Source organism: Pelobates fuscus, chromosome 6 (genome assembly GCF_036172605.1).
Source record: "Pelobates fuscus isolate aPelFus1 chromosome 6, aPelFus1.pri, whole genome shotgun sequence".
NCBI classification, from domain to species: Eukaryota; Metazoa; Chordata; class Amphibia; order Anura; family Pelobatidae; genus Pelobates; species Pelobates fuscus.
The window spans coordinates 256,590,378-256,734,556 of NC_086322.1; the positions used below are offsets into that span (position 1 = coordinate 256,590,378).

At 41.3% G+C, this 144,179-nt stretch overlaps 2 protein-coding genes across 6 annotated transcripts; one reads left to right on the forward strand and one right to left on the reverse strand.

The window, feature by feature from the left end:
- Positions 1 to 8,193: 8,193 nt before the first annotated feature.
- On the forward strand, positions 8,194 to 77,064 carry RHBDF2 (rhomboid 5 homolog 2). 5 transcript variants are annotated; one of them, XM_063458988.1, is made up of 18 exons: positions 8,194 to 8,285; positions 43,154 to 43,290; positions 43,376 to 43,506; positions 44,246 to 44,441; positions 45,652 to 45,864; positions 55,168 to 55,296; positions 55,394 to 55,521; positions 56,150 to 56,353; positions 56,711 to 56,822; positions 57,252 to 57,326; positions 57,573 to 57,734; positions 67,899 to 68,005; positions 69,483 to 69,546; positions 69,694 to 69,788; positions 70,807 to 70,882; positions 70,964 to 71,064; positions 72,715 to 72,868; positions 74,697 to 77,064. In XM_063458988.1, exons 2-18 carry the CDS (start codon positions 43,177 to 43,179, stop codon positions 75,114 to 75,116), a joined length of 2,481 nt encoding a protein of 826 aa, XP_063315058.1. In that variant the 5' UTR covers positions 8,194 to 8,285; positions 43,154 to 43,176; the 3' UTR covers positions 75,117 to 77,064. The 5 variants fall into 5 exon arrangements, with proteins under 5 accessions (XP_063315058.1, XP_063315061.1, XP_063315060.1 ...); XM_063458991.1 differs by lacking the exon at positions 8,194 to 8,285 and adding an exon at positions 8,350 to 8,437; XM_063458990.1 differs by lacking the exon at positions 8,194 to 8,285 and adding an exon at positions 8,453 to 8,533.
- Positions 77,065 to 78,875: 1,811 nt separating this feature from the next.
- Positions 78,876 to 85,192, reverse strand: AANAT (aralkylamine N-acetyltransferase). Its single transcript, XM_063425409.1, has 4 exons — positions 84,999 to 85,192; positions 81,199 to 81,393; positions 80,533 to 80,687; positions 78,876 to 79,476 (listed from the first exon to the last, which is right to left on the reverse strand). The coding sequence occupies exons 2-4, from the start codon at positions 81,341 to 81,343 to the stop codon at positions 79,171 to 79,173; spliced, it is 606 nt and encodes a 201-aa protein (XP_063281479.1). The 5' UTR covers positions 81,344 to 81,393; positions 84,999 to 85,192; the 3' UTR covers positions 78,876 to 79,170.
- Positions 85,193 to 144,179: the final 58,987 nt, after the last annotated feature.

Consider the following 144,179-nt stretch of genomic DNA (forward strand, 5'->3'; position numbering starts at 1 on the left):
CTCCTAAACAAAATTCTTCGAAATTCACCACGGGGAACATCGCCTAGACGAAATGCCTGCATATAGTGCAGAAAGTGGCCACCAAGTAAGGAAAATTGCTTGGTCTGTCTTATGCTATAATATGGTAAGAGTAAATTGGTAGTTATACTCTATCCCAAAGCTAAATGAGCTTCACAAGAGACAAATGTTTAATAACAGATTGAGCTTTTGTAACATAGTGTATGAATCGACTATGTTACAAGTTTCCATTATACCATAGGAACATGTGGCTTACAAAGTTCCCTGATGTGAGGTTCGTGCTGTTATGATTTGTAAATCAATTTAACTGTCCCTCATCATGCCTTCAAGGGCATCTATCAATTTAGCAAAATCAGGATAATTGAATGTCCCTATAGCTGCTACTGCCACATTATAAATCAGAAGATCAAACGTAAAATTTAAAAACAACAAACAGTCCCTGTAATGAAACCAAGAATGTAAAGTAGTGGTATATTAGCCAAATCCGTAGTTTCAAGGGATTGCTTAGAGCCCCTGACGCACTTGTTTTGCCGCAAGGCTCATCTGATCTCACTAGTTGTTTGCTTGGCTATATATCCATATGGCTCTTCAGAGATACAAAATTCACCCGAAGTGCCGATGAGCCCTGATTCAGTCGAATCACAATTTGGATGAATCAGATACAAAGGTCTACAGAGTATCAGCATTGCACGGATTTAGTTAATCTATTTAAGGTACCACTATTAATAGTAAGGGACACTTTGCTTGGAGACATTGTAGACAAGATCTGTATTTAAAAGGGTAATGTATACAGTGAATGGATAAGCATGAATAAGTGTGGTAGCAAGAAATGCTACAAACCCCCTGAATTATTGATTAAGCTACTCATGACTTATTAGGTGCACGTGTTATATTAGTTTTTGACTGGTACCCTAGGTCTACTTTGAGTATATTCAACTATTGAGTTCAGACATTGACCTTGCTAATTGATATTAAAGTCTGGTGTATGTTAGATTTGTATAGTAATACTCACTGACCAGGGATTTAGGAGGGCAGCCAATTGGCTTTATTTGAATTATTGAATTGTTTCTGACGCCTAGGTAGGGGCACACGTTATGTACCTTTTTGCATTACAGTATTTTTTGACTTTGAAAACATTTTGAATTGTATTGCATTTCCAGTTTTTCTCTGGCCCCTGGATTCTCCATCCAGTAGCTTGAGCAGATTTATGTAGTCTCAACTATAGGGGTCAAGCCCCAGGACACTTCTGGAGCGCCAATAAGGTGTTTTTCTCTACAGGTTGAGTGGATGAGTCTCTCTTTGGACTAACCACCACTTGTAGAGTTTATTTTTTGATTAGTTTTACAGTTCCAACCTGATGGTAACAAACAAGAAAAAGAGAGAACTAAAAGATGAAAATAGTGAATGAGGGCCACTGATAAAACACATTTTATTGAAGGGGAGTAAGATACAGCAAACATTTTGGGGTTATGGCCTTTTTCAATGACTATGGTGAGGCAGGGTGTTGAAGATAATCTCATAAAGGTCTTTCTGATGTGACTGGGCCAATGATTACCAAACAGACCCTCCTATCATTGATGTGCAGAGGGAAAGTTGTGCAATGAGTATCACAAACCCAGGGCTGTTGCAAAGATTATTGGCTACACAGGATAAGATGTATTTTGCAGGCCTCCTAAAATATGCCTTCATCTGTGTGTCTCTTAATTCCCATTGTCCCTCTTACCCATTCTTTTTTGCATCTTAACAAATTGTTGTGTGTATTGTATCCCCCTCTCTTAGTCCCTCTTGTGACTCTTAGCCCAATTTAATATCTTATCCAACATTTTGTCATTTTTTTGTGTCTCTTACACCCCGTTTATTGTCTCTTATAACTCCCCAGTGCCTCTTACAACCCACCTTCAGTGTCTTTTAAACCCACCAGTATCTTACTGCCCCCAGTGTCTTACAACCTCATCAGTGTCTCTGCCAACCCCTGTCTTTAACACCTCTTTTAGCATCTCCTAGACTCCCCAGTGCCTCTTACAACCCCATGTGTCTTCTACACCCCCTTTAGTGTCACTTACACTGTTCAGTGCCTCTTACATCATGACCCCCAAGTTCATCTGCTTCCCTCCAGGTCACTCAATCCTCCCCCTTCCCCACTGTGTATCTTATATCTCCTTTTTCCTTCTTTATCCCTTACCCAGGAAGAGGCACACCATGAGCAGATTCCTGTCAGACTGGGTAGAGCAGAGGTGCCCAAAAGGTAGTTCCCCATATGTCTTAAAACTACAGCTTCCATGATGCTTTGTAATTCTAAAGGCATGCAAAACATCATGGTAGTTATAGTTCCAAACCATCTAGGGATCTACCTTTTGGGCACCGCTGGGGTAGAAGATAAATTTCCTCTACCACGGTTCATGAAGCCCACATCTAAACACTGCAAGTCCCAGGCCAGGGCTCGCTAAAGTGTCTGCCTCATGGTTGCGCCGGCCTTTCACATGACTCTATCTCAGCAATTCCTGCCTGTAAAATCTGAACCTTCACCAGCTGGAAGTCCTGTTATCCAGCTCACAGCTGCATACTCTGTTCCTCTTATTCTTGAACTTTCTCCTCATTAACAGAAACTCAGTGACAGGAAGGAAGGCTAATTTAATGGTTGAAATTGTTTATTAAGAGTTTATACGTGAGCGTATTTTTTGCTTTTTGTACATATATGAGTAATTAGGTGTGTGTCAGCTGACATTCTCAGACAGTGACTAATGACCATTGTTGTAAAGCTAATGCAGAAGTATAAACTACTTTAGCATTCCAGTGCAGACCAGAAGGACCGTTGGTACCGAACAGAGACAGGTGTTACCATTTGCAAACTGCTAGACAACTTACCTTGGGACAGGTTGAGGTGACCACAACACTTGTGACAATAGTCACCATTACTGGGAGCATAAGATGGACACTTTAACCCCTTAAGGACACATGACATGTGTGACATGTCATGATTCCCTTTTATTCCAGAAGTTTGGTCCTTAAGGGGTTAATTAGATCCATGGATGACTCCTATGTTTAAGTCACCCTGTGCCCATTGTGTCCATGATATGTGTAATGTAATTGTTTAGTGTTAAATGTTAGTGTGCTCTCCTGTCTTGCTAATGCTTGCAATCAACAAGGTGGATTTGGCTGTGGAGCCTGTACAGCGCCACCTGTTGGCTGCAAGGATCTAGCAACAGCAGAATAGGCAGAGGGGACGATACCTGCCTGGAAGAAGGACTGCAGCGGAATAGGCAGAGGGGACAATACATGCCTGGAAGGAGAGCTGCCGCCTGGTCAGGGGGAAATGCTCCAGAAGGACCCCAGTCAAGCTGCAGCGACTTTGGCAGAAGCGCTAGGAAGCAAGCTTGGTGGAGGTACCCAGTCAGTGTACAGGGAGCTCCGTCACAACACTAAAATGCATTGTAGTGGTTATAATACACATGCTAAAATGCTCTTCTTACATTTAGAGCTTAGCTAAAAATAAAAACACACAAAACATTATACTGCGCAGTGTAGTTACTGTAACAATTTCATCTCTTTGGCACTGGTCCCCTGTCACTGTCCCTTTATTCAGTGTTAAGCCATTTTAGAGCAATTTAACACTTAAAGGATCACTATAGGGTCAGGAACACAAACATGTATTCCTGACCCTATTGTGTTAACACCACCATCTAGCCCCCCTGGGCCCCTCACGCCTCCATAAATATAGTAAAAATCTTACTGTATTCAACCCAGAAGCTGTAAATCTGCATGCTGTTAAACTCAGAAAAACAAGCAGTCTGCTGACATGTGATAGCCTGATCCAATCACAGTGCTTCCCCATAGGATTGGCTGAGACTGACAAGGCGGCAGATCAGGGGCAGAGCCAGCATGAGTCAAACACAGCCTGGTCAATCAGCATCTCCTCATAGAGATTAATTGAATCAATGAATCTCTATGAGGAAAGTGCAGTGTGCATGCAGACGGAGGAGACACTGAATCACAGGATGCTGTGCACAGTGCTGCCCTGTGCTCTGCTGACATATTATGCCTCCATCAACTCCGAAGTCCCTCTGGTTCACTCTGAGTGACTGCAACTGGAGGTGTTCCTAGCTTTCAATGTAAACACTGTATTTTCAAAGAAAAGACAGTGTTTACATGAGAAAGGCTGCAGGGAGCTATAGTTCTCACCTGAACAACCTCATTAAGCTGAAGTTGTTCAGGTGACTATAGTGCCCCTTTAATGAGGGTGCGTGGGCTCCCACAGTTCAGCCCCAACTGGAGGTTTGCCTAAGGAAGAGATTGCAAACTTCTTTGTAGTAATATCGGCAGTTGGATCTCTGGTAGGCGAAAAGTCAGCTGACACTCAGCCAATCACAGCTGCCCATTGCTGCGCAAACTAGTACTTGCTCATTAGCCAATGCAGTACAGAGGAGACAGGCTGTTGGGGACTCTCATTTAGCAATAAAACATTAAAAACGGTTTATTGCTCAATGAAATGATGGCAGCACGGGACTCCAGGCACTCTAACCAATGGATGGACAAATGTGCTTGGAATCTAGGACCCAGTTAAAAAAAAAGTTAGAAGCCAGATTTTTCAATGTCAAAAATACAATTCCTAAATTGACACTATATTTACCAGAATCACTACAGCTTAATGTGGTTATTCCAAAGTCTATATCTTGTCCCTGCACGCATTTCAGTGTAAATACTGACTTTTCAGACAAAAGTGTTTATATTGCTTGGCAACACCTCTAGTGAGTCATTCAGATGGCCTCTAGAAGTGCTTCCTGGGTCAGTGATGCACAGTGTGCAGCACCTACATTAATGCTCCCCATTGGGATGCATTTAGTCCAGGGAGGGGTTGATTGGTACAGCACGGCATTTTGCTGCGCGTGTGCAATAGCCTCCCATTACTTTCATATGGGGAAGCATTAGCTTGGCTAAGATCGTCAAGATGATCTCAGCCATGGAGGTGGGGCGCCAGCTGCGGTATCACCAGCACGCAGTGGGAAAAGGGTGAACAAATACACCTTTCCCGTGTGATTGGGGGTGGCAGGTCACCTAAACATACACACTCACTGACACACACATTCACTTACTCACGGATCTGATTTAACACACACACTGATACTGCAACATTCACTCACAAATTATTACTTGTTTATTTTAATTTAATCCACCTAGCCTGTTACCGAGTAAACTAGCAGAAACCAAACACAGAGAAATGGATGCAGGTCTTCAGGAAGTAAGAGGTCTTTATTTACATACCGATCGGGCCTCAGATGAACTCCTGTTCCAAAAATATCTGAGAGACCAACACATGGTGTACATTCCTTATATAGCACTATAACTCCTCCCATTAATAGCTACACCCACATATACCTTTAACCAATCAATGAGCAGAATATAGACTTGTACATCTGGTCAGGCCACATGGCTCATCCAAGACAAAGGAAATAAGTGCAATTTCAGTTCCTGCATTCCTGCACATGCTCAGTATACTGATGACTCATCCAACTGTTTGTAACCAGATACTAATTAGCATATGCCATGAGGAGATTTCGGCCTACTAAATTTTGACCATGCTGGATTCCCATCACACCCCTACCTTTGGGAGAGCTGGAGTGGATCAGCTTTCCATGGAATCTCCCAGCTCTGTTCACTAGAGGGCTGTTCGGTGATGCGGGGCCGGACTGACGTGATAACCCGGCCTCCAGAATCACTGGAGGGAGCGCAGATAAGGGAGATTACAGTTCCCTCACTGCCGCTCATTCAGTCGCCTCTGCTCTCCATGAGCCGGCTGCCCGCCTCAGCCCTCCGGAAGTCAGTCACGTCAGAGGCTGAACAGGCTCACGAATCCCAAGTGCCATAACAAATGTCCTGGTCGCCATGGTGACCTTGGAGTGGTCGAGCCCTGCTTTAACCAGTTCAATGAGAAGAAGCAGATATAATGCCCCTTAAAATTCTGAGTGGTTTGTACTCTGATTGGCATTATTTGTTTTTCTAATCGTTATTCTGGTTGCAGTAGACTGAAAAAAGATCATAACAATAATGAAAAAAATATATTTTTGTTCAGTTTGCTTAGTACCCATTTCACAATCTCTAGCATGTTTTGAAAATCGTGTAATGTACCCAAAACTTAACAAAAAATGTGAGGGATAGGGTAGATAATAGGGTTCCTCTCAGAGCAGGCCCCCAATTGGGCATCTAAGACCATGGCACCATCCCTATTGGTTTCTTTAGTAAACCAGCAATTCCGAAGTCCCAGATCCATTCCAAAATCTGCACCTCAAATACTCTCTTCTCAGAACTCACTTGTCCAATCCTTTCCTTTTTACTAGCCAATTTCTGACAGAAAAATTCACACAAAAATAAATAAGTAGTGTTCGGGTAGTCCAATATTGCAGTTCGGCAAGGACATTTTTTGTCCATTCGATGCAAAGCATTGGGAATAACAATGTGGAAGAACCAAAAGGATGTGAAAATTACTCAAATCAGTATACTGCAAAATATTATGTATATATTTTGTTCACAGATCAAGTGAGAAATGAAACCAACAGAGGAGGGGGGGGGGAAATCCATATTTCTAGTTGTCTTTATTAAAAAATATATTTAAATATAGATATTTATCATTTTTACTGGACATTTTTCACTCAATCTATGAATAATATCAACATTTAGTGGCTGTTCCCTTTTTTTCTTGCTGCCAAGGACCGAACTCCAAATCAACAAACATGCTTGTCCATTTTTTGGTTTGGTCTTGATATGTCCATTTGGTGTGTCTAAGTTAGGGAATTCAGATGACACACAAATTGGTCAAAATTCAGATGATTTGCATGCAGCCTGGGTCAGAAGAATGTGGATGTGGTTAGTGTAGCAAAAAGGCACATGCCAGTCAGAAATAGCATTTGCAATATGCAGTCAGCTTACACTGTTTCAGTCAGCCAGTTCACACAAGTTTTGTTCCCATGCATATCTCCTAATTCCCCGACCTTAATAAATAAATTATATATAATTTATTATAGTAAATAGGCACAGGTCTGGAGCTTAACCTCCATGTTTATCTGGCGTTGCTGCATTTTTCATTTGGTCCCCCATTTTGTACTGTTGTGTCTGTGTCAAGTCTCCTGCCAGTTTTACCCGCCAAGCTGAAGATAAAATGCAACATGGGAAATTGAGTGTCAGATAAGTGTTTGTATATATATATATATACATACACACACACACACACACACACACACATTATATATATATATACATACATACATACATATACACACATACATACATACACCTTTCATCTTCACCTCCACAATGAAAAAGTAGAAATGTAAAAAAAGAAAAAAAAAATGTGACATCTCCACATAAAACGTGTTATGCCAGAAATGTAACTGTTAATAGTGATCACTGAATCCAAAAACCATACACAAAAAATACCAATTTGTAAACTGTTCCCCCTCACCCTCTCTGTATTTAAGTAGACAATCTTGACACTTTTAGAGTTGTATACCCTGATCCCCAGTGCTGGTTGTAGGGAACTTGTGACAAAGTGACTTGCACAAACTTCTCCTCCTGGTACCAATCCACAATTATTCTGACATGCCTCTTTGGACAGGTATAATCCAGCAAAGGCGTAGCTTTTTGTTTACACTATACAAATTCAAACAGGGGCATTAAATCACAAAAAAAATAAAAAAAATCTAAGGCATGAAACTATTACTTAATCCAGACACCAACCCTCCCACACTCTGCCCCCGTCTCCATACCATTACGTTATGGAATCCAGCACTACTTGTCCAGACATGCATCCCCTGACTCCCCCTTATTTTCCGGAGGCATTATTTAACAAAACAAACTTTATGAAACCGGATCATATACTGCTCGCATGACAAAATAAAAACGCATCCCCCCCCCAGGATCAGACTGACAGCTTGCCTGTCTGCATGGAGTAAACTGCAGGCACTCCACATTGACCTTTCACAGAGCTCACTGTTAGAGATACAAAAGAGCCATTAAAATCGATGGCAAGCTGTTTCAGTCTGGTATCCATCCAGCCTTCCCCTCCCCTTGATATTGACTCATTCCCACCCACGTGTCTGCTCCATCTGCTTCCGCATTGACAGCCCGCCCACTGGGACAAACCCCGCCCCGCCAGCAGTGTGCACGCCCCCTTTCCAGCTGGCTCTTCCCAGCCCCTCCCAGAACATGTTTGTCAGTGTAGCAGAAAGGAGGGAGAGAGGAGTTCAGACAGGTGAGGAGTGGAGGGGAGCACTCAGGTGAGTCTGGGCGTGTCTTGTGTTGTGTTTCTGAACCTCTCATTCATTCCTCTCCCTAAACCAGTCAAGGGTTGTCCTTGATCCCCTGTTTCTCCCTGGCATGGGCTGGGCCTGCCTTTTACAAAAAAAGAAACAAAAAAAATCTTCTAAAAGTGAGCAGTTAGTTTCCTTCCTTTGTACAGATCTGCTGTGCCACCCTACAGAACCACCGGGGAGCCCTATGGTAACGAAAAATAATTTTTGGAAGGGTGATTTAACCTGTTGATTGTGTTTTTATTTTATTATTAAACTCTAATTACAGTTGGGAAACTAGAAGATCCAGTGCCCTTTCTGCTTTTGTGGATTACCCTTCCTATGATGCTCAGCTAGTCAAAGTTGGCTGAGCATTAAGGAAGTATAGTCAACAAAAGTTAAGAGTTTAGCCATTCCTGCCCTGGGGGATTCAGTTTGTCTCTTGTTTTGTAATGGTAGAAAAGATGAGTGTGTTTCATTAGCTGTGAGTGGAGTTTATGTACCTCTCACCAGCAGAGCTTGCAATCTAACATGTCTATTTCCTGTCAGTGTGCATCTTCACCCAGTGTGATCCTATTACCTGCTGGTGTGCTGGAAGCTACATCCTGTATCCACCCCCCAGTATCCCTCTAGGAAACTAGTCTCTTCCCTAAAATTATGTCATGTTTCCTTTTAGATCACCCTTACGCTAGAGATCATTTGTTGCATTTAGATGAAGTGAAAAACTGAACTGCTTACCAGGAAATGCATTTTTTTTCACAGTGTCATGAAATCTATTATTGGTATTCTATTACAACAAGATTGACCAAAGGTTAGATCTCCAGAGCTGTTGTTGAACTACAAGTCCCATGATGCTTTGCCAGACATCCCCCCCCCCCCTCCCTGTCATTTGCAATCTGGAGTGTTACATAGCACTGCATATCATTAATGTTTATTATTGCACATAATTATCCAGTGCTACTAATCTTCTAGCAGCATGTAATATCAATGAACAAATGTTTTTTCTGAATATGTATATGATTTATGTGCGCATGGTCTTATTTTCCTTTTGTAGAATAGTTATATAAATAAATGTGCATGTAGAGCATATTGTTAATACGTGTCCATTCTTGCCCCCCTCTTCAGTAGATTCCAGCAATTATTTGCCAATCATCTTGCAGAGGGTTATGGGAAATATAGTAAACTGCTATAGATTAAGAAAGGACACTTGTGATATAGTTAATCAGGATCAAAGTTCAATGCAAAGATATTCAATGTGTGTAGATAAGATCAACTGTATTATCATATGTTGCTCTATTAAATGCATAATCTAGTCTATATCACTCCATGTACTGAACTCCTAATCCAGTGAAACACAACAGTACTGACTCCACCCCCTAATGCTGTTATCCAATGACAACCCTAGGAGATGGAACACAATGCAGGCCTGTCTTCTAGGGCAGCCAGGTCTGACTGCCCCATGCTAAACCAATGGGTGACATCAGAAATCATGTTATGGTCGAATAAGCATGTCTTAAAGGGTTTTGTTTCCCCAACATTAGAAATGCTGCAGAATCTTGACTTGATTCATTGCTTAGTCTCCACAGTATCTACATCCATACATCCATCCATAGTTGGTTTGGGAGTGGCGCAACCTCCAATATTGCAGCATGTCATTATCCAGTGTGGTATAAATGCTTAGTATGTTTAATAAAAAATATGATACAGTGCTTAAGGAAACACTATATTGTCAGGAATACAAGCATGTATTTCTGTCACTATAGTCGTAAAAGCACTGTTTACGTTGCCTGCCCTTAAAGGGACACTCCAGGCACCCAGACCACTTCTGCCCATTGGAGTGGTCTGGATGCCATCTCCCACTACTCTTAACCCTGCAAGTGTAATTATTGCAGTTTTTTTTATAAACTGCAATAATTACCTTGCAGGGTTAACGCCACCTACTAGACAGCCACTAGAGGGAACTTCCTGATTTATAGCAAAGATTTTCTTTGCTAGAGCGTCGCTGGACGTCCTCACGCTGTGTGAGAACCTCCAGCGTCGCTCATTTCCCCGTAGGAAAGCATTGAAAATCTTTTTCAATGCTTTCCTATGGGGAGCGCTAATGCGCATTACCGCGCATGTGCATTAGGTCTCCCCGGCCGGTGGGCGGGATCAGTCTCGCCCACCGGCCGACGGAGTCAGTAGGAGGAGCAGCACGGAGGAGGAGGCAGCGACTCAGGTAAGTGACTGAAGGGGTTTTCACCCCTTCAGCAACTGGGGGTTGGAGGTGGGAGGGAGAGGGAACCTGCAGTGCCAGGAAAACGGATTGTTTTCCTTTAACCCCTTAAGGACCAAACTTCTGGAATAAAAGGGAATCATGACGTGTCACACACGTCATGTGTCCTTAAGGTGTTAAAAGGGTATTTTACTTTCCTTTTCTCCAGCGCCGTGCCGGCCTTGTCGCAGCTGGCCCCTGCCCCACTCCAATCTGCTTCTTTGACCGAGAATAGGCAAATTTGATGATGATCTCAGAAAATTCAACGATTTCCCATAGAAAAGCATTGGCAGGCTATTGCACATGCACGTAAATACACTGCACTGTGCCAGTCAGCATCTCCTTATAGAGATGCATTAAATCAATGTATCTCTATGGGGACTGTTCAGCATCTCCATACAGAGTGTGGAGATGCTGAACCTCACAACTACACACTGTGTACTAGGAAGCACATCTAGAGTTGTTACTAGGCAACTTTGTTTACAAAATACAGATAAAGGAGCACACACCTAAAAATACAGTTTTACGAGGCTACTTAAAATCATCTCTTACAAACAAATATGGGGATTCAATTATACTATATGGCCATGTTGTGTTATGCCCACCACTATGTCACAGTACCCCAATATCGGTGGGTCAGTGCTAATCTATTCTTTGGTACCTACACTAATTGTTTAACATGGGAAATTTACGTGCTAACTAAGCAGCAATGGAAACACTGCCTTTTATATTTAAAAAATCTGCAGGGACAGGGTTGGCACCAGGACAACTACATTAAGCTGTAATTGTTTTGGTGATATAGTGTCCCTTTAAATTAGTCGAGCAGCAAACCCTCAATATACAAAAGTACCTTAATAAATTTGTAATCAAGAATAAAAAACTAAGAGTGTTGAGCCAATAAAATGTGTACAATGTTGCTAGTGGAAGTCTCTCCAGCAGGCAAAATCTCAGGAAAAAAAAGATACCAGTGCATATACTGTAACAAAAAAATAAACTGAAAATCTCAACAATAAGAATAACACTCACATCATAAAGAGCTATTACTAGCTCTTTGTCATAAAGGCTCTAGCGGCATAGATCCCCAATGTGGATATTAATAACAAATGCAATTTCTACTGGGACATAGCCTTCTCCAGCATCAAAATATAACTCTGTGCAATGCCCTGCAGATCGAGTCCTCCAAAGCTGCTCCCTTTTTAACCAAATTGGTAAATAGAGGAAAATTCTAATAGTGGGATTATGCTGTAAGCGGACGGGACAAGGGATTGGTGGGGGTCTGCAAGGCATTGCACAGCATTACAGTTGGATGCTGGAGAATATGTCCCACTAGAACACACTTTCGATCTTAAAATCCACAGTGGATATTTATAAAGCTAGAGCCTATATGACAAAGAGCTAGTCTAACTCCTCCTTATTACGTGAATGTGATTCTTATGTTCCGTTTATTGTTTGCAACCGTGTGTAACAGTTACACTTTATATACTATCTTTCGAGGTTTTGACTGCTGGAGAGACCTCTACTAGCAAATTTGGTATATAGTATATGTTGTACCTGATCATTTTTTATATATCGTTTTTTCCCCGAAAATAAGACCGGTTCTTATATAAATTTTTGCACCCAAAACGCACTAGGGCTTATTTTATGGGGTGTATTGCATGTGCAAGAAAGCAGGTCTACGTTCAGGGGAATTCGGCCCAATATAGAGTAGTCTAATAGCGCATGGAATCCCACAAATCTATGTTCGGGGAAAATTCCCCAAACATAGATTAGCGAACTAGCTACGATCTCAACTAAGGCTTATTTTCGCTGGAAAACTGTAGTATATTTTCTCTTTATAAAAAAATGACAAATATAAGCAGTACAATTTTTGTTTTGTCCATGTACATGCTTTTTATCTCGTCTATAATGTAGCATTTTATTATGTGTACAGATCCTTTTTATATAACTTGTGAACAGTGATTTCTCATCCATGAATAGTATTTGAATCGGAATGTAGATGTGGATTGTTATACACGGTAGCGTGTTCCTTATTTGCGTACAGATACTTCTCTGTACAATGCCAATGTGTTGTTTGTCTGATGTATTTTACAGTTGCAAGAAAAAGTATGTGAACCCTTTGGAATGATATGGATTTCTGCACAAATTGGTCATAAAATGTGATCTGATCATCATCTAAGTCACAATAATAGACAATCACAGTCTGCTTAAACTAATGGCACACAAAGAATGAAATGTTGCCATGTTTTTATTGAACACACCATGTAAACATTCACAGTGCAGGTGGAAATAGTATGTGAACCCTTGGATTTAGTGGGGGTTCACTGGGTGGGGGGGAGGGAGGGAGAACATTTAAGTGAGTGGGGGTGGGGGGGAGGGAGGGAGAACATTTAAGTGAGTGGGAGTGGGGGGGAGGGAGAAAATTTAAGTGAGTGGGGGTGGGGGGAGGGAGGGAGAAAATTTAAGTGGGTGGGGGGAGGGAGAAAATTTAAGGGGGTGGGGGGGAGGGAGGGAGAAAATTTGAGTGAGTGGGGGGAGAGGGAGGACATTTGAGTGGGAGGGGGGAGAGGGAGGAAATTTGAGTGGGTGGGGGGGAGAGGGAGGGAGGAAATTTGAGAAGTGGGGGGGAGGGAGGAAATTTGAGTGGGGGGGGAGAGGGAGGGAGGAAATTTTGAAGGGGGGAGAGGAAGGAAATTTGGGGGGGGAGGAAGGGAGGGAATTTGAAGGGGGAGAGGAAGGAAATTTGGGGGGGAGAGGGAGGAAATTTGAGGGGGAGAGGGAGGAAATTTGAAGGGGGGGAGAGGAAGGGAGGAAATTTGAGGAAGAGAGGAAGGGAGGACATTTGAGGGAGGGGGAGAGGAAGGGGAGAAATTTGAGGGGGGAGAGGAAGGGGAGAAATTTGAGGGGGGAGAGGAAGGGGAGAAATTTGAGGGGGGAGAGGAAGGGGAGAAATTTGAGGGGGGAGAGGAAGGGGAGAAATTTGAGGGGGGAGAGGAAGGGGGGAGAGGAAGGGGGGAGAGGAAGGGGGGAGAGGAAGGGGAGAAATTTGAGGGGGGAGAGGAAGGGGGGAAATTTGAGGGGGGAGAGGAAGGGGGGAAATTTGAGGGGGGAGAGGAAGGGGGGAAATTTGAGGGGGGAGAGGAAGGGGGGAAATTGGAGGGGGGAGAAGGAAGGGGGGAAATTGGAGGGGGGAGAAGGAAGGAAATTGGAGGGGGGAGAAGGAAGGAAATTGGAGGGGGGAGAAGGAAGGAAATTGGAGGGGGGAGAAGGAAGGAAATTGGAGGGGGGAGAAGGAAGGAAATTGGAGGGGGGAGAAGGAAGGAAATTGGAGGGGGGAGAAGGAAGGAAATTGGAGGGGGGAGAAGGAAGGAAATTGGAGGGGGGAGAAGGAAGGAAATTGGAGGGGGGAGAAGGAAGGAAATTGGAGGGGGGAGAAGGAAGGAAATTGGAGGGGGGAGAAGGAAGGAAATTGGAGGGGGGAGAAGGAAGGAAATTGGAGGGGGGAGAAGGAAGGAAATTGGAGGGGGGAGAAGGAAGGAAATTGGAGGGGGGAGAAGGAAGGAAATTGGAGGGGGGAGAAGGAAGGAAATTGGAGGGGGGAGAAGGAAGGAAATTGGAGGGGGGAGAAGGAAGGAAATTGGAGGGGGGAGAAGGAAGGAAATTGGAGGGGGGAGAAGGAAGGAAATTGGAGGGGGGAGAAGGAAGGAAATTGGAGGGGGGAGAAGGAAGGAAATTGGAGGGGGGAGAAGGAAGGAAATTGGAGGGGGGAGAAGGAAGGAAATTGGAGGGGGGAGAAGGAAGGAAATTGGAGGGGGGAGAAGGAAGGAAATTGGAGGGGGGAGAAGGAAGGAAATTGGAGGGGGGAGAAGGAAGGAAATTGGAGGGGGGAGAAGGAAGGAAATTGGAGGGGGGAGAAGGAAGGAAATTGGAGGGGGGAGAAGGAAGGAAATTGGAGGGGGGAGAAGGAAGGAAATTGGAGGGGGGAGAAGGAAGGAAATTGGAGGGGGGAGAAGGAAGGAAATTGGAGGGGGGAGAAGGAAGGAAATTGGAGGGGGGAGAAGGAAGGAAATTGGAGGGGGGAGAAGGAAGGAAATTGGAGGGGGGAGAAGGAAGGAAATTGGAGGGGGGAGAAGGAAGGAAATTGGAGGGGGGAGAAGGAAGGAAATTGGAGGGGGGAGAAGGAAGGAAATTGGAGGGGGGAGAAGGAAGGAAATTGGAGGGGGGAGAAGGAAGGAAATTGGAGGGGGGAGAAGGAAGGAAATTGGAGGGGGGAGAAGGAAGGAAATTGGAGGGGGGAGAAGGAAGGAAATTGGAGGGGGGAGAAGGAAGGAAATGAGAGGAGGGGGGAGAAGGAAGGAAATGAGAGGAGGGGGGAGAAGGAAGGAAATGAGAGGAGGGGGGAGAAGGAAGGAAATGAGAGGAGGGGGGAGAAGGAAGGAAATGAGAGGAGGGGGGAGAAGGAAGGAAATGAGAGGAGGGGGGAGAAGGAAGGAAATGAGAGGAGGGGGGAGAAGGAAGGAAATGAGAGGAGGGGGGAGAAGGAAGGAAATGAGAGGAGGGGGGAGAAGGAAGGAAATGAGAGGAGGGGGGAGAAGGAAGGAAATGAGAGGAGGGGGGAGAAGGAAGGAAATGAGAGGAGGGGGGAGAAGGAAGGAAATGAGAGGAGGGGGGAGAAGGAAGGAAATGAGAGGAGGGGGGAGAAGGAAGGAAATGAGAGGAGGGGGGAGAAGGAAGGAAATGAGAGGAGGGGGGAGAAGGAAGGAAATGAGAGGAGGGGGGAGAAGGAAGGAAATGAGAGGAGGGGGGAGAAGGAAGGAAATGAGAGGAGGGGGGAGAAGGAAGGAAATGAGAGGAGGGGGGAGAAGGAAGGAAATGAGAGGAGGGGGGAGAAGGAAGGAAATGAGAGGAGGGGGGAGAAGGAAGGAAATGAGAGGAGGGGGGAGAAGGAAGGAAATGAGAGGAGGGGGGAGAAGGAAGGAAATGAGAGGAGGGGGGAGAAGGAAGGAAATGAGAGGAGGGGGGAGAAGGAAGGAAATGAGAGGAGGGGGGAGAAGGAAAGAAATGAGAGGAGGGGGGAGAAGGAAGGAAATGAGAGGAGGGGGGAGAAGGAAGGAAATGAGAGGAGGGGGGAGAAGGAAGGAAATGAGAGGAGGGGGGAGAAGGAAGGAAATGAGAGGAGGGGGGAGAAGGAAGGAAATGAGAGGAGGGGGGAGAAGGAAGGAAATGAGAGGAGGGGGGAGAAGGAAGGAAATGAGAGGAGGGGGGAGAAGGAAGGAAATGAGAGGAGGGGGGAGAAGGAAGGAAATGAGAGGAGGGGGGAGAAGGAAGGAAATGAGAGGAGGGGGAGAAGGAAGGAAATGAGAGGGAGGGGGAGAAGGAAGGAAATGAGAGGGAGGGGGAGAAGGAAGGAAATGAGAGGGAGGGGGAGAAGGAAGGAAATGAGAGGGAGGGGGAGAAGGAAGGAAATGAGAGGGAGGGGGAGAAGGAAGGAAATGAGAGGGAGGGGGAGAAGGAAGGAAATGAGAGGGAGGGGGAGAAGGAAGGAAATGAGAGGGAGGGGGAGAAGGAAGGAAATGAGAGGGAGGGGGAGAAGGAAGGAAATGAGAGGGAGGGGGAGAAGGAAGGAAATGAGAGGGAGGGGGAGAAGGAAGGAAATGAGAGGGAGGGGGAGAAGGAAGGAAATTGACGGGGGGAGAGGGAGAGATTGACATCCATCACACACACACAATGCACCCCTTGCACACAGAAAAACACACAATGCATTACACACAGACACACACAATGCACCCCTTCCACACACTCAGTGCATCCCTTACAGCAGTGTTTCCCAACCCAGTCCTCAAGGCACACCTACCAGTCCAGGATTTAGGGGTGACCCAGTTGTGTCTAAGGTGTTTTTTTTCTTTTTTTTTCTAAAAACACCTTAGACAAAACTGGGTAATCCTTAAATCCTGGACTGGTAGGTGTGCCTTGAGGACTGGGTTGGGAAACACTGCCTTACAGACACACACACACTGCATCCCATACATACACAAACTCACCTTGCAGCCCTTACACATACAAACACAGATTCACACAACGCCGGGGGGCCCAGACCTTGAGCGTGCATGTGGGGGGTGGGGTTGGAGTTTGGGGGGCCTCCATGTCTGTTTTGTTTGGGGCCCCCAAATTCCTTCAAACGGCCCTGGCTGTGGAACATCCAGGTGCTCTTGTGCAAACTGTAAACGTACAGCAGTGGCTTCCTCTGTGGTATCCTACCATGAAATGTATTCTTGTTTAGTGTTTTACGTATTGTAGATTCGCTAACAGGGAAGTTAGCATTTGCCAGTGACTTTTGTAAGAGCTGACACTCTAGGATTCTTCTTCACCTCATTGAGCAGTCTGTGCTGTGCTCTTGCAGTCATCTTTACAGGACGGCCACTCCTAGGGAGAGTAGCAGCAGTGCTGAACTTTTCCATATATAGACAATTTGTCTTACCGTGGACTGATTAACAGCAAGGCTTTTGGAGATACTTTTATAAACCTTTCCAGCTTTATGCAAGTCAACAATTCTTAATCGTAGGTCTTCTGAGCTCTTTTGTGGGAGGCATCATTCACATCAGGCAATGCTTCTTGTGAAAAGCAAACCCAGAAATGGTGTGTGTTTTTTATAAGGCAGGGCAGCTGTAACCAACACCTCCAATCTCATCTCATTGATTGGACTCCAGTTGGCTGACATCTCACTCCAATTAGCTCTTGGAGATGTCATTAGTCTAGGGGTTCACATACTTTTTCCACCTGCACTTCCTTTTTTTTTTTTTTTTTTTTTTTCATTAAAACATTTGACACTTCAGTGAAAGCTTATCCCTGATCTACTTTATCATGTTTTACTTTACTTAATTTTCCTTAAAAAAAGTGCAACGTATTTTCATGCAATGCTTATGTACCAATATGTATGAAAATGATTGTCTACTGTTGCTGTCGTGGCAACCTTGGTTGTAACTGCAAAAATAAAGAATTAAAAAAAAAAAAAAACATTTGACACAACAGGAGAAAAAGTACTGTATAGCTGATGCTAACGTGTTTTTTTTTTTGTTTGTTTTTTTTGTGCCTCAGTGGCAATTCTCATTCATTGATGCTCTGATCCTATGAATGGCTGTTGCTGTCGGTATGTAGCTTTTGCAGAAGCCAAATGCCATTCAGCTGCCATTGAGGCACATTTTAGTTGTGATGTTGTTCGGAGTAGCCCTTTAAAGATACACTCGGGGCACCATAACAACTTCATCAACTTTAAGTTGTTATGGTGTAAAGAGGTCCCAGACGCCATTGTACTTTAAGAGGTTAAATCAATAGTGCTCATAGCCTATCAGTGACACTCTGTCTGAGGCTTACTGATTACTTGGACCCTTTGAGGAAGTGGGGGCTGAGTGATCAAGCGTCAGCTTCAAGATTTGGGGTCAAACCATTCATTAACGTTTTACTTGCATCATAGCAATTTAATTGCAATAATGTTGTTATGGTGCTGAGTTATTCTCGATTTTTCCTATGTTTTGCATTATATAAAGTATGTCAGCTGATGTGTTCAGCTTATGAATGTTGTCCAAAATTGTTATTGATAAGTTTGAAGTGTAATGTCTGCAATAGAACTATGCCAAGAAGGAGCTGGTCATTGTAGCAAACTTCTCCACTAAGTTCTGACACATGCATGCTGGCAGCGTAATGGTTATGGTGCACAGAGTGCCCCTTTTTAAGGGAACCTGTAGTCCCGAAAAGAAACATTATTATATCATGACTTGACGTTTCTTTCTGTCCACTACCATTTCCATTTTAAAAATAAAGAAAAATAAAGCGTAGGCCCATCGCTTTGTACGCCGAAACTCTTCTGCTGCAAACGCCCACTCTGCCTTTGAAGACGTCCGCATGCCATCTCTGATCTCCTCCAATTCATTGGTTATCATGGAGAAGCAATGGATCGGAGTAGTGCATTGCGGCCCAATGCTGTGATCCCGCAATCATATGCTACTACATTTGATCACCAGAACAAATTATGCTCTGGAGGAAGAAGTGCCTATTTTGCCAGTCAATGTAAACAAGGGGGCAGGAGCTCTGGGACATTTCCTGCTTCTTGAGGTTAGCTTCACTGAGCTAAACAAATCAGGAAGTAACTTGATCTTTGATTGCCAGAGTGGTGTAACAAGGTTAATTTATAAAAGTGCCAAATTCTGTACTACTAGAAAAATGAAAAAAAGAGGACCCACTCAGTGCACATAAAGCGCTTCGGCAAGCTGGAGTATGCCTTTAAAGATTTAGGGGATTATTGGCTAAACAGTGGGTTATAATGAATGGAAAATTAAAATTTCACTATATTTGCCAAAATGGCTTCACTTAAATAATGGTTTGTCAGTTTAGCCACTAATTTGGCATCTTCTGATTTCTTTACACTGCAACTCATTGTTTATGAATAAAATAAATAAATATATATATATATATATATATATATATATATATATATATATATATATATATATATATATATATATATATATATATATATATATATGTATTTTATGAAATTGTTTTGTACTAAATGTACACATTATGAATGCAATTTCAACTTCCACTGTTGGAGGGCTATTCACTCAAATTGAGCATACAATTTAAAAAATTCAGGGAAAATCACAAAATGTAACCTTGTGTTGTAAATCTTGTGGTAGGTACAATCAAGGTTAACCCTGAATGTGTAATAGCAGTTTCGTATCTGCTAAGAAATTAGCCTGCAGACTCTGTTTCTTAAAGGAACAGTATAGTGTCAGGAACACAATATTGGTCTAATAGTGACGTTAAGGTGGCTGAACCCCTCTTGCCCCATTTAAAAAGTTAATTTACTCACCTTTTTCCAGCACTGCATGGGTCTCCTCACGGATGACAATCTCACCCAATCCAATACTTTTGGATTGCACCAATCAGCATCACCTCATGGAAATGCAGAGCGTGGAGACGCTGAACATCAGTGCTGAACATTGTGCAGCACTGGACCAGGAAGCACCTCTAATGACTGTCTGATGTGTTTTCTCTGAAAAGTCGGTGATTACATGAAAATGCCTGCAGGAACATACTATAGTTACCAGAACAACTACATTAAGCTGTAGTTGTTCTGGTGACTATAGTGTCCCTTTAACGCAGTTCAATGCAGAGATAGACAGAAATGAAACTTGTTTTCCCTTGGCTTAAACAGCATTAGCACATAGTAGTTAATAAGAAAGCAATGCACTTATATACATAAAGGAGATATATTTATTAAATAACCTGCATTACTAGTGTTATGAGCAAGTATCTCTCCATATTTATTAAAGTTTCAAGTTACATGAATTTTCATCCTGAGAACTGGAGTGTTTATGTGACTGGATGGGGATCACGAGACTCAAAGGTTAATAACGATGCGAGAGTTGCAGCTTGAGGGTTACTGATCTATAGAGTATTTGATTATCTTTAATATTAATGTAAGCTTCCCATTTATGAAATACTCCCATGACAGGTGCTCTAAATGTCTCTAAATAAACACATCCTACCATCATTGTAGCCACAGGCTGAGATGCTGATATTCAGAGACCGGTGCATTTTGAGAGCAGAGATGCTTTTAATCATATGCATTAGAGCAGGTTGTTAATTATATTCTATTTTGTCACCTTTTATGGCAGTGCCATTCTATACTAGCTACTAACCCCCAATCAGTGGCATGTTAGAGATCGGAGGTATGACACTTTGTAACTGTAGATTATTTTGTGAATACTCCACATCGCTGTATGCTGCCGCATGTTCTTTTCTGACTTTGCTCATTATCTTGGAATCTCAATGTCCCTTTTGCCCTGTTTCCACGGGAACCCATCTGTTTATCTTTTATCAAATCTGTCACCTAGCATTTCTCATGATGTTAACCCTTCTGCTGCCGGGAGCTACTTGCTAGTCGCGTTGAGCCAGTGTCTGCAGTGTTCTTTGCCACACGCGGCTGTGACAGCAAAGTGTTAAGTGGGAAGTTTTTATCAGAGCCAGGAAGTGTCCTAACAGATTGTGGGAGCCCCTCCTTCTCTTGCCCAAACCTTACCAATACAAGCACGCTCTGGGTGCATCTTTACAGGACCAAATCGAGGAGGAGGAGGAGGACTGGGGGTCACATTCTGTGGTGAGGGTCATGTTCGTAGATGTCTAGAAGGCTCTAGTGTGTGTGTAAATACATTGTCTTTGAACCTTACACTTTTAAAGTGGTATTCTGTAGAACTTGTATTTGGAAAAAGGCTCACTTAGTCACTGATGATTACAGTTCTTATTCAGGATTTCCTTGCATCTAGTGGAAGGGATTTTTCAATATTGCACAAGAGATCAAGTCTTTCTGTATAGTAAAAGTTGTACAAGTTCCTCAAAGTATCTGCGTTCAGTGGAACTGTGGCACATGAGGTGGACTTATTCATAATTGTATAGATTTGTGGCACTGCGGCATGCTTGGGGTGATACTAAGGCAACAAGGAAAATTATTCAGAATCCTCTTCCTTTAAATCAGGGGTGGGCAAATGTTTAATCGCTAGTACAATGGTGCATAGCAAGGCTGGCAAGCATATTGGGAGTAGAGGTTTTCCAACTACAGGGCATTTATCATCTGGTAATCTGCCGTATATCAAATGATTCTGTCTTCTGTCCTTTGAGTTCTAAAACTACGATGTGCGGTTGAAGACATTATCGTCTATCCCTCTGTTCTATGAGTATTAAAAAAACACTTGAGTTGCTCTGATATTTTAATCGTAAATAATAATGATCCAAACGCACATATCCGACAAGCCAGTCGTTTTCAAACCACCCCCGAAGACCTCCAATGGGCAGGTTTTGTAAATATCCCCCCATTATAACAGAATCCTAAAATCTTTTGCCATTAGGGTACATTAAAGAATGGTTTAAGAAAGTCATTGTTGTAATTCACAGTGTCCTAGGTTATTCAGAATTTGTTTATAATTGTACCAGGGATTGGGGCAGCTGGGCATATTTTTGTAGTTACGTGACTTTGGACTGGTTCCTTTCCATGAATAACAGTCTTGGTGTTGCTCAGAATGATTTGGAAGACTAAAAACAAAGTGTCTTTATGGAAATTACAGCGAAATTAGCATAGTATGATGCTAATGAGAGAATATGGGATATGCCAAGTGATTACATTTTTCCCATCTCTGTACCCTAGGCTAGGCCTTCATACAGCTGTAAACAACTGTCCTAGTTTTGCACAGTATCCTAATTGGTATTTTTTTTTACATTTATTTTGCTGCCATGAGTTGGCTGAAAGAGGGGTGGAGGGAGCCCTTCACAGCTGGGGTCATTGGATCCTGCTACTATTTTCCATATTCAAAGTTAACCGTTACTGTGTTTTGCATATGGAAAGTTGGAAGTATGTACCATCGTTAAAAGGCTGCATTTGTTCTGTGCCCGCTAAAGAGCCCAAGCATTGCTCAGAGCAAATTGGCATCCACATACTGGCAAAATGCAATCCTAATAGTGAAACCAGTTTAATTTTAGTGTAAAAAACTTTGTCTTAACTGTAGAATATTCATTATTTGCTTATGGTCCTCACAAATGTGGTCCTTCTGTGTGATTTGTGAGTCAGTTAATTACAATTCTTTGGTTCCCATGGCTGTTTCTGATATCAACTTTTCGGTCCTTGATTAGTTTTAACAGGACTTTAAAAAGCTATGAATGCTAAATAAGCCGGCATTCTCTGATAGACATGGGTTGTTAATAAACCGAATATAACGGGATGTCATTGTTCCTTTAAAAGGTTAAATGGAAGTTCATTATCTCAGCCAAAATACTTGTGGGCTTTTTATATATTTTTTTATTTTTAGTCACGTTTTTGTTTTCCCTTTTCAGTCATCTGAATGTCTACAACATTAGTGATTTATTATCTGCTTCAGATAAAGTGTATCATTATGTTGATACTCTGTATATGTAGTCCTGTGATTAGTCAGGCACTTAAAATACGTGTATGTGCGCAATAAAATTAGAATACTAATGTATACCATAACCGTTTCTTTATCTGCTGCAGATTTATATCATTTAATGTAGGCTAGCTGCACGTCATATGCTGCATGTAGATGATCAGAATTAATTTTATTCGGCGCAGTCAGTTATCCATGTAAAATGCTTGGCACCGTTGCACAGTGCCACCTGTTGCTTTTCCACCATGCGAATTTCTCATTACAAAACCTTTTCCCTGGCAGAACATTGCTCAGAATAAAGTAGTAAGCGACCGCTTCAGGTCTGTCTTGTTGCTTCGAGAACATACGTGTCTCGCTAGATGTTATATTAACCCATCTAAAAGTTTAATCACCCCACCAGCCGACGAATTGTTGGCGAGCAAACACTCATCATATCTTGCAGACCTAAAGCACGTAAAAGCAGTCGGGACAGTTGAGTTCATGTCACTAGCTGTCTGTGGTGGGTGATCTTCATAAGCCATGTGGCACTTTGCCTTTCAGAAACGCTAGTGCCAGGGACACTGGCTCCTTTCTGCCCTCCCGCGCTCCATCTGTTATCTATAGTGGGTGGGGACAGGATTCCATTAAGGAGGGTGGTGGGTTTGTTCCACTAGGAATGGTTTTTATCTAAGAGATACTTGGAACAGTAGACATCATTGGCTTTTGTAGTGATATGGATGCAGTTGCTTGTAGTTCACACTTGTTAGACCTTGAGTTTGGAATGTGGGAGATAAGAATGTGCCTCTATGTAGTTTCTATTTCGTTTTTAATTTAAATATCTATTTCATGATTAGGGTTTTTTTTCCACAATGACTTTCCAAATTATGGAAACTGATATAGATAAGCTATAGTAGTAAAAAAAATGTATGTGTCAATGGAAAATCCCAAAACTCTTGCAGACGGTAAAGAAATGACCGGAACCACAAAAACTGAATTACACGAAGGTTGAGAAAGAACTCTGATGGCATTAAAATGTTGTGTGTCATTTCTAACATGCAAAGAGACTGCAAGACTCCATTTATTTTGTTTGTTGTTCATAATCACTTTGTGGAACCCAGAACTATGGGGTATGGCAATCGGTAACCATTTCATTGGTGAGACGATCCTTCTTGGCAGCTCTCGATCTTTCCACAAGAACCATTGTCCAAAATAGGATCAGATTGAAGAGTGATCATAAAAGTATTAACACTGAGATCAAACACCGTACTTGAGGAATTGTTACACGGATGCTATGTTTAAGATTTATTTTATTTTTGCCAAGTAGAATATTACAAAGTTACCAATTTTATAAAATACTGAGCAGTTATGATAAAGTGTATCTAATACAAAAGCTTTAGGCAGTGTTTTTCTTGTCTTCAAATCCATAATCTAAATTTTTGTTGTGGGGAAAAAAATAGCGTTCACTAAAAATTAATAAATCATAACTTCTTAAGGGGGCAGCTGTTCCTTGCAGATTTCTCTAGGCTCCCTCTTTTCTATCCTAGTGTCACTCTTTCTATATGCTCCATATTGTTGCTGTGTATAACAGAGTTCCACAGCAAAAATGCCCCCATGAATTGATTTCTGAACACATTTATTGTAGTTTAGAAACATGTCTGTGTAAAGAAGACACATTATGTCCATATAGAATGTTGGTAGGTATGAGTCCTGGTCCTGGCTCTGATCTGCCTTCTATATTATTTGTTCTTTATTTAGTAAGTGGCCATGATAGCCCTGAACAGTATTGCCTCTGCTTGGCGGTTTTTATACAACTACACTTCCCATGATGCTTAGTCAGCCTTGTTTATATATATATATATATATATATATATATATATATATATATATATATATATATATATATATATATATATATATATATATATATATATATATCTCACTTGCCAACATTTTCAAGAATGCAGGTGGGCAGGGAGATTGCTTAAGGCCAAAAGCGGTCTGTATGCCAAAAGGGGGGGGGCTAGTGTGTTCATAAAGAGTGTGGCCAGGCTAACTGACGGCTAAAGAGCTCCATGCATGGTCCTATTGCCCAGTCCTCTCCTCCTTTTTAAAATCTGCTTGCAGATTTTAAAATGTGGGACAATTCCTCCCTCCCCCCCCCCCCCCCTTACATAAATTTGCTGCAGCAGTATCCCAAAGTACGAGACTGTCATGGTAAATATGGGAATGTTGGCACCTATGCGAATGTCTGAGATCGTTATTAAAACATCATGTGAGAGAGGCGCGAGGGGCTCTGTAGCCAATGCTCAGCCGAGCCCTCCTAGCTGCCAAAACTAATTTAGAAGAAAGTAATGTGTTGGTTAACCTTGGGGTCAAGAAGAAGCTTGTAAAATATCTGACAGAATCTACCTTAATCTTTGAGAATTACAAAAACAGGACAGAACCTCCTCACGCATACAGTTTACTTTTTCCTTGCACCACAGCCACCATATGTCAATTTTTTTTTTTCTGTAAAGCAATTTTTCAAGTGTAAAAATGCAGAGGTGTCACTCTCTGCTCTTGTAAATTAACAAATATAGGGGACGTAAATGTGGCATCAATAATCTTTATCCTATCCAGATTCTAGACTGCTCCACAAATCTGTTTACCATATTTGATGGAGATGAAATGTCCCACATTAACCCTTCCATATTTAAAATATAATGTACAGGAAATATGAGCATTAGAGGATAATGGATTGTTGGATACTATTGACCCCTCTTAGTGTAAGCGGCAAATGGACTGAATGCCAACACCTTCAATATTCTATTTTGTATCCCAGGTGTGAAATTGTTGTAGGAGTCCTAGGAGAAGGAAAGTTGCTGAGTTCACATTTAGATGACATATAATCCCCAAAACCAAGGGTTGAACACTTGATATTGGATGTCCATATCTAAAACTGTGACCGCATAGGGAATAGGGATCTATTTACCTGCATGGGCCACGGAGCTATATACAGCACCGGAGCAGTGTAACAATGATAGAAGACCCAAACACCCTAATTATCTGGGTCTGAAAAGTGAATGTGAGAGATTTACAAAACCGGTTTTACAATTTTTATCTTTGTGTTGAAAATCTGGAACAGATACGACCGTTACAGAAATATGTACATCTTGACACAATAAAAACGCTTGATCCAAAAGATTACTTACTGCTCCCACCACTTCATGTGCCCTCAAAGCTTACGCTGAAAAGAGAACATAATTTATTTCATACACATACCCTATATGAGTATGCTGTATACACACAGATGATAAATGGAATAAAAATAAATTTCAAATGAACACTTTTTAGCACCAAAACTCTGATCAAAAGCTGTGGTGCAGCCAATGAGCTAGTGGAGGCCTGAAATGGCACATGACAAATGCCAGGTAAGAAGTTAAAACATTTAAAAAATGTTTGACTATTTACAATGGGGTGTGGGGGGGTGGACAAACTCCAGGGCACCCCTGGTGCCATAACCCCTACAGCGCTCTCTGTGATGGCCATGGTGCTATGCTATTCCTTAAAAAAAAAAATAAAAAAAAATAAATAAAACTTCTCAGCCACTGTTTCCTTGAGGAATTGCATGTAGAGATCAGGTACCAAATTTTTACATATTGGTTTTGTAAACACGGTCGTAGTACTAGCAAGTACAAATCAAATAAAGAATACCGGTTTCAAGATTCTGTTACTTTTTCAGGGTAGTAAAATTTTGAGTCCTGGAATACTGACTTTCTTTGAATCCTCGATTTCTACTTCCCTGACTTCTATCTATTGTGGGCTCCAAATGGAGCAGAAATGCATCTGCTTGAGGATAGAACATTATGTGTATATGTAATGCTCATAATAGAAATATTTTCACTCGGTTGTTCTATCTATGTGTGAATTGAGCTGTGTATACAGTGCTACATTAGCATGCTTTGCTTACTACAAATACAATGTCCATATAAATGTGTAAGTAGAAATTATATGCTCGGACGCCATATAATTATTTTCATGTGTAGCTGCGTGTAAGGTGTCGGTGAAACACCCTCCTACACCCTGTAACAGGCTAGGTATGTATCTATCTGGTTACATGATTGTACATGTCCACCTACAAAATAATTCTTACTCTTTTAGTTTGAGCTAGTTCCAGCATGCTTGCATTTGTGTTAAATGTAAACTTTAGCAAACGGAAATCAATAATAAATTGGTCTCTCCCTTGCTCTCACACTCGCTCTAAGAGGAACAGGTGGTTGCTTCTACAGGTGTCCGCCTTGATTCTCATTAAAATGTAATTCTATTTTTTAATGTTATTTATTTATTTTTAATCAAATATATTTTCATTCGGAAATAACACTTTTTTTCGCCACGTGTGCATTTTGAATATGTAGAATGTCTTTCGCTTTCACACAGCATCATGTATGTTTCACGTTGGTTTGGAGTGGAGTGAAAACAGTGGTCTGTTGTGTTGTGCATGTGTGATATCACTACTTCCCCCCCACTGATCTTTCATTTCGGCACAATAAAAGGTCTATTCTTTACAATGACTATGACCCTCTCTTGGAGTCTACAAGAGAGCTCTGATTAATATTTATGGTGTTGGAATGCACTGTCGTATGGCACTGTATGCAGCATTTGTGTTTTGTCCTTCAACTTGTCTCTTTGTGTCACCCCTGCACTGGTCACTGTCTCTCAGATGGTACTGGCTATGGTTGTTGACAAGCGTCTTCTGACTAAAAGTGATGAGTTGACCTACAGCACTTCTAGTGAACACTGAATTTTGGGATGCTCCACTGGGCTTAAGAGTTCTTTAGAATTCTGGTCCTTGTGATGTAGTGACGTGAGCCATTGTAATCCGTGGTGAAAGGACTTTGTTTTCAACTGACTGTAACCCAATTATTTGCAGTGTTATTGTACAGATGCATGAAATTTTTATACTTGTTTATACGTGTGACATTCCTTTTTTCTTTTGTTGAAGATGGAGATAGCGTCAGCATATTTTACTGTGTGTGTGTGTTTGTTTGTTTTATTTTACAAGGAAAAAAAAAAGTATTTCAGTTTTCATTGACTTCCAAATGTAAATACAATCCTACTAGTGCTTTGTAGCCTGTCTTGTAGAGGTTTTTATATCTTACACAGAATTGTGAGACACCGTATTTTCTTTGCCTGCAGTTGCCTATTGACAGAACGAGAATTGTGGACAATTCTATACATTTCTATGTAGTTTGCAGTGGGCATTTAAAGAATAATAATAATGATGATAATTGTTAAAAATGGAGCTGTGTTAGTGTGATTATGAGGTTTTAGGCTATGGGGCAGTGGTACATACTCGAGAAGTTGAGTCGGCCTGTGATCTGTGAGTTTGTTAGTTAATTCAGCCATTTCTGCATTCTCTTCGTAAACTGGATTTGTCCTTAATATATTTGATTTTTTTTTCCCTCTTAGTTTTATTTCCCTCCTAGTTATATCCCTTCAGCACTGCTCACCTTTCCTCATTCCACAATGTCATGGAGGAGGCATGGTCTTCTCTGGAGGTTGCCAACACAATGTTTCTCATATAGGAGTATTGGTGACCTTATGCGCATGCCCAGTAGAGCTAATAGAAGCTGCTAAACTGGAGCTTCTGGCTCTCCTGACCTCCTCATCTCAATAAGGTGGTCTTTTAAGGAGTAATTGGCTTCTGATTAGGTTCTAAACAAAGATGAACTGTCAACTTTGTGAATTATGCTGTAGAATGTATATGATATATTTCCACCTGTGCTGGCAGGAAAAAAAACTGTTTTTGAAATAAAAGCCCAGTTTTAAAGATAAACATAATTGTAGGTGCTTCTTTCCAGAGTATGAAGTTGGTGATCCACAGTCAGTTCTTAATTATCCAGATATAGCAAAAAAACTGCAGCAACACCGTTTCATCTCATAACACATGCAGAATTGATTTCTACATCAAGTACAAACAGCTGAGCAGTGTTTCTGTAATCTGACCTTCATCAGGATTCGGTGACCGAAACTTTGCTCAGTTATTTCTACTTGATGATGCAGAAATAAATCCTGCAGTTGCTGGAGTTTTTTGGGAGGTTTTTTTGTTGTTTTTTTTTTGGGTTTTTTTGGGCTGCATTTACAGGGAAGAACAACTTGGTTGTCTTAATCATTGATGCCCACAACAATTTTAAGTTTCCAACCCAGTCTTCAATGCTCACCAGCAGATCAAGGTTTGCATTGGAAACGTGCTTATAAGGGTTAAAGGACCACTTCCTCTCCGTGAACATGGTTGGTTGCAGAGGTCCTGTCATTTTAACGCTGCAATGTAAAACATGGCAGTTTTATATTATCTGCAATGTTTATATTTCAGGGTTAAACACTCCTCTGATGGTTGTCTTCCAGAAAGCCACTAAATGCAATTCCCCTCTCAAAATATTGTAAAGCGCTACGGAATCTGTTGGCGCCATATAAATGGCAATAATAATAATAATAATAGAGAGAGAGAGATTTCTGTGGGAAAAGCAAGTCTTATGGCTTGACTGGTGTGCAGATTTTGTTTAACATTGTGTGTGTGTATATGTGCATATGTGTAAATGTATATGTATGTGTGTATATATATATATATATATATATGTGTGTGTGTGTGTGTGTATTTCTTTTTCATGGCACAAAGTGGGGGTGGAGGGGGCTGATGTATAGGTTTTGTATTCCTAATTCTATAGTGTTCCACATTGCTACTTTCATGTACCAAAATTACACTTCATTTGTTGATGGGGTAGATGCATCCACAATGAAAACATGCATGTATTTAATAATGCATTTATTCATAGGGTCTATATTTACAAAGCCCTCCTCTTCTAACCCCACCCAGACTTTCTGTGTTTGTCCAATCACAGACTTTCCAATGCAGCTCAATGAAAAGTCTTTGCTAGGGAGGTGCCCTGGCCAATAGCTGCGTCTTTAGTTTAGCTCCACTAGCTAACCGGACTGGTTGTCTGTGTGACACCCAGGTGTTGTAACTACTTTAATTTATCAAACTGCCAATTCCTATTAAAATCTGCACTTTTTATAAAATTAAAAAAGAGGACACACTTATTACACACAAAACACTTCAGCAATCATTATTGCTTGGATGTGTCCCTTTAACTCTTAATGGAAAAATTTAGGGCAAAATAATGTGACAAAACTCGAGTTGGATATTTTATTCATTCCCCTGCCCTCCCCTCCCCAAATCTGCTATTTTGGCCTCAGTTTTGCTAAAATTTGGACTTTAGTGAAAAACCCTGTTCGTGACTAAAGAGAGAATGCTTGATAGACACAAGTTCTAATGGTGGAACATTTTCCTTTGGTTTCCACGATAATTGATCCACTTTCAGCTCTATTTATTTGTATTAGTTCTCTGTTTATCCGGAACAAACTTTAAAGTAGGACAAGTAAAATTATGAAAAACGGTTTGATTTCGTTTTTTTTTTTTTTTTTTCTTCCACTCCGTTATCTCATATACTCACTCTTGTATTCCTGCAACCCCCCCTGTGCAAGCTTTGTTAAAGTATAAGCATGTTCTAGGCCACATCAGACTGGAGTTAGTCTGAGGATAGTGCAACATCTTCCTGGTTTCTGCTTAGTGATTACAACAATATACATTCTCCAAGACCAACAGATAAGCCGTACAGCTCCCCGATGTGAGCATGCATACATGTACTATTACCAGTTATCGCTCTCCCTTTTCTTCCTCCTATCTTTCTCAGCATTCATTCTTTCGTCATAGGGTTTCCCCAGAGACCCAACCTGTATGCTCCGTTCAGTGTCTACAGGGAAATATTATGTGTCCCTAAATCCCCTCTTTGTTTTGTACTGTATTAACTCTTTGTGTGACTATTGCATTGTTTTTTTTTTTTTTGTTTTTTGTTTTTAGGAACTGAAGGGTTAGGAGGTGGGGAATAATTTTTCTACCCTTTTTTTTTGTTATTTATTTTTTAAGAAAACTTGGCCCACTTCCTGAAATAGCTCAAATAGATACGTGCCTGGGTCCTGACCGTGTTTTAACATAAATTGCAAAATAGGATTTGCTCACAGGACATAATGAACATGGTTTTAATAGTGATAACGAGCATATGGATCAACATTTTGACCTCTTGTAACCGTTATCACCATTAAACCAAAATATTTGTGGCTGTTTATAGATATCTATATTACAGTTTGTACTCATATAGACGTGCGTTAATCCATTCTTATTTCGAGCTTGTTTCCGTTGAAATCCATAATTCATTTGAATTTGCCATATAGTCATGCGTTCCTAAGCCTTTGCTTCTATGGGGTGAGGCAGTGCTTTAGTGAGAAAACTGGAGTTAGGTGTGCTTGGTACATTTACTGTTAGGGTGCCTTCCATTTCTTTCTCTGGAATAAATCTTCTGATGACTATATAAGCAGTAAATGGGTGTATAACATTTTTTATTTTTTTTCTCATTTAATTTCCAGACTATGTCCAGTACAAATGTATCAAATCTCTCAAAGCTCTGACAGTGTCTCTGGCCATTCAGCTAGCCTAGTAATAATTCTCCTTTGTCATAATCACACTCTCAAAACTGTGAATCTCACTTCCCTTTGCGTATCCATAAACAAATGACATACATGCAAGCTTTGCACATCACAAAAAAAAAAGCTGCAAATCCAATCCAAAACCATATCCTGTTGGACACTTTGTGTCAAGAATGTTTGAAAAATAAAATAAAGTTCAACACAAACAAGTGATACTTATGTACGAAAAGTGCATCAAAAATGTGATCCACACTAACACTTATTGATATTGATTAACAGTAAGTGCTGCATGACATTAGCAGTGTCAGAGAATTATATGTACAAAGGGCCATATACGTATAATACTCTGAAACTACTAATGTGTTTAAAACTATGTGTATTTTAAAGTGAACCTGTCCCCAATTGTGGAAGTTTGGTTAAACCCCAAAATGCATTAAATACATTGTATATCACAGAGATACATAATATATTCAGTGTGAAATATCCTGAGTGTCCCGAGCTTCTGGTCTCCTGTCCGTCCAAGCTCTGCCTGGTCTTTTCTGTGATTTGTCCTACTTGGGGAAACTTTCCAAGTAGGACAAAGCTCCTCCGTGACACCAACTCACTGGCTTTGTTGCCAGCATGACGTTACTCTGTTCCTATACTCCCATGTGCGGTGGTTTCCGTATTTGGAGATTAGAAGGACTGCCTGTAGGAGGTCTTTTCTGCTTTTGGCCAAATCTTCGGCATAGAGCAGAAGTTCTATAGAGCATGAAAGTTACACTTTCTTTTTGGATATGGATATATATATATATATATATATATATATTATGTGTTTGTTTGTTTGTTTGGTGCAGTTACTAACTGCTTCCTCATTGTTGGTTCACCTTTATACACAGTCTATAGAGCCTGACCAAAAATCTAAAACTGAGCGGTTCTTAATGGTTAATTTTTTTAATTAGTTCTAGTTCTCTGCAACACGACCAGAGTTGAATTTGGCATCTCTGTTGTCTCCTCAAGGTTTACTTCCACAGATGTGGGCAGTGTGTAGAGGACATCCCTTGAATGAGTCTCAGCCTGATTAGGCTCTACTTTAGGGACCCACTGCTGCATAGGCCTTCCAGACCTTCCTCCACTCCCTACTCTTCTCTCCCTCCAGAGAGTAGCAAAATTAAATCTTCTAATAGTCGATGAATAAGCTTTTAATAAAAAAAAAAAGAGGAGCAATATAACCATGCGTTTGTCCAAGCATCCAGGGTCTCCCAGCCCAGTTTTTTTTTTTTTTTTTCCCACAAAGATCTAATGCACAATATTTGGAGGTGCCACAGCACCTGATCTATAGTATATAAAACAAATAAAAATAATAATAATAATAATAAAAATCACTGAAGCAGTAGGGACCCTTTACATATTCATAAAAATGATAGAACGTACTTATTTTAAAACTTACTAGGTACAATAGAGGGGGCGAATAGAAAGATGTTACAGATGTGATAGAGGAAGCATTGTCTAAGTATAGTCTAAAACAGGATGTCCCTGCCCTTAAATATAACGATCTGATCCTAGAGCTATTTAAAGGAGAACTGTAGACTTAATTTAACACCCATTAAAACACTTTATGTAAATGAATGTTTTTAAAATGCCTCAGCATCTTTGCATTTCATGGGCTCTAATCAGCCTTCAGCAATGTCTTCTAAAACCAGTTACTGATTGAAATCACCCATCCAATTAATGGCCTCCCATTGCCTTTATGAGTGAATATATTTGAAACGCATACCCAAGGCTCAGTTAGAGAATTTTTCCAGTTTGCCTATTTTTTACCTTACATTTAAATCCACTTGTTCTCACTTTACATTTTATAAAACAATCAGCGGTATTGTGTATTTATTCATTAATAAAGTATTTCTCAATTTCAGTCCAAGACCTGTATAAGTTACTGCTTTTTATTTACACTCTACATACACTCTGTTAAAACTCCGGTCCTGTATTTGATTGATTTTTCTGTGCACTGTGAAATCCTTATCAGCCTGAGAGGTGTAAGAATGGCTTACTTTATTGGTAGATAGGCACGGAATGTCTAAATAATCAATAAACTCAAATGAATACATGGTTAAATTTAAAGTGAACCTGTTGGCCGTTTTTCAACATTAAATATAACTAGATGAAGTCAAAAAAGGGGAGAAAATTCAATGCTTGCATTATAGTAATATAGTACTGATAGGCAGCTCAACAACTCAATTTGGTATCTCTTCTCTATGCGATAGAAATACATTAGAAAAGGGGGGGGGGGTGGATTTAGCACCTTAACCCCTTAAGGACACATGACATGTGTGACATTTCATTATTGCCTTTTATTCCAGAAGTTTGGTCCTTAAGGGGTTAATGAAATTGCAAAAACCATAGAGAATACATGAAATGATAGTGTAGTACAGTGATGGCGAACCTATGGCACGCGTGCGTCAGGTGGCACGCCGGGCCCTTTCTGTGGGCATGCGGCCGTAGGTTCGCCAATAATGCAGAGTAGGCACCTGCCTGCCCGAAACGGCAGGCGCCTACTCTGCTTCCGGTTTGGGAGGCAGGGGAGGGATCTGTGATGCAGCTCCCCTGTCCTCCCGCGAGCAAGCTGTGTGGAGCGTTGCCGCGCGTTACCATGGCAACGCTCCACACAGCATCGCGCGGGAGGACAGGGGAGCTGCTGCAAAGATCCGTCTCCCTGCCTCCTGACCCGGAAGACTGCTTGCCACCACCGGACCACCAGGGATGGCTGTGTCCCCTCCTTCCTTCCTTCATTATAGGTAAGAAGGAGGAAGAGGGGGACTGATTTAATAAAAAATAAAAAATAAGTATATTAAAACACCTTTAGCCCTCCCCCCTCCACACAGCACCCCTATCCCCCACACACACAGTACCCCTACCCCCCCACACACACAGTACCCCTACCCCCCCACACACACAGTACCCCTACCCCCCCACACAGCACCTCTACCCCCCCCACACAGCACCTCTACCCCCCCACACAGTACCCCTACCCCCACACACACAGTACCCCTACCCCCCCACAGAGTAGCCCTACCCCCCCCACAGAGTACCCCTACCCCCCCCCCACAGCACCTCTACCCCCACACACAGTACCCCTACCCCCACACACAGTACCCCTACCCCCACACACAGTACCCCTACCCCCACACACAGTACCCCTACCCCCCACACAGTACCCCTACCCCCCCACACAGTACCCCTACCCCCCCACACAGCACCCCTACCCCCCCACACAGCACCCCTACCCCCCCACACAGCACCCCTGCCCCCCACACAGCACCCCTGCCCACCACACAGCACCCCTACCCCCACACACAGCACCCCTACCCCCCACACACAGCACCCCTACCCCCCACACACAGCACCCCTACCCCCCACACACAGCACCCCTACCCCCCACACACAGCACCCCTACCCCCCACACACAGCACCCCTACCCCCCACACACAGCACCCCTACCCCCCACACACAGCACTCCTACCCCCCACACACAGCACCCCTACCCCCCCACAGCACCCCTACCCCCCCCACAGCACCCCTACCCCCCCCACAGCACCCCTACCCCCCCCACAGCACCCCTACCCCCCCCACAGCACCCCTACCCCCCCCACAGCACCCCTACCCCCCCCCACAGCACCCCTACCCCCCCAGCACCCCTACCCCCCACAGCACCCCTACCCCCCACACACAGTACCCTTACCCCCCAACACTAACTGCAATTTGTGAGAGTCGGTCTGTTTAATATGACAGTGTAGCTCCACAAAAATGGCATCGAAACCCGATCCTAGCCACATGGCTCATTAAGAGAAGGCTTGGCTACATGGTATAAAAATAAAACAATATATATGGTAAAATGCAGCATGTATTGGGGAACAAGAAAAAAAAAAACATTGATAAATTAATGGAAATAAGTATGTACAATTGTAAAAGAACAACACATTAAAATGAAAGAAAAATAAAACCTAAAAATAGGTATAATTATAAAATGTCTGTCTATAATATGTCTGGCTATGAAAAATAGCACAAATTACCAAAATATTAATAAATAAAAAGGTAGTGTACTGATGTTAAAATGAATAATGAATGGCGCCCTTATAAAGTAAGTAAGTGAAATGGGGCATGACTGTTTCCCTTTAAAATATAAACTTTAACTATCCTGAAGTGGCTATAGTGCCACTTGCACCACCTCCTAAACGAGAGAGAGAAGCTCAGCTCAGCAGCGGTTGTTATTATGCACATACAAATGTGCATAATAACAGGAGGTGAAAACCTAAAGACCTATACAAAGGACGAACATCCTAACATGGAAAATATGAGTATACATGGGCAGGAAAACTCTTTATAAAATGTAATTTTGGATAAAGCTAAAAATGGAGAGCAACACAATTCCGAGCATCACTTATTTTTTACTGTGGATTTAACGCATGGCGAGTGATGGCTTTTAACCGTATTTCTGATTTGGCACATGTGAATTATGTCACAATATATCATAAGTGCCCCTGTCAAATTTAAATGGGACGTTGAGGGTCATCGTGTTAACAGCTGCTTCATTCTATAACCCTGCTAGCAGGGCTGTCCAGCTGTAGGAAGCTTACATTGTACCATAATTTCCATTGTTCTTCTCCTGCCAGCAGCTGTTCATATGGGAAATTTTGGCCTACATTATCCAGAGAGCCAAAGATGGTCTTCACCCATAGACTGCAATTCCAGGAATTTTAACATTTTTAAGTCCTGTTAAAAACATTGGCCAGCAGATGGCAAACCTACCTGTAGATAATCTACATTTGAACAGGACTTTTTTTTTATTTTATTTTTTTGTACATATATCACACACACATATGTATAACTCGAAAACAGAGTTTGTATTTTAGTATGTTTTGCTTGTTTTTAACGTGAATATTTTAGAAGGCATTTTGTAGCTGCACTGTTTGTTCCTCGTTTCCAAGGACCCTCTGCTTCCTGCTGGCATGGTATAAGGATTCTGGGACTCCTTTCACTGTCTGTCTTCTCTTGCTGCCTGTAAGTGCTCAGTCTGTGCACACCAGTTTATGATGGCTTTGTGTTCCAACATGCAGTGCCAATTCACATTTAGCAGATAGGAGGTCAGTGACTTGGACGATCCATGCAGTATTAAACAGACACTTGTTTGTTTTTATTTATAGTTTGTGCTCGCTTCAAGTATCTTATCTTTTGTACCATGCTGGTTTGTTTTGCCTGATATGAGGGAGAGATTGCTTGCAGACAAGTCCATGCATGACATCACTGTGTAGAAGTGGAGGAAAACGTGAATATGGGCAAAACTAAACAAACTGCTATTTAAAGGCCAGGTGTCACTCTTTTGTAGTTAAACCATTACATAAAACCCTAAATATCCACCGTGTGAAATTCCATTATTTTCTTTTTCGAAAAAATGAATTATAAGTTTAGTAATTGCCATTGTTGTGGTGGACTGGACAATATTGAGATGTCAAACAGTTTTTTGAAAAGTAGAAACATACTTTGTTGCAATTCCTCCTCTCCCAATACTAATTACAAAGTGCAGTCATAATAATGACTGGTAGGGAGTCTTGATTGAGACAGTCGGTTCCTAAGGTGTTGTTTTCTACATTTAAATTTTTTTTTCGCCAGACTTCACAAATGAATTTTTTTTTTATTTTTTTTTAAGCAGCTCTGAAATTTCACTGTAACTCTAACCCAGTCAAAAGATATCCAAAGAAAAAGTAGGGTCTACTTTGTCTTAGGTATTTTTTCTAAAGTTGACAAAAAGGTGGAGTTACATCTGTCACACGGTGTGCTCAGCCATCACTAGACTCTAGCCTAGATCATCTATAGACTTCAGTGTTGTACTATCATGCGTGTGCGAGAGTACTGCACTGATGTCTGCTCCTGGCAGTAACTGAAGAGGACCACCAGGAACACAGTGGTGGTGGCTACAAGGGACAGGTTGAGGTTAAACTCTACTTTCCCTGCACCCTGCAGCCACTTCACTGCAAAGTCACCATCTGGGGTCCTCTCAATACATGCAAAGACCCCAGAAGGTGACAGAGCAGATTTAAAATTGGGGATAATTAAACGTAATGTTAAAATTCCTAGGAAGGTAAGGGTACCATTCTCCTTCAACTCTAAACTAGGATGGTTGGTCTATTTCCCCCCCCCATCCCCCACCCCCCTTCTTTTAATCACTTTGAAGTATCCAATTTAATACAATAAAATTGCAGGTCCTTGAGCATCTATCATTAAGGACCACTGACATTTGTCCTAGTAGATGTGGTCAGTAGAGACACTTTGGCCATTATCTATAGTTGGTTATGGAGAAAGATTCTCTCTGTCTTCAGTTCAATTCTTATTACATCATTGCTTCTGTGTTAGCACAACCCTTAATGGCTTCCCATTAACACAAAGAGTCTCTATATGACTTATTTAATTCCAGCGTTTTTACTGCGTTAATGCATTCATTTAATCATTCCTTCGCCCACCCAATGGCATATAACTCTGAAAGATCTAAACCATTAAAAAGATAAACTGCTCTCAAACTATTTTTGTCTTCATCCAAATTCAGAATGGAATAAAAAAAAAATGAAACAAATAAGTGACTGTTCTGAACGATTTTCTGTCTGTATTAGCAGTACATTTTCACGCTGTTAAATGTACTAATCTATTGAAAGGCAAAATCACATGCAGCATTCTGTGTTTGTGCGTCTGTCTTTTTTTTTTTTTTTTTTGTACTGTGGCGGGACTGCCTCGCACCCCAACTGGGTGCCTCTGACAATCACTGCTTCCTAGTGCTTACCGGGTACCACAAGCACCGCACCAGACACCATTAGGACTGTAGTCCCACTTCCAGCGTTACAGCTTGGTTGGGGTCTCTCTGTCCTTCACCCACCCTGGACCCAAGACCAGGATCCAGCTTCCATAGAAACATAGAAACATAGAATGTGACGGCAGATAAGAACCATTCGGCCCATCTAGTCTGCCCAGTTTTCTAAATACTTTCATTAGTCCCTGGCCTTATCTTATAGTTAGGATAGCCTTATGCCTATCCCACGCATGCTTAAACTCCTTTACTGTGTTAACCTCTACCACTTCAGCTGGAAGGCTATTCCATGCATCCACTACCCTCTCAGTAAAGTAATACTTCCTGATATTATTTTTAAACCTTTGTCCCTCTAATTTAAGACTATGTCCTCTTGTTGTGGTAGTTTTTCTTCTTTTAAATATAGTCTCCTCCTTTACTGTGTTGATTCCCTTTATGTATTTAAATGTTTCTATCATATCCCCCCTGTCTCGTCTTTCCTCCATGCTATACATGTTAAGATCCCTCAACCTTTCCTGGTAAGTTTTATCCTTCAATCCATGAACCAGTTTAGTAGCTCTTCTTTGAACTCTCTCTAAGGTATCAATATCCTTCTGAAGATAGGGTCTCCAGTACTGTGTACAGTACTCCAAGTGAGGTCTCACCAGTGTTCTGTACAATGGCATGAGCACTTCCCTCTTTCTACTGCTAATACCTCTCCCTATACAACCAAGCATTCTGCTAGCATTTCCTGCTGCTCTATTACATTGTCTGCCTACCTTTAAGTCATCAGAAATAATCACCCCTAAATCCCTTTCCTCAGATGTTGAGGTTAGGACTCTATCAAATATTCTGTACTCTGCCCTTGGGTTTTTACGTCCAAGATGCATTATCTTGCACTTATCCACATTAAATGTCAGTTGCCACAACTCTGACCATTTTTCTAGTTTACCTAAATCATTTTCCATTTGGCTTATCCCTCCTGGAACATCAACCCTGTTACATATCTTAGTATCATCCGCAAAAAGACACACCTTACCATCAAGACCTTCTGCAATATCACTAATAAAAATATTAAAGAGAATGGGTCCAAGTACAGATCCCTGAGGTACCCCACTGGTGACAAGCCCAAGCTTCGAATATACTCCATTGACTACAACCCTCTGTTGCCTGTCACTCAGCCACTGCCTTACCCATTCAACAATATTGGAATCCAAACTCAAAGATTGTAGTTTGTTGATAAGCCTTCTATGTGCAACAGTGTCAAAAGCCTTACTGAAATCGAGGTAAGCAATGTCTACTGCACCACCCTGATCTATAATTTTAGTTACCCAATCAAAAAAATCAATAAGATTAGTTTGGCATGATCTCCCTGAAGTAAACCCATGTTGTCTCTGATCTTGAAATCCATGTGTTTTTAGATGTTCAACAATCCTATCCTTTAACATGGTTTCCATCACTTTCCCCACTACTGAAGTTAGGCTTACTGGCCTATAGTTGCCCGACTCCTCCCTATTACCTTTCTTGTGAATGGGCACAACATTCGCTAACTTCCAATCTTCTGGGACTACTCCTGTTATCAATGATTGGTTAAATAAATCTGTTAATGGTTTTGCTAGTACACCACTAAGCTCTTTTAATAGCTTTGGGTGTATTCCATCAGGTCCTATTGACTTATTTGTCTTTACTTTTGACAGTTGAAATAGAACCTCTTCCTCTGTAAACTCACGTGTAATAAATGACTCATTTATCCTTTTTCTTAACTGAGGTCCCTTTCCTTCATTTTCATCTGTAAATACCGAACAAAAATATTCATTGAGGCAGTCAGCTAGACCTTTATCCTCATCTACATACCTTCCTTCTTTTGTTTTTAATCTAACTAATCCTTGTTTTACTTTTCTTTTCTCATTTATGTATCTAAAAAAGGTTTTGTCCCCCTTTTTTACTGACTGTGCTATTTTCTCTTCTGTGTGTGATTTGGAAGCTCTTATAACTTGCTTAGCCTATTTCTGCCTAATCTTATAGGTCATTCTGTCTTCCTCACTCTGGTTTTTTTTATAATTACTAAATGCTAACTTTTTGTTTTTTACTATTTTGGCTACATCTGTGGAGTACCACAGTGGTTTCTTGAATTTTTTGCTTTTACTGACAAGCCTAATGCTATTTTCTGTTGCCTTCAGTAGTGCAACTTTTAAATAATCCCATTTCTTTTGGACTCCATTTAAATTGCTCCAGTCTGATAATGACTCCTTTACACATATTCTAATTTTGGAAAAGTCTGTTTTTCTAAAGTCTAAAACTTTTGTTTTTGTGTGGTGTGACTCAGTCACTGTTCTTATATTAAACCACACTGACTGATGATCACTGGATCCTAAACTTTCACCTACAGTAATATCTGATACCAAATCTCCATTTGTTAACACTAAATCTAGTATGGCCTCTTTACGAGTTGGCTCCTCAATGACTTGTTTTAGAGACAATCCCAGTAGGGAGTTTAGAATATGTGTGCTCCTGGCACAAGTAGCTATTTTTGTTTTCCAATTTATATCAGGAAGATTAAAGTCACCCATGATGATAACTTCCCCCTTCATTGTCATTTTAGCTATTTCTTCAACTAGTAGATTATCTAACTCTTCAATTTGTCCTGGGGGCCTATAAATCACACCTACACGAGTTACTGTGTGATTACCAAATTCTAACGTAACCCAAACAGACTCTATGTTCGCCTCACTAACCTTTATTAGGCTAGATTTTATGCTATTCTTTACATACAGGGCCACCCCTCCCCCTTTCTTGCCTTCCCTGTCTTTTCTATATAAAGAGTACCCTGGTATTGCTATGTCCCAGTCATTTTTCTCATTATACCATGTCTCAGTAACAGCGACTAAATCTACACTATCAGTTGCCATTATTGCCACAAGTTCATGGATCTTATTCCCTAAACTGCGAGCATTTGTAGACATGACTCTAAGCTTATCATTTTTTAACACACTTGCTACAGGCACCTTCTGTCCTTGTTTTGGGGGACAATTGGATTGATGTTTTATCACCCTTTTGCCCCCCCCTCCTAGTTTAAATACATCCTAACACAGGAAACCTGTGCTAGGGACCAGGAAGTTCCCTCTAGTGGCTGTCTAATAGACAGCCACTAGGGGAGGACTTAACCCTGCAAGGTAATTATTGCAGTTTAAAAAAAAACTGCAATAATTACACTGGCAGGGTTAAGGGTAGTGGGAGTTGGCACCCAGACCACTCCAATGGGCAGAAGTGGTCTGGGTGCCTAGAGTGTCCCTTTAAGTACATTTTCGTTTTACATACATGCTCTGGTCCCATTGTGTACTTAAAAGTGGGGTGTGTCTGTACTTGACGGAGATTCCAGCCTGTGAGGTTGAAAAGTTCAAAGGGAAAGTGAGTGCTTCTCAAAAAGAAGCATCAAATTCACTTCTGTAAGAAACCTAGTTGGCAAATCATGGAATTTACCATGAAGGTGTCTTGTGTCTCAGTGTTGAGAAACATCTGATTGTGAACAAGTCATCATGACTGCAGAAAGTGGACTGGAGCTGAAGTGAGGAGACTCTCCTGTTGCTGGACTTAGGTGAGTTTAGAAGCAATTTGAGCTATTTTAATGGACTGGGTAGTAATCCAAACATAATAGGAACTCTCCAATAAAAAAAACAAGTTTATTTTTATTTTGTTTTAAGTGTTTTGTTTTTTTTTTTGTTTTTTTTTTTAAATTGGAGTGTTCCTTTAAAGCCCTGCCCATCAGAATGCATAATTGTGCCTCAGAATAATGCCGGTATGAAAAATTATATACATGGCTGTCCTCCATTTTGTGTGGCAAAGTGATGCACAGTATTTACAACTAGTGTCCTTAGCGCTGTTAGCACCTGGGTCTCCAACCCCCTTCAAGGCCTAGGGCTACCCTGTTCTTATGGCATGCCTCGAAAGTCCAAGTTAACCTTTTAATTAAAATCCATAGCACCCATAGAACTGCAACTACCATCATACTTCACCTTAGGCCATTCCTACTTTTAAGTAAAAAAATAAAAATAAATTCTTTGTTTCTATCTCCCTCAGAATATATAACTATTTTCCAGCTCTACTCGTAAAGCAACAGATTACTAATAGAAGGAATCATGGGACGTTTTGGGGATTTTTTTTTAGATTTTTTTTTTTTTTAGGGTAAAGTTTATTTTTTGTTTGACTGTGTGCCTATATCTTAGACATAGATCATGTGCTTGAATGGCGTAACTGCTAGAGCTTATTCACATCCTGGCTGACCTTTATTTTTAGGATGATTTAGCGCTATATACAAGATCACTTGGGTCTGGCTTCTATCTTATGTCCTGTAATACTGCAAAGTAATGCACTCCGAATGTGTAATGGAAGCTCCAAGTGCTGCACCTCATTTATTCACGCTATTTCCAGCTTAGCTATCTAAATATTATTTATGGTTGGAGCTCAAGATATATAGTCACCTGAACAACTTTAGCTTAATGAAGCGGTTTTGGTGTATTGAACATGCAGCCTCACTGCTCAATCCTCTGCCATTTAGGAGGTAAATCCCTTTGTTTATGAACCCTAGTCACACCTCCCTGCATGTGACTTGCACAGCCTTGCATAAACACTTCCTGTAAAGAGAGCCCTATTTAATTAAGTTCTGTTTAATTAAGATTTTCTTATCCCCTGCTATGTGAATAGCTTGCTAGCCTCCTGTATGGGATTAAAGTTCAATTTAGAGATTGATACAATTATTAAACCCCTTAAGGACACATGACATGTGTGACATGTCATGATTTCCTTTTATTCCAGAAGTTTGGTCCTTAAGGGGTTAAGGTAAATTACATCTGTTTGAAAGTGAAACCAGTTTTTCTTTTCATGCAGGCTCTGTCAATCATAGCCAGGGGAGGTGTGGCTAGGGCTGCATAAACAGAAACAAAGTCATTTAACTCCTAAATGACAGTGAATTGAGCAGTTAAATTGCAGGGGAATGTTCTATACACTAAAACTGCTTTATTTAGCTAAAGTAATTAAGGTGACTATAGTGTTCCTTTAACTTTTATTAAGACTCTTCCGGTCTTTCTCCCATATACATCTTCTACCAAATACTTTCTTCACCTTTTTGCTCTTTATCCATTCATTGGTGTCTCCTCTTGGCATAGCAGAGCCTTGTGTACTACACTTTAAATTATTCTCTTCCACCCTGGTGGCTGGCTGAGAGCCCTGAGACATGTAGATCAAACATTTGCAGTGGCATTGATCAAATAACCTGCTTTCATCACGAACTTGTTGATCCTGGCCATCTCTCCCTTAAACTCTGTATTTTCTCCCCTGATATTTTTAGACCGTTGACTCCAGTTCCCAGACATGGCGTCCATTAACAAGAATGGAAGCAGTTCTCGTTTGCAAAGTCGAAAGCCTCCCCACCTCTCAATCACGATACCTCCCACGGAGGGTGAGAAGGAAGCAAAACCCACACAGGTAAAGTAGTAGATCAATTCGGCTCCACTCGGTATCTTGGGTGTTATGCTAAACTCACACAATATATATCTCTCTGGTCCCACAGCCACTGACCAAACCCCTGTACCAAAAAAGTGTCAGCCTACAGGAGCCTCATAGTCATGGCATGGATGGAAGTGGTACAAGCGAAAGGCCAGCGTTCAGAAGACAAACATCCCTTTCACAAAGCATAAAAAAGTGAGAAAAATGTCATCCATAAAATGTACAAAATATTCCAGTCATAACAAATCGTATGATGCCACATTGTATTTTTTATTTATTTATTTTAGTTTTCATGATTTTTTTTTTAAATTTTTTTTTTTAGGCCTGCAGAACAGTGAGGGCAGGAAATGAACTGGTAGAGCTGTTACGTTGGAAAATAGCCAGAAAGAGGGGAGGATAAATGGGATGAGGGGATTAAAAGATGGCGGCAGACATGTTTGGGAGTGCCATTTTAAATCCTAGATAGAGGGGAGGAATACATTTGAACTCCATACTATTGAGTCATTACTGGGATTCCAATGTTTTGCTGACTCATCTGTCTTTAATTCTACTTAATTTCTTTAAAAAAAATTAGAATTCTTAAATTAGAATGTAAATAGGCAAATCATGGTTTGTTTAAGTGTCCCCTTCATGACGAGAAATGCCATGGCATTTATGGCTCATTTTAATAACTTGGTATCTCCCTAAGCTTTTGTTCTTCATTGATGATTAAACTTCTATTTTATATTATTGGATCTATGAATTTGCAGATGGAAAAGTACATCAGCTCCCACTTCTTTCTCTTTTGCAGACGTAATTTTTTTTTTCTCCTTATAAAGTAGTTGTACATTTGTTTTCTTTCTCATTCCCCATAAACGTTCTCCTCCTTCCACCGTACACCCAGAGCACACCTCGGTAATGGGAATTTATTTAACACTTTCTTGTATTCCTACAGGGGAACTGCCCAGTGGTTTGGTGTGAGCAATGACTGGGAGGGGAAAAGACAACAATGGCAACGCAAGAGCCTCCACCACTGTAGCCTCCGTTACGGGAAACTAAAACCTCAATATCAGAGAGACATAGAGCTACCTAGCCAGGAAACGCCATCTTTCCAAGCAACGGAGTCCCCAGCCACCTGCCGAATGCCCAAGGTGCGTTGACCAGCCTCTCTTGCTTATATTTATTACTTCCAGTCCATTGCTAGTAATCAAGAAGGAATTGCTCAATTGAAGGAATCTAGTCCTAAAAGTGAGCAGCATTTAAATGGCATTAATTGGATTAATAAGGTTTTTGGAGAAACCCTGGAACTGTTGCAGATAGCTACCCTACCCTTTTCATGGTAACGTAGAAAACGTAGATTGTCAAATCAGGCCCATGATATGGGAGTGAGGTGGAGATCCAATAGATTCTAAAATCTAGAAATTTTATGGTCTTAAATTATGTCTTGCCACCCAGCTACAGGTTTACGTGACGTTCATCATAACTCCTCTTGTCCCATTTAGTAGCTCTGATGTGGTTTGCTCAGGGTTATGGGAGCTGAAGACTAGTATCTTTATCCGCAATGTCTGTAATACAATCTTCTGATTCAGTTTCTTACGCTGTTCTATTAATTATAGAATAAGTACGTGTTAAGACCTATGCAATGGCCATCAGGCTAATTTTAGAGAGACTGTCTCAATCTCTCAATTCATGGCTCTGAAAGCGGAATCCAAGTCTCTCTTGTAAGATTTAAGAGATGGATACTGTTCTCTGAAAGAAGAAAGAAAAACAAAGAAAAAGCACACACCATGGTGATATGTCCCTAGGCTATTACTGTTGTCTGTAACCTGATCTACATTTATCCCTTTTGTAAAGTTAAAAGCGGCAGCCACGGAATGGGGGTGTATCCCACCGGTACCTTAGATGTGTGTCACAGGTAGAAATGGTCCTACCTTCTCTAGATTTCCGGGTCTCCAGTGTGATGCACGTACTGAATTGTTCTTAGTCTTTATATGGCTTTTTTTTAAGATAAAAATAAAAAATATTGCAAAAGGGAAATAATTACACATTTTTCAGACTATTATAGATTCAAAGCCTGTTCAGTTTACATTACTTGTTTAGTCCGTGGCCATTACGACATTAATGTACATCTTAAATGGCTCTGTTTATTTGTCTGTTTTTTTTCCAGGGTTTTAAAGGGAATATCTGCACTGTTTAAAGTTGTTTTTTTTTTGTAATACAAGTAATATTTGCCATTTTTTGTATAATCTTTATAACTATAAATACTCCTATATCGCCTTGTATGATAGATGATTTAAAAAAAACAACGAACACACACTTCAGAATGGGCAGATTTCTTCTCATATCTTATTTGACCCTCAGATCGTGGATCCCTTGGCACGCGGTAGAGCGTTCCGGCATCCAGATGAAGTGGATCGACCCCGGACCCCTCACGTGGGCTTGGCCCCACTCACCCCTGGAGTTATGTCCCTTACTTCCTTCACCAGTGTACGCTCCGGGTACAGCCGGTTCCCACGACGGAAGAGAGAGAGTGTGGCACACATGAGCTTCAGAGCTGCAGCTGCTATTATCAAGGTGAGCAGAGCTTCAACTGTGATTCGGAAAGGGTCTAATGCTGGAGTATCCAGTAGATACTACTCCCAGGATAATCGTCCAGTTATATTGAAGTTGTAGTTTCACAGCCGCTAGAGCACTGCCTTTCGGCTAACCTTGAATCTCCTACAGTATTTATTATCCATAAATACTGGCTTTCACTCTATTCATATGCATCTGCTATTCCAATACTGTAACAGATGAAGCCATTTCAATGTGTGCCTCTACTACTCCCGCACTGTAATAGACGCAGTCCTTTCAAATTGCGTCTCTGCTATTCCTGCACTATAACAGGCATAGTGCTGTCATTACATGTCTCTGTTAATCTCTATGTTTCTCAGCTATTCCTGCACTGTAAACATGCAGTCCTGTCATTGTATGTCTCTGCTATTCCTGCAATGTAATAGATGCAGCCCTGTCATTGTATGTCTCTGCTATTCCTGCAATGTAATAGATGCAGTCCTGTCATTGTGTGTCTCTGCTATTCCTGCACTGTAATAGATGCAGCCCTGTCATTGTATGTCTCTGCTATTCCTGCATTGTAATAGATGCACCCCTGTCATTATGTCTCTGCTATTCCTGCACTGTAATAGATGCAGCCCTGTCATTGTATGTCTCTGCTATTCCTGCAATGTAATAGATGCAGCCCTGTCATTGTGTGTCTCTGCTATTCCTGCACTATAATAGATGCAGCCCTGTCATTGTATGTCTCTGCTATTCCTGCACTGTAATAGATGCACCCCTGTCATTGTATGTCTCTGCTATTCCTGCAATGTAAGAGATGCAGCCCTGTCATTGTGTGTCTCTGCTATTCCTGCACTGTAATAGATGCACCCCTGTCATTGTGTGTCTCTGCTATTCCTGCACTATAATAGATGCAGCCCTGTCATTGTATGTCTCTGCTATTCCTGCACTGTAATAGATGCACCCCTGTCATTGTATGTCTCTGCTATTCCTGCAATGTAAGAGATGCAGCCCTGTCATTGTATGTCTCTGCTATTCCTGCACTGTAATAGATGCAGTCCTGTCATTGTATGTCTCTGCTATTCCTGCACTGTAATAAATGCAGTCCTGTCATTGTGTGTCTCTGCTATTCCTGCAATGTAATAGGTGCAGCCCTGTCATTGTATGTCTCTGCTATTCCTGCAATGTAATAGATGCAGCCCTGTCATTGTATGTCTCTGCTATTCCTGCACTGTAATAGATGCAGCCCTGTCATTGTCTGTCTCTGCTATTCCTGCCATGTAATAGATGCAGTCCTGTCATTGTATGTCTCTGCTATTCCTGCAATGTAATAGATGCAGCCCTGTCATTGTATGTCTCTGCTATTCCTGCACTGTAATAGATGCAGCCCTGTCATTGTATGTCTCTGCTATTCCTGCAATGTAATAGATGCAGCCCTGTCATTGTATGTCTCTGCTATTCCTGCACTGTAATAGATGCAGCCCTGTTATTGTATGTCTCTGCTGTTCCTGCACTGTAATAGATACAGCCCTGTCATTGTATGTCTCTGCTATTCCTGCAATGTAATAGATGCAGTCCTGTCATTGTGTGTCTCTGCTATTCCTGCACTGTAATAGATGCAGTCCTGTCATTGTATGTCTCTGCTATTCCTGCACTGTAATAGATGCAGTCCTGTCATTGTATGTCTCTGCTATTCCTGCCATGTAATAGATGCAGCCCTGTCATTGTATGTCTCTGCTATTCCTGCACTGTAATAGATGCAGTCCTGTCATTGTATGTCTCTGCTATTCCTGCACTGTCATAGATGCAGCCCTGTTATTGTATGTCTCTGCTATTCCTGCACTGTAATAGATGCAGTCCTGTCATTGTGTGTCTCTGCTATTCCTGCACTGTAATAGATGCAGTCCTGTCATTGTGTGTCTCTGCTATTCCTGCACTGTAATAGATGCAGCCCTGTCATTGTATGTCTCTGCTATTCCTGCAATGTAATAGATGCAGCCCTGTTATTGTATGTCTCTGCTATTCCTGCACTGTAATAGATGCAGCCCTGTCATTGTATGTCTCTGCTATTCCTGCACTGTAATATATGCAGCCCTGTTATTGTATGTCTCTGCTATTCCTGCACTGTAATAGATGCAGTCCTGTCATTGTATGTCTCTGCTATTCCTGCACTGTAATAGATGCAGTCCTGTCATTGTATGTCTCTGCTATTCCTGCACTGTAATAGATGCAGCCCTGTCATTGTATGTCTCTGCTATTCCTGCACTGTAATAGATGCAGCATTGTTATTGTATGTCTCTGCTATTCCTGCACTGTAATAGATGCAGTCCTGTCATTGTGTGTCTCTGCTATTCCTGCACTGTAATAGATGCAGTCCTGTCATTGTGTGTCTCTGCTATTCCTGCACTGTAATAGATGCAGTCCTGTCATTGTATGTCTCTGCTATTCCTGCACTGTAATAGATGCAGCCCTGTCATTGTATGTCTCTGCTATTCCTGCACTGTAATAGATGCAGCCCTGTCATTGTATGTCTCTGCTATTCCTGCACTGTAATAGATGCAGCCCTGTCATTGTATGTCTCTGCTATTCCTGCACTGTAATAGATGCAGCCCTGTCATTGTATGTCTCTGCTATTCCTGCACTGTAATAGATGCAGCCCTGTCATTGTATGTCTCTGCTATTCCTGCACTGTAATAGATGCAGCCCTGTCATTGTATGTCTCTGCTATTCCTGCACTGTAATAGATGCAGCATTGTTATTGTATGTCTCTGCTATTCCTGCACTGTAATAGATACAGCCCTGTCATTGTATGTCTCTGCTATTCCTGCACTATAATAGATGCAGTCCTGTCATTGTGTGTCTCTGCTATTCCTGCACTGTAATAGATGCAGTCCTGTCATTGTATGTCTCTGCTATTCCTGCACTGTAATAAATGCAGTCCTGTCATTGTGTGTCTCTGCTATTCCTGCACTATAATAGATGCAGCCCTGTCATTGTATGTCTCTGCTATTCCTGCAATGTAATAGATGCAGTCCTGTCATTGTATGTCTCTGCTATTCCTGCACTGTAATAGATGCAGCATTGTTATTGTACGTCTCTGCTATTCCTGCAATGTAATAGATGCAGTCCTGTCATTGTGTGTCTCTGCTATTCCTGCACTGTAATAGATGCAGCCCTGTTATTGTACGTCTCTGCTATTCCTGCACTATAATAGATGCAGCCCTGTCATTGTATGTCTCTGCTATGCCTGCACTGTAATAGATGCAGCCCTGTCATTGTATGTCTCTGCTATTCCTGCACTGTAATAGATGCAGCATTGTTATTGTATGTCTCTGCTATTCCTGCACTGTAATAGATGCAGCCCTGTCATTGTACGTCTCTGCTATTCCTGCACTGTAATAGATGCAGCCCTGTTATTGTATGTCTCTGCTATTCCTGCACTGTAATAGATGCAGTCCTGTCATTGTACGTCTCTGCTATTCCTGCACTGTAATAGATGCAGCCCTGTCATTGTATGTCTCTGCTATTCCTGCACTGTAATAGATGCAGCATTGTTATTGTATGTCTCTGCTATTCCTGCAATGTAATAGATGCAGCCCTGTCATTGTATGTCTCTGCTATTCCTGCACTGTAATAGATGCAGCCCTGTCATTGTACATCTCTGCTATTCCTGCCATGTAATAGATGCAGCCCTGTCATTGTATGTCTCTGCTATTCCTGCAATGTAATAGATGCAGCCCTGTCATTGTATGTCTCTGCTATGCCTGCACTGTAATAGATGCAGCCCTGTCATTGTGTGTCTCTGCTATTCCTGCACTGTAATAGATGCAGCATTGTTATTGTATGTCTCTGCTATTCCTGCAATGTAATAGATGCAGCCCTGTCATTGTATGTCTCTGCTATTCCTGCACTGTAATAGATGCAGCCCTGTCATTGTACGTCTCTGCTATTCCTGCCATGTAATAGATGCAGCCCTGTCATTGTATGTCTCTGCTATTCCTGCAATGTAATAGATGCAGCCCTGTCATTGTATGTCTCTGCTATGCCTGCACTGTAATAGATGCAGCCCTGTCATTGTGTGTCTCTGCTATTCCTGCACTGTAATAGATGCAGCATTGTTATTGTATGTCTCTGCTATTCCTGCAATGTAATAGATGCAGCCCTGTCATTGTATGTCTCTGCTATTCCTGCACTGTAATAGATGCAGCCCTGTCATTGTACGTCTCTGCTATTCCTGCCATGTAATAGATGCAGCCCTGTCATTGTATGTCTCTGCTATTCCTGCAATGTAATAGATGCAGCCCTGTCATTGTACGTCTCTGCTATTCCTGCAATGTAATAGATGCAGTCCTGTCATTGTGTGTCTCTGCTATTCCTGCACTGTAATAGATGCAGTCCTGTCATTGTATGTCTCTGCTATTCCTGCACTGTAGTAGATGCAGCCCTGTCATTGTATGTCTCTGCTATTCCTGCACTGTAATAGATGCAGCCCTGTCATTGTGTGTCTCTGCTATTCCTGCACTGTAATAGATGCAGTCCTGTCATTGTATGTCTCTGCTATTCCTGCACTGTAATAGATGCAGCCCTGTCATTGTATGTCTCTGCTATTCCTGCACTGTAATAGATGCAGCATTGTTATTGTATGTCTCTGCTATTCCTGCACTGTAATAGATACAGCCCTGTCATTGTATGTCTCTGCTATTCCTGCACTATAATAGATGCAGTCCTGTCATTGTGTGTCTCTGCTATTCCTGCACTGTAATAGATGCAGTCCTGTCATTGTATGTCTCTGCTATTCCTGCACTGTAATAAATGCAGTCCTGTCATTGTGTGTCTCTGCTATTCCTGCACTATAATAGATGCAGCCCTGTCATTGTATGTCTCTGCTATTCCTGCAATGTAATAGATGCAGTCCTGTCATTGTATGTCTCTGCTATTCCTGCACTGTAATAGATGCAGCATTGTTATTGTACGTCTCTGCTATTCCTGCAATGTAATAGATGCAGTCCTGTCATTGTGTGTCTCTGCTATTCCTGCACTGTAATAGATGCAGCCCTGTTATTGTACGTCTCTGCTATTCCTGCACTATAATAGATGCAGCCCTGTCATTGTATGTCTCTGCTATGCCTGCACTGTAATAGATGCAGCCCTGTCATTGTATGTCTCTGCTATTCCTGCACTGTAATAGATGCAGCATTGTTATTGTATGTCTCTGCTATTCCTGCACTGTAATAGATGCAGCCCTGTCATTGTACGTCTCTGCTATTCCTGCACTGTAATAGATGCAGCCCTGTTATTGTATGTCTCTGCTATTCCTGCACTGTAATAGATGCAGTCCTGTCATTGTACGTCTCTGCTATTCCTGCACTGTAATAGATGCAGCCCTGTCATTGTATGTCTCTGCTATTCCTGCACTGTAATAGATGCAGCATTGTTATTGTATGTCTCTGCTATTCCTGCAATGTAATAGATGCAGCCCTGTCATTGTATGTCTCTGCTATTCCTGCACTGTAATAGATGCAGCCCTGTCATTGTACGTCTCTGCTATTCCTGCCATGTAATAGATGCAGCCCTGTCATTGTATGTCTCTGCTATTCCTGCAATGTAATAGATGCAGCCCTGTCATTGTATGTCTCTGCTATGCCTGCACTGTAATAGATGCAGCCCTGTCATTGTGTGTCTCTGCTATTCCTGCACTGTAATAGATGCAGCATTGTTATTGTATGTCTCTGCTATTCCTGCAATGTAATAGATGCAGCCCTGTCATTGTATGTCTCTGCTATTCCTGCACTGTAATAGATGCAGCCCTGTCATTGTACGTCTCTGCTATTCCTGCCATGTAATAGATGCAGCCCTGTCATTGTATGTCTCTGCTATTCCTGCAATGTAATAGATGCAGCCCTGTCATTGTATGTCTCTGCTATGCCTGCACTGTAATAGATGCAGCCCTGTCATTGTGTGTCTCTGCTATTCCTGCACTGTAATAGATGCAGCATTGTTATTGTATGTCTCTGCTATTCCTGCAATGTAATAGATGCAGCCCTGTCATTGTATGTCTCTGCTATTCCTGCACTGTAATAGATGCAGCCCTGTCATTGTACGTCTCTGCTATTCCTGCCATGTAATAGATGCAGCCCTGTCATTGTATGTCTCTGCTATTCCTGCAATGTAATAGATGCAGCCCTGTCATTGTACGTCTCTGCTATTCCTGCAATGTAATAGATGCAGTCCTGTCATTGTGTGTCTCTGCTATTCCTGCACTGTAATAGATGCAGTCCTGTCATTGTATGTCTCTGCTATTCCTGCACTGTAGTAGATGCAGCCCTGTCATTGTATGTCTCTGCTATTCCTGCACTGTAATAGATGCAGCCCTGTCATTGTACGTCTCTGCTATTCCTGCCATGTAATAGATGCAGCCCTGTTATTGTATGTCTCTGCTATTCCTGCACTGTGACAGACATTCCTGCTATTTCTAATTGCTCAAATAGCCCATGTTAAACACTAATTTCATGGGGCTGTAAAAGCAAACCCTTCTTTTCATCAAGTTGCACTAAAAGCAACAAATTATCTATTATCCTATAAATCAATTATACATCTCTGCTATGTATGTCTAGCATTGGTACAGGATGAAAGTCTTCACTACATTACCTGGAACTCCCCGTACCTCCAGGGCATAGCTCAGTTCTCTGAGTAAAGGGGTGCGGCTTGTAGCCACTACACCCAGGTGTGCACCAAATAGTTTTTTTTTTTTTTTTTTATTCTGCAGGTAATAAAATAATCACCCGCTTGTGGTTTACAATATACCCGCTGTTTGTTCATGGCCTCCCTCCTTTTAGCAAGAGGAGCCAGGGAACCAATCCATTAATGTTTGCAGGTGGTAATGATTTCATTTAGATCCCTAGAAACGACATTAGTGCGGTAGGCTGAACGTGATGTCAATTAGTTTGCTTAATCAAACAGAACTAAACATAGGGCAGCCTCTTCATTGCACTTTGATGTGTGTGTGTTCCAAAACACTCTGCACCCAGTGTGCGTTGAAGAATTCTACTCTATTCACTATTTAGAAGTATACACAATGAGCTCTTATGTTTGGCAACATTTTGTGTGATTGCAATCTCAAGTGCTGAATGCTTGGCTGATAACATGGCTTCTAAGTGTTTAATCCAATGAATTGTTTGTTTTGTATCACTTTCCAACTGGAATGATGTTTGCCCAATACATTGTGTAATCAAATAAAACCTATTAAACTGTAATTCAATTGAACGAATAGGAAAGTAGAGGCTGTAAAGTCTACAAAATATATTGCTTACTTACACTTTTTTGTTTTTTTCTTATCCTTTAGAAAACAGGCCCACCACACTTCTTAGTCTATAAAATATTTGTTTGCCTATGAAATGTCATTAAATTGTATTGTAACGTGCTAACAGTAGGTGATGGGTGTTTTTCTGTTGTGAAGTCCAGACACCACATCCACACTAAATTGTTTGATTATAATGAGTGTTGCATACCACAAGTACAGTCCACTGGTTACCATGGCAATCACACAACTTTTAAAATGTTTTGCTAGAATGGTTGGTTATTTATATGTAGTCACCAATTGGGGAGTTATGTATAAAATGGACTGAGATGATTTGTGTTTAGTATCCCCTGTGAATTTGAATATTTTATTAATTTATTTTTTTAATATATAATAAATAAAATCCCTTTTGTTGCCATTCAACAAGAGGAAATGCATAACGAGAGTTGACAAAATTCATTACACAATGGCATTCGTCGAATTTGAGAAAGGTAATATAACACTTCAAAATTTGAGTTTTTAGGTTTTTTTTTCTCTGTCTATTGGATCAAGAGTTGTGTGAAAAGACATTAAGATCGTTTCTGGCCTATATATACACTGTGTAACTATGATTTGCAAGTGTGGGCCAAACCTGCAAAATTACATTAATTTTTTTTCAGTTATTTATAGTTCACGCTATAGTGTTAGTAATACAAAACTATATTCCAAATGCTCTAGTACCCCTCCCCGCAGCAAATAATGCGTCAATATTCCATTTTTCTCTTGCCTGATGCTAGCTGCGATGTCCCTGGGTGCTGGATCGGGCTCCTCCTTGGCTAACATCGTGGTGACTCAAAGCTAATGCACATCCATCACGCATTAGACCTTCCCCATAGGAAAGCATTGATTTAATGATTTCCTTAAGGGATTTATCAAGACACTGGGCATCCTCCGTTAGAAGTTAACCCTGTAATATAATTATTACAGTTTCTCTGGAAACGGCAACAAGTAACATTTCAGGGTTAAGGGGACAGGGGCACTGTACCCAGACCACTTCCATTAGATTAAGTGGCCTGGATGTCCATAGTGTCCCTTTAATTAACCCCTTTGTTTTTATGACCAGTCAGGACTCGGAATAACTAGGTTTTTACATCACTGGTGCTTAATTTTAGTTTTGTTTTTTGTTTTTAAAGAAAAAATTGAGGACAACCCCAGGTATGTTTCCTTTTGGTAGACAAAAAACACCATATTAAATCACATTGGCCTGAGGGTCACTGAGGTGTAGGATCTATAAAAGGGGGTATTAATATATTGGTTAAGCCAGTTACAAAACAAAATAAAAATGGTCTTTATTACTCATTTTATCTGTATGTATTATCATAAGCACATAGCTGGTTGCTCCACGTGTAATAAAGACCATTTTAATTTTGTTTTGTAACTGGCACAACAACCAATATATTAATCCCCTCTTTTTATAGATCCTAAACCTTGATGACCCTCATGCCACTGTGGTTTAATAAGGTGTTTGTCTATTATTACTTCAAGGGTTACCCCTTACCATGGAGCATCTGAGTGAGATTTTACTTAACCCAAAGGTGAAATGTCACTGTATACAGTTGTTTCAATTTGGTCCCTGTTAATTTAAGTAAATCAGGATTTTATGTTGGTTTCCTGCTAGATATATAAAAAAAATTATTATAATTTTTTTTTTTTTTTTTAATAAACTTAAATTTATGGATTTATTTTTGATGTTATGATAGATTTAGGTGGGTGTTGATTAGTAATAAAACCAGTAACTTTGCTTGTCGATAGTTGATCATATAACAAAACATGTACAATTTCTGTGTACATTATTGCAGTAGTGGTAATAACTGTCATGCAGATCTGTTTTTTCTCTATCACCGCAAATATCGCTCATACCGCTTGGATCTCCTTTCCCAGCACTAACGCACACTATACCTGTTAGTGCTTTTTCTACATCGTTCCAGTGCAATAAGTGTAACATTTAGCCTAACTTTCAATGCCCGTTCCTCTCTGCTGTTCAGGGTCGCCCTATTCTCGACACTCCGCACGGCCGACGAGCAGGCCAGAAGAAAAGCTTTGCCTATCCCAGCTTTATGGATGAAGACACAGTTGATGGTGCAGACACTCTAGATTCATCATTCTTCAGCAAGGCAAGACTTTTTTTTATTTTAATTTTATTTTTAACACACAATATTTGTGGTATTACTCAAATAACTTTTTAAACAAAAACCTCTGCTATGACCGCAGGTCGACATGCACGATGAGACTTTTTCTATGCCAGATGATGTTTTCGAGTCGCCCCCTCTCTCCGCTCCATATTTTCGTGCTCATGTGCCAACTCCTGAATACCAGACTGATGGACCTATATCCTCCGCGTGAGTAACACAATGGCTTATACACTAATAAACATTTAAAATTTGTATCTTTTACAATCTACATCATCCTTTTGATCGAGATCAGCATTGCCAAAAATGTAGATCTTCTGACGATCTCCAACCCAAACATCTAAGGATCTACAGTTTGCTTACCCCTGATCTAGATTACATGAAATCGTTCATAATTTTGGTACATTTTACAACCACTGCCACTGTTTCTGCAGTGATATTCCAGGTTTACTTCCAGAGATGTTCTCTTTGTATGTAGAATTTCTATGCTAAAGGGATAAAGTAAAATATTTTTTTTTAAAAATGATAACCCCTAAAGCAAATACTTTTAGATTTCCTCCATGATTAATTGTATTTATTTATTCAACGTAATAATTATTTTTGTGTGCTGGCCCTTTGAATGTGGACGTGATGTGTACCCAAAAGAACATGTTTGATCTTTCAATCTCCATTGTTGTGTAAAACCATCCCATGTAGTTAAGTGTTGATTCTCACTTCTGTGTTATGAAGTGATGGACTCTAATAATGTCAATGGGACACGGATTTTGATCAAATGGAATCTCTGTTTGAGAAGAATCATCAGTGTTTTTTATAATCCTAACTTTGTCCATCTTACTAGGAAGGAACCGGTGAGACCCTGCCAGACCTTCGTCAGCAACACTCGCAGAGGCAAACGCATTGCATCTCAGGTGAAACATTTTGCATTTGACCGAAAGAAGCGTTTGTATGGCCTTGGAGTCGTGGGGAACTGGTTGAACCGAACGTACAGACGCAGCATCAGCAGTACTGTGCAAAGTCAGCTGGAACACATAGACAGCCACAGGTGAGAGGACATTTCATTGTAGGAAGAAAAACCAGGATGAATGGTGTAAAAAATGGCAAAATGCTTTGGGAGGAATGGTAATTTTAGGGGGCACACTTGTACAGGATGGGACACAGAGAAGGCCAGACAAAATTAAATGGCAACTTTTATAGCCTTACCATAATTCTAGGAGCATAGAGAGGCATCGCACCATAGAGTGAGTGGGATATGATGTAACAGATGAACTAACAAGTAGAATGCGTACTTGGCTATAAACAGTGTTGAAAAATATGGAAAAAAGCAGGAGAATCAGTCAGTTTAAAAGTACCGCTTACATAAGTGTTTACTTTGAATCTCACTTCTCTATACTTATTGCAGACCGTACTTTACCTACTGGATCACTTTCGTACATGTCCTCATTACCCTGCTCGCCATCGGTACATACGGCATTGCACCCATTGGCTTTGCTCAGCATACCACCACTGAATTGGTATGTTTTACCCTAGTGTTTTCTGTGTTTACATTAAGTTCCAAGCTACCCCCATAATTATATATTGTGTATATTCAACAAAGGCCACGCGATCTCTCTGCATTCTTGACCGTCATATGTGTTCATTACAGCCTGTAAACTAATCCCACTGCTTTGACCACATTTTGATAATTGCAATGCTCTTCTTTCCCGAAATCCCTCTTTGTACCATGCGTTACCATACTCTCTTCTGTTCAAACTCCCTTGTTTAAAACATTTTGCTATAAAAAAATTAGTATTGAAGTGAAGTCATTCATCCCTTAATACAGCTTTGAGACGGTGGCCCATGGGCAAGACAATGTAAATTGTATGGAATACAAAGTACAAATATCCTAAACACGTATAACCAAGACATACTGTGATCATCTTTCCTAAACCCTTTATCTACAGGTACTACGCAACAAAGGTGTGTACGAGAGTGTGAAATATATTCAGCAGGAAAATTTCTGGATTGGTCCAAGTTCAGTAAGTGGACAGCTTTCATTGTTATTCCTATAAATCTCCAGTTGTTCTTTTATTGTGAACATGATTTTTTGCCACAAACCACCAAATCAAGGTCACATTGCATTCATTTATCTACAATGTTTGTTTGTATTACACAACCTGTTTTTTACTGCCACTGTATCAGTTTCCTGTTCTGCAGACATTTGAGTTTCCTGCATTGACAAACAAAAAAAATTAGTCATCATCTCCTATTTACCTTTGCTGCAGATATCTCTCATTCACTTGGGAGCCAAGTTTTCCCCCTGTATACGGAGGGATGCCCAAGTTGAGCGTTTAATTGAGAAAGAGCGTGATCGAGAGAGAATATCTGGCTGCTGTATTCAAAATGATGATTCTGGCTGCGTCCAAACTCTTAAAAAAGACTGTTCGGTGAGTATTGATAAAAAGACGCACCGTGATATCCTAAGCTGTCAGTGTGTCGTACTACTTAGTTACCACTAGATGGCACCCATTCTGTTCCAGTTTAAATGTCGAACGGAAAACTGAAGCCACATTTTATTTATTTATTTTTTCTTTTTATTGAACAGGAGAGCTGGTTAAGGGGAAGGAAGTCAAAGGGAGGTCTCTGAAATAATTATTCATTATCCATCTGTGAGATTTCTGTGCAGTCTATATTTCTGAGAGCTAGTGGAGTGGGGCAGGTCTGGTTTATTGGTTTATGTGCAAAATGTACCCAGTTCAGTCTGTGAGACTGAATTGAAAGTTCCCAGCTTGCCTTGAGAACAAACTGATTCAAAGTTTGTTTGTGTTTGTGTGCGTTATAATTCTAAATGGGCTAAAAACATGACTGTTTTAAAGATGCTGCTAATATGGAGATATTCATCAGAGGACCAGTAAGGAACCTTACTTAGGGCAGCAAGTACTCACTGTGTGATTCTTTCATTGGTTGTTGCATGAAGAAAGAGTCACTCAGGGTTTCTCTGGAAATTAAAAATTTTCCTGACATATGGTGGCAGTACAATAGGGATGTACTCTTCCCTCAGGACAAGCATCTGAAATAAATAATTAAAGGGACACTCCAGGCACCCAGACCACTTCTGCCCATTGGAGTGGTCTGGGTGCCAACTCCCACTACCCTTAACCCTGCAAGTGTAATTATTGCAGTTTTTTTTAAACTGCAATAATTACCTTGCAGGGATAAGTCCTCCCCTAGTGGCTGTCTATTAGACAGCCACTAGAGGGAACTTCCTGGTCCCTAGCACAGGTTTTCTGTGCTAGAGCGTCGCTGGACGTCCTCACGCTGTGTGAGGACCTCCGGCGTCGCTCAATTCCCCATAGGGAAGCATTGAAATTAATTTTCAATGCTTTCCTATGGGGTGCGCTAATGCGCATGCGCGTCATTGCCGCGCATGCGCATTAGGTCTCCTCGGCCGGCGGGCGAGATCAGTCTCGCCCACCGGCCAACGTAAGCAGAAGGAGGAGCGGCGGGGGAGGAGGAAGCAGCGACGTGGGACCTGTCGCTGCCTCTGGTAAGTCACTGAAGGGGTTTTCACCCCTTCAGTAACCGGGCAGTGGGGGGTGGGAGGGAGAGGGACCCTCCAGTGCCAGGAAAACGGATTGTTTTCCTGGCACTGGAGTTTCCCTTTAACATAAAAAGTTCCTCCCCTTACCAGGTATAAGAGACCAAACCAGCCCTGGGACCTCAGTTCTCTTTCTTGTTCCATCAGGAACGGACGGCATCTGGAATAAGATGGTGAGGCACATGGGTTTCTGCCAGGGGGATCCGGTCTGATAGCCTCCCGGGTGGAGAGCTGAATGGCCAGCAAGCATCCTGCAGGATTACGGAGCATGTATGGTAAGCCTGCTTTATGCCGAGTGCAGTCACCGGAGAAGCAGGGAGGCGGTCTCTAGTGGCAGCAAATCACTGCCTGTCGGAGACGCATGCGCATGGCGGTGGAACGCACGCCCAGGTGGTTATGCTTTCCACCGGAGTTCCGACCGCGCTATGCGCATGCGCGGTCTGAACTCCCCGAAATGGCGCCAGATTTCAAAGGATCTGTCTATTTATGCTGTGCAGATCTTACTGTCAGCATGGATGCTCGGCAGTGAAGGTCTCCCGTGTCACCAGCCCCCCCTCACGGGTCAGAGGTTTTAGAGGTATGATTCTTTATGTTTCTAATCTTTAAAACTCTCTATATTTTTATTGTTTTTACAAATATGGTTTATTTGCTTATGTATTGCAGATATGTCTAGTCCTGTCTCTACTGATAATATGGATAAAGACAAAGTGCCTACTCCTGCTTCTAAAAAAGCCAGTTCCAAAGCTAAACATCTCTGATGTAGTGAATGCTCCACTCCTTTACCAGATGGTTTTAAAAGGAAAGTCTGTAATATTTGCTCTTCTTTGACGCTAGAAAAATCCAAGCAACAAGAGATGAAATCCTTTTTGTCTTGGTTTCAGGATAATCTGGCCCAGACTTTTGAGTCTTTTAAAGAGCCTGCTCACACTTCTCCTGTAAAAACTACTAAACAGAAGTCTAAAAGGAAGAGAACAGAACTAGCCTCGGGTGAATGTTCTTTTTCTTATTCAGAGTCCTCTAGCGACTCTTCTGATACTGAGGTTGGTTTTCCTCATGATGAATTGAGAAAATTTATTAAAGAGGTTAATGTTATCCTTTCTGATGAAACGGTAGACAAATCCAAGAGTAAAGCACTTCCAGTCCAACAAAAAATGCTGGATTTGATTTTCAGAGAATGGAAGAACCCTGAGAAAGGGGCTTTTATCTCCAGACATTTTAAAAGTATTGTTAAAATGGAGGAGGAAGATAAATGGGAAGAATTGCTAGTAGTAGATGTACAAGTGGCTCAGTTGTCTAAAAAAACTACCATACCTATTGGGGAAGTTTCTGGTCTGAAAGACCCTATGGATAAGAGGGCTAAAACTTCCAGCAGACGGGCTTATCAGGCTGCATGATTTCAGGCTAAAGCAGCATTACCAGGGGCTTCAGTGGTGAGAGCTCAGAATCTTTGGCTTAACACTTTGGAAGATGGTCTGGGTGATAACCAAGACAAAGGCCTTTCCCTCCTGTTCCAAAATTTAAGGTTGTCTAATGAGTACCTTATGGATATTATCATGGAGGTGATTAAGCTTTCGGCTCGTATCATGGGGTTGACATCTGTGGCCCGAAGGAAACTGTGGCTTAAGGCCTCGACAGCAGACACTGCATCAAAATCTGCATTATGTGAACTGCCCTTGGAGAAGAAAAAGTTGTTTGGTTCTCCTCTAGAAGAGTTAATCCGACAGATGTCGGAAACCAAGAACGCCTTGCCTCAAGACAGAAAATATGCCTGGAAACCCAGGTATAGAAATTTCCAGTTCAAAAACCGTAGGGGCTTTCAAGAAAAACCCAGGTTTTTTCGTCAACAAAGGAAAAATCCAAGATTTGACACACAAAAAGACAATAAGTCTGACAGAAACAAACATGAGAGTGGGCGGAAGGTTGCAAGGTTTTGTTCACAGATGGACTGAGACCACTACAAATCCATGGATTTTGAATCTGGTGCAAAAAGGATACCGAATAAAATTCTTAGATGTTCCAAGACCAAGTTTCCTTGTCTCCTCCCAAGCCCTTTTTTCTGCCACGGTCTCCCTATTAAGAAAAGGTATGGTAGAAAGGATTCCAACTTCCCAAGTATATCAGGGTGTATACTCCCGGTTGTTCCTAGCCCCAAAACCGGGCATGTCTTTTCGTCCAATCTTGGATCTAAAAAACCTGAACAAGCTCATTCCTTACCAACATTTCAGAATGGAGACTATAGCGTCTGTCACTCATTTCCTTCGAAAAGGAGATTTCATGGCAACGTTTGATTTAAAGGATGCCTATCTGCATATTCCTATGGATGTGAAATCAAGAAAATACCTGAGGTTTGCAATAAGGAAAGTGAAAAATGTCCATCATTTCCAAATCAGAGCCCTTCCATTCGGGCTAGCTTCAGCACCCAGGATTTTTACAAAGGTCCTCACACCTGTCACAGCATTTTTGAGGATGCAAGGAATCACAGTAGTACCTTACTTGGACGACTGGTTAATAAAGGCAGATTCAAGAGGCGCTCTAGAATCAGATGTGGCCTATACACTAGAAATCCTGGAAGAACATAGTTGGATTATCAACCTAGAAAAATCACACCTTACCCCTACAAGGTATATCCTGTTTCTAGGGTTTTTGATCAAGTCAGACACTCTGTCGGTTCATCTGACAAGAGAAAAAAGATAAAGATTTTAATAAAAAAACCTTCTTCGGATGTCAGAATGTTCAGTGAGGAAAGCCATGCAGGTTTCAGGTCATCTGACCTCTACAATCCCGGCAGTAAAATGAGCTAGAGCGGAATCAAGGCCCTTGCAGTGGGAAATTCTTGTCCAATGGTCAAAAAAGGAAGAAGACTTGGATGCATTAAGGAGTATATCAGATCATACAAAAGAAAAAATCTCTTGGTGGCTATTGGAAAAATTCATTACAGAAGGCCTGTCTTTTCGTCAAAAATCTTGGATCGTGATTTCTACAGACGCTTCAAATACAGGTTGGGAAGCTCACCTCCTGTATCACTTAAGACAAGGTGTTTGGTCGAAAAAGGAAACAAAGGAATCTTCAAATTTCAAGGAGTTGTTAGCAGTACTCTACGCTCTTCAGCAGTTCAAGGATTTAATTGTAGGGAAAGCTTTAAAAATCCATTCGGACAATCAAACTACAGTCTCCTACCTGAACAAACAAGGCGGTACAAGAGTAAAAAAATTGTATTTCCTTTGCTCACGGCTTATGTCCTGGGCTCAGTCATCTAGACGACATTTCAGCCATTCACATTCGTGGAATAGACAACGTGGTAGCGGACGATTTAAGCGGATCAAAATGGTCCCAGAACGAGTGGTCTCTCAATCCAGAAATTTTCGCTCAGCTGGTGAAGAGATTCGGTCTTCCAGTCATAGACCTTATGGCAAGAAGATCAAATGCAAAAGTAAGATTGTTTGCCTCCCTCTTCAAGGTAGACAGGCCGCTGGTAATGGATGGTCTTTCGATCCGGTGGTAGTTTCCCCTTGCTTAAATTTTTCCCCCAGTAAGCCTTGTCCCAAGGATTCTGCAAAAGGTAACATCAGATCAAGCTCATATTCTGGCCATAATACCGTACTGGTCAAACCACAGCTAGTTCTCGGTTTTAAAGAAAATGGCTTTAAAGTACTGGATTCTCCCAGTAACCCCGGATCTTCTGTAAAACGAGGGAATTCCAGTAGAAGTGTTGAACATGTTCAGGTTGACAGCTTGGCTGCTGCACGGCTAATTCTGCATAATAGGGGCATTATAGAAGAGAGGTTTCAGTTACTGTTTCAGACACATTGTGGACAGTTTTTATCCTATGCTGATTGATTCTTACCTATGTGTAAGTAATAAATGTTTTTTGGACTTTGAACAAGTCTTTCTACTTTTTTCATTCTGGATGTCTTTTCTTTTTGTATCTTTCTCCACTAATGAGATTGAATAATTTTGAAAGCAGAGAAACATCTGAGATACGCCCTATTTTCACTGAAAACGTGTGAGTGATCCATTTGGCACATACCACTATTATACATTTATCAAACAGAGTTGCACTATGTTACTTTTTATTTCCCTATAGTTGGATTGACCCATATTTTGGTTTCATGTTTATATGGAAGATCTGAGGATATCTTCAGGTTAAAATCTACTATTTAGAGGAAAGTTTTTTTTATTTATTTATAACACCTGGTGTTATGTCACATTGGTGAAATTGTAATACCACTAAGCTATATAGTGAAAGGATTTTGTATTTTGTTTTACACTGTTAAATTCTACCAGTAGCTCTACCTCTTCTATCTAAAGATTTGGATGAGATTTCTTCACTGGTGCATATCTAATCGTTGCATAGGATCCTCTCCTTCTACTGATACTATTCTTCATTTTTTTACAAGATGGCCTTGCTCAAGGTTTTAGTCTGTCTACCCTCAAAGTCCAAGTTTCCGCTCTCAGTAATTTTTTGGTAAAAAATTGGGCTTCTGATCCTCTCATTAGGAGATTTTTTTTAAAGCTGCAAAACTCGTAAAGCCTCCTAAGAAAATCTGTTTTCCCTCTTGGCATTTGTCTTTAGTTTTGAAACCTCTGTGTACTCAGCCTTTTGAACCTTTGGAAGAAGCTTCATTGAAGAATCTGTCCCTGAAGACCGTGTTTTTGGTGGCCATTACTTTGGCTAAGAGGATAGGGGAACTCCAGGCCCTTTCTTCCTCTCCTGACTTTACAAAATGTCTTCCGGATAAAGTGGTTATGTTCCCTAAGCCTTCCTTTCTTCCGAAAGTCATCTCCTCGAAGGTTATCAACCAACCTATTTTTCTTCCTTCCTTTAATGGTCCATCTATGCCAGATTGGGAATTGGATTGGAGCCAACTAGATGTTGGTAGGTCTCTGAAAATCTACTTGGACTGCTCCTCTGCGTATAGGATGACTGATCATCTATTCGTGAATTTCTTTGGAAAATTTAAAAGCCAAGTTGCCTCCAAGGCCACTTTGGCAAGATGGCAGGTGGATACTATAAAATTGGCTTATTCTGGGGGGCGGGGCTTGGACGCCATCCTGGAAGGTCGCAGGACGATTGAGCTCCCGACAAAACTCGACATAAAAGCATTTTAAAAGGTGGAAAATACCCCAACACAGTTGCCCCTCACACGACAGCATCCTCCCGCACCACCGGAGCGACCTAGCAGGGGACAATACACCCACCATCCTTGCTAACCAGCAGCTGCGGCCTAAAATCTAAAGCGGCCTGGCGCTGCCCTGGCGGTAGAAACGGCCGATCTCCATGTCTGGGGCGACACAGGCTTTCACGCTTGAGGATAGTCCGAGCCTCGTACTCCCCCCCCCCCCCCCCTCTCTAGGCCGGCGGGGGTGATCCCGGCCTCCACTAAGCGAGTACTCACTTCCACAACGCTCCTAGACGACACAGGTGAAGGAAGCCTACACGCGGTCGCCTAAAATGGCCGACTGCAGAGCTCCACAAACCTACTCGCAACTTAGCAACTGGGAAGCAGACTTCCAGAAAAGATTCAATGCTATGTGCCAGCGGTATTGGAGCAACTGGGAGAAGCGGCAAAAGCCACCTATAAAGCCTGTACCTGTGGCACAGCCTCCGGTAAGAACCCCGGCTCGACGCCTCACTCATAAGCTGAGGACCCAGAAGGTCCGCGGCACCACCCGTAGTTCACGCTCCAGGTTGCGACACAATTGCCTGAGACGCCGGAACCCCCCTCCAAAGACAGTGAGGGTGACTCATGGACGGAAGGTAATGGGTCCTGACCACAGCCGAGGCTGCTGTGATGCTGCTCGGCACGGCGACACAGGAGATGAAAGGACCCTGCCTGCACCAAGCCTGACTGCCACAGGCATAGGCTGAGAGAACGGTTTCCACCTGGGTCGAGAACACATCCAGGCTAATCACTTGCTTTTTACTTTTCATTTTTTAATTTCTGCCTTGATAATACTGTGATTCCTACCTTAACTATTAATCTGTATTCTATGTATCCTCTCACTGGCAACCAACAGAGAGGTCAGGAACATACATCTTTCCATAGATTGATAGCCCCATTCTCTCAGCCAACTATGGCATCAACCACAAGCATGTATACAGGTGCACAGGGCTCCTTAATCAATCCACTTGAGGCAAATCGTGCTAAATCCCCAGTTACACCCTACCACAACCCAGTAGCAGAATTTAGTGAATAGCCAACATAAACCGTGACATGCCCATTTACCAGAGCCTAATGAATGGTAGAGCCAGGCTGCACACTCATGCTAAGATCCACTGTAATGTGCCCTCAATGTTTAACCCCTGCATAATTAAGCGCACCTAATCACCTAAACTACGAGTACCCACACATGCTTGAATGTAACCTACATACTCAAAAATCAATGTATGTTTCATGTCACAAGCCTGTAGACCTCAACGAGACCCACCACATTGGACGTACTTACTTAGCTTATACTCCGCTTGCACTAAAACCTTTATAAAATTGTGCCTACACTCTAAATGCCACGCAAATGTTTAACTATGTTTGTATTCTAATAGCCTGTAACTGCCGTCGTGGCAATACAAGCATGCCTGTTATCTCTTGCACAGCAAAAATAAAAAATAATAATAAAAAAAATTGGCTTATTCTACCTCGAATCTACCTCTGCCTGCCTCCTTGAAAGCACATTCTACTAGAGCCATGGCTCCCTCTTGGGCTGAAAAAGCGTGTGCCTCTCCGGAAGATATATGCAAGGCGGCTACCTGGTCTTCTTTCAACACTTCTGACGCTGATTTTGGGCACAAGGTGTTACAAGCTGTTATTGCCTAAATTCCCGCCCTTAGTCTGGGATTTTTTTTATTCTTTCTTTTATTAAGGCATGCAAGGTGGGATACAGAATAAAGAAAGGGAAATGTACGAGTGGCGTACACCATGTCACAGCGTTTGCATTAATGATTTACATTTCCTATATATTAATGCCTCATTTTTTGTTTTTATGTTGTCGAGCTAGTAAGAAAAGAGCTGTTTAACATGCTTAATTATGAGCAACTATGTTCAACTATGGTTAACTCTTGAGTTTGGTAGCCTCTGGGTATTTAGGCTTGTGCTTTAAGATGGCGGTTAAGCTGGGACTCCCTTCCTGTATATGATAAGCTTCACTTATGGGAGTACCTGGCCTCTAAAGGCGTACTGAGTGAGGTATAGGGGCATGAATCACCAGTGGTGGAGCACAGTCATAAAGGTTTTGTGATAGGCACATAAAGGCTATCCTGTCTTGCTAACTGAGAGGGGCCAATTATTCCTAGTAATTGTTAAGCATGGTATTATCGGGTAATAAGCAGTAGGTAGCATGCTAACTTGGCTTGACTGGCATATAAACAGATTGGCGATTAGATGAGACCTAATAATACCCGGAAATAAAAACCGTAAAACCAGACTGTAACACAAAATAAAGATGAAATCACAATTTCCACTAAGACTAGATGCAGTGTTGTACATTTGAGAGAGATACTGCGAAGCTTCGCATTAGGGGTTTGTCGCTTCTTCCTGGGGCTGTTTAACCAATGCCTATTGATGGCAACCTGTTAACCCCAGGGAACATGTGTCTAACTAACTGCAGGCCCCCTACCCTGAGTCCCATGGCAGTCCAGGGTACTTGCATCCCGATCAGTAGACTTGGTACGTTGTTGGGGCTGAGAGGTAGGCTTCTGAGGAGAGTCCGTCTGAGGATGCGAGCTGTGGGTGCTGGGATGGCCCATTATGAGCTGCGGCTCTGAAAGCACCTGGCTCCCGGTCGGGTCGCCGAGGTTGGTGCTGATGTGAGGACTCCTGCCTTTGGCTCTTCACCGGCCATGCTACGTCTGGATCTCGCCCATGTGGCCGTGACGCGGCTGTGTTTTGCTGTGTGTCTGGCTTGAGCGATGCTGCGGGGAGAGATACCCATGAGTGTCGCTGGGATCGGACCACGGTAAGCAAAGGGCTCCTCTTGGCTTGGGGACATTGGGCTGGTTTCAGCTCTGGGTAGGCCTTGTGCCTGGGTGGAGGTAGATTAGCCTCCGTTGTCGCCAGACTCACCAGTGTAGTATGGGAGGTTGGTTGGTGCGCTCTGGTTTGTAGACGGAGCCCGAATGCTTGACAGATCCTCTCAAATTTAACCTCGAAAGACTCTCTCCATGATATGCTATTGAGCCTTGCTTGTGCTCGTTGAGGGTGTAGCGCGTCCACCATCTTGGGCGACCATGCAGTTGTAGAGTCGCTGAATTGTCTTGTCGACCCTGCCGAAGTGTAGGTGCACCCAGAGAGGTCCGGGATATCCCCCCCCCACTCTTGTGGTAGGCTTGAGCCCTGAGCTGGGAGATCGGCCGTCTCCCCCAACAACTGGACCGTCGGCTGCGGTAGGCCATAGGCTGAGGCACAGTGTGCTTCCATCAGGGCACCCAAATTCAGGCTTGGGGTGTAGTCGGACGTGTTGAGGGTGAACCTCTGGTTGCCTAGGTTTCTTGTCTCGCTTGGGTTGCCAAAGTATTTCAGCCGTTTTAATGCAGGTTAGCAGGACCTAGTTACACACATGTCTGGCCATCTTGGCGGTCAGGCCCCACCCCCCGATATACTCTAATCTTTATGATTAAAAGTATATTTAGGTCAATTGCCACAGATAAGAAAAAGCAATACACTGTAACGATTGAAATGCTTTTGAATGTCAAAATATACTTGGTGTCTGTTTTTGTATTTGTATTTTTTTTTTTTTTATGGTGGGGATGTTTATACAATTATATGAATTATCGATAGGAGAATGTGTCCACAGTCGTCCATTTTAAAATAAATTGCAACTTTTGCACTTTTAAATCTAAAATACTATTTTACTATTTTTGTGTGCAGTGAGAAACTATTCAGTCAACTCTGCAGCCTAACCTGTGACCAATAATTTACCTGTGCAAGTGTAAATTTACCTGGAGCATATGTCCTTGCTCTGTGTCAATGTCTGATTACTGTGATGAACACTACATATTTTTAAATCTATCATTTTACAGGAGACTTTGGCAACGTTTATCAAGTGGCCAGATAACAACGCCCCCTTCCTGCACCAGAACAGCAATGATAAGAGGCAGTCCGGAGCAGTCTGTCACCAAGACCCAAGGTGCATGTTTTTTTTTGTGTGTATGTGTTTGTTTTAGACATTTGGAAATCTGAAGCCAGCTCTCGGTTCTCCTGCAAAAATGGTTTTCTGGGGAACAGGAAGATAATATGCCTAGACTCAAAACAAGTTATAGTTGGACTTCAATTCAGCCAGAGTGGTGGTGTACCTCACCGCCATTCTCTCCTACATCCCACAAATTGGGAAAAATACTTATTAGGTGATACTATATAAAGTTTTAGCACTCCCCCTTTCCCTTATCAGGGATACGGTAGTGATAGACGCAGCATTGTAACTGAATTTATACTAAGATTGGGCTTAGAGTTTAAAACCACATGCCAAGCATTGCTGGGATTATTGATGTGATTTAGTAAATCTGCCTACTTAACACCTGGTGGGCTGTCCTAAATTTAAGTCTGTATCCCTGCCACGTGCTCTTGTTTTGTCCCAGAGCGGTGATGGCTTAGCTGCCGATTCAAGGCTTTGATTGACACTCACCTGATGATCATTAATTACTCTGTAAACTAAGCAGCACAGAATATCCTATGTATCTAACTAAATGACTTATTCAAATACATTTCTGTGTATACTTTTGGCCTTTGATTTTTATTTTTATTTTTTTTTTTTCTTTGTCATTTGAATATGTTTTGGAAGTTAGATTTAAATATCCTGTATATCTAGAATAATACAGTATACATGTGCTATTGAATGAATAATGGCATATATACATGACAACTACACGTTTTATGTAACCACATCTAGACCTTTGTCTCTTAAATAAACTTATCATTCCAAATCCTATTCTTCTTGATTCACAAGTTTTCTTTTTTGAGACTCCGCATCCACAGGATAACAAAACATCATGATCTTAGTATTTCCACAAGGGATGTTGCACTTCTTACTGGCCACCCAGGGTCCACACTAGTGTTTATTGATTATCTAGATTGGAATACCCTTTAGATGTGCCATCATTTTTAGAATATTATATTTACGGTGTCTCATTCTCTCTCTCTCTATTCCCATTGTCCTTGGCCAGGGCTGGCCCTTATGAGGTCAACGTGGGTAATTTTTTTTTTTTTAATCAACAAAACCTGTTGTTACCTCTTGGTGTAGTTGTCGATAATTATTTGACTGTACCATATTCCTCCACTGATATTTTGGTACAGTCAAGAAAGAGACCAGACCCACTCTTCATATAGAGTGGCCAGTCAGTGAGCTGCATGCAATCAGGACATGATGTTGGAGGTCTTGCATGATCGGACTCAGCCAGCACTCTGAGGAACTTCCATCACTGGCTGCTTGTCAGTCCAGCCTTGTAGTTGGAGAATCCACTCTGCAAGTACCTGCTTGAGGAACTGCATAAAAGTAAACCTATTATTTAAACTCATTAGAAACATTAGATTCATTGACCTTAACCCATGTGCTTTTCTAGTTAAACGCAGGGATACATTCCGTGCTTTTACCATCTCTTTTCCTACAGGACATGTGAGGAACCAGCATCCATCGCACCCCATGTCTGGGCTGACGACATTACCAAGTGGCCAGTAAGTGTTTTTTTTTGGGGGGGTGGGGGGGGGGTTGTTTACATTTTTTTATGTATTTTTATTTTACAAAGAGGGAGTCTATACAGCCATTATCCAGATAAGATGGGTTCCTCAACTGATCCATCTTTCATTTGTTTTTGTTGCTAGATCTGTACGTTCCAGCAGACCAATAACCACACCGGGTTGAAGCACATGGACTGTAAAATAAAAGGGAGACCGTGCTGCATTGGTACAAAGGGAAGGTGAGGATATTTCCGGTGGTCAGAAAATTAAATACAAATCATCTGCTCTCAGCTTACCCAAGATTAGTGCAGAAGACATAACATGCAGGGACGTATTAGCCGCGAGGCAAACAAGGCATTTGCCTTGGGCGGCATTTTCCAGGCCAAACGCCCAAGGCAAATGTCTTGTTAGCCTTGCGGCTAACTGACATGCCAGATGGGCTGGCTGCTAGGCGCGGGCTGGTGAGGGAGCACTTTCCCCTGAGCTCTCTGCTCAGCTCCCTCACGCGCCGCAGGCATAGTGAGGCTGGGAGCCGGAATATGACATCATATTCTGGCTCCGCCTCCCAGCCTCAGTCTGCGGGCGGCGCGCGTGGGAGCTGAGCAAAGAGCTCAGGGGAAAGTGCTCCCTCGCCAGCGCTGCCCACGCCTAGCAGCCAGCCCAGCAGCCCGATCGGCAGCCCCAGGGAGAGGGAGAACCCCACCCCCCCAGCATTCCTTAAGGTAAGGAGGCTGGGGGGGGGGGGGGTTAAATAAATAAAATAAAAAAGTGAATGTTAATGTGAGTGGGTGTCTGCCTGTTAGTGTCTGCCTGTTAGTGTCTGCCTGTTAGTGTCTGCCTGTTAGTGTCTGCCTCTTAGTGTCTGCCTCTTAGTGTGTGTCTCTTAGTGTGTGTCTCTTAGTGTGTGTCTCTTAGTGTGTGTCTCTTAGTGTGTGTCTCTAAGTGTGTGTCTCTAAGTGTGTGTCTCTTAGTGTCTGTCGGTTAGTGTCTGTCGGTTAGTGTGTGTGCCTGTCTGTTAGTGAGTGTTTGCCTGTTAGTGAAAATGTGTTTCTGTCAATGAATGTGTGTGTGTTTATTTAGAATGTGGGGCAGGGGGGAAGGGTTGGGGGGGGGGGGGGGAGCGCCTGAGTTTTGTCCTGCCTTGGGCAGCACAAAACCAGGATACACCACTGATAACATGTGCGTGCGTGCGTGTGTGTGTTATGCATGTGTATGTAGTTGGTTTTACAATATTTTCTATCAATACTTTTTTCTCAGCTGTGAAATAACGACCCGTGAATACTGTAGCTTTATGCATGGCTACTTCCATGAGGAAGCCACACTGTGCTCTCAGGTGAGTGTCTGAAGACCTAAGGCTCGCCTCAAGGTATATATAATGATAAATCATAATCACAAATACCTCTTTCGCCTGCAGGTTCACTGTCTGGATGAGGTCTGTGGTTTACTGCCCTTTTTAAATCCCGAAATTCCAGATCAATTTTATCGCCTCTGGCTGTCACTCTTCCTTCATGCTGGGTATGTCCTGGTCATGGTCATGGTCATTTTTATTTGTTTGCTTGTTTTTTAATGTTTTGGTAAAATTTGGGTCATATTGTTCTGTGAGGTATTCTTGTCTAGCCTGGACGCCTTATCTGGCCATTGTGACATTATTAATATAACTGATCCTTTCAACTAGTCTGTACATTATTGCTACTGACTAGTAAGCAACCACATATTCACACCCTATAAATCATCCAGAAATTGAAATCCATGTACTATTTTTATTAAAAGTTCAGTTAATCATTTTTGTAAGCGTCAACATATTACAAGGTTTCTTGAAAAATCCAACTAGATATTGAGTTATTGCCTGAACTCAACATTTATCATTATTCAAAAACGCGTTTTAGACCGTTCCCATTCGTTTTGATTTTTGAGCTTTACAAATATGTTAAAGTAGGGAAGATCAACTTCAGAGATTTCACAGTAAAAAGCATTCGTGCACCATCGCAGGCTTTGTCCGTGAACTACTTGATAGCACTTTTCACCTGATGCTCCCAGCCTATCACTGGCTGCCCAGTTAAACCTTCCTCACTCAGAAGCCAGCTGGCAGCAGTATCCGCTGCTGGAGACCTAACGTCTGACGTTAAACCGTACAAAGTAGTTCAAGCTCTGAAGGTAAGTCGGCAAGACATTCCTTCCCCATAACTTGATGAGGTGGATTGTAGTGTTCCATAAATTACATAAATTATATGCATATAATATTGCTTAAATTATAGGGTTAAGCAGGTGTTAAAATGGCCATGTGGGATATAATCTAGATTATAACCATAACCACTGATATTTAGGATCATGTTTACATTTTGTATTGCTGCCTTTTTTAGAACGTTCCAGCCTATATGAAATCTATCCAGAGAACAACAGAAATAGAGATGACGTCATAGTCAAATTAGCCCATTACGAACCGGATCAAAAAGTCAACTTTTGTTAAACCTAAGCAAACTTGCATTTAATAATCTCCTCCTTTTCAAAATAAAACTATGATCTAAAGATGCTGAAAGTATAAAATATGACCATTCTCTCTTGAATTAGATCGGATATCTTAAGTCAAGGGTGTCAAATAGGTAGATCCAAAGATGCTTTAAAGCTACAGCTTCGATGATTACAATTTCATGTTTGTTAGTTAACACATTATACAGCTCTGCAGAATTTGTTGGCACTATATAAATAATAATGATGCATTGTCATTCCAAAAAAACCGCAAAGCATCATGGAAGTTGTATTTCTACAAAATCCTAGGTTTTTGTACAATGCTCTTCTAGATTCAATGTACGGTGTTTGTATTGTTTTTGTTTTTTATTCTGTCGTCCTCTTTTGTTTGTTTTTGTTTTTTAATATATACTGGGGGGGAGGGGAAACTTTTTATTTACATTCTTCTTCCATTTAAAGTGAAAGCCCTAAATGCAATAAATGATCAATGGCTGAAACACAATTTTTTTTTTTTTTTGTGTTTCCTTGGCACGGTGATCTGACAGCATTTGATTTTTATATTTCTAGAGGACATTATATATTCATTAAATCTGGTCTTTAAGTGTCTGTTTGGGCTTCTCACTTTTGCAGGTATAATGCAGAACTACAGGTCGTATCAAATCCTTATTCAAATATTAAGACCCACCATTTTATTTTCAGAATTATTCACTGCTTGGTGTCATTAGTTTTCCAAATGACTGTCCTGCGTGACCTGGAGAAACTTGCAGGTTGGCTACGCATCTCCATCATCTTCCTGTTGAGTGGGATTACAGGAAATCTAGCCAGTGCCTTATTCCTGCCTTACAGGGCTGAGGTGAGTGGCCGTTGCACTTCTTCATTGTAGAAATGTGTATTACGATTTCACTCTTTTAAAGAAAATACACATAAATGTATCTGTCATGGTAAACACAAGCTCACATAAACTTCCTCCTGCAGCAATGAATGGGTTAAAACCTTTTTTCCCCTGCCTTATTCCAGCTCGGAGGTCCCTTGGCGCTGTCTACATCTCCGCCTTCTCAAATGTCATCGCGAGGGAAAAACTAATGCTCCAGGCACGCGTTAGGCCTTCCTCATAGGAAAACATTGCATCAATGCTTTCCTATGTGGATTTTGAAGATCCTGGACATCCTTCTGCAAAGCGTGAGGACGTCCAGGGTCGTTTCATAGAGTTAAACTCTGTGAAACAGCAGGAAGCTCCTATAGAGGCTGTCTGGAAGACAGTCACTAAATGTGGTCTTAACACTGTCATGTAAACATTGCAGTTTTTTTTTTTTTTTTTTTAAACGGCACTTTTTTACATTGCTGGGTTAAGGGGACAGGGACACCCCACCAAGACTACTTCAATGTGATGAAGTGATCTGGGTACCCATAGTGTCCCTTTAATTAACCCATTTGTTTTCATGACCAGTCAGGACTCTGAATAACTAGGTTTTCACACCACTGCGTTCCTGGTGGGGTTAAACAGAAATTGTGAAATAACAAAAATGTGCGTGTTTAAAATGATATTTTCTAGTTTTGTTCTGTTGGTGTGCTAATTGCTATCTGAAATATTTTGCATCACTGCTGGGCTAGAAGATGTCCTGTTTTTTTATTGTTTTGTTTTGAATGTGTATCTGAGCTGTCTTCATTCAGCTCATTGCTACTTTTATATTTATCATTGTCCATTCATATCTCTGCCCATTCATTCTGTTACTCAGTCCTTCTCCTTTGTAACACTGATCCTTTATCTTGTCTATCTGTATCTGGAGCTCTTTGTACTCTATTAGGTATCTCATCCATGCCCTCATCACCCTCCAAGCTGATAGTTTGTGCACTTTCACTCCTGTGAGATTCCATTCTATCCTCCCCTTTCTCACTTGCACGTGTCTCTCGGTCTCATGTCTAAGACTTTCTCACTTTCATAAGCTAATCCTGAGATAAGCTTCTGGTGTTCTTGTCTATAATTAATCCTGGTGATCAGATCGCTAGAATCTCTCACCCATTTCCTTAGCTTAACTGTCTGCTATTTTCACTGGGTCACGGCATGTTATGTGTTGCTTCAAACAAACATTCATGTTATTGTGAACACAGTATTTCTCTGTCGAGCTTTTGTTTCATCCCCTATTGCAATATTGTACATGTTATTAATAATGTAACATGACCTATGGCATCAACCTTCACCTACATAGTCATACAACCGTGAACAAAATAGTACGTCATTAAAGATTGAGTTTGTTATTTATTGTTTAGTTTTTTAGTTGTCTATCAATCTAGATTACTATGTAACTATATGTCATTTGTAAGATTGTTTAACTACACTTTGTCTTTTTGTCTTTTCCTTGTCTGTCTTCATTTCCAAACCATTTCCTCCTCTCAACATGTGGCATGAATTCTCTTTTGATTATTTGAAACATCTTTTTTGCCTCCACTCTTTGTATGTTAAATGTTTCTGCTTCTTTAAGTTTGATTTATTTGAATTTTTTTATTTTCCTTCTGAATTTTTCTTTCTTTTTTTATTGCAGCTACTATTCTGTCTTTCTTTGTTGTTATTATTTATTTATTTGTCGTTCGTTTTTCATCTGTGGCAGATATTAAAGTTTTGAGAGACCCCCATTTTATCCCATTTTTTTTTACACCACTCATCTTACCCTCTCCTGCTTTAGGTTGGACCTGCCGGCTCACAGTTTGGTCTCCTGGCATGCCTCTTTGTGGAACTCTTCCAGAGCTGGCAAATTTTGGCTAATCCTTGGAAGGCATTTCTCAAACTTGTGGGCATTGTTCTTTTCCTTTTCCTGTTTGGCCTACTCCCCTGGATTGACAACATAGCCCACATCTTTGGATTCATTAGTGGCCTACTCCTTTCATTTGCTTTCCTTCCTTACATCACATTCGGCACAGCAGACAAGTTACGCAAGCGAGCCATGATCATAATCTCGCTGCTGGTTTTCCTTGGGCTTTTTACCTCCCTGGTGATTTGGCTTTATGTACATCCTATTAATTGGGCATGGATTGAGTTCCTTACCTGCATACCGTTTACCAACAAGTTCTGTGAGAAGTACGATATAGATCAGGTTCTTCACTGAATGTCCATCCCACCACCGGTTGCTGCAGGGTGGACCACTTGGAATTTCCTGCTGAGAGGATAAATGCTTCTTACAATCCTGGCTGGGCTGGGGCAACATTTCATTAACTCCAAGAGACTGCCAAACTGGCCCTAGCAAAAAGGTTGAGTGGAGCGGACATTCTTTCCATAACACTTTTATAAACAGTTTCCAGAGAGGAGCTGAAGAAATCTGAGCCAACTTGGTGGTCAGCCTCCATTTCTGTATCTTAGACCTTCTGGTCAAACTGCACAAATGGATTGAAGGACCTATGTGAAACCATTAAAAAAAAGACTTCTACATATGTTTGCAACTCAGGAATTGAACTTGACCTTGTGCACAGCCTACGTCCCTGCATCAACTTTCATTTGTAAATTTATTTCACTTCAAATGTATAGGGATGTCCTGTTAACCAAAACAATTGATAGGGGACATTTGCAAAGGTCCGGAAAGAATTAAATGGCAATCTTTGGTAATCTAAGTTTCAATTCCATCCCAAGACGATCTCCTATTATAATCTCCCCATTTATAAGAGTTTGCTTGTTGGGGTCCTGGCTTTCATGTGTGTTTACAGTCGTATTTTGTTTTTTTTATTTCCCTCCAGGATGGTAAAACACTAGGGAGGAATTAATTTGATGAATCTTCCCTCATCAAAGCTACACTAAATATTACACATACTGCTTGCCCACTTAAAACCGAGACCTCAACAATTTCGCCTTTTTCTGATTATATTTAAAAAGTATATGCTACACCACAATTGACTATTGAAGACCTACATTTTGTAAAAACTCTCTTATGGTACTAAATTCCAGAGACTCATAGCTGTAATCACATAATGTGATGATCTAATGGACATCTGACTCACTCCACAACATGACTTTTGGTAGGTCTGCTATCTTCTAATGCACATGCATCAGTAAAAGGTGTCTCAATGAGTAGGTATTCAAACCCATGATGGAAATGGGTCGTATATATTTATGAATTGAGCATTTTTTGTTTAAATATATTTTTTTTGTGCCATTGACTTCAAACATAGTTTTGAAGATAATTTACCATATTAATGTGAAGAACCATATTTTTTTATGTCCCCTACCTCTTATGTGCTGTTTTTTAAGAGTTCTCCGGTGGCGATACATCTAATGTATATTATGATTGATGTCTTAAAGCTAGAAGAGAACTTTTTGACAAAGTGACGTTTAAAAATCTTGGCATACAGCCGAGGAATTTATTATGTAATATGGAAGAAAATTGTGGTAATACAGCTATGTACACATATTTATGCTTAAAGCAAGTTTAAGACCAAATTGTGGGGGTACCTAGAGAGTATGTTAATGGTAGATTGTGTCTGCCATGTGTAAATATTGATGACCATTTTCATTAAGATATTTATTTTGTTGAGATGCATTGGTATCAAAGGACCAAAATTAAATTATAGTAGAAGATAAAAAATTAGGTATAACGTCATGCAAGCATTTAATGGATACACTTGTTAAGAAGGGGAAAAAAAGGGCTTTATCCATTTTTAGTAGAAAATAGACTATTTTGACTAAAATGCCACATTTTTGCAGGGGATAAACAGGGATTTTAAAATGACCCTTTGCTGCGCAATTGGGTCTGTTTAATAATGTTTTGCAAGCATCAATGAATGGATTTGGTACATTTTGTACGCGTCGTTCTGATGTCCTGAACGATATATGCAACAGAGGTCATTTTCATGCAACTTTTTTTCAGAGGTTTATATTCTAATAATTTATTTCAACTTTGAAACTGCAGATTTTCACTTTGATTGCAACAAAGCCCTTTCTTACATTATGGGCAGAAAAGCCTTGTTTTGTAAGAGGAGGTATGGCTGTTTTTGTGTCCCAGTACTGGGGGAAACCAAGAGACTGGAAATGATTGTGAAATAAAACACTGTACTAACATTTCCATATACTGTGTTGTAAATTTGTGAAGTTCGAGAATCCATTCATGTTGCTTTCCTGAAGCACCATCATCAAATGTCTAACTATTTACAGGATTATTTTCTAAAGTGAGGATGAAAAATTTAAGGTCAAAATGAATTAATTCTCTAAGTCCAATATGATTTCAGTTTGGCTACTCTGGCTTTAAATTTGAAATTCACTTTGAAGTCTCACATTAGTAAATAACGTTGATCGAGACCAAAACTCGAAATTTGATTCAGCCATTGTAATTCCTTGTAGAATTAATAGGTGTATAATAACCTGTATTAGGATATCTTTTAATGATCACATATCATAACCTATATAAAAATTAAAAAAAATCGCTATGACCACCAAGAACAATTTAATTTGAAACATTTCTCACACAGCAAGCTGATCTCATTGTATTCAAATATCTCCCTATTGGCCACATGAAACATTTTAATCTACCGTGTTGCCAAACTATTTATTCTAAAAGGATTTACCAAATTATGGCATTTCTAGGGATACTCTTCCATTTGAGTAATGATCCAAATACCCTAGTTTAAACAAAAAGCAGATTGGTGTATACTACTAAAGCATGCAAACTTCTATCCGTAGAAATTAATAAGAGATGCTGCAGATATGCAGAATATCTGTGATGGGTTTCAAGTAATCATGCTTATTAATGCGCAATTCGTCTACCAACGCATTTCACTTGAATGGAAACTGCTCACAGATTTTCTGCATATACCGGAGAGGTTCAGGTTCATTGCTATGAAATAAACCTGAAATAAATTGTTGTATAAAGCATAAAAACATTGTCATACTTGCACACATGCTATACGTGACAATTAAGTAGTTCTCCAGTCTACCACCCAAAATAAGGAAGTATTGTAAAACATTTTTAGAATTCTCAGAATTGGCGTGATTGCTAAACAAGCCACAAACAACTGCACAGTTTAGCTAGTGGTGGATTAGAATGCATACTGGGATACTCAAAGTATAAGTTGCTTGTTCCTGCTGCAAATATATATTTTTTTTTAAGTGCTTCAGCTGTAAGACCACCCATAGATGAGCTGTATTTTTTATTTTATTTTTTGATAATGTATTAAGAGGTAGAAGTGGCCTTTTAAGAAAGAAAAGGCGGTAGAATGTGTAACCATTAAAGGGTTACTCCAACCACAATAATCACTGCAGTTGCCGAAGAGGTTATGATGGTAGGAGTACCCTGGCACTGTTCCCAGGTAATGAGAGAAACTGGTTTACAACAGTTTGCCGTATTACTTCCTTCTGCTGCAGGAGCTGGATACTGCTCATTAATTGGCTGAGTGTCCGCTTATCGCTCTCAGCAAGTAAATGACTTTCTGTGCATATAAATATGCACAGAATTGACAGCGTTCCAGGCTGGCAAATGACACCCCAATAACGCTGCTTGAGTTGGAGTTGCACCTCCAGCAGAAAGGGGTTATACTCTGTAAAACGATGTACATACAGACTCCAGGCACCATGGCCAATTTAAATCAGTGTAGTGGTAATGGAGCCTGCAGTAACAATTTAACTATTTTATATTGCATCTTTCAAATTTCTAGACACAATTTTTGTTATTCTCTCTACATTTGCCTATAAAATTTATTTTATTTAGTTTCTTTAACATTTTTACATGTTTCTGGTCCTATAGGGGACCATGTGTCTGCAATGGAGCCTGTCTAAAAGGAATTGTGTGTAACTCTTGCTTTTTTTTATAGAAGGAAATATACACAGAGCAATAGACATAGAAAAAACATGACATTTATTATGACATTTTGAAGTGAAAGGTGTTTATACAGTGACAATGATGGGGGGAGGTGTGGGTTTTATACAGAGGTAAGTTTGCTTTCAAGAAAAGATGAATGATCCACTGTGTCAGGCCAGTAAGGGGTTAATAAGACAGATATGGTTATGCAATGCAAATTAACCCCTTAAGGACAGAAGTACTAAAATGTTTAATTTTTGAAACCCCAGAGGATTGTCCATCAATCCATTTGCTACCAAGGGAGGTCTGTTATACTCTGCTCTACAGTGCATCACAGGCTCCCCAATGCAAGCAAACGGGTTAGTAGGAGGCAGGATGTGTGTTAGCATCCGCTGTTCCTGCGCATAAATGCATGTCCTCGTACAGGACACTGCATCTCAATAAAGGTCAGAGGTCCCACTGTGATATCACAAGGGCCCACGGCTTTGAAGCCACATTTGGAGTAGAAAGGAACCAGAAAGTCTTCACACATTAGCACGGCCCGGCGTGCAAAAGGCAGGCAGCGCAGGTACTGTAGGTAACGCCAGAGAAGGATGGAGCCCTTTCCCTGTTGTCGAAAGGTACGGTGCACAGCAAGGACGTGGATGTGAACGGAGGACCCATGCGGTTTGTGCAGTGTGAGAGCATCCTGCAAGGAGAGAAGTTGGTCATTTAGCTAGTTGATTTCCTTGTTCATATATGTGCCCTACTTAAGTGAGGGTTCTCCTTTTATCCATACACAGCTTTTTATAGAAGAAAGAACCATGCAAGGTGGGAAACAATAACATACCAAAAAGACAGATGCCTAGAATATTAGCTTCTCACTATTGTCTTCAAAGTGATGAGCATCATAATGGTGCCATCATGGCACTGCATTCAGAGCATAGCTCCATCCTAGCGCCATTTCTATTGGCTTTGAATGAAAATGTAGGATGTTACTGAACACACCATCTTTGGTTTTATCCATTAAGCTATAAATTAATGTAATTCAGGCCAAAATAATTAAGTTGGAACCATTTTCCAAATGAAAGTGTTCCAACTGTAATATTTGAGATTGAATGAAACATCTCAGTTCATTGTTTAATTATTACATTTTGAGTTTGAGTCCCCACTGCTAGTGTCACAAACAATAATATAATGTTAGAAACTGCATTATAAAAATAAGAACTACACTTTTATAAACACAACTCCATCAGTGTCACACAACATTTGACAAACATAGCTAGAATCAATAAAAAAAAAATATATATTTTTATAAGTAGAGACTGAATCTAAAATTGGTCCTGGACCTGCTTTATTAAAATAGCTTATCATGTTCAAGGTGACTCAATACTGCAGGAAGGTCCAACTTAGAATGAATACATTTTTCCCCCATATGGGATCTATTTGTGTATTTCCTAAAATGTCTATGTCATATTTTCAATGCATACACTTCCCTTAACTCACTTCATGTCCAATAAATAGCGGTCTTTATTGAATGCATCATATTCTGAAAATTACAAATAATGCATTGACACTGCTATAAGGAGAACCTTAAATCATAGCATCTAACAAAGGGCCAACATGAGATATCCATAAGATAGATTGGGCTTCAAACAGAAGCAGTTATCTATCTTCTTAATGTATCTTTGATTTTGAATTTCTAGCATGTTGCAAAGAAGACGGAGCATAACACCCCCCTCCCCAAACTGTTGGGAAAACTCACCTGGTTGAGCTTGTCCTGATCCCATAGAGAACCGATGATAAAAGCCACAAGCCGGCCCTCTTCAAACCATCCCAATGATAACTCAGGACAAAGGGTCAAGAAGTGCCGTACTTCATCCAGGTGGAGAGGACAGTCTCCGGAAACAGAGATGAATGCTATGAGGTAAGTGAAAGAGAGAGAAAGGACTTAAGAAAATATGGTAATTTCAAATGATGTGCTAAACCATCAATATCGCTAAAACTGGAAATTGCTTTAGATTTGGTTTATAACATTATTTTGGATTTACCAGTTAGCAAACCTGTTATAGTTTAAAACCATACAAAATCGCTTACTAATTGGCAAGAGCAAAGAAGAATTTTGGGGAATGTGTTGTAAGCACAAAAAATGGACGACTAAAAAGTTGCTAAACATTTTTATATAATGTCAAATATAAAATAAGGCATACATCCTAAGCCTACGATGAAGAATGGTTTGGGAGAGGGGCTTTGTAGACCTTATAAACTGCAAGACTCCAGATATAAATAGTCATTTTTTTTTATGAAATAACTCATTTTCTATTCCTATTTCACGGGAACACCATTTTTATATATAAATTGTACGTTCTTTTTTTTAAATTAAAATTCTACTTATTTGTGTAAAGGTATTGCATAAGTTGAATGAACTTACCTTCTCTCTCGATTTCGAAAACACTGACTGCATCCTCGGGTGAGAGGCACCGGAATTCACTGGCCGGGAGAGTGTGACGTCTCTGCTGCCGTGGTGAGCGCAGATGGACTTGCCTCAGAAAGGGAACCGCATTCAGTACTGACATGACAGGGCTTGGGTGTCTGTCTTCTCCTGCTGAACCAGTCTCAGAACTTCCTACAGAAAAATAAGCTCTTGTCACAGGGATGCCTTATAAAGGGTAACGTGATGACTCACCACGTGAAGGGCACTCAGTGTCACCAGTTATTGGCCACTGGATACATTAAAGTGTCCATTCACACTGATGAATATGCAAGTAAAATTAAACCCTATAATTTGTAGACTAGCAAACATTTCATTGGCATTGTATAAATTTGATGATTCTGTTGGCTCTGGCTTCACATCGAGCATATAATAATCTAAATATATTTATTTACGGTGTTAAATGATATGCTTTCCTGTGAGTCTTCTCAAAACCGATAAAAACATGGTGATAAATATTATGTCAGAAAAGAACCAATTGGCCCGTCAAGTGTCTATACATTTTTTTTATTTACTAGTATTTCACACAAACAATTCCCTGGTCTTATTAAGTTTAACTGCATCTGTTATTTATGTGTATAAAATAGGTATAAAAAAAGGAACTTGATATTTTTACATAACAGATAAAACTGGGGTGGAATATTCCTGCACCCCCAAATCGACTCTAGAAGCCAGTTACCACCACCATTGTAGGTGTCTAGCTTGACAGCTAACCTTCTCACACTTGAGTAAGAATGTAGAATGAAAGACTTATGAGACGCCCTATGTTAACATGCTCTTGAAACACAAGTAGTTTTTTTTTTTTTAACCATTTATTACACTGGCCATAAATGCTTAAAGCATATATTTGTTTTGTCCTAACAAAAGGAGGAAAATTTCTTCTAATTAAGTCCATATTTGGTGTTCCAGAAAGTGTTTTTTTTTTTCTGTGTGTAATTTCTTTTGCAGGTAAAAGACCTATAATAATGAATTTATTATAAGTGCCAAGTAACCAATTTGTTTGATAATGCATTCCATCAAAAAAAGACTGTGTGAGTCAAAGAAAAATATACTGCGCTGCTTTTTAAATGCTTCTAAAAGAGCATATGCAACCCAATTGTTCCTAGTATCTATATTGAACAAAAAAGGGTAATCTGTAAATCCAGAACTGAATTGCTGACGTCAATTACTTATCTAGAGGAATATTTAATATTACCCTTGACATTAATACATAATAAAAAAAATAAAAAATTAACTCCAAATCCAGAACAATATAGTGTTTGCATAAAAGTAAAGCTCATTGCTTCAACATGAATGTGCAATAACTGATGTTGGGAGTCACCAGTTCTCCTTTTTGAACGAATTCTTACTCAGAAGTATTTTCACTGGTGCGTTGACTCTTGATCACAGTCAAATTATCAAATGCTCTAATATAAAATAGGGAAAGTTTAGCGTTTTTATTAAAAACGCATGAATCTACGCTCATTAACAAAAAATAGGAATTTACACAGAGTTTGGTATAAATTACCATTAAGTTAAAAATACATAGATTTAGTTCTATAGATAGATAGTTCTATCTGTATGCAAAACAAAAATAAGAGGACAAATTAAATGATTCTTAGCAGTACAGTTAACTTGAAGTCTACAACAAACTGCTTTCCACTTCAATTCTCAGATAAGAGCACTGGAAGGGCTGCAATTTGTTTTCCTTGAACTGGGTGAGAAAGCTCTTTATCTGACTACTAAGCCCATGGAAACATTCTAGATACCTCTAGTCCTATTCACTATACCGCAAGTTACACAAACAGTCTTAAGGAGTTTTGATGAGCTGAGATTCACTGACATCAATGGTGGCCCAAGTTCTTTCTTCGTTTCAGAGTCCTGGTAAAAGTAACTCTGAATATTGGTGGGTACCTACACATAGGGGTGCCTGCCAAATCTAGGTTTTACAAATTATACTGTGCTGCAAGTTGTGATAGGATAGTATTAAAGCACATAATGCATAAGCATATCAGAATATGGTTTTAAGAATGAGGCAAAATCAAAATATCAATAACATAAAATATAGCTAACAACACATTTCTGTGAAACACTATACTGCCCCTGTATGTTACATTTGGGAATATTACACCATTTATTGATGTCTTCTTTTTTTTCTGGTGGTTCTACTGAAGAGAAAATGAGAATCTTATTATTATTAATTTAGAGTCTTGCAATGTTCCTTTATAGTGTAGAGTAGTGGTTAGTAGCAGAATGAAAGAAATTGTAAGTTGGCACTTATACAAATTTATATAAAGAGTTATGAAAATAAAATAGACAAAATTAATGAAAACCAATCTTTTTTTTTTTTTTTTGCTTTCCCTTAGAGATACACAATTAAATGGTGAACATTTATCAAATTAACCAAAAATTGGAGTGCTCCAATTTCTATATATTGTTTTTTTTTTTTTTATTATTATTATTATTTTTTTTAAAGTGCATACAGTAAAAAAAAAAAAATACTTATAGCATAATAAAATTATATGAAAATTGCACATTTGAAAATCATTTCTGATATGTTACTATTTAGCAATATACACACCAACGAATTGAATACATACTGTAAGTACAGTATACTTTTTGGTGAATTTGACAAAATTATTAAAATCAAAAATAGAAAGGTAAAAATAGTGGAAGCTTAAATAAAAACAAATGAATCCTTGTGAATGACTGTGATATTTTTGTTGTTGTTTATATCAACATTGAAAGGACCACAAAATAAATGCTTAATGGTTTTTCATTTATGTTCTATGAATAAAACATTTCTGGAATGGACGGATCAGAGGAGAAAATAAACTGGTGTTGTGTTTTTTTTAAAAACCATGTCTGATTATTTAAAAGCTTCTATGTGTATTCAGTGAACTGCTATAAAAACGTAAATATTGGAGAAATTAAGTCATTTTCTGTAAAAGCATGTGCCGTGTTAATTGCTGGGCTTAGAGAAAATCCTAAACATACGTCAGCTTTTAATTGCTGGTTTGTTTTTTTTTTTCATTCATATGTAAATAGTCGAGGAGAGGTTAGTAAAGTGGGTACTTAAAAGGTGGAAGGGTTGCAAGGTGGTTGTGGTGTTGGCAGCCTAAGGAGGACGGTTTAATGATTCTTTACATTGTATAGATTTTAGGACTCTGTAAAACATATCTCACCTATTCATTTTAGACAATAAGAATATAGGGATTATAAAAGTGCAAACTATATTTCTATCTATAGAAATCTCTAGAGTATAAAGGGTTAATACTTTCAGACTCGGGGAGTCAAATCATTGGCTTCCACAATGAGTTAAGTAAAATACAATGATTTAGGAGGAGGGAGGGGGAATAAAAGGGATAATGCCTATATGTATCAGCCTGTAACAATCGTAGGATGCCCCCTAAAAGAACATTGATAATGGAACTGTAAATTATAGGTCAAAAAGGCAGAAATGTAAACATTCTCCAACTTGGCTATCCTCTACGTGCATCTGTTTGGTGTAGTATTTGCAATACTTGATCATTCTACATCTGTTCCTGTTTAATGAATATTTGCACAGAATATGTGTTTGTGATTTTTTTTTTAAATAATTTGTTTTTTTGCGGTTTTGTAAGTGGAAGGGAGGTCTCCTATAAAAGGTTACATGAACTGTAAGTATGTATATACCAGAACATTAATAATACTATAGCAAAATAATATTGATCTGTATTTAAATTATTTTCTTGTATGTTTTCGTAAGCTATGTTACCTACCTTAGTTCAGCACTGGCCTCAATGAACAGCTCCCAAGCAGGGCTAACAAAGATTGATGGCAGACTGGAGTTAGTGGTTGTCCAGATCCTCCTTGTGTCCTGATCTCCTGAGCATCCTGCTTATGCCATCCTCTTAGTTAAGTTGTTTAGCACTCACGTGACTCTTCTATAAAGGGTTTAGGATTCTTCTGGTTACAGACAGGGGAAGAAGCTGTCACCTCGTCACTCTCCTTATATTAGCTCGGCTATTGTCTTGCTTCATGCTGTTTGAACTGATTGGTATCTTTGATCATTTTTTGCCTGTACCTGATTAGGGTTGTTTAGAGGAACAGTCCAGGCACCAGAACCACAACAATTCATCCTGGTGATTGTAAGTAATCAAACAATTTTTGATCAGTTTGACTTCTTACCTAAGGTCCTCTGGGAACCACTCCCCACCTCCACTATTAATGCTAGGAAGACAGAAGTTTCTTATCTGTTAGTTTCATTTGCTTTCCTGAGAAACTCTATGCAGCCCTAAGAGCAAACAAACACACACACAAAAACACAGTTGAAAAACCGTAAACTATCTGAGATCAGAAGATGGTAAATCAGAATTTAACAAAAATGTGCAGCAACAGAACAGAAGGGAACTCTGTTCCTGGACTTTATGACTTATCCCAACGGAATCCTGATTTCCAGATCTCCAAAACTTTTGGCATCCCAACGGTCCATGGACTCCATAGGTCAAAAAGGTCACTAGATTAGCTCCTATCAGAAAACAAAGAAAAACTTCAAAATCTGTCAATAAACATTGCCTTGTTATAGATCTCAGATTGGAAAACGTAAGCATCCACAAATGTATTCTTCAATATGCTAGATATGGATGCTCACTATTGTTTCAGGGTGCTCTTTATGCCACAACATGTAAAACACAACAATGCTTCCTCTTTTTTTTAAACATTTTAGTTTTTTATTACATTGGACGATAGAGTGAGCCGTTTAAAATTTTAGGCCTGACCAAAGATATCTTTAGAAATATTCTGACACAATTATAGATATAGCTATGCTTTTATTTATATAGCATTAAAATAATACCAAATTTAAATGCCGCAATACAGACCTACACCTCTCCGAATAGAGGTTAAGCAAGGTCCCGTCCATCACCAACCGCCCCGCCAATGCCTCACTACCCCCCCAAAAAACCTTTCCCCCTACCCCAGTCCACCAAGAAACTGCCACACACCACAGCTCAACCACAAGACGCCAATAACACTCTCCACAGAACAACACATGGGAAGAATAGAGACATCTTGCCACAAGCACCACAATGTTGCATCAACACCCAAAGTGCTTCCACCATTGCAGCATCATACAAGTACCACACAATAGGCACAACAGGAAGGCTGATTACTTTCTCTTACAATCACTTTCTCTTGCAACTGCTCCATTATGCACAATTGTGATGGATAAAAAGGTGACCTATTGGATGTATCAACACAGGGCCCCCCTTCCCTCCCCACTCTCTTCTTTCTGTACCCCTCCCCGATACACAAGAGTCATATGGAGTCATAAGAATGTTTTCCTCCCCCCCCTTTCTTTTTTCTGTACCCTCACGATAAACTGAAAACCAATAAAAATTGTCAACTTCAAAAAAAATAATACCAAATTTACCAGAAAATTAGCTATATAGTGTAGACAAGTTGGTACAGGAACCCTGATACCTTACACCGCATGAACGCAGTGCTATCAGCAGAATGTTGGTGGGAGATGTGGTGCAGAGATGGGTACAAGTCATCACATTTGGTCTTGCCCAATGATAACTGTCTTTTGGAAAATGATAAACATGAAGATATAAGGCATCACGGGCTCAGACCGGCCTCTGCAGCCACTCTCCATGCTCCTATATCACACCAAGAAAACAATAGCGGCTTGCCAAAATTTGCTAACTGAATATTTACTGAATATTTACCTCTGCAAAACCTGATCCTGTTTCGCTGGAAGCAGGCGGATGCGCCTACCTTCCAGCAATGGATAGCCAGGAAAGAGGAAATTGCAAAATTGAAACGCTAACTGCAGTGCTTAATGGCTGCACCAATAAGTGCACCCTAACTTGGACTCCCTCGCTTGACTACACAACAAAAATGAACCAACCACCTTACGTCCCTAGGTTACCAGGAATGGCCCCTCCCCAGGAATTCCCCATAGTTTCAGCCTACTCTGCAACTACGTATCCCCATCCCCTTTAAATTTTTTTTTTTTCTTCTCCTAGCTACACTCATTTTTTCTCCCCCTCTTGCCTTTACCCACTTGTCTTCCCCAGTTCCCTTAATAATCATAATACTAAATTTAAATGACAAGCTGGTTGTAGGCTAAATGGGGCCTAGTTCTCGCAACAAACAATGACCCACTATTAATGAGCCAGTAATAGGGAACTTGCCAACTGAAATGCACTCAACTCTGTCAGGACAGAAAGTACCTCCCCTGGATGTAGGCTCTCCGCATCTTCTCGTTTTGCATTTGTATCCTGTGTTACCTATCTCTCTATAATCTCTTTTGTATGTGCATTTCTTGTTCCTATATTTTTTGTTTGTTTGTTATTTCTCGATGATAATGCTTAAATAAAAAAGAAAAAAGAAAAAAAAAAAAGGGAAGATACCATATGCTCCCAGACCACAGTATTGTTTTGGTAAAAGAGCCCTGTTTTTGTGGCCGGCCCCCCCTTGCACCCCTTATATAGGATACAAATTTACCTTGCTGGCTGAACCCCTGCTCCATCTCCTTGGCTGAGATCTTCAGAATTGACCAACTAAACCATGGGTCCTCAAACTCCGGCCCCCCAGATGTTGCTGAACTACAACTCCCATGATTCTTTGAATTATATAGATAGCCAGAGAATCAGTTGTAGTTCAGCAACATCTGGGGGGGCAGAATTTGAGGACCCATGATCTAAGCCAGTGGTAGTCAACCTTTTTCTACGTACCGCCCACTAATGCATCTTTCTTGATGGAAAAATTTCCTTACCACCCACTAGTTTTCACGCAAGTGCAGAATATTTTTTAGAAAGGAGGGTGTTTTTTAAGAAAAATAAATGTACATACATTTATCTTTTTATTTCTACTTAATGCATGTTTATAATGTTTTTAACTTTATAAAGTTTAATGAGAAAACAATAAAGTAAATTGAAATTACCTTTACTAGTGATTAATGAGATCCTTGAGGTTGATGCTGCGAGACTAAATATTTGATATCTGGTTCGATTTTCGTAAGGAACAAACGAAGGTCTCCTCTTTCGGTGATATTCAGACGACTTCTCTGTTTGCTCATAATATGATTTCTCATCTGTGCGTCAGCTACCCTCCTCTCCCTCCTCAATTCCCCTCCCCACCTTTTTTTTTTTTTTCCTTTTTTTCACACATACATACAGACACACACACAAGACACATACATACAAACAGACAGGCACACATACAGACACACACATACAAAGACACATACATACAAACAGACAGGCACACACATACATACATACAGACACACAGACAGGCACACATACACACACACACAAAAGACACATGCATACAAACAGACAGGCACACATACAGACACACACACACATGCACACATACACACAGACACACACATAAGACATATATACAAAGACACATACATAAGACACACATACATACAAAGACACATACACACACAACACATACGTACAAAGACACATACACACACAACACATACATACAAAGACAAGACACACAAGACATACATACAAAGACACACATACATACAAAGACACATACATAAGACACATACACAAACACACACACACACACACACACACAAGACATACACAAACACACATTATATTTTAGTCACCCTCCTGTTTCCTACCATTAGGATGGTGACTTTCCCTGGGGTCCAGTGGTGACTCAGGCGGATGGGAGTCAGAGTTCCCACTCTGACTCCCTGGTCTTCCTCCCGCACCGTCTGTGTGTTAGCTGGGAGGAGTAACGTGCAGTCACTTCCTCCCAGCTCTGTGATGTAATCACAGGGGGCCCGGTCGCGCTGTTAAAGTGCCCAGTGCTGACCGGGCCCCCTTACAATCCACATCCATCGGGGGGCCCTAACAGCATGGGCCACCCGATGGACCCCTTGGACGGCGGCCCCGGTGGTTTGCTGCGCGGGCCAGGGCCGCAAATGGTGATGGCGGTACCCGGTCGCAGGGGTACCGCCGGCTCGCACCCGCCCTCCTGCCCACCCAATCTCTCCAAATGAGGAAATCCCTACCGCCCACCTGGAATCCTGAAACGCCCACTAGTGGGCGGTAGGGACCAGGTTGACAGTGGTGGAGCCATAGCTGTGCTGGCCAATCCACATCTTTTCATATAGATGCCCCCTGTGTGTCCCTTCTTCCCAGCACATTGACTTTTCCCCACACCCCAAGCCCTTGTGTGTTTCTCCTTTTCTCCTTCCCTCGTTCATATTTTGCTTCTCTTTCTCCTCCAAGACCCTCTGTGAATCTATTTTTACCACCAGCCCCCTCTGTGAGTTCCTTCCTCCTTTTGCGTGTCTCTTCCACTCCCCTACCATCCCTTTGTGGTCTCTTCCACCCCCCCTCCTTTTATTTTGGTCCTCATAACCCTTCCTTCTGCTTACCTCTTTGTAGTGTGGTACACTTCTATACCTTCTACCCGGTCTGACAAGAAGCTGCTCATTGCTCTCAGTGAGCAATTTCCTGTCAGACCAAGTAGACGATACAGAAAATCCTCTACAGCGATCTGCGCAGCCACGCTACATGGAGTGATGGCAGGAGGGGAACGCTGTGCCAGCTTGGGGATTGTGCTCCGACACTGGTGGAGGGTCTTTAGGAAGTAGTTTTTTTTCTACCCTAGCATTACCCCATGAAACTTTTTACAAAGAAACAATAGTCCACTGTCCCAGATTATTAAATACCTGGCCACGCAGGTGCAAAGTCAGATATTCTTATGGATGGCCCTGTTGTTAACAGATAGTAGGCCTTATCTCTGTTTATTAGCATTTTAGTGTGCCATTACCCCAGAGCCGGTGACATTATATAACCTATAAGCATACAAATAACTGTCGGCTCTCTGAGAATGAGAAAGCAGGTGCCAAATCACATATTTATAAATTAGGTATTTTGTCAACAGACTATAGGCTTTCATTTTACACAATATTCTGCAGATATCTCAATGCAGATAACACAGCCAAATAACTTGTTACAGACAAGCAGTATGTGGCTGATTCAGATTATAGAATATATAAAAATTAAAGTGCTACATATAGAAGGCATTTCCTGGCAACAGTCACTAGGTTCAACTATAGTCTGTAGATATCCAATGTATATAATACTGTCATATTGATACCGGAGAAACTGACGGAAGCCAAGCACAGAGAGATGGACACAGGTTTCTTCAGGAAGGAAGAGATTCTTTATTGGATCACCGATCGGGGCTCAGAGGGACTTATGTCACCAAAATACAACAAGATCTGAGCCCAGAACTGACTGTGTAAATGCATTATATAGACATATAGCTCCTCCTATAGTTAACTCTACCCACATATACTCTTTACACAATCAGCTGAACAAAGCCTAACTTCCCTTACCTGTTAGACCACATGGCTCACCCAGAACAATGGAGGAGGGGAAGTGTTTTCAGTTTCTGCATTCCTGCATTTGCTCAATACAGTGTTGATTGTATCTTAGCTACGTGTAACTGATACACCAACATTTACACATATGCCACATGGCACTCTTGTCCTAGTAAATTTATTTTTACTGAGATTCCCCCCTTTGATGCTTCTGATATTTCACAATTCCAGATGCATCACTTAACCATAGTTTGCTTACACCTCAGGTTGCCATGAATCAGAACAGACCTCGTAAGCATCTTAGCATCATTACAAATTCCTTCAGCACTCCTCATTCTGAATATATTCTCTCTGGGCTAAGGGTTCATACTTGCAAACAGCCATTACATGCGCAGCTGGTTTCCTTTCTGTCGTGCTCTCTATGACACTCTGTATGGACCTAATTACCAATGGAACCAAACACTATAATCAACATGACTCCTCCTACCAATGTCTTGATCCCTCCAAGCTGCTCGTACCTACTTCCAAACCAACTACTAGAATTGTACCCGTTCCAGGCATAAGTCGGTACATGCGTCAGTTTAGCCATGTGGCTTGTGAGATCAGCCACTGCCTGCCCTTCATCATCTATGTGCAGACAACAGTTGCTGAGATTGAACTTTCCACATACACCTCCTTCTATTTGCACTGGAAGTGGATGGAGGACTTTATCAACAGCCCAACTGGTTTACCTGGTAAGAAGGCTATGTGCTTTACAGAGGAATCCATAATTGCCTAATGGTAGAATGAGGCTTGAATCCCTGTATTAGAATACAATAACACTTCATGGGCATACAGTTTGGCTGTTAACCAGTTCCCTCACATATTACATCCCTCCTATTGGCAATGAAGCGCGCTAAGGTAGCCAGTGCCACTCATTATCTTCCCAGCTACCTACATTCAAGGATGCTAGCTTCTTTTTATGATTCACATCATAAACTTTAACTCCCAAGGTCTCTCCTGTTTCAATTGGCAACAAGAAGAAGGATGGTTTGAGCATACCTAACACACATGCCCCTTCCCAGTCCTGTGGTAACTCCGAATAGGCTTTCTTACCACAGATCCAGTACAAATTTGCTGGGGCTTTCCAACTAGATGTAGCAGATAGGTCAAACCACACATCCTTTAAATTGGCGTATCTAGCAAACGGGTTAGATGGTTCTGAGACATTTGAAGCCGACCACCAAGTTGTATTCTTTGTATCATCATCATAAGCTTTTTGCCCTAGACAAGTTAATTCTCCTACAGAAGTATTATACATCATTCCTTTCCTCGCTATGCAAACATAACCTATGATGGAGGTCTTTAATCTCCACTCAGATTTACCTCTAACACTCATATGATAATCGGCTTGTGTAGATATTAATTGGTCAACTGCCTCAGAACCGGACATTACCTCCTTTGCTTCCCAAGGCCATTGGTCTCCCATGTTAGTACCTCCACACACATAGCAGTTGGTAACATTAAGACTACCGGCAATACTTTCAGCTAAATCAATGAACAGGTTTTTAGCATTATGGGGGATCTTATTATCTATACTCATCTCTTCATAAAAAGAATGGTATACTTGATGAGTTTGGGAGGTTACCGTATCAGTCTCTATCCCTATAAACAATATTGTCCCAGGGTCTAAACCCGTCCCATATATTTGAAACCCAAATAAATTACCATATTTATCTAAGAACTTGTCGGGTTATTTATAAGTATATGGTTTGGATTGCATTCCATAGACTTACAGTATGGACTGGTAGGCAACTTAGTCACAATCATGTCCTTGTCTGCTGTCTGTCCCCAAGTTGCCCACCCCACACAAGACCAATATGAGCAAAAGTTATAATCTCTATTTGGGCATCTAGGACTTACATATTTATTTTTACTACTGGGACAAATATATTTATCGTTAGACCCATACGTCCTCTCCCATCTAAGATCCCCACATACATTCCACGGCTTTCTACCACTCGATATCGCTTTACACGCATCAAATAGCAGAACACCTGAAGAATATACGGATTCTAATACCGTCTTATTAATTAGGGTCCCCTGAGGATCTCCATTCCTGAGAGTCAACCAAATTGTACGGGGTTGATACTCTGGACTGAAGCACTTAGGTTCTCCTACTCCTAAATGGCACACACTATATTCTATATTTAGGTATCTACATCTTGATACATCTCCTTTACACTCATATTGTGAATGCCAAATTAGGGTCTGGGATATATGGTTACCTGTTCTTGTAGTCTTAATGCATACCTCACAGCTAGGAGTGTCGGTACCTCTACCTTCCTGAATATAAAAAGACACAAAAATATACATTATCAAAAGCACTTCTTTCGACGTCTTCATCCTCAGTCTTCGTCCGTGCGATGGCACCTCAGCTTCCAGGATGTAAGGGCTGCAGGGAATGGAGTTCTGCTCGTCTTCACAGGGGTCCCTTCGAGACTTTCCTGGCTTTTAATAACACGTTGGTGAGCGGACAGGCGTTATTATGGCCGTCAAAAACACTCACTTGTAGATCTTTGTTGATGTTCCCTTTTAACAATATTATCTTCGCAAAAAACACTTTTAATCCAACTCGATCACACGCTTCAACTGGATCTTGCAAGGATTCTCTGGATCTATGGTAGCTTGTCAGGAATCTGCCGCTGTTTTTTTTTTTTTTACCCTAGAGTGATGAATCCACGGAGTCACTTCTACAACCTTTACAACTGTTGGGGTAGATAAAAGAACAACATAGGGACCTCTCCACTTGGAACCTAATGGAACAGTGTTCCATTCTTTTATCCACACTTGATCCCCTGGATGGTAAGAATAAACAGGTGGATAAATATTCACAGGTAATCTATCTTGTACCCATTTCTGTACCTCCTCCATAGTTTTACCCAACTCTACAACCTGCTGCCGGGTAATTCCTTCTCCCAACTGACTCAAATCCCCCCTTAAGTTACCAAGTATGGAAGGTGGATGCCCATACATAATTTTTCAGCAGTACCCCAGAAAAAAAAAAAAAAAGCATCTTTGAGGTCTAGGAAGGTATAGTAGGTTGCCCCACCTGGTATTAAAGCAAGCAGATTATAGGGGATGGGTACCACTGGGTTTATATTGACTACTGCATTATTAACTGCGTTTAGATCTTGTACAGGATGATACTCATCTGATCCCGGCTTCTGAACAGGTAATAATGGAGTGTTCCAAGGGGAGGTACAGAATTTTAGGATATCATACTTTGCACACTTATCCACATAGGTTTGTATATTTTCCTTAGCCCTCTATAATATATGGTACTAACTAAGGCTAACAGGATATGCTCCAAGCTTTGATTCAATGTGTATTGGTGGAATATTGCGAGCAAGTCCTGGAGGATTATTCTCTGTCCATATTCTTGAAATGTCAAATAAGGATTCATCACTCTTAGGGTCTGTATTTGTTATTATAGAGTAGAAGTGCCATTCTTCTTCCCTTTGCACCGATACTGATATTATGCCTGGTGATCTATTAAACTTCAGAGACGTTGATCCGTTGGGTTTAAAAGTTATCTGGGCTTGAAGCTTTGATAATAGATCTCGTCCTAGAAGCTGAACTGGACACTCCAGCATATATAGGAACTGGTGCTTAACAAAAGGGCCTCCTAGAATACAAGTATGACTCCTGAGAATTGGTCTAGCAGCGCTTTTCCCAGTAGCTCCTATCATAATTATAGTCTTCCTGAAGGAGGAGCAACTAGGTTAGTTACCACAGAGTACTCAGCACCAGTGTCAATCATGAAAGAGCTCCTCTTTCCCTCTATTGATACATCGACCATAGGCTGCACTCGGCTAAAGGGGGATGGAGCCCAGTCGGTATCAATAGTCGTCCATGACAGTGTCAGCCAGACCGACAAAATCTCTATCTTCTATATCCCTTAATCTCTGGGTAGGGGAATAGTATCTACTTCCCTGAACACCTCCTCTGTTACTACTGTCATTCCCTCCAAGACTTTCTCTATAGCCACCTCTGTAACCATCTCGTAACCTTCTCTCTTGTCTTATCTATAACTTGCTTTATATTCCCTCTGTGGGCAGTCACTTTTCCAATATCCTTCCTCTCTACAATACGCACAGTGATTCCTACTTCCTCCCTTACTCAGCCTATTCTCAACTCCTCCATTCACCTCCCTGTTCATATACACCTGACTTGCAATTTCCATTAACTGTGATATGGACATTCCTACAAATCCCTTTAACTTTAGCAATTTTCTTTTGATATCACCTTGGGTCTGGCTGACAAATGCTGAGTTGTTCATTTGAGAGTTCTCAGGGGCCTCTGGATTAAAAGGAGTATATAATCTATATGACTCCAGCAATCTCTCATAGAAAGCACTAGGTGACTCGTCAGCTTTCGTAAAGGAATTATGGGTCTTCCAATTAAACAGATCAGTCATGGTGAACGGGACATAAACAAATACAGGGTCTGCCAACTGTAATTGACCATTAATATCAATGTGTGGTGGACCAGGGGTAAGCTGCAGTGGCATTTGTAAATGTCAAAGTTGGAGGGCACCGGTCATTTGTCAGGTTAGGGTGGGACTTAGATAGGGTTGTTTAGTCATAGGTTCCGGTCGGGGAGTGGTGAGGTAGGTGGAAATGGATAAATTAATTTTACTGGTCTGTAACTTGGTTAACAAAATGTTTCTGACAGGGCTAGGAGGAGCCTGACCAGTAACCAAAAATGGTAAAAGTGTATTCCAGCGTCCTATACCATTGACCATTTCATCCAGTTGTATTTCAAAACTAATTTACTGTTACTAAAGGCACACAAGGCTCAGTAATTATAGTGTTATGTCAGTGGTTATGGTGTTTTCAGTGATTATGGTATTATCAGTGGTTATGGTGTTTTCAGTGGTTATGGTGTTTTCAGTGGTTATGGTATTATCAGTGGTTATGGTATTATCAGTGGTTATGGTGTTTTGTAATTGCTGAGAATTATCTGATTTCAGTGGATTCAGTTACTGTTATTAAGAATTCTCCTCACAATTTTGACTGCTAATAATACAACTGAATACAAAGAACCAGTTGGGGGGGTAGGTAGGCACAGAAATAGGAGGGGACAGGCATCTGAGAGCCAGAGACAATTAGAGCACAGGTGGACATACCAGCTGCACCAGTTTTTGCTAAAGAATTTAGTTGAGGGATGGTCAGATGGGTCAGATTCCATTGGGGATGGACAAACCAGTTTTGATAACCATCTAGTAACACAAACTGTGTTAACAGTCAAAATATGGAAACTGGTCATTCTCTACTACATAAGGTAGTCCCCAAAATCACACACATTATATCCCTTTTTAAAGTTATTTAGCATACATTCTAAGGGATCAACAATCTTTAAATTCCGGCGCTGCCATACTTAGCAACGGAGCGTCTAATTCAAAGAAACACAACAAACACACCTCCAACAGTCACACTCGTTTCCCTGGCAACAGCGCCATGTGGCACAGTTACTAGGTCAAACTCATACAACAAAACATACAGGGAATTCCCGTACACACACATCTGTTACACCAGTCACTAAGTAACTAATATTATGCCCTTTGGCGAAACTATACAGTCACCCACGCTATAATTCTCTATATATGAATTACCCGTCTATAACACACCCCAGTAACATCATCTTTTACAAATAGCGGTTACAGTACGGTTAGCATAGGTCAAAGCACAATTTAAGGTCACAATACAATTATTAGTGGTTATGGTGTTAAACATGCAATAGAAGACAATGATTAGTACTTATATACAGTGTCAGTAAATATACAGGGTTATGGTACCGTGCACTATGATACAGCAACACACTCTCGCTAGACGGCTGAGCTCGCGCTATCTAGCAAGATATACACTTTACTAACACATTTACAATCCCAACTAAACTATTGGCCAGTACCTTGAATGGACTACCTAAAACTATATACACCCGTTTTGGTTAGCCACACTGCCCAAGCACCACATATAGCGAACTAGAGGACCGAATTTACACAGACGCCTCTTAGTCTATTACTCTATCAAAAATCTAGTGGGTTCCAAATTTACACGCCTTCCCACTTAGCCAAGATAGGTTGAGAGCTAGCGAACCGAATTTACACAGGCGCCGCTTAGTCTCCCGGTCCCTCCGACCTAGCGAACGTAATATACACCCTAGAACGCTAGTCTAGACAAGACACCGGTGTCCGGCTAGGGCTATTTACACAGGACCCCGCCTGACTCCAAACCAAATCAAACGGTCTTACTAAAGAGCGTTCGATTGAGCGGTGCGCCTTCGCTCCTTCCCTCCGACAGAGGGGGCAGATTCCATACACAGATTTAAACCCCTTTTGGGCCTACCGCACAATCGGTATACCCCTAGTGGGTCTGCCGTCTAAAACAGCAGTCGTCTTACCTCCTCGTTCCTGAACCTGGGTTCACACTCATCGACGGGGACACCCCAGCACTTACTACGTAGAGGCCGATGATCTCCTGGACAACAGACCAGTGGCGCCGAGACGAAGGGAGGTCCACGCAGAAGTTCAGGGGTGCAGCCGTAGAGAACGTGGGCAAAGATAGACCGTCTCACGCCTCTGCTTCTCAGCTACCGTTGAACGATGAGCTTCCCGGCCCAATGCACCAAATGATACCGGAGAAACTGACGGAAGCCAAGCACAGAGAGATGGACACAGGTTTCTTCAGGAAGGAAGAGATTCTTTATTGGATCCCCGATCGGGGCTCAGAGGGACTTATGTCACCAAAATACAACAAGATCTGAGCCCAGAACTGACTGTGTAAATGCATAATATAGACATATAGCTCCTCCTATAGTTAACTCTACCCACATATACTCTTTACACAATCAGCTGAACAAAGCCTAACTTCCCTTACCTGTTAGACCACATGGCTCACCCAGAACAATGGAGGAGGGGAAGTGTTTTCAGTTTCTGCATTCCTGCATTTGCTCAATACAGTGTTGATTGTATCTTAGCTACGTGTAACTGATACACCAACATTTACACATATGCCACATGGCACTCTTGTCCTAGTAAATTTATTTTTACTGAGATTCCACCACAATATGTATAACTTGTTACAGAGAAGTATGGTGGGTTGCAAATGATTAAAGGGACATTATAGTCACCAAAACAACTTGGCTTGAAGCAGTTTTGGTGTATAGATCATGCCTCTGAAGTCTTACTGCTTCATTCACTGCCATTTAGGGGTTAAATTACTTTTGCTTTTGTTTATGCAGTCATAGCCACACCTCCCCTGGCTGTGACTGACACAGCCTGCATGAAAAAAAATAATGGTTTAAATTTCAATCACATGTAACTTATTCCTCCCTAATACACAAGTATGTCCTGTCTAGGCCCTTATGCTCTGCTGAAGACGTATGCCTATCTTCTGTCCATACTCCTACCTCTGATGCTCACCCTCAAGACTTCTTGAGGGCTGCACCATTCCTGTGGAACTCGCTTCCCTCCTCCGTTAGATTCTCACCCAGTCTCCACTCCTTCAAAAAATCATTAAAAACCCACTTCTTCATAAAAGCGTATCAATTAAACTGTTAATAGCTCCCAGCTGATTCCTCTCTTGCAACTGTCATTAGTCTAATAGTATCCTTACCTTTTGTGTCACTTTAACCCACTCCCTCTAGCATCTAAGCTCATTGAGCAGGGCCATCAGCCCCTCTGTTCCTGTGTGTCCAACTGTCTGGTTACAACTACATGTCTGTTCGTCCACCCACTGTAAAGCACTGCGGAATTTGTTGGCGCTATACAAATAATAATAATAACATAACATAACTTACTTTAAAGGTTTTACATGATATATACACAATAGTTTTGGTTACCATTTTGTGCCTTTAAAGACACATTACTGTGAGTATTATTGCTGTAGAGCTCTGTTACGCACTCAGACACACCGACAATATGAAGTTCCTAGAAACTAGGGACATTAGCATAGACAGAGGGACAGAGGGTTTTGGGCCCACACAAACATTGTCACTCCTACATATGGATGCTTTGGAGCTATGCAAAGACATTTTATACAAGTGGGCGCTTCCTGCTTTCTGGTAACAGTTTACAGAAGACCCTTTTCCTGCTCCAGTATGACTGTGTACAAAGTAAGGCACATGAAGCCATAATTTGAGGAGTTTAGTGTGAAAGAACTCGAGGGGCCTGCACATCAGCCTTACTGAACACCATTGGGATGAATTGAAATGTCGATTGCGATCCAGACATTTTCTTTCAACTTCAATGCCTAACCTTACAAATGCTAATTTGGCTGACGCAAATTTCCAAAGACAAAATCAAAAATATTTGTCAACTATGTGTACTTTTTTTTCCATAAAGTGTATTTGCGGGTTAGCATGTGATTTTGCAGCAGAAATGACTATGGATGTTAGTGAACAAGGGGAAATATGACCATTTGGGTTATTCACTAAAATCTGAATGGACCTGTACCAAACCATCCGGTTGCATATGGGGCCATTCAGACTGCAAACTGACAACATTGTTAATGGAATTTAGTTATTACTGGATGGCTTAACTCCTTACCCAATTAATAAAATTAGGGTCCAGAGGCTTCAAATCCGGGATTGGATTAAAAAAAAATCCACACAATTTGCCTCCTGGCAGCACTATCAGCGGATGGGGACCCTAATAATTGGGGGTAGGACCTAATGTCCCCCCTTGGCTCCCACCCATGAGCAATAAATAATAGGAGTAATGGGCATGCATATTCCACCCCCCAAATAATGACATACCTCCCCTGTCTCTGCCAGTGGCCATCCCCCAATAAAAATAAATTAACCTGTCTACCCCATTCACACCAATAATAGTGAGGGGGCAATTAAACTTATACCTGTTAAAAAAAATTATACATGCCATCACAAGTCTTCTTTCTTCTACTTCTTATCTTCAGCCTCAAAAAAGGCCAAATAAAAATCTATAATTCCTGACAAATTCTCACAAAAAATGCATCACTACGAAAAGTAGTACAAAAACTAACTGAGCTCTGACAGTATGGAAAGGCCTTATGTAGGCCTTACCATGGTATATTATTATTTTATTATTATTTTTGGTATTTATATAGCGCCATCTTATTCCTCAGCACTTTACATTAAAAGGGGAATTAAAAAAAATAAAACAATAACGAAATGTAACAGGAACAATAAATAGATGATGACAAAACGATGATGCTCAAACGAGCTTCCAGTCTAGAGGAGGTTGGGCATAGAAGACAAAAGGAAGAGTATTGAGGGAGACAGCAAATAAACATGGTGAGAGTGGAGTGTGGCCCTTTAGGAGAGGGCAAGAGGCACATTTGTGAGATAGAAGTTACTCTGGGAGGCCATAAGCATTCCTAAAAAGATGGGTTTTAAGGGACTTCTTAAAGACTAGGGGAGAGTCTGACGGGAGTAAGCAGGCTGTTCCAAAGAAAAGGAGCCGCGAGAAGCCCTGCAGGCGTGAATTTTCAGTAAGGGTGCGAGCAGCAGACAGGAGAAGGTCGCCAGTAGAGCGAGAGACCGAGAGGGGGCATACCTACGAATCAGTAAAGAAATGTAAGAGTTGAGTTGGTAAGAGCATTATAGGTAAGGGTGTAAGGGTTAGTATTTTAAATTGACACCTGTAGGGAACAGGAAACCAGTGTAGGGATCTATAGAGGGGTGAGGTATGAGAAGAGCTACAGGAGAGAAAGACCAGCCTGGCAGCAGCATTCATCACAGATTGTAGGTGGGCAGTATGGCTTCTGGGGAAACCAATCAGGAGAGAATTACAGTAATCCATGCGAGAGAGTACTAAAAAGTAGGGATGCGCATTGGCAAAAAATTTGGTTTGGATCAGTTCGGAAATTTGGGTAAGAAAAAAAAAATCGGAAATTTGGTTCGGTTCGGCACTTCCGAAATTCAGGAATTCTGAACATCTGTAGGGCTCCCTACCCTTACACCTAACCCTACCCCTGTCATCATTCATGTAATTTTCCCTCCCTCTCTTGTTTTGCCACTTTTCAGAAATCCAAAGCACTTCTGCAATTCGGTTCAGTACTTCCAAAATTCGGCACTTTCGGCAATTCTGCAGTTTGGGCTCTTTGGCAGCATCTTGCGTAAGAATCGGCAAATTTTAACAACAGACTGGACATGAGGTGCAAAGGTGAGGCCAGGTTTAAAAATTACACCTAGACAACGAGCTTGCAAGGATGGGGCAAGGAAGGTACCATCAACTTGCAATATATCAGCTATTGCAAATCATGGGGAAATGTTGCATATCACAATATTAGAGCGCTCTGATTGATTTACTAGTAAGCCATCAATCCAAGTCCAAGTCCAAGTCTCACAGGGGGAACAAAGGTGTTCTTTATATTTGGTCACCATGCGGTCATAAATGTCTGTTTCCTGTGCTTTATATTGATTCGCATTTGAATATTACCAATTTTCCGAACGCTTCCGAATGAATGATGGGACCAAATCCTGACTGCATTTGGATATAGTAAATCTGCTAATTGCAAATGTGGTCGTCATTCAGTCATTTTCAACCAATTTTGGCCATTCAGACAAAATCTGGTGTTTACTGAATAACCCTGCAGTAGATCAGTACAAGAGCACCATCTAGTGGACATTCAGCACACAGACAGCTTTTAGGCAATGCTATATTTTAAATAAATATAAATTACAAATTACATTTACAGTTTCTCACTCCTCCAAATGTTCTTCAGCGTTGCCGGGCAGGGATTCCTACTTGCTTGGGTGGAAATTCTGAAGAATTCAATATGTTCCTAAATTACATACATTTCAAGTTGTTTGAACTATATTTAAAGGGGACTTTGACCTAGTGGTAATACAAAGACGTTTTTATTCTCTCCACCTATTTTGTTTACACGAGTGATATAGACAAAATGGCATTTTGTTTTGGTGGGGTTATGGGAAGAAGACGAGGAACTGTATGTACTGCTAATTGTGTGCTAATGACCCTCTTTGGGTATAAATACCGCTATCCAGGTGCAATAGAGCTAAAATCACTGGCTACAAGTAATCTTCGAAGGCTGATTGATCAATTCGAAGAGAGCATCTGATACCAGATGACGCTAAGTATTTCGACTTGTGATGCGATAGGAAAAGTTCTGAAAATAGCGGAAGAAACAGAAAAGTAACAGAGTTACTCAGCCAGAGTACCCACAAGCCATTACACTAACTAACTGCAGATCCTAGTCCAGGGCAGGCCCAAGGGTTTTAGGTGACCTTGAAGAACTATATTCTTGGTACCCTACTTTCCATTTCCCCTAACTGGGCCCCATAGTCAAATCACATCATTCATTTTGGAACCCCTATATTATCACCCCCCAATTTACATTCTCACAGCTCCTTCTCCCCTCCTTTACATCTCTACTGTGGAAGGTTGTAGTTGTTATGGTTCTTGGAGTGTTACATTCAGCATGGAGCTGGTAATCAAAAATGAAACTGTCCTGGCAAATATGCAACAATTGTCATCAGGTAGGTTGTGATATACAAAATCAGATACAGACACACTCAGATGCAGACACACTCAGATACACACACACACTCAGATACTCACACTGACACACAGATACACACTGGTACATAAACACTGGCACATAGGCACAAAGATACAAACACTGGCACATACACACACACTTAGAGACAATCACTGACATACAGATACACACACACACTGGCACATAAACACGCACTCAGATACACACACTGACCCAAAGATGCACACACTGGTACCAGGGATGGCCTTATAGGTGTGCAAGCTGTGCAGCTGCACAGGGCGCCAATGCAACAGGGGGCGCCATGCGGCCGACACAGATCACAGATGGACGGGTGTGAAATGTGTGCACCTGCTACCCGGGTGGAGGATTTCATTATTCTACACCCGGGACTATATAAAAAAACTAATTTTAAAACATGGAAGCGTGGGTGGGCATACCGAGCGGCGGGTGCGGGGCTTAATGTGAGATGGAACGGAGCTAAGAATTTTAGCAGGGGTGGAGCTAAATGCGCTTAAAAGCCTGCACAGGAAGAGGAAAGCAGCAAGGAGTCCCTGCTTCCTCAACAACTCAAGGAGCTGCACTGCCTCCACTTCTCACTTCCAGCCCATAATGGAAAGAGGTAACTTTACATTTGTGTGATTGTCTGCCTTTGTGTGACTGTCTGCGTGTGTGTCTGTGTGACTGTAACTGTGTGTGTGTGAATGTCTGCCTGTGTGTGACTGTAACTGTGTGTGTCTGTGACTGTCTGACTATCTGCCTGTGTGTGACTGCGTGTGTGTGTGTGTTTGTGTGTGTGTGTGTGTGTGTGTGTGACTGTCTGCCTGTGTGTGATTGCAACTGTGTGTGTGCCTGTCTGTGTGTGACTGTAACTGTGTGTGTGACTGTCTGCCATTGTATGTATGTATGTATGTGTGTGTGTGTGACTGTCACTGTCTGTCTTTCGACCTCAACAGTCAAAACGTAATTGGTGGTAGGTTCAATAAATGGCCGTTTTTTTTAATTCTGGAGTGCCTGGACCTCTTTCTATTATTGGCTTATCAAATATTTGTTTCTTGGTACTAGGACCGACCAGGTTGCACCCATATTCATATCACAATGGGGATTGAGTTCCACACCCTTGTTTCTTGGTTGTAGCTGTGTGTGTGACTTTTTGCCTGTGTATGACTGTAACTGTTTGTGACTGTCTGCCTGAGTGTGTGACTGTATGCCTGTGTATGACTGTGTGTGTGTGTGTGTGTGTGTGTGTGACTGTATTATCTCCCAACAAATTAACAGGAATGAATATTTGTATGTAAAACATTATTAATTTAATAAATCTACAAATACTAATCCCCTATACATACACACACTATGCATGGATGAAGGGGGATGACCAGGGGAGGGAGGGAGCACTGTGCAGATTTTTCGCACAGGGCGCCTAATGACCTAGCACCACAACCACTACAATGTACACTGTGGTGATAACAGTGAGTGTTCCTTTAAAATTTTTTGTATAGACCCCAAGGATATTTATCAAACTGGATATCTTCTAACCTCATTTAGCCTTAACAGCCTCCATTTAATTCCAGATACTCAAAGGTATATTATAGTCCCCAGAATAACTACAGACAGTTTAATTTAGTTGTTCTAGTGTATATAGCCTGTTCCTGCTGGCTATGAGAAAAGGAAAGTAAAACGAGGATTAGTTAGATTGAAAACAAAAGAAGGAAGGTATGTAGAAGAGGATAAAGATGTAGCTGACTGCCTCAATGAATATTTTTGTTTAGTATTTACAGATGAAAATTAAGGAAAGGGGCCTCATTTAGGAAAAAGGACAAATGAGTAATTTGTTACATGTGAATTTACAGAGGAAGAGGTTCTATTTCAACTGTCAAAAGTAAAGATAAATAAGTTAATGGGACCTGATGGAATACACCCAAAGTTATTAAAAGAGCTTAGTGGTGTACTAGCAAAACCATTAACAGATTTATTTAACCAATCATTGTTAACAGGAGTAGTCCCAGAAGATTGGAAGTTAGCAAATGTTGTGCCCATTCACAAGAAAGGTAGTAGGGAGGAGTCAGGCAACTATAGGCCAGTAAGCCTTACTTCAGTAGTGGAGAAAGTAATGGAAACCACGAAACCAAGATCAGAGACAACATGGGTTTACTTCAGGGAGATCATGCCAAGTTAATCTTATTGATTTATTTTGAATGGGTAACTAACATAATAGATCAGGGTGGTGCAGTAGACATTAGACATGTGCAATTAGTTTTGGTCCGAATTTAAATTCGGACGAACTTTGGCAATTCAGACATTCAGATGCTGCCGAATAGCCGAATTTCCGAAGTGCCAAATCGAACCGAATTGCCAAAGTGCCGAATTTCAAAAGTCCTGAACTGAACCGAATTGCCGAAGTGCCGAATTTCGGAAGTGCCAAAGTGCTTCGGATTTCTAAAAAGTGGCAAAAAAGTGGAAAATTAAGGGAATGATGAAAGGAATCTACCCCTAACCCTACCCATAGCTCTACCCCTAAGCCTACCCTAACCTAACCCCTAAACCCAATCCTAACCCTAACCCTACCTTTTTACCTTTTTAAAGTAAAGAGAGGGAGCTCTAAATAGTGATTTTAAAACTATAGTGTCAGGAATACATACTTGTGTTTCTGACACTATAGTGTTCCTTTAATGACCACAAACCCCCTCACATTATCTCTTTGGAAGATGAAATATCCATGCAGTTCAGTATTTAGCCCAGACTGGCAAAGCCTTGTTAATGTGACATTGCAGTGGAAGCAGGATAGAGTCCAAGGCTGGAACTCCAAGAGTGCTGATTCGCCAGTGGAATAATGTTTCTGTCAATAGCAATACTGCCATATTGTAAAATGTAGCACATAAACATAGTTACATAGTTAGATAGCTGAAAAGAGACTTGCGTCCATCAAGTTCAGCCTTCCTCACACCTGTTTTTTGCTGTTGATCCAAAAGAAAAAAAAAAAAAAAAAACCCAGTTTGAAGCACAATTTTGCAACAAGCTAGGACAAAAAATTCCTTCTTGACCCCAGAATGGCAGTCAGATTTATCCTTGAATCAAGCAGTTATTACCCTACATTGAAAGATTATATCCTTGAATATTCTGTCTTTGCAAGTATGCATCTAGTAGCTGTTTGAACATCTGTATGGACTCTGATAAAACCACTTCTTCAGGCAGAGAATTCCACATCCTGATTGTTCTTACAGTAAAAAAAACCTTTCCTTTGCCTTAGACGAAATCTTCTTTCTTCCAGTCTAAACGCATGGCCTCGTGTCCTATGTAAAGTCCGGTTTGTGAATAGATTTCCACACAATGGTTTGTATTGGCCCCGAATATATTTGTATAATGTTATCATATCCCCTCTCAGGCGACGTTTTTCTAAACTAAATAGGTTTAAATTTGTTAACCTTTCTTCATAGCTGATATGTTCCATTCCTTTTATTAATTTTGTAGCCCGCCTCTGCACTTTTTCTAGTGCCATGATATCCCTCTTTAGAACAGGTGCCCAAAATTGCACAGCATATTCAATATGTGGTCTTACCAGTGATTTATAGAGAGGCAAAATGATATTCTCGTCCCGAGAATGAATGCCCTTTTTCATGCATGACAATACCTTACTGGCCTTGGCCACTGCTGATTGACATTGCACATTGTTGCATAGTTTGTTGTCTATAACAATTCCCAAGTCCTTTTCGTGTGTTGTTATCCCTAATTCGCTTCCATTAAGGGTATACGTTGCTTGTGTATTCTTTACGCCGAAGTGCATAACTTTGCATTTTTCAACATTAAATTTCATCTGCCATTTGAGTGCCCAGTCCTCCAGTCTATCTAAATCCTTCTGCAGCAAAGTAATATCTTGCTCACATTGTATTATTTTACAAAGTTTTGTGTCATCTGCAAACACTGAAACATGACTTTCAATGCTGTCTTCAAGATCATTTATAAAAATGTTAAATAAAAGGGGTCCCAGAACAGACCCCTGAGGGACACCACTTGCCACCTCTGTCCAGCTTGAAAATTTACCATTAACGACAACTCTTTGTATTCTGTTTTTAAGCCAATGTTCTACCCAAGAACAAGCATTTTCATCGAGACCGATTTCCTTGAGTTTGAACACTAATCTTTTGTGTGGAACTGTATCAAATGCCTTGGCAAAATCCAAATAGATCACATCCACTGCAACACCCTGATCTATACTTCTACTTACTTCTTCGTAGAACGCAATCAAGTTAGTTTGACATGACCTGTGCTTCATAAAACCGTGCTGATTTTTGCTGATAACCATATTCTTCTCAAGGAATTCTTGAATATTATCCCTTAATAACCTTTCAAATATTTTACCAGCCACAGAAGTTAAGCTCACAGGTCTATAATTTCCAGGCAAGGATTTTGAACCCTTTTTGAATATAGGAACCACATCTGCCTTCCTCCAATCCTCCGGAACACTTCCTGAAAGAAAAGAATCTTGAAAGATTAAAAACAGAGGTTCACTTATTTCTACACTTAGTTCCTTAAGTACACGTGGATGGATACCGTCAGGCCCTGGAGCTTTGTTTATATTAACTTTCTTTAGTTGCTGCAGCACATTGTCTTGAGTTAACCAATTACAATTATTCTGCAAGTTTTTAGTAGCAATCATTTGCACATCTATTGCCATGGGTTCTTCTTTAATATATACGGAGGAGAAATAGTTATTTAGAATTCCTGCCTTTTCTTGGTCTTCATTAACTAACACCCCCGTTTCAGTTTTAAGTGTACCTATACTTTCATTTTTGGGTTTTTTGGAATTTATGTACTTAAAAAATGCTTTGGGGTTGGTTTTGCTCTCTTTAGCTATCATTTTTTCATTTTGAAGTTTAGCAAGTTTAATTGCCTTTTTGCACGCATTATTTGCTTTCTTATATCTTTTATAAGATGCATCTGATTTGTCTGATTTAAATGCTTTAAATGCCCTTTTCTTATTTTTAATCTCTTGTTTTAGAACAACCAATGTTCTATATATATTAACTAAGCATTTTACATTTCACACTGACTGTTACTGTGAAATGATTACAAAGCCTGTCTCTTGCAGTTCTGATCTAATCATAATGGCCTTCTAAACATTGTATTGTGTAAATATAATTAAAGGAGATGTATCAAATACATTTGTGCAACTGGCCTGAAAGAGAACACTGAGTATTCATAAAATCTGGCACTCTAAACCTACTTAATTAATCAATAAAGGTATCGTCTTTGCTTGACTTCTGTAACTCTATCGTCCTGGATAAGGGTGTTATGGATAAGGTTAAATAAATAAATAAATGTTTGATTTGAGAATATAACTGTAGAGTGAATGGGATATATGACGGTTGAGGGCAGTAGAGCTGTAAGGATGATGTGACTGTGGACAAAATGGCTGCCTGGTTCTGACTGCAGTCAGTCTCCACATGTAGATGAGTATGTTATCAATCAGTTTGCTATATATTCCCTGGGCCAGTCTTTCTATAGGATCTGCCCCTGCACAGTACAACTCATAATGGCCAGACATGCACACATATGTACTATATCAAAATATGGGTTTGACAGAGCTCTTGTACTCCAACCTAGTCCCTCCGCCAAGTCCGCTTCCTTGCTACCACAAGATACTATGGAACACTTCAGCGCTTGTCTGTCTGTGTGTGTCTGTGTGTCAATGTGTGTGTATTTCTGTATGTCAGTCACTGTGTTTGTGTATCTGTATTTCTATCAGTTTGTGTCTGTATGTCAGTCATGGTGTGTCTGTGTATCTGTATGTTTGTCAGTGTGTGTCTGGGTAAGTGTGTATGTGTCTGTATGTCTGTCAGTGTGTCTGTATATCAATGTATGTGTTCTATCTATATGTCTGTCAGTGTGTGTGTGTGTGTGTGTGTATGTATCTGTCAGTGTGTGTGTATCTTTATGTCTGCCAGAGGGTGTTTGTATGTCAGTGTGTATATGTGTGTGTATCTGTATGTCTGTCAGTGTGTTTGTGTGTGTCTCTGTTCGTGCCTGTATCTGTATGTCTGTCAGTGTATGTGTGCATGTATCTGTATGTGTCAGTGTGTGTACCTGTGTATCTGTATATTGTCAGTATGTGTTTCAGTCTGTATTTGTGTGTGTGCCAATGTGTATATCATTATCTATGTGTGTATCTGAATGTCATCAGTGTGTGTATCTTTGTGTCTGTATCTCTATATGTGTCAGTTTGTGTATCTGGATGTGTCAGTTTGTGTATCTGGTGTCAGTGTGTGTGTATATATAGATGTTTCTGTATATCTCCATGTGTGTCAGTGTGTTTATCTGTGTGTCATCTATATATGTATTTATGTATGTGTGTGTGTGTCTGCATTTTTTTTAAATGTGTGTATCTGTGTGTATGTATATCAAAGTGTGTGGCAGTGTATTTGTATATATATATATACATACATCTCAGCATTCAAAAACCAACACTACACACAAATGTACCTCTGCATTCAAATGTCAACACTGCATTCAAACATATACCTTTTCCCGACCCTTGCGTTAGTGGACCCAAACAATAATCTTGCACCAGTGTCCTCTCTAATTTAGTTATGCCACTGGTTAGAAGGGGAGAGTTTGCAAAGGCTTCAGGATTTATTAAAAAATATATATTTGGGCAATGGGGTGTACCTGTTTGTTGAATATACACATACATTATTAGTTTTGCTAAATATACATGTATATATTATCTACCAAGTGATAATGGAAAACTGGATCATACGGTATTTCTGCTATTCTGTCCTCCTGCTGTTGATTACTCAAATACTTAAAGTGACTCTTTTACCTTAAACTTACCCTTCTTTTATTGTTTCCTCTTCTCTTCCACTTTCAGAATCTGTTCTTTTTTTCTCCATTTCTGATTTCCAAATGGCCCTGATCAACAGTTTACATACCCTTGAATGTTTAACCTTGTTACAGACACACAAGGTGGCACACAATTAGTGTCTGTGTATAAGTAGTCAATGAGTTTGTTAGCTCTTACATGGATGCACCGAGTAGGCTAGATACTGAGCCATGTGGAGCAGAAAAGAACCGTCAAAAGACCTGTGTAACAAGGTAATGGCACTTTATAAATTTTAAAAGGATATAAAAAGATTTCCAAAGCCTTGAAAATTCCAGTCAGTACTATTCAATCACTTATTAAGAAGTGGAAAATTCAAGGATCTCTGGATACCAAGCTAAGGTCAGGTAGACCAAGAAAGATTTCAGCCACAACTGCCAGAAGAATTGTTTGGGATACAAAGAAAAACCCACAGGTAACCTCAGGAGACATACAGGCTGCTCTGGACGGTGTGGTTGTTTAAAGGAGCACAATACGACGATACTTGAACAAAAATTAGCTGCATGGTCAAGTTGCCAGAAAGAAGCCTTAACTACAACAATACCACAAAACAGCCCGGTTATAATATGCCCGACAACACATTGACACACCTCACAACTTCTGGCACACTGTCATTTGGAGTGACAAGACCAAAATAGAGCTTTATGGTCACAACCTTAAAGGGACACTCCAGGCACCCAGACCACTTCTGCTCATTGGAGTGGTCTGGGTGCCAACTCCCACTACCCTTAACCCTGCAACTGTAATTATTGCAGTTTTTCATAAACTGCAATATTTACATTGCAGGGTTAACTCCACCTCTAGTGGCTGTCTATTAGACAGCCACTAGAGGTCACTTCCTGGGTTCTAGCACAGGTTTCCTGTGCTAGAGCGTCGCTGGACGTCCTCACGCTGTGTGAGGACCTCCAGCGTCGCTCAAAACCCCATAGGAAAGCATTGAAATGATTTTTCAATGCTTTCCTATGGGGAGACGTAATGCGCATGCGCGGAATTTCCGCGCATGCGCATTAGGTCTCCTCGGCCGGTGAGCGAGATTAGTCTCGCCCACCGGCCGACGTAATCACTAGGAGGAGCGTTGCGGAGGCGGAGACAGCGGCGAGGGACATCGCCGCTGTCCCAGGTAAGTCACTGAAGGGGTTTTCACCCCTTCAGTAACCGGGGATTGGTGGGTGGGAGGGAGAGGGACCCTCCAGTGCCAGAAAAACGGATCGTTTTTCTGGCACTGGAGTTTCCCTTTAAGCGCTATGTTTGGAGAGGGGTCAACAAGGCCTATAGTGAAAAGAATACCATCCTCACAGTGAAGCATGGTGGTGGCTCACTGATGTTTTTGTAGTGTGAGCTCGAAAGGCAAGAGAATCTTGTGAAAATTGATGGCAAGGTGAATGCAGCATGTTATCAGAAAATAAAAACTGGCCGACAATTTGCATTGTTCTGCACGAAGGCTGCGCATGGGACGCTCTTTGACTTTCCAGCATGACAATGACCCTAAGCACAAGGCCAAGTTGACCATCCAGATGTTACAGTGGAAAAAGGTGAAGGTGACCATCACAGTCTCCTGACCTTAATATCATTGAGCCACTCTGGGGAGATCTCAAACGTGCGGTTCATGAAAGACGACCAAAGACTTTGCTATGACGAATGCCATGACGAATGAGCAGCTATACCACCTGAAGGAATTCGAGGCCTCATAGACAACTTTTACAACTTTTTCATTGATGCTAAAGGGGGCAATACACAGTATTAAGAACTAAGGGTATGCAGACTTTTGAACAGGGGTCATTTAGTTTTTTTCTTTGTTGCCAAGTTTTATTTTATGATTTTGAATATGAATACCATAAGAATTAAAAGAAATGCATTATGCCTGCTCACTCATGTTTTCTTTATGGTACATAAAGAAATGAAACATATATTACCAATTCTCCAAAGGTATCCAAACTTTTGAGCACAACTGTACATACATATACACACATATACACATATATATATATATATATATATTTTGGATGTTCCTGTTTTACTTCTGGTTAGCAAAGACCTCTGATGTCATTTCCGCCCTCCGGCTGTCTCAGCATGAACACAGCTATCCAAAGTCCTTTCGTGTAATTTTGTGAGTATTAAATTAAAAAAAATAAAAAAAACTAATGCGGCCATCCGCGCGAACGTGGCCCTTTTGCAAGATTTACTCTACAAACAACAAGTAGTTTGTTTATACGAACTCTAGTTTATTTCGAACGTTTACCACATACATATTTCGTATAAATCTGTTTTCCTATTTTCGTTCGTATAAATAAATGAATTCATGTTTTCAATTTGGTTTGTAGAAATACTTCATTCGTACAAGTTCAAATCTATACGAACCGCATTTGTGTGTTTTATTTTGTGCCGATTACACCTAAACCCTTAAGCCATTCATTTAATTACCATTCGCACCAAAATTTTACAAAGGCAAATCCATGTGTTTAAAAATGGTCTTATCCCAGTCTGGCTTGCAAAGACCATCTGTGTTTTCCCTAATAGTAATTACAAAGATAATATCTGTAAAATTATGCGGTTTTATATGACACTTTTTGTTGGATAAACCCAGTATGTTGGTTGTATGTCCACTAATGGGGAAAAACAGTACATATAAAGTTGTTATGGTGACTCTTCAGCAACTGTACTTCTTTGAGCCTGAAAATATTTAAAAAGGTCTTACGTTCGTGTCTTTCCTAGGGAACAAATTTGTTTGCTTCTGTGCTAATACTATGACAATTCGTTGGTTTTATGCAATATATATTTCATGTGAAACTTATTGGTACGTTAAAAATGCTGCTAAACTCTTTCTCAGGGGAGGTTTCTTTTTTTTTTTTTATTCTTTATTTTATTTGTGCATAGCGTGAACAATCGTGTTTGCACTGCCACAATAGCTAGTGCAAGGAGGCATGGAAATATATAGTAACATAAATATGGCATTGAAAGACATTGCACAGTTTTTATATTTAGGCTAGGGGACACGTGAAGGGTTAAAACAGCTTGTATGAATAAACAGTATGGTGAAGCTTAACACATATGGTATGTTGTATACACTAATGATTAATATGCTAGTGCCCTCCGTAACTCGAGTGGAGCAAGGCTAAATACCAGTCGTGCTGTGCACTATACGCAAGAGGGGAGAGTGAAACATATGGCATAGGGCGTTATCAGAACTGGCTGTAGTATGGTATTAAACAGGCCATGTTCTAGCTTATATTGCTGCAAGCAGTAATAAAGGTTCTAATCGTTTGGCCTATAGTGTTAAAAACATTGTGAGAGTAATTAGGAGACCGCAGATCAGCATATTATAACAGTAGAATAACGTGAAAAATAACATAAGAAAAAGTAATGCTGGCTATGGGCCTTGTGGTCTGTTCCTGCAGTGTGTTGCAGAAGATGAAGCCTCCCAGCAGTTTATGTTGTTTAGCCTATACCCCGTCTAGAGGCCCGTAGCATGGTCCTAAGTGTGCTATTACAGGGTACTTGCAGCTGTGTAGTCAGGTCCATGAGCTGTAGCAGTGTCTGGTACGTGATGCCGTGGTGTCGCTGGTCCGCTTGCTATGAGCGGCTACGATAGTCAGCAGACCCCTTAGGGAAGCATGAGGCCATCCACGGTCTCCAGGTGTGGTAAGTCTCCGTTGGGCAGTGAATTTTCGGGTTTGGCAACTCTGCCGGTCAGAGGATTTGCAACTGCTCGATAGAGGACTTCTCTCCGTGAAATGCTTGTGTCCCCGACTGGGAGCAGCTCCCCGATAGCGTGGGTGATGCGTGGTGGACTGTCCCTGCCCAGGCCGTGACCTACGATGGCATACCTTGGCAGCGCCAAGCTTTTTGCGTTGTGGCACTCTCCGAGGCGCTTGCCTCCTCTTCTTGACCCCTAGTGTTGGTGCCATGTCTTGTGGGCGTTTTGCGGGTGGCCTCGCCTCAGAAGTGTTCTCTCGGAGGGCAAGTTTGGCCCAGAAGTCCTGCAGTAGGCGGTCGATCCTCTCCGCTAGTGGGGGCAGTCTGGTGCTGGTCGCGAGGCTGCACGTGGAGTCCACCATGTTTTTCTCAGGGTGATTCCCTGGTGCTGGGTCGTCGCTTGTGTTTGCCGGGATATCCCCCACCGGCATGGGGGTAGAGTCCTCCGGGGAGACCTTAGTCCAAGAAGGCTGCTGCTGCGGAGGGATCGGCCGCCTCCCTCGCGTCGCCTGCTTTTGCCTTCCGTAGGCCTTGGGTCGATCTCCGGTAAGAGACTGTTGCTGGCAGTTTGGACTTTTGACTGGTATTGTCGCTTTGGTGAGCCCCTTAGGCTGGGGCTGTTGTGCAAGCAGATTTGAGGGCTTTGTCTCGCTTATTTCGGTTTCTTTTAGGTTTTTGCCTTGGAGCCCATGTTGTGTGCGACTGCTCGGCATGGCTGCCAGGCTCCGCCCTCAGGGGAGGTTTCAATGTTCAATAAACTAAACAGTTCAGCGATAACAGTACAAAATCATAAAAAGTAAACACCATTAATCCAGCCCAACTAGTCCACTAAGGCAAAGATATTAATCTAGTATCTCTCCTAATAGCCTCACATAATATTATAGAAAATAAACCCTATTCATTTGGCGATCTATCAGTGGTTATTAAGGCCAGAGACCCTAGACTGAATAAAAAACTCCTTATACCAAAGATTGTTTTAGCTTTCGGTATATACAGGGATGTAATCCGCTCCTCTTACCCAAATCGTAGAGAAGAGCTTGACCTGCATATGCGCAAGCTGGTTGACCTGGGACATAAGTATGGGGGCTACGCTTTTTTCGACTACCATAAGTCATTCTCAGCAAAAGCAGCTGCAGCACTGGCTCAATTTAACACGGATTGGAGCTAGCTGGATACAGAACTATTCTACAGGCACTTTTCCAGTCTCAAAACGCCAGCTTGTGCTATATGCTCGTCTATCACTCACTCTACAAACCACTGCCCTAACGACGTTGCCTTGCCTTCCACCAGCCCCGTAGGTACAGAGTTTCACCCTAGATCACCCCTAAGAGAGATGAAAGACCAATTGTTTTATAGGGAAAGCGCAAGTCTGTAATAATGTCAATGCCAGGGGCTGCGGGTTTAGTGCTTGCAGACTTCTTCACGTCTGCTCTCTGTGTTTCAGGGCATGTGTCCACACAAACTATTCCCAAAACAATGACTAACACCAATAAAGGTACAATGTTTGAAGCATTATCTGATGGATCATCCTTCTACTCACCTCCCTGAATATTTAATCTCAGGCTTTTCAAACGGTTTTCATATAGGTTTCATTTCTCTCCCCACAGGGACAGTAGTGTCCAAATCTACAGTCAACAATCAGGAACCCAAAAACCACTCAGACTCTCCTACAAAAGGAAATAGATAATGTTTTCATGATAGGTCCCTTCAAGTCCCCTCCCTTCACTGCTTGGAGAACAAATCCTCTCGGTATAGCCACAGGCAAATTCAACCACAAAAAACGTCTTATTATTGACTTTTCACCCCATTCCTTTCCTACTTCCAGCCTGAACTCTCTTATATCCTCAGAAGATTTATCATTAAAATATGCACAAATAGATTATGCCATTAAGGCTATAATAGACACAGGGTTAGGGGAGAGGATGAGCAAAACAGATATCACTAATGCTTTCAAACTACCCCTATCCATCAATCCCTCTGGCATCTGCACAGTGTTAAGTGGGATAACCAGTACTATTTTGCAACAAGGCTTACCTTGGGGTCAAAAAGTAGCCCAAAGATATTTGAAATTATTGCCGAAACACTATCAAGGATACTACTTAACAAGTGCAGATGTCCTATAGTAATCCATTATCTGGACGATTTTCTAATAATCGAATCTCACAACGCATCAAATAACAGCCTACACAAGACACTTACATTATTTAATGAATTGGGAGAACCAGTAGCAGAAAATAAAAGTGAAGGACATAGTACCGAAGTAAAATTTCTAGGTATCACCCTTAATTCTGTAACTATGCAAGCCAGTTTACCCCAGGGAAAAGATCGATAGAATACTGACTTACATCAATATATGTGCCAATAAGGGTTCTTTTACTAGGAAAGAGTTGCAATCCCTATTAGGCTCACCTAATTTCACAATGTAGAGCTTCTACAGTGCCTTGCAAAAGTATTCACCCCCCTTGGCATTTTTCGTGTTTTGTTGACTCACAACCTAGAATTAACATGGATTGTTTGAGGATTTGCATCATTTAATTTATAGAACATGCCCACAATTTTGAATATGTTTTTTTTTCTTTATTGTGAAGCAAACAACAAATAGGACAAAATAACAGAAAAAGTAAATGTGCATAACTATTCACCCCCCTAAAGTCAATACTTGTAGAGCCACCTTTTGCGGCAATCACAGCTCCAAGTCGCTTTGGATAAGTCTCTATCAGCTTTTCACATCTTACCACTGGGATTTTTGCCCATTCCTCTTTGCAAAACTGCTCCAGCTCCTTCAAGTTGGATGGTGTGCGCTTGTGAACAGCAATCTTTAAGTCTGACCACAGATTTTCTATTGGATTGAGGTCTGGGCTTTGACTAGGCCATTCCAACACATTTACATGTTTCCCCTTAAACCACTCATATGTTGCTTTAGCAGTGTGTTTGGGGTCATTGTCCTGCTGAAAGGTGAACCTCCATCCTTGCCTTAAATCATGCACAGAGTGGTACAGGTTTTGCTCAAGAATATCCCTGAATTTAGCACCATCCACCTTTCCCTCAACTCTGATCAGTTTCCCAGTCCCGGCTGCTGAAAAACATCCCCACATCATGATGTTGCCACCACCATGTTTCACTGTGGGGTTGGTGTTCTTTGGGTGATGTGATGTGTTGGGTTTGTGCCAGACATTGCATTTTCTTTGATGACCGAAAAGTTACATTTTAGTCTCATCAGACCAGAGCACCTTCCTCCATACATTTTGGGAGTCTCCCACATGCCTTTTCGCAAACTCAAAACGTGCCATTTTGTTTTTTGCTGAAAGTAATGGCTTTCTTCTGGCCACTCTGCCATAAAGCCCAACTCTATGGAGCGTACGGCTTATTGTCATCCTATGTACAGATACTCCAGTCTCTGCTGTGGAACTCTGCAGCTCCTCCAGGGTTACCTTAGGTCTCTGTGCTGCCTCTCTGATTAATGCCCTCCTTGCCCAGTCCGTGAGTTTTGGTGGGTGGCAATCTCTTGTTCGGTTTGCTGTTGTGCCATGTTCTTTCCATTTGGTTATGATAGATTTGATGGTGCTCCTGGGGATCATCAAAGATTTGGATATTTTTTTATAACCTAATCCTGACTTGTACTTCTCAACAACATGGTCCCTTACTTGTTTGGAGAGTTCCTTGGTCTTCATGGTAGTGTTTGGTTAGTGGTGCCTCTTGCTTAGGTGTTGCAGCCTCTGGGGCCTTTCAAAAAAGGTGTGTATATGTAATGACAGATCATGTGACACTTAGATTGCACACAGGTGGACATCATTTCACTAATTATGTGAATTCTTAAGGTAATTAGTTGCACCAGAGCTTTTTATGGGCTTCAAAAAAAGGGGATGAATACATACGCACATGCCAATTTTCTGTTTTCCATTTCTAAAAAATAGTTTTATGTATATATTTTTCTCATTTCACTTCACCAACTTAGACTATTGTGTTCTGATCCATCACATAAACTTCAGATTAATAAAACATTGAACTTAAGGCTGTAATGTAACAAAATAGGTAAAAAGTCAAGGGGGTGAATACTTTTGCAAGGCACTGTATATCTAGGTTACTTAATCTGTTACACGATTTACCCGACGATGTCTCTAGGACACCGATAGACGCCCCGCAAGGCAGACCTAGATATGTGGCGACACTTCCTCTTGGAATGGCAGATCCTTATTTATACCACCAATTACCAACGATTCACCAGTAATCTGGACAGACGCAGGAGGGTCAATAGGTTGTGCAGCCATCTATGGCAATGAATGGGTTCAAGCAGAATGGCTCCCCGAAACATCATCCCTAGAAAAGTTCAAAGAAACATCTGCCCTTTTTGAAATGTATCCAATAGTCATAGCTGCTCATGTTTGGGGTCATGAATAGAAAGAAAAGCAGTCAGATGTTTTTCAGACAACCTAGCAGCTTGTAATATAATTACCGTATATACTCTAGTATAAGCCGAGTTTTTCAGCACATTTTTTGTGCTGAAAACCCCCCACTCGGCTTATACTCGAGTTAATGTCTGTATTATGGCAATTTACATTGCCATAATACAGACCAGGACCGCCAGGCTCATTACAAGCCTGGCGGTCCTGTTGGGGGCTGGCAGCGAGCTGTTACTTACCTCCCAGCATCTCCTGTCAGCTCCTCCGTGCAGCTCCCCTGTCAGCTCCGTTCTGCTCACAGAGTAAGTCTCGCGACACCCGCGGCCGTCAGAACGTTGCCACGGGTTACCGTGGCAACGCTCCGCGCGGCACGCAGACCGCGAAACTTACTATGTGAGCAGAACGGAGCTGACAGGGGAGCTGCACGGAGGAGCTGACAGGAGCTGCTGGGAGGTAAGTAACAGCTCGCTGCCAGCCCCCCCACTGAACAGCCAATGCCACTGGACCACCAGGGATTAACAGAGCCCCCCTCCCTGGCCAGGCAACAAGCAGGGAGGGGGGACAAAAAACAATAAAAAAAAAAAAATTAAAATAAAATAATATTATTAAAATAATATAATAATATTTAAATAATAATATTAAAATATAATAATAATATTAAAATATAATAATATTAAAATTATATTAAAATTAAACAATTAAAATAATAAAAATGCCCTCCCCTCACCCAGTTTACACACACTACACAAACACACATTATGCATTATATACACACTGTATTCACACAAACACACACTGCATTATATACACACTTCATTAACACAAACACACACTGCATTATATACACACACTGCATTATATACACACACTGCATTCACACAAACACACACTGCATTATATACACACACTGCATTATATACACACACTGCATTATATACACACACTGCATTATATACACACACTGCATTCACACAAACACACACACTGCATTCACACAAACACACACTGCATTATATACACACATTGCATTCACACAAACACACACTGTATGGATGCAGTGTGTATAGTATGAATGCAGTGTGTGTATATAATGAATGCAGTGTGTGTATATAATGGATGCAGTGTGTGTATATAATGGATGCAGTGTGTATAGTATGAATGCAGTGTGTGTATATAATGAATGCAGTGTGTGTATATAATGAATGCAGTGTTTGTATGAATGCAGTGTGTGTATATAATGAATGCAGTGTTTGTATGAATGCAGTGTGTGTATATAATGAATGCAGTGTTTGTATGAATGCAGTGTGTATATAATGAATGCAAACACACACTACACACAAACACACACACACACACACACACTGCATTCATTATATACACACACTGTAAATAAATATTCAATTAATGTAATTTTATTGGGATCTAATTTTATTTAGAAATTTACCAGTAGCTGCTGCATTTCCCACCCTAGGCTTATACTCGAGTCAATAAGTTTTCCCAGTTTTATGGGGTAAAATTAGGGGCCTCGGCTTATATTCGGGTCGGCTTATACTCGAGTATATACGGTAACAAAGGATGCTCACTGTAACAAAACCCCTCTATGATTGCAATAATTATGGTGGTTTTTCCCTTCCCTACAGTGATTATGGTGTGGTTCTCCTTTCTGATATTTTATTGCAACAAAGGACACGTCCCTGGGCTTCGTTTTCCCCTTGTCATTGCTTGGATTTTATATTCTCCCTTGTGTATTCGTGGATTGGTTCGGTGAATTAAACTGCTATTACAGCCAGGATAATGTTATTCAAGCAGACGAACAAACTGCCGAACGACCGACCACCCTGCATGTGGAGTGTGCTGCTTTTAAACCACCCAGAAGCTGTGGTTAACGAACACATGGCGGTGGCCATTTTGTTTTGCCGAATGCTGGGACTTCCACCTTTGTGCGTTCGGCTAAAATCCACACGAACAGAGCCCTATTTCTTGAGAACAATCTACCAAACGTGACGCATCCAATGGAGTAATACACGAACAGATACGTTCGTGAAATTTATACATTATGTGGATAAAAAGATAGACCAGCCGCACAGCCTAATTCTCTGGAACTATTTTGGGCATGAAATCAAGCGTGCGGTCGGTCAAATGTGACTTCCACAGAATTCAGGAACCCCTGCTCTGATCTGGGTGATTTTTGGATATGTTGATCGCCCAGATCAGGGCTATCCAGGGATGTATTTATGGGAATATGTTTGATTTTTGGGGTGTTTCTGAACTTTGCGTAAAAAATTATATTTTCTGCCTGTGGATAATTATGTTATTTCATTAGCTAGCTTAATTATATCACAGGCAGAGGGGAGGGATTACTGACTGTATGTGGAAGTGTTACTGTGTTAATTATTGTTCCTATTGGTTTGTGTCCCTTTTGTCCCTGTGTTCCATCAGGTCCAGGGGGTGTGCCTCTGGCCTGAAAATATGTATAAAAGAAATGCCTTTGCGCTCAATAAACCAGACCTTCTTACCCTCAACTCGCAGCCTTGTCTCGCGTTGTAGGGAACAGCTATACCTGCTATATCACTGCTAGCTCTTGTAAGAGCTCTCTTCAACTATACAGCTATACCAGCTCCTCAGGATATCGGGTTGGAACTCTGCAGGGCTCTCTATCTATGGGAAGAAGCATATCCAGACGGTAGATACCCTCACTCTATACGGGTAAACGTCACACTCACATTTCCTAACAATTATGAATCTGATTAGGAAACTAACATGGTTAGCAGCTACACAGCAATACTATTTGCACTGCACACATATACCAGGATCCCATAATTCTGCAGCCGATGCATTGTCACGTTCTAAATTACAGGAATTTTTTCTTCTTGACCCATCAGCGAACAAACATCCCAACGTTCCTCCGGCATTCAAGGATCTACTTGTCAGGGTACCTGAGGTCTCTACCTCCGAGAGAGGTAGAGACTTAGACGTTTATCCGTCCGGACGCCATGTTTCTCCTGTTCCTCGCGGTCGACCCGTTCACATAGACGCCGGCCGCGAGGGAGTTACTTCCTTATGTAGCATGGTGCCCGGAGACCGACGTCATGACGCCAATCCGGAACGACCTGTCACTCAATCCGTTGGAGACCAATCAGGTCTCGTCGGAGGCGTGTCTATCCTCTCTAGCCAGGGTATTTAAACATACTTCGCCCTGTTGCTCATTGCCCTGTCGTGGTTCTAGCCTGTCTAGTCACACAGTGCTCTGGTGTTTTTCAGTTATCCTTTTAGTTACGACCCGGCTTGTTTGTCTTACTCTGTTTACCTCTGTTATCCTTGACCCGGCTTGTTACTCGCTTACCTGTCCTCTCGTTCCCTCGACCTCGGCTTGTCTCTGACCATTCTCTATACTCTCTGTACGTTAGTCCGGCCATTCTAAGGTCCGGTATACGTACCCTGTACCTGTTTGTACTTTGCGTGTTGGATCCCTGACCCGATCCTGACATTACGACAGGGCCAATGGATCCTGCAGGTACAAACAGTCAGGTTTATCCCTCTGATTCCAGGTTTGATGCCATGGAACACAGAATGGACCAAATGGCCTTAGCACTACAGGCGTTATTATCTCGTGCTAATAACCCACCAGAGGAGACGCGTACTACTCCAATTTCCTCTGTAAATTCAGGCCTAGAGGTAGCCACTGTAGGTGCCTCTTCCCGTATTACCCCACCAGTACGTTATGGTGGTTCACCGGAGAAGTGTCGTGGTTTTTTAAACCAGATCAGTATTCATTTTGAATTACAACCTCGCTCCTATCCTACCGATAGGGCAAAGGTTGGATTTATTATCACCTTACTCATTGAGAAAGCTCTGAGATGGGCCAACCCATTATGGGAGAACGATAACCCGTTGGTATATAATTATAATGCCTTTGTAGCTGCCTTTAGAAGAACTTTTGACCCGCCTGGCAGGAAGGTCAATGCAGCCAGATTACTGTTGCGCCTGAGACAGGAGAACCGAACACTTGTGGATTATGCACTAGAGTTCAGGTCTCTGGCGGCAGAAGTCAAGTGGAATGAGCAGGCTTATATAGATGTATTTTTGAACGGGTTATCAGATGTTATCCTTGACGAAGTTGCTACTAGGGAGCGTCCTGAGAATTTAGAGTACTTAATTTCGTTCATTTCTCGCATTGATGAGCGTTTAAGAGAGAGACAGAACACTCGAGAGAGGAATCTTAGACCTACCTTTAAGTTAGCACCCGCATTTCAAAGTCCTGATTCCAATACCTCACTGTTTCCTGGACCTATGCAGATAGGCAATACTCGCTGTTACAAATCGTTATTTGTAACTGGCCCTTTAAATGGAAAATTGCCCTGCTTCCCTGGATTCTGGAGAAGCCTATTTGCCAGCCTCCTGCCTCATGACTATGGCCCCTGGAAGATTGTGCCCCTGAAAATGTATTAACTTGGATTGGTGTGTATGGCCCTTTAAGAACCGTCTGGGGACATATTGTGACTTTGCTGAACAATGCCCCTTTAAGACTATGTCCCCAGACCTTTAAAATAACTTGTTCCTGGCTTTCCCCCACTTGGTTCAGTAAATAGGGCTTACTGAACCGAGTACCACACAGGCGGACCACCCAGAAGCTAAAGTGTGCAGGCAATTTACCTCCCAGGCTGTGAGGTTACTGCCGGTTAATTGCACGTGGCGGCGGCCATCTTGGTTTACTCGAATGCGGTCAGCGGTGTATGCTAAAGATTCTGTGGAACTAAAATCGGCTACACATTTTGCCGAACACCGCTGACCCTTACCTTCTCCCATACAGAACTTGCAGCTCCAGAGACTAAGTCCCGTTCGAAATGGGACTTAGTCGTTTTTTCGCATGAAATTGACCGACCGCACAGCCCAAATCTATGGAACTGTTTTGGGCAGGAAATTGTGCTCGCGGTCGGTCATAAAGGACTTCCAGCTAACTTTTGATCCACTGGAGGGATTTGGCTGATTTTTGGAAGTGTTTATGTTTGATGTATGCTGAGTCTGAATATGCAACTTTTATTGAAATTGGATGTATGGTTTTAAAGTTACAGTGTGTGTGTAAAAACTGTATTTTTATTGTATGTAATAATTGGTTTAACTGTTTATCTGAGGGGAGGGAATGTGTGGGTTGCACCAGATGTGTGATTGGTGATTTTATGCCTCCCCCTGGGAGTGTCCTATTTGCATGTAACCTCAATAAAAGCCAGGCTGGGTGTTCCAGCATCTCAGACCTCTTCTGACCCTCTAACTTGTAGCCTCGACTCATGTTTGTAGGGGACAGCTATAATCACTACAGGGATTGCTATGCTCTTCATACTCCCTTAGCTGTTGAGCTCTTGTAAGAGCTCTTGTTCCTGATCCTGCTTCGCTCTACAGAAGGGAGAGGTTCACCTATTGGAACCTGGAGCCTGGTCGTAGGTCCAGGGCGCAGAGCAGACGGCGAGATACCAGCCCAGCAGCGGTGGTTCGTGGAGTCTGCAGTGCTTATGGTGGCTGCGGTGCTGATGGTCCTTTGGTGAGCGCTAGGAGCATCCTTTTCCACGGTCCAACTTCCAGCCAGCCTGGAGGCAACCGTAACACTCGCCTTTCAGAGGAGGAGAGACAGTACAGGAGAAGGGAGGGATTACGTATGTATTGTGGAGTCAGAGGTCACTTGCGCCTGAATTGTCCTATTCGCTCGGGAAACGCCCGCACCTAAGTTTCTCTAGAGGACAGGCCTTGGGTGTTTCTATTTTGTCCTCTACTCATGATTATAAAAATCACAGGTTGCTGTTACCAGTTTCTTTAACGTGGGAGAAGGGAGTGCTAAAGACCATGGCCTTGATAGATTCCGGTGCTGCTGAGAATTTTATCGACCAAGCCTTTGCTACTAAACACACTATCCCATCCCAGTTAAGAAAGATACCTTTGGCCGCTGAGGCCATAGATGGTAGACCGCTACTCGAGCCTGTTATCTCGCATGAGACTATACCTATTAACTTGACTGTTGGTATCTTACACGAGGAGAACTTATCACTTATGCTCATTTTGTCTCCCTCTGTTCCCATAGTTCTGGGGTACCCATGGTTAAGGAGACATAATCCTATTATCGATTGGGAGTTAGGGGAAATACTCTCATGGGGTCAGGGTTGTCAGGAGAGGTGTTTACGCAGGGTATCCCCATTGGCTGTAATTAACACACCAGACAGTTCTACCCAGTCTAAGGGGATACAGATACCCCCTCTATACCTGGATTTAAAAGCAGTGTTCGACAAAAAGAACGCTGATATGCTACCCCCACACAGGACATTTGATTGTAAAATTAATCTATTACCTGGTACCATGCCGCCCAGGGGTCATGTATACCCTCTATCCACTAAAGAGAATGCTGTTTTAGAGGAGTATATTCAGGAGAATTTAGACAAGGGATTCATTAGGAGATCTTCCTCTCCTGCCTGGGCTGGATTTTTTTTTGTTAAAAAGAAGGATGGTTCACTCAGACCTTGCATCGATTACCGAGGTTTGAATAAAATAACCATCAGAAATGCCTATCCTATTCCCCGGATTACCGAGCTCTTTGACCGGTTAAAGGATTCTAAAATTTTCACCAAGTTGGATCTCAGAGGGGCATATAACTTGGTGAGAATCCAGCAAGGCCACGAGTGGAAGACAGCGTTTAATACCCGCTATGGTCATTATGAGTACACGGTCATGCCCTTTGGTCTTTGCAACGCACCTGCAGTTTTTCAAGATTTGATTAACGAAGTTCTTAGGGAATTCCAACATGATTGTGTTATTGTCTACCTGGATGACATACTCATACACTCTAGAGAGATTGAGACCCTCCATAGACAAGTCAGAAAGGTGTTACACAAACTTCTGCAACACGGTTTATACTGTAAGTTGGAGAAATGCAGTTTTGACCAGACCCAGATAGACTTTCTGGGATACGTGATTTCTGGGGAAGGCTTTAAGATGGATCCTGACAAACTCCAGTCTATTCTAGATTGGCCATTGCCTAAGGGACTCAAGGCTATTCAGAGGTTTATTGGGTTCTCCAATTATTATAGGCGCTTCATTAAGGGTTACTCGTCTATTATTGCCCCCATTACCAATATGACCAAACAGGGGGCGGATACTAAGACGTGGTCTACTGAAGCTCTCGTTGCTTTCAAGAATCTCAAAGAACTTTTTGCCTCTGCTCCAATTTTAGTCCATCCTGATACGACTTTGCCGTTTCTACTCGAGGTCGATGCCTCTGAGACAGGAGTAGGTGCGGTTCTGTCACAAAGGTTAGGGGTGGATAAACCACTACACCCGTGTGTTTTTTTTTCCAGGAAAATTTCTGGGCCTGAGAGCAGATATGACATCGGAGACAGGGAACTGTTAGCGGTTATTAAAGCCTTAAAGGAGTGGAGACATTTATTGGAGGGGACCTTACACCCTATTACTATTTTGACGGACCACAAAAACTTGTCCTATATTGGGGAGGCCAAGCGTCTGTCTTCTAGGCAAGCGCGTTGGTCCTTATTCCTGACTCACTTTAATTATGTGCTGACTTACAGACCTGGTTCTAAGAACTCTAAAGCCGATGCTTTATCTCGCCAATATGAACCTTCTACTATACCGGAACCGGTTCTTTCTTCTATAGTTCCGAAATGCAATATTGTTGCTAATACGAATCTCAGGATTCACTCCCCGTTACTGGCCAAGATCATTAAGCTGCAACATCTAGCACCTAAACAGACTCCTGCGGGTCGACATTTCGTTCCTCCTGCTCTTCAACTGGAACTGTTGCAGTGTCTCCATAACAGCAAGATGGCGGGACATCCTGGTATTCGCAAAACATTTGCTTTGATCTCCAAAGACTTCTGGTGGCCTGCTTTACGTAAAGATACTAAAGATTTCATCGCTGCTTGTGAGGTTTGTACTAAAACCAAACAACCCCATACACTCCCTTGTGGATTCCTGCATCCCTTAGAGGTTCCAGAGAAACCATGGTCCTGTTTGGCCATGGACTTTATTGTCGATCTACCTATCTCTAAAAAACAGACTGTTATTCTCACCGTGGTTGACAGATTCACTAAGATGGCTCACTTCATTCCTCTGCCTAAACTACCGTCTTCTCCCGAATTGGCAGAGATATTCGCTAGGGAGATTTTTCGTCTACATGGGATACCCTCCCAAATTGTATCTGACAGAGGCTCTCAATTTATTTCCCGATTTTGGAGGGCCTTCTGTTCACAACTAGGTATCAAGTTGAACTTTTCTTCTGCCTATCATCCTCAGTCTAACGGAGCTGCTGAACGTACCAACCAGAAAATTGAACAATATTTACGATGTTTTGTTTCCGGGACGATTGGGTCGGTTTGACCAGGACAATTGGGTCGGTTTGATTCCTTGGGCGGAGTTTGCACACAACAATCTCGTCTGCGATTCTACTCATTCAAGCCCCTTCTTCATGAATTATGGCTTTCATCCGTCTATTCTTCCTTCGGCTTCTCCTTCCCAGGGGGTGCCGTCGGTTGATGTTCATGTGGCCAATTTGAGGAAGTTGTGGGACCAAACTCGACAAATCCTTATGCACAACTCTATGCTGGTTAAGAAACACGCTGATAAACGTAGAAGGGCGGCTCCGGTCTTTGTTCCAGGTGATAGGGTATGGCTGAGCACAAGGAACATCCGTTTAAAAGTGCCCTCCATGAAGTTCGCTCCCCGTTATATTGGTCCTTACAGGGTACTGACTCGGATCAATCCAGTTGCGTACCGTCTAGCTCTTCCTGCTACCTTACGCATCCCTAACTCGTTTCATGTTTCATTGCTGAAACCACTTATATGCAACAGATTTTCCTCCACAACAGCCCCTCCTCGCTCTGTTCAGGTGGAGGGTCAGGAGGAGTATGAGGTTAACTCTATTATTGATTCTCGAATCTCACGGGGGAAGATTCAATATCTGGTCGATTGGAAGGGTTATGGTCCTGAAGAGAGGAGTTGGGTACCTCAAGAGGATGTTCATGCTCCTCGTCTCCGCAGGGCGTATCACTCCCGCTTCCCATCTCGTCCCGGTTCCTTCCGCCCGGTGGGCGTATCTGAGAGGGGGGTTACTGTCAGGGTACCTGAGGTCTCTACCTCCGAGAGAGGTAGAGACTTAGACGTTTATCCGTCCGGACGCCATGTTTCTCCTGTTCCTCGCGGTCGACCCGTTCACATAGACGCCGGCCGCGAGGGAGTTACTTCCTTATGTAGCATGGTGCCCGGAGACCGACGTCATGACGCCAATCCGGAACGACCTGTCACTCAATCCGTTGGAGACCAATCAGGACTCGTCGGAGGCGTGTCTATCCTCTCTAGCCAGGGTATTTAAACATACTTCGCCCTGTTGCTCATTGCCCTGTCGTGGTTCTAGCCTGTCTAGTCACACAGTGCTCTGGTGTTTTTCAGTTATCCTTTTGGTTACGACCCGGCTTGTTTGTCTTACTCTGTTTACCTCTGTTATCCTTGACCCGGCTTGTTACTCGCTTACCTGTCCTCTCGTTCCCTCGACCTCGGCTTGTCTCTGACCATTCTCTATACTCTCTGTACGTTAGTCCGGCCATTCTAAGGTCCGGTATACGTACCCTGTACCTGTTTGTACTTTGCGTGTTGGATCCCTGACCCGATCCTGACACTACTGATGTTTTAAAATCGCTGTTAAAACAGAGTGTCAAGTTATCACAAGCAGGATTGTCATAAAATACAAATAAATCTTACAGTAGCGTAGAGCATACTGTAAGTTCATGAAATTTGGATCCAATTATAATGTAATGACCATATTCTCTCTCGACAGCATTGTAGCCGTCACAGCTTTAATAGCCGTCACATTAGCCTAAATCTCTTATATAACACCATCAAACTTTACTTAACAGGCATTCAGCATTGTATGCTTACATCATTTCCTGATATGTCTCCAATCTTATCTCATACCCAGTCAAAAGTGTGCTTAGAGGCATTCAAAAACCTTTTTAAAAGACTTCCTATTAACAGCGACATATTCAGAAATATGTCAGATCTGCTAGATCAAAACCCATTCGACACTCAAACTAATATCATAATTGGGGGCGGGGCCTGACCACCATGAAGACAAGTCGCACATGGAATGAGCTCCTGCTGCAAGAAAGCAAATGAACAAAGATAACGACTTTTCACCAGAGAAATTTAGCTCCAACCCGGCTAGAGTCACCACACACTTATGAGAGACACCTATCAAGGCATCTCACCACTCGACCGGCCGCCACGACCTGAAACTTCTTTGGGGCCTGCACGTGGTCGCAGCCGGGGAGATACGGCTGGTCTCCCGGCTGCCTGCCTCGCTGGGACACATCGAGGTGGAAGGGGCTCCTGTTCCCCCCCCCCCCCCCCCCCACGCCGTTGAGGGAAATCACGGCACCTGCACACGGGCTGAAGGTTCCCATTAAGAGGGTATCTAATAACCCACAAGCAAACTGACCTCCAAGGCCTACCTTGCATCACCAGCCAAAATGGCGGAGGCACCAAATACCTCCTCAACACGAGGCCCGCTGGAAACAACTCTGAAGCGGCTGGATGAGATCCTGGCCAACTTCTGGCAACGACTGGCTAATAAGCAGAGCCGGCACACGGAGCGGGGACAAAGCGAAAGCTTAATCTCACACTCACCTTCTAACGCTCCCCACACCGTGGCTGGCCGGGTTGAGAAGAGGATAACTAAGTGGCCCAGACGGCTACGACGAAAACGGCTCACATGCCCTCCTGCCTCCCAGAGAACAAACACCCATTATAGGAACTCCGAGCTGAGAGCCACGAGAAGAGCAAACCCGCACCCCAGAAGGGAGCATAACCGACACCAACCCACAAGCGCCAGCTACCGAGACTCCGAAGGCAGAGGCACGAGCTACCCAGCCAGCGGGTGCAACCTATGGGCTGGTGGAGACGCCTGGAGCCGACGAAGAGGACAGCAGAGGATAATCGGGACTTTGTCGCGACAAGTGTATCAGAGGCCTAGCATGGGTATTGGGTGAATCACCAGACTTTAATCTCTCACTCATGTTTACTTTCATCTGTTTTTTCTTAGTTTTTATTAGTGGGATATATGCAATCTTTGAACGCCACCTGATATACTTATGCTTATGACTTATTTCATACCTGTTAACCACTTAAATTACTGTAAAGACCCTTGTTTACCACGTCCCTGACTGACTGAGTATGGGTGTTTATGCTCCAGCTACTTCACATAATACAGTCACACAAACGGCAGCCTAGGCCTTTACAACGGCTTATACACCCTTTAGGAGACAGCATGAGTACCATATACCCTAACACTGTGGCATCTGAAATACGTGCCTAGCCTGACCAATGATACCGGCCTGTGTGCAGCCTCTATCTGATCTAAACAATAGGAAACATCCAACTCATACATCTAGTTCACTTAACCACAGTGCGCTAAAAGCCTATGTGCAACACTACACTCAAACTACATACCTATATCCCCAAGCGCAACTAGTCCAGATCTATGCACAACTAGTCTAGAAAGTTAAACCACAAACTTGATGCCTACTCGTTTGATATTTTCATGTAAAAACAAAAAAAAAAGTGCCAGCTAAACTGTCACAATCTCTAATGTTATGGAAAAGCTTGTTGATGCTATTGTGACTCTTCACGCTTAATGTCAATCTATGCACAAGAAAAATAAAGAATAAAAAAAACAAAAAAAACTAATATCAGAATTAAAGCTGCGGCCTATATGGCATTCTACGGGTTTCTGCGACCAAAAGACCTTACTGTAACGATCATTACTTATTATCTATCTCTCATACAAAGGAAAGTCAACGCGGTCCTTCAGTAGAAATTCCATTCTATCCAACTACTTCCAAATGGTATTCAGTTCTAGAAATACTATCTCTTGTATGTAGTGAGCTTGTGTGCGTATATTTGTGTGTGTGTGTGTGTTTGCGTGTGTGTATATATTTTTTTTTCACCTCTGCTCTATTCTACAGCATGTTACACCCTTTCTTTGTTTACTTTGATGGAGTTGTGCTTCTCATGGTTTTTTTACTTGCCTTCTCATTTACTCTATATTTAAAAAACAAAACAAATAGTGCAGTACCCTAAACATTGACTATTACATCTCTACTTTATTAACCCCTTAAGACCGCAGCCAAATGTACAAGTTGTGAAAACGTAAAAACAAACCTGACAAACAAAACAAAACGTAAACAAACCTGGCATTTGCGCTATATGTCTGTCCAACCGTAATTCACCTCTTTCATATTAAATGCACCCACACTTATTATATATCATTTTATTCAGGGGAAACAGGGCTTTCATTTAACATCAAATATTTAGCTATGAAACATAATTTAATATGAATAAAATATTTAAAAAAAATGGGAGAAAATAAGATTTTTTAAAATGTTCTTAGTTCTACGTGACATTTTAACTGTGAATGTCATAATACTGTTTGCTTTTACTGCAATAAAATACACATATTTGTATTCAGCGATATCTCATGTGTAAAACAGTACCCCCTATGTACAGGTTTTATGGTGTTTTGGGAAGTTACAGGGTCAAATATAGCATGTTACATTTCTAATTTTTTTTACATTGAAATTCGCCAGATTGGTTACGTTGCCTTTGAGACCATATGGTAGCCAAGAAGAAAAAGGTGGCCATGAGATTATCACATATAAAGAGGACAGAGAGGGGGTCAACCCTGAGTGGTGAGAACAAAATGAAAAGAGAAGGGAATCTGTCCCTGGAATAAAAAACTGGAAGATACTTTAATAAAATATATCAAAAGACGTTCCCAAGGTAAACTGCCTCTAACCCTATACTGTAGTATAGACTGACTGTCTAATAAAGACAGACAGAGTAACCAACGTAGGATACTGAGGGCGTGTACATAGGGGATAAGGGGAGTGAAAGAGGACACAAAACAACGAATAAAATTTGCAAAAGTAAAGATCTAGATTGCAAAAAATATCATAAAAAGTCTGGAGTGAAGAAGTGGTGACAATCTCCAGAATCAAGATATATAACAAAGCTAATTAAGACAGTACAGAGCAAAGGAAAACGGAAAAGGTAATTCCGTGTATCTAGAACCGCACACTGTGAAACTTGATAGTATCAGATCTAGTAACCTAGCATTATGTGCATTTGAGATGACAGGACTTGTTACAGTAGGTTTAGTAAAGCTAACTATCTGATTCCAAAGATCTTGGGTTCACTACAAATATAAGCATCGAAAAGTATAAGCCTGATCTTTGGTAAGAATGTATAATAATGTCAATTCCTATAAGACTGGATGCAACACAGTATCGACCTGTCAAGGATTGAAGCTAGCAGAGTAAAGTGTAGCAACTAGACCTCTGAAAGCATATCAGGTCAGTGGGTCCGTTGTAGAAAAATAGACTGAGTACCTCGTTTAGCAGAGAGGAGGTACCATACTGGACTAACAGGGATCCTGCATAGATGATGTCGTCCAGTGAGCTGACGGCACAATGTGACAGGATATGGCTAAGTAGTGAAGTTGGTAATATTCAAAAGACAAAGATACATAAAGTAAGAATGGTGCCTTCAATAGTAAAGAAGGGAATGCAGATAGAGCAAAATTACAGCAAAAAAGTTGATAGCAAAAAGTATAACCTATACTGTAAATTAGCTGAGTGAGTAAATACCCTGGTCGGTATGCTGCTTCACAATATACTTTGGTCAGTATATTATTTGCCAGTAATTCTAAATGGCAGTCAGCCAAAACACAAATGTCTTGTCCGGTCAATACATCTCTTTCCAATACATCGTGATCGGTATACTGCTTGTTAGTGCTCCTAAATGGCTGCAGACCAGCCCAAATGAACGTGCTATATAGGTGCCGAAAACTATTTTAGGGGAGTAGAGTCTAAGACCGCAACAGAATTAGCCTGGGGAATACAGGGAAGCAAGTGACGATGTCAGGAAGATGTTAGTGTAGTGTCGAGCCCAAATATGGTAGCCAAGGAATAAGAATTACCCCCATGATGGCATACCATTTGCAAAAGTAGACAACCCAAGGTTTTGCAAATGGGGTATGTCCAGTCTTTTTTAGTAGCCACTTGGTCACAAACACTGGCCAAAGTTAGTGTTAATATTTGGAAATGCAAAAAACTAATTTGAACGCCAATTTTGGCCAGTGTTTGTGAATAAATGGCTACTAAAAAATACTGAACATACTCCATTTGCAATATCCTTGGTTGTCTACTATTGCAAATGGTATGCCATCATGGGGGTAATTTTTATTCCTGGGCTACCGTACAGTCTCAAAGGCAACATAACCAACCTGGCGAATTTTAATGTGAAAAAACTGAAACGCAAGCCTTATATTTGACTCTGTAACTTTTGAAAACACCATAAAACCTGTACATGAGAGGTACTGTTGTACTCGGGAGACTTCGCTGAACACAAATATTAGTGTTTCAAAACAGTAAAACGTATCACAATTATATCGTCAGTGTAAGTGCCATTTGTGTGTAATACAATTATATCGTCAGTGTAAATGCCATTTGTGTGTAATACATTTTACTGTTTCAAAACACTAATATTTGTGTTCAGCAAAGTCTTCTGAGTAAAACAGTACCCCCCATGTACAGGTTTTATGGTGTCTTGGAAAGTTACAGGGTTAAATATAGTGCTAGCAAATGAAATTCCCAGAACTTTCGGCCTGGATTGTCAGGCAGGTCCTGCAAATTGTAATTAATAAAATGTCCTAATTGTAAAATTATTACATAAATATATACTTAGAATTATTATATATACATGTGTGTGTATATATATATATATATATATATATATATGTATTAAGGCCTTTTGGCCTGTAATTGTGGGAGGGGCGTATGACACACCTCTTCCCTACTTAAGGGACACCCCTTACCTGGCTCCATATCGTTCAAGGTCAGCGCTGCATCATTTCCACTTCCGGGTCATCCAGACGCCATTTTACCTGATTACTCCATGAGGTTTTTTAAGCAGAGCTGTGTCAGGAATCCAGCCACAGGCTTTTCCGGCCTACCACCTTCTTTCTTCAATCCATCGCCGTGGATGGTGTCCAAGTGACTCACAAACTGTAAGTCAACCTACCTGTTATGCCAGGCATCAGTCCCACGGCACCATGCACGGGTCAGGTCCTCACTTTACGCTGCATTTTGTCTAAGTCTGTTCTAAAACCATTGCATGTTCATGCATATCATTCGTTTAAACCCCCTACTGGTCTTTGGGTGTACTACAGGCTTCTTAGACATTATCGCATTTCATGTACAAACCAACGAACCACTGCATTTTCGCCTACACACTGACCCCTACCGGTCATTCAGTGTACTACAGGCTTCTCAGACATTATTGCATTTCATGTACAAACCATCGAACCACTGCATTTTCGCCTACACACTGACCCCTACCGGTCATTCAGTGTACTACAGGCTTCTCAGACATTATTGCATTTCATGTAAAAACCAACCTTGCTTCATTTAAACGATTGTCATTTCGGTTTGTGTTTTCTGGTCGGCACTTATTCATAGTATATTCTATGCACGATTGCTGTTCGCATTAAAATGCATACGGTTAAGCTATTCATGCTAACTTCTGTTTCCCTTCATACTAAGATTCAGTTATTCTGCTATGTATTCACATAGATCTTTTTCGTGAGTTACATTTCATCATTTCATGTATTTACATTTGGTTAAAAAGTTGCTTCGTTAAATAGACAGACCATTTTCATGCTATTTTTAAGGTATCACTTATTACATCAGGGTATGAAACCAGCTAACATTTCTGTATAGACATTGGACTCCCACGCTTACTGGAGTTTTTTTTTTTTTTTTTTTTTTTAAATATAATTATCCATTTCATTACAATTAAATCAGCCTACATTACAGGCCTCATTTCTTTATTGTTAACCTTGACACAAGGATTTAATTCCTTTTCATGCATACTCGGGTTGAATCACACGTACTGATCCAACCAATCATACGTTTCCTGCACAGTAATCGGTTAAACTTTCAAATACTTATTTTACAGGATCTTAGGTTGTCTATTTTGTTTCAGTTTGCTTATTATATATATATGGTTTTAATAATAATAGTTATTTTATTTTACAATGCAGATATTACATGTATTGTACTGTTATGGTTAGCCTACATTACGGCTCCTTTTTCTGTCATGCTCGTACGACATACCACGAGTTCAAGGACACGGTCCTATTTTCAAAGAGTATAATGGAGATATGATGTTATTACAACCATGTACATTACGATTACATGGCACTAACTATTCAGGCCATTTCTTATCATACTCATACGATATACCACGAGTATATAAGAACACGGTCCTACCTTCCACAGTGGGTTTCGGGTTGAATCACACGCATTGGTTCAACCACTCATATGTCACGTTACAACATTTTCTGCATAGATTGTCATTTCACATGGCATTTACAAACTCAGGCCTTTTCTTGACACACTCAGACGACGTAACACGAGTATTCAAGAACACGGCATATCCGTCTCACAAGACTTTCGGTTTTGAATCACACGTTCTGGTTCATACATTCATACGTCACTTTACAGCAACATTTATGATTCTGCATATTGTCACTTCACATTAAAAAGTCCCTTGCATTCCCAGATCAGTTTAGTGACATGCATATCATCTGATCACCTTCCATATATACACATTACACGGCCAATCCCCTGCTGCCAGGTATCGGACTCAGCGTAACGCTTGTCACCAAGCATGGGCAGTCATGTCACTATCATACTAGTAGATTTACACCTCCCACACATACTGCTAGAAGCCCTAATCCCAGCCTATACAGATTACACAGGTCTCACAGGATCCATTCTCACTCTATCCCTTTTTAGGTTTATCCAGGTTTTCATACCTGTCGAATCTCAAAACTTCATACATACTACCAGGTACGTAAGCCTGCTCACGTTGTAGTTCACATACGTTTCATTCTTCTAGGCCATAGAGTACTGGCAAGTTAGGGGTATAGGCCCAAATAGGTACCTCCCTTCTTGGCATTTCTGCCTATCGTTTAGTGGTCCGCGAGGCCAACACCCCGCCTCAACGTTTCGGAGGCAAATGCCATCGGGCCACACGTGAGTTAGCCGCCTCGCAATATTATAGAGAGGGCCTCACCTGTCACTCCCTCCCCCTGTTTTCTTTTACTATCACCGAGAGGCCTACGATTCCTGCCACTACGACGGGTGGCCTCAATAACCCCTCGCGCCAACTCATAGACAGAGCCTCTCATAGCCACTTGGCAACTAGCAGGGCCTCACCTGTCACAAAACAAGATTAATTTTTCGCCTTTCAGGCCTAGTTAGCCTGCCAGTATCACCCCTGGGGAATCGGTCACTACACCCCTTACCATGGCTGGGTCGGCCGCTGCGACCCCTCCAGCACTGGTTGAGTTGCAATCACTTTCTCCAGCCATCTGTTTCAGGGCACATGCTAAATCTGTGTCCAAATAAAATGTATCCCAAAACTATACTTAACATCAATAAACATTTCTGTACTTATGACATTACTGCCACATCATCCATCTAGACATTTGGTGGAATTCATTATCTCGGGTCTATCAGAAGGATTCACACAGGCCTCATACACATGCCTTCCGGAATCCTGGAATGTCCTAATTTACAATCCGCACAACAAACCCTACAGCGGTGGAGACACTCATAGCCAGGAAGTGGCAGAGGACTTCCTATGGGGGCCCTTCCAGTCCCCTCCGTTCACCACATGGCGGACAAACCCCATCGGTATTGTCACGGGGAAATCTTCTCACAAACAGAGACTTATCATTGATCTATCAACACCTCACACCTCTGCCACTCCTAGTCTGAACTCCCTCATACCCTCTGAGGAATTTTCACTGCAATATTCCACCATAGATCACGCCATTACGGCTATCATGCAGGCAGGGGCCGGAGCATGGCTCAGTAAGACTGATCTCACAATGCTTTCAAGTTACTGCCTATCCACCCTACACTGTGTCATCTGCATGGTATCAAGTGGGCAGGGAACTACTATTTTGCTCACGTTTAACATTTAGGTTCCAAAGTAGTCCGGCCATTTTCGACGTATTCGCCAAAACCCTATGCTGGTTTTATTAAATATAGCCAGATGCCCTACAGTTATACATTATCTGGATGATTTCTTACTGGTCGAGGAGAATATTTCCCCTCCCAGTAGCCTAAAAGAAACCATCAGTCTATTTGAACAGGTGGGTGTCCCAGTCTCCTCCACCAAGACTGAAGGACCAGATACCTTCATCACATTCCTGGGTATCATACTAGACTCAGCCACCATGCAAGCTAGCCTGCCACGCCCAAGGTAGAAAACATTCTGATCAACATAATCTCTACATACAACTCTGTACTTGCAACCGCAAGAATTACAGTCTCTGCCTGGGTCACTGAATTTTGCCATTCGCATCATACCTCAAGGCCGGGCTTTCATCTCACAACTCCTTTACATGTTTCCCACTTTTAGACATGATGGACACAGGCCACCCCTGGATACCCAAGCCACGGCAGGCGTAATTATGTGGAGAAATTTTTTAACCACCTTGAATGGTAAAAGCATGTTCCTTCCAAAATTGTCTGACTCCTCACCTACCATTTGGTCAGACGCGGCGTCTACCACAGGTTTTGCAGCAATTTTTCAGGAACGAATGGCTTTGGGGCAGCTGGCCTTCAGAAGTTCAGGACCTGGAGAGTTTTTCCACTACCTCAGCTCTGTTTGAGATATATCCCATCGTGACGGTTGCCGTGGCATGGGTGCATTTATGGGCAGGTTCGTCTGTACGTTGCTACTCAGACAACCAAGTAACTTGTCACATTATAAACAAGGCCGATCCAAATCACTGACTATTATGAGATTCTTGAGGAAACTCACTTGGCTGGCTGCATGTCATAATTTTCTCTTGTTTTGTATTCATGTTCCAGGTGTATGTAACACTGCTGCTGACAATTTGTCTCGCTTTAATTTCCAGGCTTTTCGTCGAATACTCCCGTCAGCCGCACTCACAGCCACGAACACCCCACTATTCCACCATCTAGTAATGGACTAGATGCTATTATGCAACATAGCAGAACATTGTCCCAATTAGCACTGTCTACTAATACCCGGGAAACTTACGATAGAGCTTTCATTTGATTTAAAGATTCCTTTCTGAACACAACATCTTACAACCTTTCATCGTGACATCCTGGTTGGGCTTTGCTTCTTTTTGCCACCTCAAACTCAAACTATCATACAACACAATCAAACCATATCTGACAGGCATCCAACATCACATGCTAACTTTACAACAAGACAAATCAAGTGTCCTCCTACCAATTAAGAACATCCTTAGGGGTATTCAGAGATCCGAACCCCCACGTACGGCCCAGAGGCTACCCATAGATTTCCATATTTTTGAAGACTTATACAATTCACTAGATTTAAACCCTTTGCCAACAACACAAACCTCATCATTAAAACCGCCATATACGTAGCCTTGTTTATGGTTTCTTGAGACCAAGAGAATTTACCGCCATCAGCACAACACAGTCCACTCACATCCTACGTCATTCACACTTAACAAAACACATGGACTATTATATCTTGACTCTGCCTCACTCCAAAACCAGTCAACATGCACTTTCAGTAGAGGTTAAGTACTATCCTACTCACAACAGCCCCGTCAAACTACTGGACTCATATACCCAGCATAACAACGAACCACCATCTCAACCACTTTCAGTCTACAAGGTTCGGTACTCACTACCACCACCTTTATGACACACGTCAGGTCTTTACTTACACACCTGGGCCTCAAATCAGCTAACTATTTGGGCCACTCCTTCCGCATAGGAGCGGCCTCCACAGCATCCAGTGCAAACATTCCAGTTCATGTTATCAAGTCACTAGGGCGCTGGAAATCATCGGCTTACTCTAGATACATACCTAACCCGGTACAAGAAGTAAGAAATGCCTTTCAAGACATGTCTGGTTAAAGTATGTATATTGCTGGTATGTAATAAATTTGATTTTCTACTTTTGCCCTCTTTATTTACAGGCCTACCTCATCGTCGGTTCCGGCACACCACAACCGACTTGCTCTTTTAATACCATCCTACACTTATCAGTGTTTGTATCTTCTGTACTATCATGAGCCCTTAACACAAGTATTAAGGCCTTTTGGCCTGTAATTGTGGGAGGGGCGTATGACACACCTCTTCCCTACTTAAGGGACACCCCTTACCTGGCTCCATATCGTTCAAGGTCAGCGCTGCATCACCCTCCCACCCACTCCTCATTATTAATTCCTTTTCTCTTTACATTTCTTCTTGGTGGGCCCTCTTTATTTACAGGCCTACCTCATCGTCGGTTCCGGCACACCACAACCGACTTGCTCTTTTAATATCATCCTACACTTATCAGTGTTTGTATCTTCTGTACTATCATGAGCCCTTAACACAAATAAATATATATATATATATATATATATATATATATATATATATATATATATATATATATATATGTGTGTATATATATATGTATATAGTGATATATATATATATATTATTTTGTTCTACATGTATTTTTATATCAATATATGTATAATTATTTTAAAATACAGTTAGAACGAAATAACATGTATATATATATTTTCTATTTATTTTTTATTTTTTTATTTTATTTTTTTACCTATTTACATATTTTATTTTTTTTTATTATGTATAAATATATATATATATAATGACAATGTATGCTGAATTGATCCTGATGAAAGCCACAGGAGTGGCTGAAACGTTGATGGCAGCAACTATGTTTTAATCGAATTGAAATAAACAAGAAGTATTTTACTTATCTACAGACCGTGAGTGCAAGCCCTCATTTATTACATATTATATATATATATATATATATATATATATATATATATGTATATATTAATATTAAGAAAACAGAGAGAATACTAAGACCATGGGTGTATACCCGTATACTCTACCCCAAAAAGAATTTGGGAAAGTGACGTGTACACCCCAGTGACTTATGTACCACGGAGAGACTCCAGGAATCTCAAAGGGGCTTAACCCCAGATTAAACCAAAGGCAACAGGCAAAGAAAAGATGTAACAGGTCTCAGATGTGAATATTCCTGAGACCGGCTACATCACCTGGAAATATGTATAGCAATGTAGTATGAATGATAAAACTGGCTATAACATATATGGTAAAGACTAATAGAGACAAAAAATAATAACTGATAATAATAAAACAAAACTATATACAAGTGGTACTGATACTCCTATGTCAACCACAGGGATAAATATATTAGGGATATAATCCAAGATTCAAGTATATGGTCTATAACCAATCCTAAATTACAGCTTTATTGAGAAATACTAAATAGACGTGGGTCCATTATGATAGAAATACCCGAATACTAAATTACCTCTGGGCAATGTCTACCAATTCCTGTATCTTGTCACCCTAATGATATAGACTGCGTTGATGTACAGAAAATATAAACTCCATCTATAGGGTTAAGAGTACACCTTAAATTGTACATCTCTAAGCAATCAGCTTCTTAAATGACATAAGTATCAAACAGGAGATTTGCTCCTAAAAAGGAGCCACAGGGAGAGATGTAAGGCGTGTAAGTTTATACGCCGACCATCCAAAACGTTTCCAGACTCATCAGGCAATCAGGAATTTATGGCTAAAAACTTTTTTAATTGTCAATCCAAAGGCCTAGTATACTTACTTACATGCTCATGCAACAAACTCTATGTGGGTAAAACTTCCCGTAAGTTTAAATTGAGAATAGGGGAACATGTGAACTCAGTTAACCCCAAAAGATTGATAGACACCCCAGTTTCCAAACACTTAAAATTACACCATGGCGGTTCATCAGAAGGGATTAGATTCTGTGGTATTGAAAAAGTTACACTGGGACCAAGGGGGGTGATCTAGACAAAAGACTACTCCAAAGGGAGAGCTTTTGGATTTATAAGCTCAAAACCCTCTCACCCCTTGGTTTAAATGAGGGTTTTTCATATACACCCTTTATATCAGATTAATGTAGCATATTATGACTTGGGTCTGAGCTATAATCATCACAATCCAAGCATCTCAATACCATATACACATTGTGTGTACATATATGTATATATCTTGTAAATTTGTTTAATATGCCTGATACACTTGTAAATTTTGTAATATAGTATTTGTAGTTGTGTATTTATTAGTTATTATCTTGTATTAGTATAATTTTTTTCTATATTTTTTCTTATTTTCCTACATCCATCTGGATATGAATACAAAAATAATTTGGCAGCCTAACACCACTCCACCCCAAGTCCTTTAAATAGGGCTAATCCCTAAATGTAATTGATCACATGTGCCTCTCTGTCATTCCTCATTGGTCCTGTGTAAATGAATTTCATCTGTTGGAGATCACATTCCCAAGTGTTCACAATTGATCTCCATTATTTCTGTGATTCTCTGGTTATTTTTGGCACTTCCGTGCGTTCCGGAAACCGGAAGTGCTATGCGTTCCAACTGTACTCGCAAACCCGGAAGTTGTGTATATCCGGAAATGGCATGCGTTCCACCTTCGTTTTTCTGCGTTCCACCTGTATTCTGTAATATCTAACCAGAAGAATACATATAAATGGTCCTACAACTTAACCACACATCCATTTGTAGTGTATTTCCCCTATAATATATACATATATTTACTTTACACCATCTACACTATACTTAGCAAATCACTGAATTCCTTCCATATTATATATGCTCATAATCCAGTGATATGGATCATATATTAACTAATCTTTCATCTCCTAATTTTGTGATATATTGTTTGAATATCTAATGTTAACTCTAATTTATAATAAACATGTTAATGTCATCGTATGTGTTATCCTTCTTATAATCAAATCAATTTTGGTAGACATTGCCCAGAGGTAATTTAGTATTCGGGTATTTCTATCATAATGGACCCACTTCTATTTTTTCTCAATAAAGCTGTAATTTGGGATTGGTTATAGACCATATACTTGAATCTTGGATTATATCCCTAATATATTTATCCCTGTGGTTGACATAGGAGTATCAGTACCACTTGTATATACTTTTGTTTTATTATTATCAGTTATTATTTTTTGTCTCTATTAGTCTTTACCATATATGTTATAGCCAGTTTTATCATTCATACTACATTGCTATACATATTTCCAGGAGATGTAGCCGGTCTCAGGAATATTCACATCTGAGACCTGTTACATCTTTTCTTTGTCTATATATTAATATTAAAATACACTTAGACAGTGTATGTGTATGTATGTGTGTATATGTGTGTATATGTGTGTATATATACTTAGATCATATATATAATAAATATATATATATGATCTAAGTATATATTATTTAATTTTATGCTGTTTTAAACAGTTTTTTTTTTCTTCAGACAGCAGGGGGAGTAACTGTCGTTACAGGCACTCCCACTGCTGGCAATGCCTTGGACGGCTATGCCGTCCATGTGATCGTGAGGTCCTCGCAAGGACCTCGTGATCACATGACTCAGGGGGGGCGAAGAGGATGGAGGGGGACTCCCTGGGCTCCCAGGTGAGTCCCCCATAGCGCGATCGACGGCGTAGGATCGCCGGTGACCGGGTAAGTACATAAGATTGCAGGGCGTTCTATGCCGCCCTGCGGCGTTTAGAGCCATCTAAATAGGGACGGCATAGAACGCCCTGTGGTCTTTAGGGGTTAATGTCGACAACACTATTGTAAAATCTTGCTAAGCTTGTAAGTTTAAATTTGCACTGCAAAAATAAAGAATTATATATAAAAAAAGCTTGTGTGGACTAGCTGGCAATGAAATAAGTTATGGTAAAGCTGACTTTGCGCACTATGCAAATAATCTTGCTGCTTCAGTCTCTCTAACACTGTGGCATGTTCCCTTTCTTCTACACTCACTACATACACGTTTTCTCTGTCCCAGATTGTATAACAGGAACTTCTGCCTGCTAGTAAGGAGAGGAGTGTACAAGTGAGTGCACGGTGACAGTCCTTAAAAATGTGCATAATTTAAAATGTGTATGCCTTGCTCAGGGTTGGACTGGAAAAAAAAGATTTGGGGTCACGAAGGCCCAGTGATAAGGGGGCAGAACCAGATAAGGGGTGTTTAAGATGAGGGATAATGTGATCATAATCATAAATCATAATGTGATTTGCCTGGATTGCCCGATGGCCAGTCCGGGCCTGGTCTGCATAGTATGCCCTTAGTTGGCCAGCCTGCATGATTGGCAGGCAGCCTGACATGCATTTAAGCCAGACTGGCCTTCCAATTCTTTTGGCAGAAATGCCCCCTTTTTGGGCATCTTTGCCCTTTTGGGCGGTTCTGGTTAGGCATCAGTGGCCCACCCTTTTACTATGCTCACCGACATCCTGCTTCACCGGACACTGCTGTTAGGGGGCATGGATTAACTTGAAAGATGAAATCGAGAGATTAGCATTGGGTATGTGTTTTCTTATAGCTGCATCCTGTGAGCTTCCCTCCAGCACCACGTCTGTCAGATAAATGACGCTATGGAGGTATGACTGTTTTAGTGTTTTCTGTCGATTTAAAATTCTGTAATTAGGCCCATCAGAATAATCAGCATCAGGCCCAATGGACTCTTAATTTAATCTGGCCCGGCCCAGAGGAGATATGATAACAATATTACAAATACCGTATATACTCGAGTATAAGCCGAGTTTTTCGGCACATTTTTTGTGCTGAAAAAGTCCCCCTCGGCTTATACTCGAGTCACTGTCTGTATTATGGCAACTTACAACAGCTTCCCCAGTCTAAATCTCGCGAGACCCGCGGCCATCAGAGCCGTGGCAACGCTCCGCGCGGCACACAGACCGCGAGATTTACACTGGGGAAGCTGAACAGAGATGCTGCAAAGGTATGTAACAGCTTGCTCCCGGTCCCCCCACTGACCAGGACCGCCGGGCTCATTACAAGCCCAGCGGTCCTGTTGGGGGCCGGAGCAAGCTGTTACTTACATGTGTAACCGCGGCTGGTTCCCTTATTTACCACTATAACGTCTTAAAGCATTGAACTTAGTAGGCCCAGGGGCGTACCTAGAGCATGTGGCACCCGGGGCGGGACCTCGGTTTGGCCCCCTCCCTCCAAAAATAAAAAACAAATACCTACTAAATGTATTGCACAAATTTGTAAACTTTTTAAAACCACTTTCCCGTCTACAAAATCCCTGCACCCCCTCACACACAGTTACAGGCAGACAGTCACATGCAGACAATCACACATATAGTCACAGGCAGTCATACACACAGTCCGTTACAAGCAGTAACACACAGGCAGACAGTCACATATACAGTCACACACACGGTTACAGCCACACACACACACGTTACAGGCAACATCACACAGTCACAGGCAGACAGTCACATGCACACAGTTACAGACAGCCAGTCACACACACAGTAACATGCAGACAGTCTCAAACACACACACACACACACACACACAGTCACAGGCAGACAGTCACACACACATTTACAGGCAGCATCACACACTCACAGTCAGACTGTCACACACAGTCAGACATGTACACACAGTCACGGGCAGTCACACACACACACAGTTACAGGCATGCAGTCACACACAGACACACAGTTACAGACAGACAGGCACACACACACACAGTTACAGGCAGAGAGTTACACACACATACATACCGTTACAGGCAAACAGTTACACACACACACACAAAGTTACAGGCAGACCGTTACACACACACACACACACACACACACATACACACACATACACACAGTTACAGGCAGACAGTTACACACACATGCATACTGTTACAGGCAAACAGTTACACACACACACAAAGTTACAGGCAAACCGTTACACACACACACACACAGTTACAGACAGACAGTTACACACACACACACACAGTTACAGGCAGACAGTTACACACACAGTTACAGACAGTCACACACACACACACCCACACACTTACAGACAGTCACACCCACACACTTACAGACAGTCACACACACACTTACAGACAGACAGTCACACACACACTTACAGACAGACAGTCACACACACACTTACAGACAGTCACACACAAACAGTTACAGACAACAGTTACACACACACATACAGTTACAGGCAGACAGTTACACACACATGCACAAAGTTACAGACAACAGTAACACACAGTTACACACACAGTTACAGGCAGTTACACACACATATACACAGTTACAGGCAGACAGTTACACACAGTTACAGACAACAGTAACACACCGTTACACACAGTTACAGGCAGTTACACACAAACACACACTCTCTTACTTACTTACAGACAGTGTGGGCTGGAGGAGTGGATTCATTGAAGTCCTTCCCTGGCTGGAGCCTGTTAGGTGGAGGAGCAGGGATTTCTTCCTGCTGCACCTCCATGTGCAGCAGTAACAGCAGCGGGTAAGAGCCGTGTTAAGGCCCGCCCCTGCTTTTTGATTGGCCCCGCCCCAAACGACCATAGCTCCGCCCCCAAACTTCAGTGAGACCAGTTCAGTTTGCTGGTCTCTCTGTGTGAGCTGTGCGACACCCCAGCTGCCATGGGGCACAGCTCACACGTCCCCCTTTAGCTCTCAGACCTGGATTATGGCACCCCCCTACCTTGTGGCACCCGGGGCAGACCGCCCCCCCCCCCCCCCCTTAGTCCGCCACTGTGCAGGGCTAACCATACAGATATCTTAGCCATAATTTTATATAGTTAGTGTAAGAGATCCTCTATTTAAAATATATACATAATTGAGAATACAATATAAAATAAGGATTGTCTTGGAAGCAATAAAGTTTTGTCTTTTAGATATTTATTATATAAAAATATAAATATAGACATATAAAATCCATTATAGCAGAGTTTATAAGATTAAACTAAATGCTTGCAAATATCATTAGTAGGTTAACATACCCTTCTGAACATGTCA

Coding starts and splice junctions, on each gene's coding strand:
- RHBDF2 (XM_063458988.1), top strand. CDS start 43,177: ATGGCGTCCATTAACAAGAATGGAAGCAGTTCTCGTTTGCAAAGTCGA. Junction 68,006..69,482: donor GTCTGTCACCAAGACCCAAG/GTGCATGTTTTT, acceptor CTTTTCCTACAG/GACATGTGAGGAACCAGCAT. Junction 72,869..74,696: donor TCCTGCCTTACAGGGCTGAG/GTGAGTGGCCGT, acceptor CTCCTGCTTTAG/GTTGGACCTGCCGGCTCACA.
- AANAT (XM_063425409.1), bottom strand. CDS start 81,343: ATGTCAGTACTGAATGCGGTTCCCTTTCTGAGGCAAGTCCATCTGCGC. Junction 80,688..81,198: donor TTTCGAAATCGAGAGAGAAG/GTAAGTTCATTC, acceptor CTTACCTCATAG/CATTCATCTCTGTTTCCGGA. Junction 79,477..80,532: donor ATCAGGACAAGCTCAACCAG/GTGAGTTTTCCC, acceptor CTCTCCTTGCAG/GATGCTCTCACACTGCACAA.